The following is a 133613-nucleotide window of genomic DNA, read 5'->3' as shown; positions in this document are numbered from 1 at the left end:
GTCTACGGCTCTGCCTCTCGTGGCGTCCGAAGAGTCCCTAACTGAAGTAAAACGTTTTTGTTTTCAGATACTGGTGGACTGTGCCATATAAGATGTTGTGGGTCATCCCCAACTTCAATTGAACAACCCTTTTATCAACCATTAGCCACTAGAGTTCTCTGAGTTGAGAAGGGCCAACATGAGACAGAGGGCTCAGATTCAGTATCGTCCTTGCTATTTTATTGTTATCTGTTTATAGTTTGTACAAAGTAGTGAAAGCATAATCATAGTGAGTGTTTTCAAGGTACCCTTATCCAGAAAATAGACAATCACCTACACCTAAAAACTCCTAGGGTTGATAAATTAGCCTCAACTTCTTTAAATGTTTAAGAGAAAACAGGTTATTCCCTATCCCATATTCATACTGCACTCCTAACACTCCAGAACCTCCAAGAAAATAGGTTGCTCCTAACACCTAAGCTAAGGCCTGCATTTTTTTCTTCCATTACTTCTTAAAACTTCACTGGGGTAAGGGCCAGCATTCGGAATTTTTGATGAAAAGCGTGCCCAAATTAAACTGCCTGCTACTCAGGCCCAGAAGATAGGATATGCATATAATTAGTAGATTTGGATAGAAAACACTCTAAAGTTTCCAAAACTGTTAAAATAATGTCTGTGAGTATAACAGAACTGATATGGCAGGCGGAAACCTGAGGAAAATCCATCCAGGAAGTACTATTATTTTGAAAGGCTGTTTTTCCATTGAAAGCCTATCCACCATACAAAGACTTAGGACTCAGTGTATGGTTTTCTGTGGCTAGCCGCTGACCTAACATAATCGCATAGTGTGCTTTTGCCGTAAAGCCTTTTTGAAATCTGACACAGCGGCTGGATTAACAAGACGTTTATCTTTAATCCTATGTATAAATCTTGTATCTTTCATCAATGTTTATGATGAGTATTTCTGTAATTTGATGTGGCTCTCTGAAATTTCACCGGATGTTTGTTTGAGACAATGATTACTGAACATGACGCGCTATTTCTGACTTTTGTGACTCCTCTCCTTGGCTGGAAAATGGCTGTATGGTTTTCTGTGACTAGGCGCTGACTTAACATAATCGCATGGTGTGCTTTCACCGTAAAGCCTTTTTGAAATCGGACACTGTGGTTGCATTAACAAGAAGTTTATCTATAAAATGGTGTATAATACTTGTATGTTAGAGGAATTTTGATTATGGGATTTCTGTTGTTTTGAATTTGGCGCCCTGCAATTTCACTGGCTGTTGTCGAGGTGGGACACTACCGTCCCACTTATACCAGAGAGGTTAAAGTGTTTCAGAGAAAACAGGTTACTCCCTATCCCATACACATATTGGCTGATGGTGGTATAGTACGTGGTGATGAAGAACTCCACCTCGGAACAGGAGGGGAAGTCGTGAGGGCTGAAGGCCAGGTAGAGGACCAAGTAGAGGATCCAGTCCATCTGGAACAACCCCATTGCTGCTAGGATGCCCACCACCCCTTCTTTCTCAGAGGCTGCCCCCCTGCTGCACTTGGCGCTGGCACCACCATCCTCCTCTACTCTAGCAGCATCTGGCGCACCAACATTTAGCAAACATTTATATAATGAGTTATAATACTGTAGGTGCATTCAACTAAAGTAGGTGAGACAAACACATATCAAGACACTGGGGGATTGGAAATGATGCAGACAATTACATTGATGGAAGCAACATTCTATCCGCAATATTAAAGCTGATCCACCCCCTACATGTTTTGTGTCAGCTGGACACCCCTGAGAAAAGTGTGGTCAAAGACCACAGATCTGGAATCAGATCACTCTACCCCCAAAACGAACCTTATAAACCATTAGACTAGAGGGATAACAAAATATCTGAACCTGGATCAGTGGTTAGGGGGAACCTCTCCCGACTCCATGGGGTTTACAGACCTTTACAATGAGACAGCTGGTGGCGGTGACGATGAATAGAAGCAGCAGGTTGCAGAGCAAAATATAAAGGTACTTGTAGACTTGATTAGTGGTCGGGCAGTTCTCCTTGGGACAGTGGAAGAAGTCTGGAGGGCAGCTGCCGTCATGTGTATAGTTATCCATATGACCGTCCAGGTTCATGAGATAGGGAAGGAGCTCCCAGGAGTATGGCTAGCATCACACACAGCCCACTCACAGCCCAGGCCAACCGGATGTTGTCCAGAAAGATGGGTAAGTTGCCCCTCGTCTCAGGATCTCAACGCTTCTGGTAACGGAAGATGCTGAAGAGGACGGTGAAGAGGATGCTGGCAATTTTGCCGAACACCAACATTCCAAACAAATAGAGCCAAACACATAACTTAATCTCCGCCTGACCAGGGCGCAAACTCATATAACCCTCCGCAGTGTAAGAAACAAGAAGCACTAGCAATAGCCTAGAAATAGCCCACCACTGACCAAGAAAAGCTAAGCCATCTGGGGTGACAGTACTTCTAGGTCTCAGGAAGGCACTAGCAATGCACTTTGGCCATCAGCTGCTATACTACTTTACTCTCACCGTGAAGAACTTGAGGGGCCGGCAAGACCAGGTGGTGAGGATGGACGTTGTGGTTGGGGGCAACGAGGTTGGAGGCAGCGAGGCCCAGGAGAAACACCTCAAAGGTCTTCAGACAGGAGATCTGGTTCTTTATTAAAGACAGGATCAGGACTACATATCCCACAATGCCCACGGTGGAGATGAAGATCCTGAACACCAGGAGCTCAAGGGTGTCAACCATTTCTGTCTATTAGAAACTTGGCCAATGTGTGTGTAAGAACACTTTGCCCAGCCAGCCAAAAGAATGGACTCCCTCTCTTGAGCTTGGTGCCTCTGGAGGTTGTTCGTTGCCACTGCTTCTGCTTGCTTGTTGGGAATCTAGGCCCAGATCATTTGCAGAAAGAACTACACAAATCAAATTTTATTGATTGAGGAACCGTTGATCTATCCTTCTCCACACACCAACATACTGTTTGTGTGTGTGTGTGTTTGAGCTAGTGAGCTGTACCTTTCATTGTACCTTTCTGCCTCAGTGACCTCAAGCTCTGTTGCCATGCCTTCTAAGGCATCTGAACCCAGACTGCTGATTGGTTAAGCTCATTCGGTGACAAGGAACCAGAGGATGCGAGGCCTGGGACTGAGAGTCCCTTAAATTGCACCTTGAAGCTTTTTTCGGGGAGCCTCAACTCTGAGATGAGCACACCGAGCCTAACTTTCAAGGTGTGCCACCGCATGCCACCCACAAATTAGCTTGCATAATTAAACTGGTTTGTTGCGTAACGAAGTAGAGGTTGATTTCCACACATTCAACTCAACTCACACAATCTGCCTCTGTGTTATTACTTCCATGGCAAACATTTGTCACCTTAAAGCTTATGGAGGCAAAAACCAGTACATCCATGAACAGACCTTGTACTTAAGTTCTATTTAACCCTTTATTCAAGTTTGATGATCATTATATGGGTTGAATTCAGACCGAGGATGTAAAAGCTCATGAATAAAATCTCTCCACCCATTTAGAATGAAGTCAGACAAGTTCCATGTGAGGCCCTTCTTGTGAGGCCCTTCTTGTGAGGACAACGCGTAGATAATACATTCAGTTTATAGGTAAGCAGCGTTTACAAAGTGGGGATTAATAGAGAGACTTAGCAAGGGGAAAAGGAGCGAGAGCAGATAATGTAGGCAACATTATCATCAGTATACCATGCAGGTATTTGCACTTAATGCACCTAAAACACACCTAGCTCAACATCACTGAACGTTCACTCATCCTTTCACCCTCTCCTTAGTTTCTCTTGTCAGTCCCTCAGACTCTCACCCACTCTCTGATCGCGCTCTTCTGTACTTTAATACCCAATCCTCACTCCCTCATGTCTTTTTCATCAATCTCTCATCCCATTTTAGAGGGGCACATCTCAATAGTCTACAGTGGCATCCTCTCCGAACCTCCTTTTCTCCATCAGCACTGACAGGTTTGTTTTGAAAAACTTACCCGGTCTAATTTGAGATCTCCAGAGGGGAGTGAATGAGAGAAGAAGGGCAGGGGTAACTTTTTAGAATGAGATTGAGATTCTGTCAGAGAGACAGAGACAGTCTGAAGTCAAGCGTCTACTGTTTGCCGATGATCTGGTGCTTCTGTCACCAACCAAGGAGGGCCAAGGAGGGCACCTAGATCTTCTGCACAGATTCTGACAGACCTGGGCCCTGTCTCAGTAAGACAAAAAAAATGGTGTTCCAAAAAAGGTCCAGTCGCAAGGACCACAAATACAAATTCCATCTAGACACCGTAGCACTAGAGCACACAAAAAAAAAGATAAATACCTCTGCCTAAACATCAACACCGCAGGTAACTTACACAAAGCTGTGAACGAGCTGAGAGACAAGGCAAGAAGGGCCTTCTATGCCATCAAAAGGAACATAAGATTTGACATACCAACTGGATCTGGCTAAAAATACTTGAATCAGTTATAGAACCCATTGCCCTTTATGGTTGTGGGGTCTGGGGTCCGCTCACCAACCAAGAATTTACAAAATAGGACAAACACCAAATTGAGACTCTGCATGCAGAATTCTGCAAAAATATTCTGTGTACAATGTAAAACACCAAATAATGCATGCAGAGCAGAATTAGGTCGATACACGGTAATGATCAAAATCCAGAAAAGAGACATTAAATCCTACAACCACCTAAAAGGAAGTGATTCCCAAACAATCCATAACAAAGCCATCACCTACAGAGAGATGAACCTGGAGAAGAGTCCCCTAAACAAGCTGGTCCTGGGGCTCTGTTCACAAACACAAACAGACCCCACAGAGCCACAAGACAGCAACACAATTAGACCCAACCAAATCATGACAAAACTAAAAGATAATTACTTGACACATTGGAAAGAATTAACAAAAAAACTGAGCAAATTAGAATGCTATTTGGCCCTAAACAGAGAGTACACAGTGGGAGAACACCTGACCACTTTGACTGACCCAAACTTAAGGAAAGCTTTGACTATGTACAAACTCAGCGAGCATAGCCTTGCTATTGAGAAAGGCCGCCGTAGACAGACCTGGCTCTCAAGAGAAGACAGGCTATGTGCACACTGTCCACAAAATGAGGTGGAAACTGAGCTGCACTTCCTAACCTCCTGCCAAATGTATGACCATATTAGAGACACATATTTCCCTCAGATTACACAGATCCACAAAGAATTTGAAAACAAACCCAATTTTGATAAACTCCCATATCTACTGGGTGAAATACCACAGTATGCCATCACAGCAGCAAGGTTTGTGACCTGTTGCCGCAAGAAAAGGGCAGCCAGTGAACAACAAACACCATTGTATACACAACCCATATTTATGTTTATTTATTTTCCCTTTTGTACTTTACGTATTTGCACATCATTACAACCCTGTATATAGACATAGTATGCCATTTGAAATGTCTTTATTCTTTTGGAACTTCTGTGAGTGTAATGTTAACTGTTAATTTGTATTGTTTATTTCACTTTGGTTAATTATTTACTTCACTTGCTTTGGCAATGTTAGCATGTGTTTCCCATGCCAATAAAGCCCTTCAATTGAAATTGAAAGGACAAGAAGAGGAAACAATTTTAGTAGATTGAGATACATACGGAGTGAGTGCCAGGTAATGTGTGAGTGAGGACAGAAGACAAGGGTAGAAATCCACTTTAGATTATTGAGATACAGCCACATCCAGAGTGAGTAAGAGCCCTCTCGTGCGTGAGCAGTCGCTTAAGAAGCACTCCCTCAGTGGCTCCCAAGCTTTATTTTATTTTAATCCATGGCAAAATATTTTGAATTACAGGATTTGCTATAAAACTGCAACATTTTCTCTTAGCCTCATGGCAAAATGTGTAGAATAGCATGAGATTAGCTATAAAACTGCACATTTTTCTCTCTGCCCCATGGTAAAATGTGTAGAATTGCAGGAAATTTGCTTTAAAACAGCGACATTTTCTCCCAGCCTCATGGCAAAATATGTAGAAAAGCATATGATTATCTATAAACTGCATGTTTTTTTCTCTGCCCCATAGTAAAATGTGTAAAATTTCAGGAAGTTAGATGTTTTCCTAAATAAATGTTTTTCTCTAAAAAGAAACATATACATTGACTGACCTTCATGTCTTAAAGTAATGATGAACTGTCATTTTTCTTTGCTTATTTGAGCTGTTCTTGCCATAATATGGACTTGGTATTTTACCAAATAGGGCTATCTTCTGTATACCACCCCTACCTTGTTACAACACAACTGATTGGCTCAAACGCATTAAGAAGGAAAGAAATTCCACAAATTAACTTTTAACAAGGCACACCTGTTAATTGAAATGCATTCCAGGTGACTACATCATGAAGCTGGTTGAGAGAATACCAAGCGTGTGCAAAGCTGTCAAGGCAAAGGGTGGCTACTTTGAAGAATCTCAAGAATATAAAATATATTTTGATTTGTTAAACACTTTTTTGGTTTCCACATAATTCCACATTTCATAGTTTTGATGTCTTCACTAATATTCTACAATGTAGAAATTAATACAAATAAAGAAAAACCCTTGAGTGAGTAGGTGTGTCCAAACTTTTGACTGGTACTGTATATAGCTTAAATTGACCTCTGCCATCCTCTGATGAAGGCCTACCTGAAATAGCGAACTCCGCACTATGGGTGGTAAATAATTGGATCTGATTAATTTGATTCAATGCAACTTCATCTTTGACAACTGCAACTTCCTATCTAAATGTTATGGTTATTTTGCTCAAAACTTGGGTTGCATATGGAACTGTGGCAATGTAAATAATTGTAAGGCTACTCATGTTTAATTCCAAAATAGCACGTTGTGTGACCATAAAAGCCTGTGTGCAATTGGACACCATATATCAGACCTCTGGATAAGACCCAGATGCAGACCGTTCGAATCACAGATGTTTATTTACAAAACAGGGGACAGGCAAACGACAGGTCAAGGGCAGGCAGAGGTCAGTAATCCAGGGTAGTGTCAGTAAGGTACAGAACGGCAGGCAGGCTCAGGTTCAGGACAGGCAGAGGTCAGTAATCCAGGGTAGTGTCAGTAAGGTACAGAACGGCAGGCAGGCTCAGGGTCAGGACAGGCAGAGGTCAGTAATCAAGGGCAGTGTCAGTAAGGTACAGAACGGCAGACAGGCTCAGGGTTAGGGCAGGCAGAGGTCAGTAATCCAGGGCAGGGTCAGAAAGGTACAGAAAAGCAGGCAGGCTCAGGGTCAGGGCAGGCAGAATGGTCAAAACCGGGAGGACGAGAAAACAGCACCTATAGAAACTCGAAAATGGGAAAACACGCTGGTAGGACTTGACGGGACAAGACAAACTGGCAACAGACAAACAGAAAATGCAGGTATAAATACACAGGAGATAATGGGGACGAATGGGAGACACATGGTGGGGGGTGGAGACAAGCACAAGACAGGTGAAACAGATCAGGGTGTGACAGTACCCTCCCCTCTAGGGATGCCACCTGGTGTCCTACCTGGGCACATACCTGGTTGACCAGGGTGCCTGCAGCGGAACTCAGCAATGAGGCCTGGGTCCAGGATGTTTCCTAGCGGGGACCCAGCACCTCTCCTCCGGGCCATAACCCTCCCAGTCAACCAGGTACTGGAATCCCCTGCCCCAAGGTCGAACACTCAGGAGGCGCCTCACTGTGTATGCCGGATGGTCGTCGATGAGACCGGGGAGAGGAGTGAGCCTGGAAACAGGAGACAACGGCTGTGAGACAGGCGTTTAATTCTAGATACATGAAAAGTGGGATGTATACGGAGAGTGCGGGAGAGTGCGGGACAACAGAAGGCGAAAAGCAGAGGGGCATTAGAGGAGGAGAAAGGCTAAAGTTTGCGGGACTCCACCCAGAGGGGCAGGTCCCGAGTGAACACCCATACCCTCTACCCGAGACGATAGCGGGGAGCAGGGGTCTAGTGGCGGCCTGTCGCCGATACCTGGAGGTGGTCTTGAGGAGGGCGGACCAGGCTCTTTTCCAGGTATGGCGACAGCGGCGGACAAACATCTGGGCCGAGGGTATGCTGACCTCTTCCTCCTGCTCAGGGAATAGCGGATGATGATATCCCATGAAACACTCGAACGGCAAGAGACCAGTGGCCGAGCAGGGAAGGGTGTTGCGGGCGTATTCCACCCACATGAGCTGCTGACTCCAGGGGGTGGGGTTGGCGGAGACGAGGCAATGAAGAGTCGTCTCCAGGTCCTGATTGGCTCGCTCCGACTGGCCGTTAGATTGGGTATGAAAACCGGAGGACAGGCTGGCAATGACCCAATGAGGGTGCAGAACGCCTTCCAGAACTGGGATGAGAAATGAGGACCACGGTCGGAGACCATGTTCACCGGAAGTCCATTGATCTGGCGTGCTGCACCATGAGCTGGGCCGTTTCCTTGGCTGAGCGTAACTTGGGAAGGGGAATGAAATGGGCAGTTTTGGTTAACCTATCCACCACCGTGAGGATAGTGGTGTTGCCATCTGATGGATGGAGACCCGTGACGAAGTCCAGGGATATATGGGACCAGGGGCGGTGAGGTATGGGAAGAGGTTGAAGGAGGAGGAGGACATAGTTTTATTCTGGGCCCACACGGTGCAGGCGGTGACGAACGCGGAGACGTCAGGAACTAAGGTGGGCCACCAAAAACGTTGTCATACAAAGGCCAGGGTCTGTATTTCAAGGCCTACCTTCAAAGTCAGTGCCTCTTCGCTTGACATCATGGGAAAATCAAAAGAAATCAGCCAAGACCTCAGAAAAAAATTGTAGACCTCCACAAGTCTGGTTCATCCTTGGGAGCATTTTCCAAATGCCTGAAGTTACCACGTTCATCTATACAAACAATAGTACGCAAGTATAAACACCATGGGACCATGAAGCAATCATACCGCTCAAGAAGAATACGCATTCTGTCTCCTAGAGATGAACACACTTTGGTGCGAATAGTGCAAATCAATCCCAGAACAACAGCAAAGGACCTTGTGAAGATTCTGGAGGAAACAGGTACAAAAGTATCTATATCCACAGTAAAAGTCCTATATTGACATAACCTGAAAGCAAGGAAGAAGCCACTGCTCCAAAACCGCCATAAAAAGCCAGACTACGGTTTGCAACTGCACATGGGGACAAAGATCATACTTTTTGGAGAAATGTCCTCTGGTCTGATGAAACAAAAATAGAACTGTTTGGCCATAATGACCATCGTTATGTTTGGAGGAAAAAAGGGGAGGCTTGCAAGCCGAAGAACACCATCCCAACCGTGAAACACGGGGTTGCAGCATCATGGTGTTTTGCTGCAAAATAGATGGCATCATGAGGATGGAAAATTATGTGGATATATTGAAGCAACATCTCAAGGCATCAGTCAGGAAGTTAAAGCTTGGTCGCAAATGGGACTTCCAAATGGACAATGACCCCAGGCATACCAAAGTTGTGGCAAAATGGCTTAAGGACAACAAAGTTAAGGTATTGGAGTGGCCATCACAAAGCCCTGACCTCAATCCAATAGAAAATTTGTGTGCAGAACTGAAAAAGCGTGTGAGAGCAAGGAGGCCTACAAACCTGACTCAGTTACACCAGCTCTGTCAGGAGGGATGGGCCAAAATTCACCCAACTTATTGTGGGAAGCCTGTGGAAGGCAACCCGAAACGTTTGACCCAGGTTAAACAATTTAAAGGCAATGCAACAAAATACTAATTCAGTGTGTGTAAACTTCTGACCCACTGGGAATGTGATGAAAGAAATAAAAACTGAAATAAATCATTCTCTCTACTATTATTCTGATATTTCACATTCTTAAAATAAAGTGGTGATACTAACTGACCTAAGACAGGGAATTTTTACTCTGATTAAATGTCAGGAAATGTGAAAAACTGAGTTTAAATGTATTTGGCTAAGGTGTATGTAAACTTCCGACTTCAACTGTATATTTATATGTACAGTACTGTATATTTATATGAAGCACCTTCTTGGGTGTGACGCAAAAGTTTGGACACACCCACTCATTCAATGGGTTTTCTTTATTTGTACTATTTCTACATTTTAGAATAATAGTGAAGACATCAAAACTATGAAATAACACATATGGAATCAAGTAGTAACCAGAAAAGTAACCACTCCATCACTCTCCTTCAAATAACCCTTACACAGCCTGGTGGGATGTTGGGTCATTGTACCGTTGAAAGAAAATGATAGTCCCACTAAGCGCAAACCAGATGGCATGGCTGATTAAGTAGGCTATCTAGTTTAGTGTTAGCAGTGTACACGGTTAGGCAATAGAGTACTAGGGTTCACTTCCACATTCCATCCCTAGGTGGTAGCACCAACCAGGTCATGGGCTGTGCTCTGCCAGGAAGCCTTGACAAGCACATCAGGTGTAGGCAATTAAGAAGATCGTCAGCAGCTTGGAAGAGGAAGAAAGGCCCAACTCGGCTGAAAACCCTCCAGCATGTAGACTTTTTAAATTGTTTCGCCCACCAAACAAGGAGTTTTTGTATTGAGGTCAATGAGAGAGTGTCGAATTTGGTCAACAAAATAATTAAATACTTATTTTCTACGTAAGGTTTATTTGATCGAATGGAAGTTTTGTAATGCTTAAGATGTTACGAGTGTACTGATATAAGTATGACAGCAAATTTGAGAAAAAACAGTTTTTCGGAGTCTAGAGATGGCTATGCATATTCATGAAATGAGGCTGGGAGCATAGCATCTCTCTCCATTGAATACAGGCGGTTGACATTAACAACCTTCATCGAATATTTAAAAAAGGATTACAATAATGAGGAGAACCCACCAATCCAAAGAAAGGATAGGCGGGAGCTAGACATCCCGCCACGCCACTTTGTGGACAACAACTCCAATTGTTAGGGCAGAGAGATGTACACTATATATACAAAAGTATGTGTACAACCCTTCAAATTAGTGGATTTGTCTATTTCAGCCATACCCGTTGCTGACAGGTGTATAAAATCAAGCACAAAGCCATGCAATCTCCATAGACAAACATTGACAGTAAAATGGCCTTACTGAAGAGTTTAGTGACTTTCAATGTGGCACTGTCATAGGATGCCACCTTTCCAACAAATCAGTTTGTCAAATTACTGCCCTGCTAGAGCTGCACCGGTCAACTATAAGTGTTGCTATTGTGAAGTGGAAACGTCTAGGAGCAACAACGGCTCAGGTGCGAAGTGGTAGGCCACACAAGCTCACAGAATGGGACCTCCAAGTACTGAAGCGCGTAAAAATCGTCTGTCCTCAGTTGCAACACTCACTACCAAGTTGCAAACTGCCTCAGGAAGCAACGTCAGCACAAGAACTGAAACACGAAATGAGTTTCCATGGCCGAGCAGTCGCACACAAGCCTAAGATCACCATGCCCAAGCGTCGGCTGGAGTGCTGTAAAGCTCGCCGCCATTGGACTCTGGAGCAGTGGAAACGCGTTCTCCGGAGTGATGAATCACGCTTCACCATCTGGCAGTCCGATGGACAAATCTGTGTTTGGCGGATGCCAGGAGAACGCTACCAGCACCAATGCATAGTGCCAACTGTAAAGTTTGGTGGAGGAGGAATAATGGTCTGGGGCTGTTTTTCATGGTTTAGGCTTTCTTATTTCAGCATGACAATGCCCCCGTGCACAAAGCGAGGTCCATACAGAAATGGTTTGTAGAGGTTTTGGAAGAACTTGACTGGCCTGCACAGAGCCCTGACCTCACCCCAGTCAAAGACCTTTGGGATGAATTGGAACACCGACTGCGAGCCAGGCCTAATCGCCCAACATCAGTGACCGACCTCACTAATGCTCTTGTGGCTACTACAGGGACTTTCTTCCATTCAATGTTCCAACATCCATTGGAAAGCCTTCCCAGAAGAGTGGAGGCTGTTATAGCAGCAAAGGTGGGACAACTCCATATTAATGCCCATGATTTTGGAATAAGATATTCAACAAGCAGATGTCTACATACTTTTGGTCATGTAGTGTATCTTGTCAGTATATCCATAATATTTGTCAGCAGTCAGTGTCCCAGCTTGCAGAGCTGTTTGGCTGCTGGTTGGTTTGGTGGCCATGATGCCTTTTGTTAGGTTTTGAGTCATTAGTCTGGGCATGCCTGTTTGTAGTTTCTGACTCAATCAAAGCCAATATTAGAGCGACATCAAGCCTCTATAGCCTTACCTGTATTTGCCCTCTCAAGATTTGAAAGACCATTGAGCAGGCTAGGTAGTTGTGCATTAATGAACAAACTGTAATGCTGTTTGGGCTTTTTGTGTGTACGATAGTCTCCAGATCCCATACAGTGCATTCGGAAAGTATTCAGACCCCTTGACTTTTTCCCCATTTTGTTGCGTTACAGCTTTATTCTAAAATTGATTATTTTCCCTCATCAATATACACACAATACCCCATAATGACAAAGCAAAAACTGTTTTTATAAATATTTGGAAATGTATTAAAAATGTTATATCACATTTACATAAGTATTCAGACCCTTTGTTGAAGCACCTTTATTTTTAAAAACTTTTTACACCTTTTTCTCCCCAATTGGTAGTTACAGTATTGTCCCATCGCTGCAACTCCCGTATGGACTCAGGGGAGGCGAAGGCCGAAAGCCATGCGTCCTCCAAAACACGACCGCCAAGCCGCACCAGGAAGCCAGCCGCACCCTATCCCAGATGACACACCGCCTCATGGGTCTCCATCTCCCGGTCGCGGCCGGCTGCGACACAGCCTGGCTCGAACCCGGATCTGTTGTGACGCCTCTAGCGCTGCGATGCAGTGCCTTAGACCGCTGCACCACTCTGGAGGCCCTGTTGAAGCACCTTCTTGGGTGTGACGCTACAAGCTTGGCACACTTGTATTTGGGGAGTTTCTCCCATTGTTCTCTACAGATCCTTTCAAGCTCTATCAGGTTGGATGGGGAGCGTAGCTATTTTCAGGTCTCTCCAGAGATGTTAGATCGGGTTCAAGTTCGGGCTCAGGCTCGGCCACTCAAGGACATTCAGAGACTTGTCCCGAAGCCACTCCTGCCTTGTCTTGGCTGTGTGCTTAGGGTCATTGTCCTGTTGGAAGGTGAACCTTCACCCCAGTCTGAGGTCCTGAGCGCTTTGAAGCAGGTTTTCATCAAGGATCTCTCTGTACTTTGCTCCGTTCATCTTTCCCTCGATCATGACTTGTCTCCAAGTGTCACGTCCTGACCAGTACAGAGTATATTTGGTTATTGTAGTTTGGTCAGGACGTGGCAGAGGGTAGTTGATGTATGTATTATGGGGTTTGTCACTGGTCTATGTCTGTGTTTCTATGTCTAGTTGATTGGGGTTGGACTCTCAATTGAAGGCAGGTGTGTTGAGTTGCCTTTGATTGGGAGTCCTATATAGTAGGATTGTCTTTGTTTTTCGTGGGTAGTTGTTTGAGAGCACTGCTTTTTGTTGAGCCTGCTTCCACTGTTTCATGTCGTTAGTTTGTTTATTGTTTTCTTCCGTGGTGTTCGCATTATTTTATAAATACATACGTTGAGCACGAAACCCGCTGCGCATTGGTCCCTTTCTCTCTACTACGACAAGCGTGACACCAAGCCCCTGCCGCAGAAAAACATCCCCACAGCATGATGCTGCCTCCACCATGCTTCACCGTAGGTATGGTGCCAGGTTTCCTCCATATGTGACGCTTGGCATTCAGGCCAAAGAGTTCAATCTTGGTTTCATCAGACCAGAGAATCTTGTTTCACATGGTCTGACAGTCCTTTAAGTGCCTTTTGGCAAATTCCAAGTGGGCTGTCAAGTGCCTTTTACTGCGGAGTGGCTTCTGTCTGGCCACTCTACCATAAAGCCCTGATTGGTGGAGTGCTACAGAGATGGTTGTTCTTCTAGAAATAGCAGGTGCAAATAGCAGTGATTGGTGATATCACACAGATTTTCACTTCAATGCAGGTAATATTACATTTCATTACATTACAACGGTTTGATTTGTTTGATCTGAGCAATTTTTTAGCTAGCTACATAGCTGTCTCTACATAGCTGTCTTTGTTTCAAAGATAATTGCGTAGGTTAGAGTAGTTTAGAGTAATTATCGAGGTTAGCTAGCCAGCTATTTTCGTCCCCCGCGACGCCATTTCCCAAACCTAGCCAACTATTACCGACGAGCAGCATTGTAGAAACGAAATGCATTACAAAGGAACGTCTTGATTAGTGTTATGTTAGCTAGCTACATAGTTGCCTTTGTATCATGATAATGGTGTAGTACTGAAACTATCGAGGTTACCTAGCCAGCTACACTTTCAAACAAAGTCAACAACGCAGCCACTGCTAGCTAGCCTACTTCACCAGCCAGCAGTACTGTATCATTTTAGTCAATAAAATTTTTGCAACGTAAGCTTAACTTTCTGAACATTCGAGACGTGTAGTCCACTTGTCATTCCAATCTCCTTTGCATTAGCGTAGCCTCTTCTGTAGCCTGTCAACTATGTGTCTGTCTATCCCTGTTCTCTCCCCTCTGCACAGGCCACACAAACGCTTCACGCCGCGTGGCCGCTGCCACTCTAACCTGGTGGTCCCAGCGCGCACGACCCACGTGGAGTTCCAGGTCTCCGGCAGCCTCTGGAACTGCCGGTCTGCGGCCAACAAGGCAGAGTTCATCTCTACCCTCCAGTCCCTCGACTTCTTGGCGCTGACGGAAACTTGGATTACCACAGATAACACTGCTACTCCTACTGCTCTCTCCTCGTCTGCCCACGTGTTCTCGCATACCCCGAGAGCATCTGGCCAGCGGGGTGGTGGCACTGGAATCCTCATCTCTCCCAAGTGGCCATTCTCTCTTTCTCCCCTGACCCATCTGTCTATCGCCTCCTTTGAATTCCATGCTGTCACAGTTACCAGCCCTTTCAAGCTTAACATCCTTATCATTTATCGCCCTCCAGGTTCCCTTGGAGAGTTCATCAATGAGCTTGACGCCTTGATAAGTTCGTTTCCTGAGGATGGCTCACCTCTCACAGTTCTGGGTGACTTTAACCTCCCCACGTCTGCCTTTGACTCATTCCTCTCTGCCTCCTTCTTTCCACTCCTCTCCTCTTTTGACCTCACCCTCTCACCTTCCCCCCCCTACTCACAAGGCAGGCAATACGCTTGACCTCATCTTTACTAGATGCTGCTCTTCCACTAATCTCATTGCAACTCCCCTCCAAGTCTCCGACCACTACCTTGTATCCTTTTCCCTCTCGCTCTCCTCCAACACTTCTCACTCTGCCCCTACTCGGATGGTATTGCGCCGTCGCAACCTTCGCTCTCTCTCTCCCGCTACTCTCTCCTCTTCCATCCTATCATCTCTTCCCTCTGCTCAAACCTTCTCCAACCTATCTCCTGATTATGCCTCCTCAACCCTCCTCTCCTCCCTTTCTGCATCCTTTGACTCTCTATGTCCCCTATCCTCCAGGCAGGCTCGGTCCTCCCCTCCTGCTCCGTGGCTCGACGACTCATTGCGAGCTCACAGAACAGGGCTCCGGGCAGCCGAGCGGCAATGGAGGAAAACTCGCCTCCCTGCGGACCTGGCATCCTTTCACTCCCTCCTCTCTACATTTTCCTCTTCTGTTTCTGCTGCTAAAGCCACTTTCTACCACTCTAAATTCCAAGCATCTGCCTCAAACCCTAGGAAGCTCTTTGCCACCTTCTCCTCCCTCCTGAATCCTCCTCCCCCTCCCCCCTCCTCCCTCTCTGCGGATGACTTCATCAACCATTTTGAAAAGAAGGTCGACGACATCCGATCCTCGTTTGTTAAGTCAAACGACACCGCTGGTCCTGCTCACACTGCCCTACCCTGTGCTTTGACCTCTTTCTCCCCTCTCTCTCCAGATGAAATCTCGCGTCTTGTGACGGCCGGCCGCCCAACAACCTGCCCGCTTGACCCTATCCCCTCCTCTCTTCTCCAAACCATTTCCGGAGACCTTCTCCCTTACCTCACCTCGCTCATCAACTCATCCTTGACCGCTGGCTACGTCCCTTCCGTCTTCAAGAGAGTGAGAGTTGCACCCCTTCTGAAAAAACCTACACTCGATCCCTCCGATGTCAACAACTACAGACCAGTATCCCTTTCTTTTCTCTCCAAAACTCTTGAACGTGCCGTCCTTGGCCAGCTCTCTTGCTATCTCTCTCAGAATGACCTTCTTGATCCAAATCAGTCAGGTTTCAAGACTGGTCATGCAACTGAGACTGCTCTTCTCTGTGTCACGGAGGCTCTCCGCACTGCTAAAGCTAACTCTCTCTCCTCTGCTTTCATCCTTCTAGACCTATCTGCTGCCTTTGATACTGTGAACCACCAGATCCTCCACTCCACCCTCTCCGAGTTGGGCATCTCCGGCGCGGCCCACGCTTGGATTGCGTCCTACCTGACAGGTCGCTCCTACCAGGTGGCGTGGCGAGAATCTGTGTCCGCACCATGTGCTCTCACCACTGGTGTCCCCCAGGGCTCTGTTCTAGGCCCTCTCCTATTCTCGCCATACACCAAGTCACTTGGCTCTGTCATATCCTCACATGGTCTCTCCTATCATTGCTATGCAGACGACACACAATTAATCTTCTCCTTTCCCCCTTCTGATAACCAGGTGGCGAATCGCATCTCTGCATGTCTGGCAGACATATCAGTGTGGATGACGGATCACCACCTCAAGCTGAACCTCGGCAAGACGGAGCTGCTCTTCCTCCCGGGGAAGGACTGCCCGTTCCATGATCTCGCCATCACGGTTGACAACTCCATTGTGTCCTCCTCCCAGAGTGCTAAGAACCTTGGCGTGACCCTGGACAACACCCTGTCATTCTCCACTAACATCAAGGCGGTGACCCGATCCTGTCGGTTCATGCTCTACAACATTCGCAGAGTACGACCCTGCCTCACACAGGAAGCGGCGCAGGTCCTAATCCAGGCACTTGTCCTCTCCCGTCTGGATTACTGCAACTCGCTGTTGGCTGGGCTCCCTGTCTGTGCCATTAAACCCCTACAACTCATCCAGAACGCCGCAGCCCGTCTGGTGTTCAACCTTCCCAAGTTCTCTCACGTCACCCCGCTCCTCCGCTCTCTCCACTGGCTTCCAGTTGAAGCTCGCATCCGCTACAAGACCATGGTGCTTGCCTCAGGAGCCGTGAGGGGAACGGCACCTCCGTACCTTCAGGCTCTGATCAGTCCCTACACCCAAACGAGGGCACTGAGCTCATCCACCTCTGGCCTGCTGGCCCCCCTACCTCTGAGGAAGTACAGTTCCCGCTCAGCCCAGTCAAAACTGTTCGCTGCTCTGGCACCCCTATGGTGGAACAAGCTCCCTCACGACGCCAGGACAGCGGAGTCAATCACCACCTTCCGGAGACACCTGAAACCCCACATCTTTAAGGAATACCTAGGATAGGATAAAGTAATCCTTCTACCCCCCCCCAAAAAGATTTAGATGCACTATTGTAAAGTGGTTGTTCCACTGGATATCATAAGGTGAATGCACCAATTTGTAAGTCGCTCTGGATAAGAGCGTCTGCTAAATGACTTAAATGTAAAAATGTACAAGGTTCTCCCATCTCCTCAGAAGAACTCTGGAGCTCTTGTTCACCTCCCTGACCAAGGCCCTTCTCCCCCGATTTCTTGACCGGGCGGCCAGATCTAGGAAGAGTCTTTGTGGTTCCAAACTTCTTCCATGTAAGAATCATGGAGGTCACTCTGTTCTTGGGGATTCTTCAATGCTACAGAAATGTTTTGGTACCCTTCCCCGGATGACACAATCTTGTCTCGGAGCTCTACAGAATTCATTCGACAAAATGGCTTGGCTTTCGCTCTGACATGCATTGTTAACTGTGGGACCTTATATAGACAGGTGTGTGTGTGCCTTTCCAAATCATGTCCAATCAATTGAATTTACCACAGGTGGACTTCAATCAAATTGTAGAAACAAATTAGCAAAAAAATTGAAAACACTGTTTTCGCTTTGTCATTATGGGGTGCTATGTGTAGATTGATGAGGATTTGTTTTTATGTAAATAATTTTAGAATAAGGCTGTAATGTATCAAAATGTGAAAAAAGGGAAGGGGTCTGAATACTTTCCGAATGCAGTGTATAAAAAATGGTCAGAACCATGTTTGTGTAGGCCTGTGATTCCTCATACAGTGGGGGGGAAAGGTATTTGATCCCCTGCTGATTTTGAACGTTTGCCCACTTACAAAGAAATGATCAGTCTATAATTTTAATAGTAGGTTTATTTGAACAGTGAGAGACAGAATACCAACAAAAGAATCTAGAAAAACGCATGTCAAAAATGTTATAAAATGATTTGCATTTTAATGAGGGAAATAAGTATTTGACCCCTCTGCAAAACATGACTTAGTACTTGGTGGCAAAACCCGTGTTGGCAATCACAGAGGTCAGACATTTCTTGTAGTTGGCCACCAGGTTTGCACACATCTCAGGAGGGATTTTGTCCCACTCCTCTTTGCAGATCTTCTCCAAGTCATTAAGGTTTCGAGACTGACGTTTGGCAACTCGAACCTTCAGCTCCCTCCACAGATTTTCTATGGGATTAAGGTCTGGAGACTGGCTAGGCCACTCCAGGACCTTAATGTGCTTCTTCTTGAGCCACTCCTTTGTTGCCTTGGCCATGTGTTTTGGGTCATTGTCAAGCTGGAATACCCATCCACGACCCATCTTCAATGCCCTGGCTGAGGGAAGGAGGATCTCACCCAAGATTTGACGGTACATGGCCCCGTCCATCGTCCTTTTGATGTGGTGAAGTTGTCCTGTCCCCTTAGCAGAAAAACACCCCCAAAGCATAATGTTTCCACCTCCATGTTTGATGGTGGGGATGGTGTTCTTGGGGTCATAGGCAGCATTCCTCCTCCTCCAAACACGGCGAGTTGAGTTGATGTCAAAGAGCTCCATTTTGGTCTCATCTGACCACAACACTTTCACCAGTTGTCTTCTGAGTCATTCAGATGTTCATTGGCAAACTTCAGATGGGCATGTATATGTATTCTTGAGCAGGGGGACCTTGCGGGTGCTGCAGGATTTCAGTCCTTCACGGCGTAGTGTGTTACCAATTGTTTTCTTGGTGACTATGGTCCCAGCTGCCTTGAGATCATTGACAAGATCCTCCCATGTAGTTCTGGGCTGATTCCTCACCGTTCTCATGATCATTGCAACTCCACAAGGTGAGATCTTGCATGGAGCTCCAGGCCGAGGGATATTGACAGTTATTTTGTGTTTCTTCCATTTGCGAATAATCGCACCAAATGTTGTCACCTTCTCACCAAGATGCTTGGCAATGGTCTTGTAGCCCATTCCAGCCTTGTGTAGGTCTACAATCTTGTCCCTGTCATCCTTGGAGAGCTCTTTGGTCTTGGCCATGGTGGAGAGTTTGGAATCTGATTGATTGCTTCTGTGGACAGGTGTCTTTTTTATAGGTAACAAGTTGCGGTTAGGAGCACTCCCTTTAAGAGTGTGCTCCTAATCTCAGCTCGTTACCTGTATAAAAGACACCTGGGAGCCAGAAATCTTTCTGATTGAGAGGGGGTAAAATACCTATTTCTCTCATTAAAGTGCAAATCAACTCATAACATTTTTGACATGCATTTTTCTGGATTTTTTTGTTATTATTCTGTCTCTCACTGTTCAAATAAACTTACCATTAAAATTATAGACTGATCCTTTCTTTGTCAGTGGGCAAACGTACAAAATCAGCAGGGCATCAAATACTTTTTTCCCCCACTGCATATACCAAATTAATGGAAAATGTAAATTTCCAAGAGGATAGCTTGTGTTTTGAATGTCTCCACCTGCTATTTTTTTGGTAGCATTGTTGTCTATAATGTATGGAAGCCCAAATGTCGATACTATCAAAAAATTTAGAAACTTAAATCAAGATACTTTTCGAGATACTATCTAAAATGTTTAGATACTATGTAAACATTTTGAGCTACTATCAAACCGTTTTTAGATAATATCTAGATTTTTTTATTCTAAGTCAACTTTTTTAGATATGTAAGTCAAAATGTCAAGATACTGAATTGAAATTTAGAGATACAAATTCAAAATTCTTAGATAGTAGAAAATTATCCCCTGTGAACTTATACCTGTGATCTCTGTTTGTCTGTTGCCAGTTCGTCTTGTCAAGTCTACCAGCGTTTTTCCCGTACTCCTCTAGTCCCTGTTTTCTAGTTTTCCTGGTTTTGACCATTCTGCCTGCCCTGACCCTGCCTGCTGTTCTGTACCTTTCGGACTCTGCTCTAGATTACTGACCTCTGCCTGCCCTTGCCCCCTGTTGTTGTAATAAACTTTTGTTACTTCGAACTGTCTGCATCTGGGTCTTATCCAGAGGTCTGATAGTACAAACTGGCCATGACTGACCCAGCAGACTCAAACCAGCTTCGCAAGGCCATCTCCTCCCAAAAAGCCACCATTGGGTGGCATGAGGAGTTACTTTGAGGTCTTCTGGATGGATTCCAGACCTTGGCAGGACGCCATGACTGTGCCTTGAATACATTGCTGGACCAATTCCGTGGATTATCTGTGAAGCAGCCGGCCACGACAGTAGTCTCCCAGCCCCCAATAACACCGCTGTTAGCAGTGCGTCCCTCCAGGCCACCCCGGCTTCCCGAGAACCCTGCTTACCTCCTCCGAAACGCTTTGCTGGAGGGTCAGGAACATGTCGGGCGTTTCTCTCCCAGTGTTCCCTCATCTTCGAGCTGCAACTCTCGTCCTTCCCCTCGGACCGCTTGACGATAGCGTATCTCATACAGCTGATGTCCGGGAGGGCTCTCGCCTGGGCTACGGCGGTGTGGGAACAACAATCTGCCTTGTGTTTCAGCCTGGAGGAGTTTGTGGCTGAGGTGAAAAAGGTTTTCGATTCTCCGTTGTCCGGGAGAGAGGCTGCTAGGAAGTTACTTCAACTTCATTAAGACTCCCGCAGTGTGGCGGACTATGCGGTTGATTGCCGCACGTTGGCTGCCAAGAGTGCCTGGATCCCGGAATCCCTGTTCGACACGTTCCTTCATGGATTATCGGAGGAGGTTAAGGACGAGCTCGCAGCCTGGGAGCTGCCTATGGATCTCGATTCGCTCATCGCCTTGACCATCCGGATCGATGGGCGGCTACGGGAACGTAGGAGGGAGAGGAGGTCTGATTCTGGTCCCAAATGCTCGCCCAAGGATACCACCTTGCCTCCGAGGAACTCTGGAAGTCCCCGGCGTCTACGTCCCCGAGAGGATCTAAGCTTACCCGAGTTCTCCTGAGAGTCTCCGAGGTCTGCCGACTCGCCTTTTTCGGAGCCGATGCAACTTGGCAGAGCTAGGCTGTCTCCAGCCGCAAGCTTACGCAGACTTAACACCCAGTGTTGTCTGTATTGCGGAACTGCCGGTCATTATGTGTTACCTGTCCTTTAAAGGGACCAGGCTCATCAGTAGGTACGAGTACTCTGGTGGGCCATACGGATAATTTTTCTTCTCCCCTTACTCGCACCCCTCTCCAACTCAAGGTCATGAGTTGTTAACTCGAGCACAATTAATCTGTGCTTCAGTCTGATCAACTGTAGCCTACTGATAACAACCACAGCTGCAGGTAGCCTAGAGAAGCCTATGCGCTCTGATCCCCTCTGGCCAGAGGAAATGAGGCGGTAACGTCATGTATTTATAGCCTAAGCTATTTATTTATAGCCTAAAATAGGCCTATTTATTTGTGTTAAGAGAAAATGTGAATGTGATTAAATTTGGTTTATATTCAAACTTCGGGTGGCTAGGTTACCAAGACTCAATCCAAAATGATTGACTGGAATGAATCAATCAACACAATAGTGATGACATACTGTGTGAGTAACTTTTTAATTACAGATGTAATGATGCAACCCTGCATAAAGCAAGCTTAGCCCTGTTAGTTCAGTTTAAAAAATCTGTTCCCATCATAGCCCATATAAAACTGTTTACAGCTGATTTACTACTATGTCTGGTAAACTATGTTTATTACTAGGGCCCAGAGTTTTACCTAGTTAAGTTAGCCTACCAGATCAGGAAAACTCTGAGCCCCAGGAAAACACCTCTGAAATCACCACACAGTTTGTTACAAAGAAAGAAACGTATCGTATAAGTATGGTCTACTATCTCACATTTTTAGTTGGTATCTCAAAATTTGAACGTGCTTATCTCGAAATTTCGACTTACTATCTAAAAATTTAGATACTATCTCGAAATGTTTAGATAGTAGGCTATCAACATTAAAAAAAAAATGTGGCGTGAATGGGCTTCCAAAGTCATGGATGTATGTTTATAACTCAAGCTAGGCTATGCCTATGCTATAAAAAGTAGCACGCAGGAGACCCATAATTGCCCTTGCCCGTTATTGCTGTTGAACAGTTGCCTGGCCATGCGCTGGTGCCCCTTTAAAAGGCTCTCCATGTTGCCCTCACATGTGATCGGACATACAGCGGCTCCTGGATGATGCTGTTATGTAAAACACGCTACACTGCAAAATAAGGTGTTTTATTTTACACGCTGCAGAATTATTTTTTCTCTCCTGCTTTGTAGACCGTTCGGCTGAGGACTGTTACACTTTTAGGCTAACAACACTTCGGCTGCGAGCAGTCTTGTTTGTGACTGGTGCACAACTGAAAACTGCCTTGCACTGCCATAACGGATAAAGCGACGTGTTTCTCTACACTTCAGCCCCCCCCTCTCTCAATCAGCCGTATCAACTCGTGTGTGGAAATAGATCCGCGTTTGAGTTGATGTAACGCTGGTAAACAGTTACAGGGAATATGCTACCTTTCGGAGAGTAGGAGGGTGGTTGGAGTGGTTTTGCTTCTTTCGTCGATAATATATATATTTTTTTTTTGGGGGGGGGGGGTTCTTCGAATAGAGTGTAGGAAAGCTAGAGGAAACCAACATCTAATAATTCGACGTTGACTTTCGCGGAAGGCTGAGTGAGACAAGCGCTTAAAGTCAAGAACAGAAGCCAGCAGCCCCAACGTCGGACTAACGTTGGAAGCTAGTTCGTCGTGTTTAGCGATATATCTACCTCTAACAACAAGGTGTCCTGGTCACGATTATACTGTAGATAGCCTACCTAATATATTGTAAACTTGCCTAGGGAGGAGAGTGCCACAGAGACCCACCCGGGTGAGTAGCTTGCGTTGCTATCTCTTTTTGAGTTGTTTCGGGGAGTACGTTAGCTAGCTAATGCCAGTAAACTAGCTCACACGATTTGTGTTGTTCTTCCATTGATGGCGTTGGCAGTGTTCTTGTTTCGAGTCGAGTGTATGGGCATTTATGAGGTAAATGGCCGTGGAAATAGGAAGATGTTTTTTTGGGGAGTGGTAGCTACTTGGCTGTGCAGCCAGACAGCGTGCGCGATGTCCACTGCCTGGCCATCCACGCTAGCTCGGCTACTGTAACTGCTACTCGTGTTAGCCAAGTGACAGACTCGACGTTGTGGATGTGATCCTAAAGTATGCATTCGTTTTGATGTATAGTGTAGTTGGCAATACGTGGATGTTAGTCTTCTGAGACTACGATATTATCCATCGTGAAACTGTCATTATTGGCTTGCATGCTCAACGGGAGAATAAAATGAGAATAATTGGATAGGTAGACTGCTTTAACTGTGTCCTTATGATCCCTTCTAACATGTGTTAAGTTTATTGAACCTGTATTGGGGTTTTGTTATTTGTCGCATGTTTCTCTGTCAGTATCATGGTAGCGTGTGCGCACTACACCGGTAGGCAGGAGAAACGAAAAAGTGCGCAGATCAGTTCGCTATTTTGCATAATATAGCGTTGATATCACACCTGTTCTAACATTGAGTTCCACAGATGCTGATGAGGATGCTTAACTTTTCTAATGGGAACATTTCTTCTGCAGTTTGAATTGTGGGTGAACCAATAGTCATTCACTCACTGTGACACATGCAGGCAGGTGCATTGAATAGTCGATGTCACAATATCTGATTGCCAGCCGTTCCATTTACGGCATAAAGATGACATCATGCATGCATTTCATTCCCACATTATAGTTTGCGTTGTAACGTGCCTTCCAGGTTATTAACTAACTTGTGAGCTCCTAGTAGTTGAAACGGTGGTTGCCTGCTAAGTGATGATATTCAAGCTAATGAGCTGCCATATTATGCAGACAATCACAGGAATTTGCCCGCATATTTATCTATCATTGGTTAAATCAAAACTATTGCTCACCTATGACCTGAACATATCACTCGACTACGCCAATAATGTGGCACCATTGTCATATCAGTTGTTATGGTAGCTGACTACTGTTAGCCTACATTGTAACAATTCTCAACAATCAATATTGTTACATTTCCATTGGCTTCAAGGTTGAGAGCTCAGGTTGAAAGGGGGATTTTGAGTTACCGCTGAAGGGATATAAAAACGTCTGGGTGTGAGACTGAGCAGCATGTCACACCAACACCTCCAATGCAATGAGTCCATGTCCACGGGTACTGTACAAACTGGTCTAAGCTGTTTAGGTGATGCTGAAATCTGGTTTTGAACTTTTGAAGAATTCTGTAGATGCCCCCCCCACACACATACACACATTGTATCTCTCACTGGTGTAGATTAAGTTTGCGGTGCAATTACAGCAAGCCCAGTCAGACCTGTATGGATGACGACAAGAATGGGAACTATGTCATTTAAAGATGTCACTGTGATAAAACTCCCCTGGAAACAACAACAGGGAAATGTACCTTGACATTTAGGTAGGTGGGGAAGATGGTACAGCATGGATGTGTTGTCAGATAAATGGGCTGGGAAATTACCACTTTGTATTAGTCACTCTGCTTCTCTCCTTCCTGCTACATCTTACCAGAGCTGGAAAAACAACTCGGATAGTTTGCCTTATTTCACCATTTGTAAGGATTTGTGTTTCCTTGTTTTGGTTTTTATTTTACCGAAGCAATGTTTGTCCGTTTGCAGGTTTAGGCATTGGTTTAACAAATTAATGGTTACTCTTTGACACCCTGGGTTATTGCAGTTTAGACTAATCTCTGGGTATATAAGTGATTCTTCAGTCACTAGCTGTAGTAGTCTTGAGTGTTAGCCTAATGCAAACTTTGGTTGTATCAGAGGTTTCATCACTTTAATGCAGTGGACTCCTGATAAATGTACCTGTGTTCATTTCGTCAACAAAAATGGTGACCTATTTGTCTAACACCTATTTTTCAGTGGCAAATGATGAGACTATAACTGATTAAATTGACCCATAAACTATAACTAAACAAAGATTTTTCATTTCAGTTGACTAAAACTAGGTGAGATGAAATGATCTCTGACAATCTGACTACTAAGTGGACCGGACAGTAGTTTTTGGAGAGATTGAGAGCTTTTCAGTGATAAGCAGCACAGTTCTGTTCAGCAGTTGGAAGGAATTGGCACACACAGCCTATATCACGCAGGCGCCACCAGTCTTCTACACTGAACAAAAATATAAAGGCAACTTGCAACAATTTCTAAGATTTTACTGAATTTCAGTTCATATTAGGAAATCAGTCAATTTAAATAAATTCATTAAGCCCTAATCTATGGATTTCACATGACTGGAAGTGCAGATAAGTATCTGTTGGTCACAGATACCTTTAAACAAAAGTAGGGGCAGCCTCGTGTAACACTACACATCTCCTTCCCATCGACTTGATCATGCTGTTGTTTGTGGATGTTGTCCCACTCCTCTTCAATGGCAGTGTGAAGTTTCTGGATATTGGCAGGAACTGGCACACACTGTTGTACACGTTGATCCAGAGTATCCCGAACGTTGCTCAATGGGTGTCCTGTCTGAGTATGCAGGTCATGGAAGAACTGGGACATTTGCAGCTTCCAGGAATTGTTTACAGATCCTTGTGACATGGGGCCGTGCATTATCATTCTGGAACATGAGGTGATGGAGACGAATTAATGGCACGACAGTGGGCCCCGGGATCTTGTCATGATATCTCTGTGAATTCAGATTGCCATCGCTAAAATGCAATTGTGTTCATTGTTCATAGCTTATGCCTGCCCATACCATAACCCCACCACCACCATGGGGCACTTTGTTCACAACGTTAACATCGGTAAACCATTCGGCCATACTGCCATCTGCCCAGTATAGTTGAAATTATTTGATTTGATTAATCCGTGAAGAGCACACTGCTCCCAGTGGCGATCAAAAATGAGCATTTGCCTACTGAAGTTGGTTATACGATGCCTAACTGCAGTCAGGTCAAGACTCTAGTGAGGACAACAAGCACGCAGATGAGTTTCCCTGAGATGGTTTCTGACAATTTGTGCAGACATTCTTCGGTTGTGCGAACCCACAGTTTCATCAGCTGTCCGGGTGGCTGGTCTGACGATTTTGCAGTTGAATAAGCCAGATGTGGAGGTCCCGGGGTGGCGTGGTTACACATGGTCTGAGGTTGGGAGGCTGGTTGGATGTACTACCAAATTCTCTAAAACAGTGTTCGAGGCTCCTTTTGGTAGAGAAAATAACATTCTCTGGCAAAAGCTTTGGTGGACATTCCTGCAGTCAGCATGCCAATTGCACGCTCACTCAACTTAAAACATCCGTGGCATTGTATTGTGACACAACTGCACATTTTAGTGGCCTTTTATTGTCCCCAACACAAGGTGCACCTGTGTAATGGCCATGCTGTTTTATCGGCTTCTTGATATGGCACACCTGCCAGGTGGATGAATTATCTTGGCGAAGGAGAAATGCTTAACATTTGACATTTCTGGGGTCTTTTAATTTCAGCACATGAAACATAGGACCAACTGTTTTTGTAATTTTGTTCAGTATAATTAACTAGGCAAAGGGTAGCTATGAAACACAAGATGCTTTACAAAATTAAAAACAATGGTAGCATTGAGTTTAGTAGTCTAGCTATGTTTTTCTCTGCCTAGAGTAGAGAAAAGTAGTCCGTTTTGAATTTGTAGTATCACGCAACCCTCCTACATTTCATAGCCAGGTTCTGTAGACGGGTTTTCTTCCTCAAAAAATAGCTTGATAGCCCTTACCATTCAAAATATATTTTTTATCGTGCTTTGGTGGTCCGTATTTAACATTTCATAAAGGATGTCGAGGGCTGTTTAAAAACTAGGCTACTTGCAGACCGGACTGGTAACATGACCAGTAACCTACAGTGGACTAAAAGTATTCAGACCCCTTGACTTTTTCCACATTTTGTTAGTTTACAGCCTTATTATAAAATTGATTTAAATCGTTTTTTCCCCCTCATCAATCTACACACAATACCCCATAATGACAAAGTAAAAACATGTTTAGATTGTGTGCAAATTTATTGAAAATAAAAAAACTGAAATCACGTTTTAGTATTCAGAACGTCTTTGAAGCACCTTTGGGAGCGATTACAGCCTCGTCTTCTTGGGTGTGACACTACAAGCTTGGCACCTGTATTTGGGGAGTTTCTCCCATTCTTCTCTGCAGATCCTTTCAAGCTCTCACGTTGGATGGGGAGCGTCGCTGCACAGCTATTTTCAGGTCTCTCCAGAGATGTTCGATCGGGTTCAAGTCCAAGCTCTGCCTGGGCCACTCAAGGACATTGAGACTTGTCCCGAAGCCACTCCTGTGTTGTCTTGGCTGTGTGCTTAGGGTCGTTATCTTGTTGGAAGTTGAACCTACGCCCCCAGTCTGAGGTCCTGAACGCTCTGGAGTAGGTTTTCCCTCGATTCTGAGTAGTCTCCCAGTCCCTGCCGCTGTAAAACATCCCCACAGCATGATGCTGCCACCACCATGCTTCACTGTAGGAATGGTGCCAGGTTTCCTCCAGATGTGACACTTGGCATTCAGGCCAAAGAGTTCAATCTTGGTTTCATCAGACCAGAGAATCTTGTTTCTCATGGTCTGAGAGTCTTTAGGTGCCTTTTGGCAAACTCCAAGTGGACTGTCAGGTGCCTTTCACAGAGGGGCTTCCGTCTGGCCACGCTACCATAAAGGCCTGATTGGTGGAGTGCTGAAGAGATGGTTGTCCTTCTGGAAGGTTCTCCCATCACCACAGAGGGACTCTGGAGCTCTGTCAGAGTGACCATCGGGTTCTTGGTTACCTCCCTGACCAAGGCCCTTCTCCCCCGATTGCTCAGTTTGGCTGGGCGGCCAGCTCTAGGAAGAGTCTTGGTGGTTCTAAACTTCTTCCATTTAAGAATGATGAAGGCCGCTGTGTTCTTGGGGACCTTCAATGCTGCAGAAATGTTTTTGTATCCTTCCCCAGATCTGTGCCTCGACGCAATCCTGTCTTGGAGCTCTACGGAGAATTCCTTCGGCCTCATGGCGTGGTTTATGCTCTGACATGCACTGTCAGCTGTGGGACCTTGTATAGACAGGTGTGTGCCTTTCCAAATCATGTCCCATCAATTGAATTGACCACAGGTGGACTCCAAGTTGTAGAAACATCTCAAGGATTGTCAGTGCAAACGGGATGCACCGGACCTCAAGTTCGTCTCATAACAAAGGGTCTGAACACTTATGTAAATAAGTGATTTAAAAAAAAAAAACATTTTATTTTATACATTTGCTGACATTTCTAAAGCTGTTTTTGCTTTGTCATTATAGGGGTATTAAGCCAGCAGCATACCACCCTGCATCCTACTGCTGGCTTGATTCTGAAGCAAAGCAGGGTTGGTCCTGGTTGGTCCCTGGATGGGAGACCAGATGCTGCTAGAAGTCGTGTTGAAGGGCCTGTAGGAGCCACCCTTTCCTTTGGTCTAAAAAATATATCCCAATGCCCCAGGATAATGATTGACATTGCCCAGTGTAGGGTGCCATCTTTTGCATGGGATGTTAAACGGGTGTCCTGACTCTGGTCACTAAAGATCCCATGGCACTTATCTTAAGAGTAGTGTTGTTAACCCTGGTGTCCTGGCTAAATTCCCAATCTAGCCCTCATACCATCACGGTCATTTAATCATCCCCAGCTTACAATTGGTTTATTCACCCCCCTGAAACTACTCCCCAGGTCGTTGCTGTAAATGAGAATGTTCTCAATCAACTTATCTGGTAAAATTCAAAAAATATTGTGTGTAGATTGCTGAATATTTTAATTTAATAAATTTTAGAAAAAGGCTATGATGTAACAAAATGTGGAAAAAGTCAAAGGGTCTGAATACTTTCTGAAAGCACTGTATCTGCAAACATTTGGTAGCACAGAAAGGGATAGGAAACAATTTGACTAAATACCTCTTTCCACTACACATGCCAGCAGCGTACCACCCTGCATCCCACTGCTGGCTTGTCTGACGCTAAGCAGGGTAGGTCCTTGGATGGTGCTGCTGGAAGACAAGATGCTGCTGGAAGTGGTGTTGGAGGGCAAGTAGGGGGAACTCTTCCCTCCTAATCTAAGGAGATCCCAATGCCCTAGGGCAGTGACGGGGACATTGTCCTGTGTAAGGTGCAGTCTTTCAGGTGGGACATTAAACGGGTGTCCTGACTCTCTGTGGTCATTTAAAAATCCTATGGCACTTATCGTAAGAGTAGGGGTGTTAACCCCGGTATCCTGGCTAAATTTCCAACTTGGCCCCGTTTTCCATTATGGCCACCTAATCCTCCTAAATGGCATATCGCTCTTCACCTCTCCACCTGGTGTGGTGAGCGTTCTGGCACAAAAATGGTTGCCGTGCATTACCCAGGTGGGTGCTACACATTGGTGGATATGGTGAGTTTCGCCCTAGTATGTAAAGCGCTTTGAGTAGAAAAGTGCTATATCAATTAATTCATTATTATATCTGACTGGGTAAATCACTTTATTTTGAGTTAATGTTGACCCAGGGGTTCAGACTTGAGCATTTGGACCAGAACTCGGGCACTGGGACTCGGACTTCAGCCATAGGGACTTGTCGCTCGGCTCGTGACTTGACCATTGGTGACTTTGAGTCAAGCACAGGGGACTTGGGACTCAAATTGGACTTGAGGTTTAGTGATTTGACTACATCTCTTGGCGAAACAGTCTTTAGCTCGCCTTGTACTTTTGAACAACAATGTGGAGGTGATGGAGGTGCAACCTGTACTACTTTGCGGCACCATCTTGTGATTGCAAATTTGAAGGCCTTCAAAGTATTCACACCCCTTTACCTTTTCCCCACATTTTGTTACAGCCTGAATTTAAAATAGATTAAATTGAGATGTTTTGTCACTGGCCTTCACACAATACCCCATAATGTCAAAGTGGAATTATATATTTTGGGAAATTTAAAAGAATGTATTAAAAAGGAAAAGCCTTAAATGTCTTGACTCAAGTATTCAACCCCTTTTGTTATGGCATGGTAAAAATGTGCTTAAGTTGCACAGACTCACTGTGTGGATTTCACCACGAAGTTGATTTTTAAAACAGTTAGTCTAATGCATGTGATAACTGAGGATGGATCAACATTGTAGTTACTCCACAATACTAACCTAATTGACAGAGTGAAAAGAAGGAAGCCTGTACAGAATACAAATATTCCAAAACATACTGCAAAAAAAATGTGAATACAAAGTTTTATGTTGGCGGCAAATCCAATACAACACATTACTGAGTACCACTCTCCATACTTTTAAGCATAGTGGTGGCTCCATCATGCTATGGGTATGCTTGTCATTGTTAACACTAGAACCGCTGGGCCTTAATGGACTCCCCTTGAAGCTAATGAACAGTCATTCTGACTGCAACACTCTAACAGTGTAATCAATATATTTCATAAATGCTATCTCAAAAATAATCTTTTAGTTGTGTTTGAAGGCCTTGGGTTACATTAGAATACGATTTTTATTTGATTTCAAATAACAAAATAGCATTTTATTTGTTTGTTACTACAGGCTGTATGTAAAAAAACAAAAACACTTGTTCAATCAATTTTGTTTGCTGAGTGCCTTTTGTTATAGGTATGAAACAGAACGCATATGTGTTGGAACATATGTAAAAATACCCAACCACCAATAGTCACGGTCAAAAGACACGAGGTCAGATGATTACATTAGTTGCCTAAACTAGAGGTCGACCGATTTATGATTTTTCACCGCCGATACCTATTATTGGAGGACCAAAAAAAATTTTTTTTAAATTTGATTATTTATTTGTAATAATTACAATTACAACAATACTGAATGAACACTTATTTTAAGTTAATATAATACATCAATAAAATCAATTTAGCCTCAAATAAATAATGAAACATGTTCAATTTGGTTTAAATAATGCAAAAACAAAGTGTTGTTGAAGAAAGTAAAAGTGCAATATGTGCCATGTATTCCCAGGTAAGATGTTTTAGGTTGTAGATATTATAGGAATTATGGGACTATTTCTCTCTATACGATTTGTATTTCATATACCTTTGACTATTGGATGTTCTTATAGGCACTTTAGTCTTGCCAATGTAACAGTATAGCTTCCGTCCCTCTCCTCGCTCCTACCTGGGCTTGAATCAGGAACACATCGACAACAGCCACCCTTGAAGCAGCGTTACCCACGTAGAGGAAGGGGAAACAACTACTACTAATGTACGAGACCCGCGCGCCTCGTACATTTTGAGTAGCCTTCGGAACGCGCTAACAAGAAGGAGCTATTGGGACATAAATTAACTTTTTCGAACAAAACTACATTTGCTGTGGACCTGGGATTCCTGGAAGTGCCTTCTGATGAAGATAATCAAAGGTAAGTGAATATTTACAATAGTATATTTGATTTTAGATGACTCCAAGATGGCGCTAACCTGTATCGCCTAGCCTATTTTTCTGAGCATAGCACCTCGTTTATTGCAAAGTGTGATTTCCCAGTAAAGTTATTTTTAAATCTGGCAATGCGGTTGCATTCACGAGATGTTAATCTATAATTCTTTGAATGACAATATTACATTTTGACAATGTTTTCGAATAGTAATTTTGTAAATTGTAGCGCTGATTCACCGGAAGCATTTGAGGGAAAATATTTTCTGAACGTCACGCGCTGATGTAAAATGCTGTTTTTATATATAAATATGAACTTTATCGAACAAAAAATGCATGTATTGTGTAACATGATGTCCTAGGAGTGTCATCTGATGAAGATTGTCAAAGGTTAGTGCCGCATTTAGCTGTGTTTTGGGTATTTGTGATGCATGCTAGTTGCTTTGAAAATGGCAGTGTGATTATTTTTGGCAGGGTACTCTCCTAACATAATCTAATGTTTTGCTTTTGCTGTAAAGCCTTTTTGAAATCGGACAACGTGGTTCGATTCAGGAGAGGTGTATCTGTAAAATAGACATATGTTTGAGAAATTGAAGTTATAGCATTTATGAGGTATTTGTATTTCGCGCGACGCGATTCCACTGGCTGTTGACCCGTCCCAGGTTCCCAGACAGGTTAACTGACTTGCCTAGTTACATAAAGGTCCCCCCAAATTTTGTTTTTAAATCGGCGCCCAAAAGTACCGATTTCCGATTGTTATGAAAACTTGAAATCGTCCCTAATTAATCGGCCATTCCGATTAATCGGTCAACCTCTTGCCTAAACATTATAAGTAACAGGTGGCCTTGATAAATAGTGAACACAAATGGAATGAAGGCATTATAATGAATGTGTCGACATGACAGCAGTCAAAAATAGTCTATTGTTAGCTCGTGCTTATTGTGTGCAATTTCACACAATGACATCAGTTGGATTTCATTTAGCTGTTATCCGTTGTCCTAACAGTTGACACAAGTTTTTTGTTGTTTTAACTTTCACTTGCTTGACACACTTTGACATACCTTTTGTTTGGTTGTAGCAGGTAATAGTCTCCTGTTTTCTCTTTGTCTGTTGTCTTGTCATTCTTCAGCACCGTTGTACGGCAGTGCAGGTGCCTTATTTTGCGCACAGGGAGGGAGCTCCCGTCTCACTTTGTTCATGGTACCAGCCAGACTTGTTTTCTTTGCAAAGAAATGGCATTGCCCGTGAAGTTAACCTGTTATGGCTAGGGGGCAGTATTGACACGGCTGGATAAAAAACGTACCCGATTTAATCTGGTTACTACTCCTGCCCAGTAACTAGAATATGCATATAATTATTGGCTTTGGATAGAAAACACCCTAAAGTTTCTAAAACTGTTTGAATGGTGTCTGTGAGTATAACAGAACTTCTATGGCAGGCCAAAACCTGAGAAGATTTCAAGCAGGAAGTGGCCTGTCTGAGAAGTAGTGTTTCATCTTGGCTCTTTTTATTGAAGACTCAGGATCTGTGCAATAACGTGACACTTCCTACGTCTTCCATAGGGTCTCAGAGCCCGGGAAAACGTTGAACGATATCGAGGCAGGCTCTGGCTGAAACACTTTATCGCTTTTGGCAAGTGGCCACTCAGAGTACTATGGGCTTAGGCGCGTGCCCGCTTCGACCGAATGCTTTGTTTTCCTTTGTCTGTTTATCTAAACGCAGATTCCCGGTCGGAATATTATCGCTTTTTTATGAGAAAAATGGCATAAAAATTGATTTTAAACAGCGGTTGACATGCTTCGAAGTACGGTAATGGAATATTTAGAATTCTTTTGTCACGAATTGCGCCATGCTCATCACCCTTATTTAGCCTTTAGGATAGTGTCTAGAGCGCACGAACAAAACGCCGCTGTTTGGATATAACGATGGATTATTTTGGACCAAACCAACATTTGTTATTGAAGTAGAAGTCCTGGGAGTGCATTCTGACGAAGACAACAAAGGTAAGAACATTTTTCTTATAGTAAATCTGACTTTGATGAGTGCTAAACCTGCTGGGTGTCTAAATGGCTAGCCCTGTGATGCCGGGCTATCTACTGAGAATATTGCAAAATGTGCTCTCACCGAAAAGCTATTTTAAAATCGGACATAGCGAGTGCATAGAGGAGTTCTGTATCTATAATTCTTAAAATAATTTTTATGCTTTTTGTGAACGTTTATCGTGAGTAATTTAGTAAATTCACCGGCAGTGTTCGGTGGGAATGCTAGTCACATGCTAATGTAAAAAGCTGGTTTTTGATATAAATATGAACTTGATTGAACAAAACATGCATGTATTGTATAACATAATGTCCTAGGGTTGTCATCTGATGAAGATCATCAAAGGTTAGTGCTACATTTAGCTGTGGTTTGGGTTTATGTGACATTATATGCTAGCTTGAAAAATGGGTGTCTGATTATTTCTGGCTCGGTACTCTGCTGACATAATCTAATGTTTTGCTTTCGCTGTAAAGCCTTTTTGAAATCGGACAGTGTGGTTAGATTAACAAGAGTCTTATCTTTAAAATGGTGTAAAATAGTCATATTTTAGAAAAATTGAAGTAATAGCATATCTAAGGATTTGAATAACGCGCCACAGAATTCAACTGGCTGTTGAGTAGCCCATAGAGGTTAAGAAATTGTCCATGGTGACATTTCTCCCCTTGTCAAGGGAAGGTCTCAGACACTCGCTCACCTGCTGCTTGATGTGGATGTTTTCTCAGATACTGAAAGCCGTTCAGCATGTTCAATTACGCACGCTCTCACTGTGTAGCCTACTCCAAGTAGGCCAGAGTAGACTGATAAGACTGCTTTGATTCAGTGAGCTGATATAGGTATCATACCATTTTAAAAAAATAAATAAAGATTTATAGTTAGAATAGACCAATCAATACAATGTCCCGCCCTGTTCTTCATTCACAATTGGTGATTACATAATTATGCACAATTTGCTACTCCCACTTTCTCCCCATAATAGTTTACTTAACTTCATCTGTTACGTGTGAAATTTTAGGTTCAGTTTCGAGGCAATTATCGTGTAGATTATCAGCTGGGCACTTGCAACTGTCATAAAGGAGCGGAGCAGTCAGGAGAAGGAGGGACAATAAAATAAAGAGACCCTCCTAAAACTGGTTATAACTCCAGTTCTGTTTGATATTATTATTCTAACAATGGCAGTGTGTTATATAGACTTATTTAGGAAAAGTCAAGGATGGAGGGTGGCATGACTTAATGTATGAGCAGTCAAAAAAACTTATTTTGCTGTTCTAGACTTTAGGACTGGGGAATTTTTCAGGATAAAAGAAACAAACAAACAGAATGGCGCTAAACACAGGCAAAATCCTAGACGGAAAACCTGGTTTGGTCTGCTTTCCACCAGACACTGGGAGATAAAATCACCCTTCAGCAGGACTATAAAATAAAACACAAGGCCAAATCTACACTGGAGTTTCTTACCAAGAAGACAGGGAATGTTCCTGAGTGGCTGAGTTACAGTTTAAATGTACTTGAAAATCTATGGCAATACCTGAAAAATGGTTGTCTAGCAATGATCAACAACCAATTTGACAGAGCTTAAAGAATAATGGGCAAATCAAATGTTGCACAATCCAGGTGTGCAAGGCTCTTCGACTTACCCAGCAAGACTCACTCCTGTAATCGCTGCCAAAGGTTTTTCTACAATTGACTCAGGGGTGTGAATACTTATGTAAATATAGATTTATGTATTTCATGTTTTATGTATTTCATGTTTTCTTTCACTTTGTCATTATGGAGTATTGTGTGTAGGTGGGTGAGAAACACATCTATTTAATCCAGTTTGAATGTAGGCTGTAACACAACAAAATGTGGAATAAGTCAAGGGGTATGAATACTTTCTGAAGGCACTGTATGCTTGTGCACATGGAAGTCAGTGATTTATGTTGAGTATAGGTTGCGGCAATACAAATTATGTGACTAAAGTGAAAGGGCATTTTGTTTAATAAAATGGCCCACTGTTTTTTTGTCATTTTTGACAAACTAGACTAAATCATCATCAAAAATGTGACAGACTTAATGATATTTTAGTCAAAATGACTAAGACTAGACTAAAACTAAAAAAGAGTGCCAAAATGAAACAACTGAAATGCACTGGCTTGGGACTGTTGTGACCGTGCAACTGAAACTAGGGATGTGCATCTTTCCCTTTCAAGACAATATGACACGTATCTAAATACATGCGCTCCGATACGATATAGGAACAATGTTTTAATTTGAAACTATTCAGTTTGAGTAACAGAACCGGGAACAAAAAATGATCTATAGGCCTACTGTTCCCGAACAGAACCATTATTTTAAAAGCATGGGAACTGGTTAATAATTTTCTTTTATGTTCAGGGCATTTTTATTTTTTTTGTCTCACAAATGCAACAAACCACATGGAAAATCCTCCCTCTGTCACTCAGTAACTTCTTCCAGTGTCTACCTGCCAGCTGAAAATCTTTGCCTGTGTGGGTGTAGGCTACCTGCCCTTCCACCTCCGACGCATAGCTGTAGCCTTCTGAGTTACATGGGTGATTCATAAGACCGGGAGAGAGATTTTTAATTGCAGAATAATGGATTAACCTTTTCAATTCTAGTTAGGGGTACTATAGTTTTCACATTGGATTTATTAACTTCAAAAAGATAAGACATGTTTTTAAATTCTGATGCCGCTCTGCGCACACAAGCTTGTTAGCTAGCTAGCTTCTCTGTTCCAATGATAAGCCAACTCCTCTGAAGTTCAGACATGCAAAGTTCCTCCATAGAAGCCGCTCCTCCATAGGTAGAATTCTGTTGGCCTAATTCAGATAATGCATGTCACCACAAGATGCCCAGCGCTTCAAGCCAAGCCTTCTCCTCTACCTTCTCTCGCTCACTCCCCAGTATTGATGGGTCGTTTGAGGGACGAGTCAGCTCTGAGAGCCGGCTCTTGTAGGTGGCTGATGGGAGCCGGCTCTTGTAGGTGGCTGATGGGAGCCGGCTCTTGTAGGTGGCTGATGGGAGCCGGCTCTTGTAGGTGGCTGATGGGAGCCGGCTCTTGTAGGTGGCTGATGGGAGCCGGCTCTTGTAGGTGGCTGATGGGAGCCGGCTCTTGTAGGTGGCTGATGGGAGCCGGCTCTTGTAGGTGGCTGATGGGAGCCGGCTCTTGTAGGTGAATGATGGGAGCCGGCTCGCATATCAGAAGAGCCGAATCTATTTATAAAAAAATTAAGGTATGAATAATGAAAAGATTTAAATTAATAGAATTAACTAATTCAAAGAACGAAAAAATTAAATAACATAGGCTTAAATGCTCAAGCGCACATTCGTTCTGACTGTCTGCTCAGACTAACAGCCTCCCCTGTTGATCCTGTCAATCAGACACGCAGTGTCAACCAATGAACCAAAGATGTGTGAGGGAGGGCGGAGCCAACTCACTCAGTCACACACTTAGCAGCCGAGGAGAGAGAGGAAGGACAACTGAAAACAACAGCTGGAAAATGGGTCAGAAGCACAGTAGCATTTGGATGCATTATAATAATGTACACAATGTTAGAGCACAGTGTAGAATTTGCCAAAACAAAATCTCATATAAGCTTGTTCTACGCACACACTACGCCGGCATATGCGAACTGTGAAGCTAGCTGTAGCGGAGCTTCGAGAAACTAGCAGGCCTGCTAGTGATAGTGGTGGAGCCTGCAACTCCACACATGGAGATGTATCCACTCAGTCAAGTAGGCCTACTCCGCGACCCACAGCAACGCAGTTTTCTATGGACCAGTTTATGCCAAAGTCTATGTCTGTAGCAAAACAAGGCCAAATTGATATTGAAAATGATTGCCACCGAATTCCAGACATTTTCGGCTCAATCCAATGTACACAATTCCAAGCAGGAAAATCCTTTCAAAATCACTTATTCCACAGCTGTACGAGAGCACACAGGCTTCAGTGCGGGAAAGACTCCAAAAAGCTACTGCAGTTTGCCTTACCACTGACTGCTGGACATCAAGGGTAACCACTTCTTACATGTCGGTTACATGTCACTTCATTGAAGATTTTTCGATGTCTAGCTGTCTTCTGGACTGCTTTGAGTTCAGCGACAGACACAGCTCAGAGAACTTGGCAGAGGAACTGTTGAGAGTGGCCAGAGAAGGGCAAGTAGATGGAAAAGTGGTCTGTTGTGTTAGCGACAATGCAGCTAACATAACCAAAGCCATAAACATTTTAAAATGGACACATCATCCATGTCTTGCCCACACACTCAACCTGATTGTAAGAGATGCTCTGAAGGTGATGAAGCCCACTGTGGACAAAGTGAAAGCAGCTGTGGAATACTTCCACAGGGGCACAGTAGGTGCTGAAAAACTCAAGTCTACACAACGCCAGATGGTGATGCCTGAGTTGAGGCCTAAACAAAACTGCACTACAAGGTGGAATTCAACATTTTATATGTTGAAGCGGTTTCTTGAGTCAAAGGATGCCATCATCTCTACCCTGGCCATTGTCAATGCACCTGTTGATGCTCTGACCCAAGAGGAATGGGAGGTGGTGGAGGAGGTGTGCAGAGTCCTGGAACCCTTTGAGCAGGTCACTGTGGAGATCAGTGGAGAGAGGTACAGTAAGCAGTTATAATACTGGATTAAATAATGTAGTAATATGTATATGAGCAGAAGATGAGAATGTAGTATCAGTAGGCAAAACATGAACCTGAACTAAGAAGTTACTGTTCTCTCTTTTCAGCTACAGTTGAAGTCGGAAGTTTACATACATCTTAGCCAAATACATTTAAACTCAGTTTTTCTCAATTCCTGACATTTAATACGAATACAAATCCCCTGTCTTAGGTCAGTTAGGATCAGTTATTTTAAGAATGTGAAATGTCAGAATAATAGTAGAGGGAATGATTTATTTCACATTCCCAGTGGGTCAGAAGTTTACATACACTCAATTAGTATTTGGTAGCATTACCTTTAAATTGTTTAACTAGGGTCAAACGTTTTGGGTAGTCTTCCACAAGCTTCCCACAAGTTGGGTGAATTTTGGCCCATTCCTCCTGACAGAGCTTGTGTGACTGAGTCAGGTTTGTAGGCCTCCTTGCTCGCACACGCTTTCTCAGTTCTGCCCACAAATTTTCTATGGGATTGAGGTCACGGCTTTGTGATGGCCACTTCAATACCTTGAATTTGTTGTCTTTAAGCCATTTTGCCACAACTTTGGAAGTATGCTTGGGTCATTGTCCATTTGGAAGACCCAGTTGCGACCTAGCTTTAACTTCCTGACTGATGTCTTGAGATGTTGCTTCAATATATCCACATAATTTTGTTCCTCATGAGGCCATCTATTTTGAAGTGCACCAGTCCCTCCTGCAGCAACGCACCCCCACAACATGATGCTGCCACCCCCGCGCTTCACGGTTGGGATGGTGTTCTTCGGCTTGCAAGCCTCCCCCTTTTTCCTCCAAACATAACGATGGTCATTATGGCCAAACAGTTCTATTTTTGTTTCATCACCAGAGGACATTTCTCCAAAAAGTATGATCTTTGTCCCCATGTGCAGTTGCAAACTGTAGTCTGGCTTTTTTATGGCGGTTTTGGAGCAGTGGCTTCTTCCTTGCTGAGCGGCCTTTCAGGTTATGTCGATATAGGACTTGTTTTACTGTGAATATAGATACTTTTGTACCTGTTTCCTCCAGCATCTTCACAAGGTCCTTTGCTGTTGTTCTGGGATTGATTTGCACTTTTCGCACAAAAGTACATTCATCTGTAGGAGACAGAACGCGTCTCCTTCCTGAGCGGTATGGCGGCTGCGTGGTCCAATGGTGTTTATACTTGCGTACTATTGTTTGTACAGATGAATGTGGTAACTTCAGGCGTTTGGAAATTGCTCCCTAGCATGAACCAGACTTGTGGAGGTCTACAATTATTTTCTGAGGTCTTGGCTGATTTCTTTTGATTTTCCCATGATGTCAAGCAAAGAGGCACTGAGTTTGAAGGTAGGCCTTGAAATACATCCACAGGTTCTTCCAATTGACACAAATTATGTCAATTAGCCTATCAGAAGCTTCTAAAGCATGACTTTTTTTCCCCCAAGCTGTTTAAAGGCACAGTCAACTTAGTGTATGTAAACTTCTGACTTCAATTGTATGTGACAGCCTCAAAAATGATACTCCTGTGTAAGGGTCTGCAGCGAATCACAGCCAGCCGCCAGAGAGAAGCAAATGTAACGACAGGACATGTGACATAGTTGATGGACACCCTATGTTCATCAATGGACAGAAAGTTCCACAGAATAGAATATAATCACGTGCTATCAGAAACTGCCTGCACTTGACCCCAGGTTTAAGAAGTTAGCCTTCAGTGATGCCAGAGCGATTGATGAGGCTCTTCAAAGAATAATCTCAGCAGCAGGGAGGGACAGTCCCAGCAGTCAGCTGGCTCAGGCACCAGGCCAACAGGAAGAAGAGGGATCAGATGGAGCAGAAGCACCAGCAGTAGTGCCACAAACGTCTGCTGTTTGGATGCTGTTTGATGAGAGAGCAACTGGGGATGCAGCACGAAGGAATCCCTCAGCAGATGCCATAATTGAGGTCCAATTCTACTTGGATGAGCCCCTCCTCCCAAAGATCTGCAGATCCTCTGAGCTGGTGGAAGAACAAGGCCTCTGTCTACCTCTGTCTACCCATTGTTATTTATTTTTCTTTGATATGGTGCAATATTCTATTATGCGGATCAGATTGTATTTGTTTTGAATGGTTAGATTTATATGCACTTTGTTTATATACATTTAAAAAGTTATACTTGACATGCAAATGTTTAATAGCATTCTTTTTCATAACAAACCAATGCATTTTTAAATACGTTGTGGTTAAGGTAGAGTATGATTTCATTTAATTTAATTAGAATTGTTTTAATACCGATCATAGTCAAACTATCGCAAACTGTTTGACTTGAAAATAATTTCAAAAAAATATGTTTTTAAAGATCCGTTTGGGAGGCAAGAGAGCCGGCTCTTTTTGGTGAGCTGAGCCGAACGAGCCGGTTCACTGAAAAGAGCCGGAATGCCCATTACTACTCCCCAGCTGCAAAAATGTTGTTGCATCTCGCACCCTACACTTGTTTACGTGCATGATGGAAAGACAACTCACTGAGCTATAGCTTTCCCGCTCACTAACAAGCTTTTCTATCCGCACTACATGATTGGTGAAGTAATTTAATGTGAAGCTAAACGTAAAAAAATAAAAATAATTGGAGGTTTAAAAAGGAACAGAAAGGAATGATATAAAACAACTTTTTGGAGGTTCGAGCTGGTTCAGAACTTTATTTTGCTGGTTGGAACAGTGGAAGGGAACAAAAAAAAGAATGGTTCTGTTCAGAACGAAACGATTGGAAAATAATTTAGGTTTCAACCCCTGGCACTCAATGTTTTTGCATAAACACGTTCTAAATTTCAATCTGCTGCTGATGAAGCTCAATGAGCTGGGCCTCTGAACAGGAGCTGACTAATTTGTCACATGCTTGGAAAAACAATAGGTGTAGACTAAAAGTGAAATGCTTTCTTACGGATCCTTTTCCAGCAATCAGAGTTAAGATTTTTTAAAATGTAATAGAAATGGTGAAACGGGGAGTAAATACACAGTGAATTATTTCACAATAACGAGTAAAAGTAGCATGGCTATATACAGGGAGTACCAGTACTGAGTCGATGTGCAAGGGTACGAGGTAATTGAGTTAGCTATGTACATGTATGTAGGGATAATGTGACTAGGCAACAGGATAGATAATAGACAGTAGCAGCAGTGTGTGTGCGCCGTCAGGATGCATGTATTCTCGTGCAGTGTGGGCGTATGAAGTTTGTATTTTGGGTTGTCAGTGTGGGTAGAGTCCAGTTTGTGCATTGAGTCCGTGCAAAAAAGGATCAGTGCAGGTAGGCCGGGTAGCCATTTGATTAGCTATTTAGCAGTCTTGTGGCTTGGGCTTGGGGGTAGAAGCTGTCCAGGCTCCTGTTGGTTCCAGACTTGGTGTGCTGGTACCTCTTGCCATGCGGTAGCAGAGAGAACAGTCTGGCTTGGGTGACTGGAATCTTTGACAAAGTTTTGATCCTTCCTCTTACACCGCCTGGTGTAGAGGTCCTGGATGGCAGGAAGCTCAGCCCGTGATGTACTGGGCCATACTCACCAGCAATGTTCCCTCAAATGTTTTGGGGCACTGAGCAAATTTTAGGTCTTGTGAGTGGAAACTTGAACGTTGTGAGAATTTTGTGCAACTTCCGGCACACCATTACAGTGAACACTGAGGCTGTACCCTTACAGTTTTAGACAGTAGCCTTTAGTCTATCTGAGCACAATATTGGCCTACCAACAAAACCAATGGAGCAAATCCTATAACATTTTCACATGGAAATAGCTTTTGATTTATGTGATATAGCTTTATGTGCTGTCCAATGCAGGTCTACATTGCATGAGACTTTTTTAAAAAAGTGTTTACATTATGAAGGGCTTGAAATGAATGAATGAATAATTTTTTTACTTAGTCTGTAACACCATGGGCCAAATAGTGCCTTCAGAAAGTATTCATATCCCTTGACTTATTCCACATTTTATTGTTACAGCCTGAATTCAATATATATATATTTTTCTCACTCATTGACTCTCACCCCATAATCACAATGTGAAAACATGTTTTTATAAATGTTGGCAAATTTAATTGAAAATGAATTACAGAAATAGCTAATTTACATGACTATTCTCACCCCTGAGTCAATCCTTTGTAGAAGCACCTTTGGTAGTGATTACAGCTGTGAGTCTTTCTTGGTAAGTCTCTAAGAGCTTTCCACATCTGAATTATGCAACATTTACCCATTTATAATTTTCAAAATTCTTCAAGCTCTGTCAAGTTGGTGGTTGTTGTGCCATAGATTTTAAAGTAGATGTAAGTCAAAACTGTAACTCTGTCACTCAGGAACATTCTATGTCTTCTTGGTAAGCAACTCCAGTGTATTTGGCCTTGTGTTTTAGGTTATTGTCCTCCTGAAATGTGAATTTGTTTCCCAGTGTCTGGTGGAAAGCTGATATTAACCAGATATTCCTCAAGGATTTTGCCTGTGCTTAGCTCCATTCTGTTTTCTTTTTTTATCCTGAAAAATTCCCCAGTCCTTAACAATGACAAGCATACCCATAACATGATACAGACACCACTATGCTTGGAAATATGGAGAGTGGTACTCAGTAATGTGTTGTGTTGTATTGGATTTGCCCCAAACATAAAACTTTGTATTTGGGACAAGAAGTTAATTGCTTTGCCACATATTTTACAGTATTACTTTAGTGCCTTGTTGCAAACAGGATGCCTGTTTTGGAATATTTGTTTTGTGTACAGGCTTCCTTCTTTTCACTGTGTCATTTAGGTTAATGTGGAGTAAATACAATGTTTGTTGATCCATTCTCAATTTTCTCCTGTAACTGTTTTAAAGTCATTATAGGCCTCATTGTGAAATCCCTGAGCGGTTTCCATTCTCTCCAGCAACTGAGTTAGGAAGGACGTCTGTATCTTTGTAGTGACTGGGTGTACTGATACACCACTTAAAGTGTAATTTAATAATAATCTACTAATTTAATAACTTCACCATGCTCAAAGGGATATTCAATGTCTGCTTTTTTTGCGAGGCATCTCCCTGGTCTTTGTGGTTGAATCTGTGTTTGAAATTCTGTATGTGTAGGGTACAGAAATGAGGTACTCATTCAAAAATCATGTTAAACACTATTATTGCACACAGAGTGAGTCCATGCAACTTATGTGACTTAAGATTTTACTCCAGAACTTATTTAGGCTTGCCATAAGAACGTTTAAATACTTAAGACTCAATACATTTCAGCTTTGTACAAATTTCAAAAAACATAATTCCACTTTGACAGTGTGTGGGCGTGTAGGCCAGTGACCAGAATGTAAATGTAATACATTTTTAATTCAGGCTGTAACACAACAAAATGTGGAAAAAGTTGAGGGGTATGAATACTTTCTGAAGGCACTGTAGATGACTGTAAATGGAATTGTGTATGACGCAAGAAACCACTTAAAAAGGTTTAATTATTTTATTACATACAGAGAATTAGACAATGTAGGCTACTCCTCTACCTAATGGTTTATTTGCATAGTCAAGCCTGCCACAAAATGCAACACTGCCCCTTTAAGACATCAGCTTTTGACCTGAAACGCTTTTTAAAAACTCTGTGAAATGTAGCCTACACGTTTTGTGGTCTTGTAGGAAGCAGTAACTCCTCTTTGCTGACCTATACATACAGTGCATTCTGAAAAGTATTCAGACCCCTTAACTTACGTTACAGCCTTATTCTAAAATTGATTAAATTGTTTTCCCCCCTCATTGACACACACTACCCCATAAGGACAAAGCAAAAACAGGTTTTAATCTTTTTTCAGATGTGTTAAAAATACAAAACTGAAATATCACATTTACATAGGTATTCAGACCCTTTACTCAGTACTTTATTGAAGCACTTTTGGCAGTGATTACAGCATAGAGTGTTCTTGTGTATGACGATACAATCTTGGCACACCTGTATTTGGGGAGTTTCTCCCATTCTTCTCTGCAGATCCTCTCAAGCTCTGTCAGGTTGGATGGGGAGCGTCGCTGGACAGCTATTTTCAGGTCTCTCCAGAGATGTTCGATCGGGTTCAAGTCCGGGCTCTGGCTGGGCCACTCATGGACATTCGGAGGCTTGTCCCGAAGCCACTCCTGCGTTGTCTTGGCTGTGTGCTTAGGGTCGTTGTCCTGTTGGAAGTTGAACCTTTGCCCCAGTCTGAGCTCCTGAGCACTCTGGAGCAGGTTTTCATCAAGGATCTCTCTGTACTTTGCTCTGTTCATCATTCCCTCGATCCTCACTAGTCTCCCAGTCCCTGTAGCTGAAAAACATCCCCACAGCATGATGCTGCCAACACCATGCTTCACTGTAGTGAAGGTATTGGCCAGGTGTTGAGCGGTGCCAGGTTTCCTCCAGACGTGACACTTGGCATTGAGACCCAAGAGTAAACTCTTGGTTTCATCAGACCAGAGAATCTTGTTTCTCATGGTCTGAGAGTCCTTTAACTTCTTATGGGCAGGTGTAGCGCCCATAAGCGTCCCACCTGTCCAACATCCGGTGAAATTGCAGAGCGCGAAATTCAAACTACAGTATTATAAATATTTAACTTTCATAAAATCACAAGTGTAATACATCAAAATAAAGCTTAACTTCTTGTTAATCCAGCCGCGGTGTCAGATTTCAAAAAAGCTTTACAGCGAAAGCAAACCATGCGATTATCTGAGGACAGCGCCCCGCATACAAACACATGAAAAACATATTTCAACCAGGCAGTTGCAACATGAAAGTCAGAAATGGCGATATAAAAAAATGCCTTACCTTTGATCTTCTTCTGTTGGCACTCCAAAAGGTCCCAGTTACATCACAAATGGTCCTTTTTGTTCGATAATGTCCTTCTTTATATCCATAAAAACTCAGTTTCGCTTCAGTCAATAATCCACCCAGTTTCCCTCCATCAAAATGCATACAAATTGAATCCCAAACGTTACCAATAAACTTATCCAAACAAGTCAATCAACATTTATAAGCAAACAATTAGGTACCCTAATACGCAAATAAACGATAACATTTAAGACGGAGAATCGTTATTGTCTTTACCGGAGAAAAATACCAAAGAACGCGCTCTTATTTACGCGCTTGGAAACACTACAGCCAAAATGGGAGCCACCTAGAAAAACTACAATTTCTGGCTCATTTTTCCAAAAACGAGCCTGAAACTCTTTCTAAAGACTATTGACCTCTAGTGGAAGCCCAAGGAACTGCAATTGGGCACGATTTCACCCTATTATAAAAGTGCCAGCCATTGAAATCAGTGGTAGGAAGATTTTTTTTTTGGGGGGGGGGGGGTGGTTTGTCCTCGGGGTTTCGCCTGCCATTTCAGTTCTGTTATACTCACAGAACGTACTTTGGTGAGAAAAGTGCAAATCAATCCCAGAACAACAGCAAAGGACCTTGTGAAGATGCTGGAGGAAACGGGTACAAAAGTATCTATATCCACAGTAAAACGAGTCCTATATTGACATAACCTGAAAGGCCACTCAGCAAGGAAGAAGCCACTGCTCCAAAACCACCATAGAAAAGCCAGACTACAGTTTGCAACTGCACATGGGGACAAAGATCGTACTTTTTGGAGAAATGTCCTCTGGTCTGATGAAACAAAAATAGAACTGTTAAGCCATAATAACCATCGTTATGTTTGGAGGAAAAAGGGGGAGGCTTGCAAGGCAAAGAACACCATCCCAGCCGTGAAGCACAGGGGTGGCAGCATCATGTTGTGGGGGTGCGTTGCTGCAGGAGGGACTGGTGCACTTCACAAAATAGATGGCATCATGAGGAAGGACAATTATGTGGTTATATTGAAGCAACATCTCAAGACATCAGTCAGGAAGTTAAAGTTTGGTCGCAAATGGGTCTTCCAAATGGACAATGACCCCAAGCACACTTTCAAAGTTGTGGCAAAATGGCTTAAGGACAACAAAGTCAAGGTATTGGAGTGGCCCTCACAAAGCCCTGACCTCAATCCTATAGAACATTTGTGGGCAGAACTGAAAAAGCGTGTGAGAGCAAGGAGGCCTACAAACCTGACTCTGTTACTCCAGCTGGAGGAATGGACCAAAATTCATCCATTGTGGAAGGCTACCCAAAACGTTTGACCCAAGTTAAACAATTTAAAGGCAATGCATCCAAATACTAATTGAGTGTATGTAAACTTCTGACCCTCTGGGAATGTGCTGAAATAAATCATTCTCTCTACTATTATTCTGGCATTTCACATTCTTAAAATAAAGTGGTGATCCTAATTGACCTAAACAGGGGATTTTTACTAGGATTAAATGTCAGGAATTGTGAAAAACTGAGTTTAAATGTATTTGGCTAAGGTGTATGTAAACATCTGACTTCAACTGTATAATGTGTGTGTGTGTGTGTGTGTGTGTGTGTGTGTGTGTGTGTGTGTGTGTGTGTGTGTGTGTGTGTAATATAAATGTGTTTAATAGTCAGAAGTTTGGACACACTCAGTCAAGGGTTTTTATCTTTATTTTTTACTATGTTCTACATTGTAGAATAATAGCGACGACATCAAAACTATGAAATAACACATGGAACCATGTAGTAACCAAAGTGTTAAACAAATCAAAATATTTTATATTTGAGATTCTTCAAAGTAGCCACCTTTTGCCTTGATGACAGCTTTGCACACTCTTGGCGTTCACTCAACAGCTTTACCTGGAATGCTTTCCCCACATATGCTGAGCACTTGTTGGCTGCTTTTCCTTCACTCTGTGGTCCAACTCATCCCAAACCATCGCAGTTGGGTTGAAGTCGGGTCATTTGTGGAGGCCAGGTCATCTGATGCATCACTCTCCTTCTTGGTCAAATCGCCCTCACACAGCCAGGAGATGTGTTTTGGGTCATTTTTTCCTTTTGAAAAACAAATGATAGTCCCACTAAGTGCAAACCAGATGGGATGGCGTATCACTGCAGATTGCTGGTGTAGTCATGCTGGTTAACTGTGCCTTCAATTCTAAATAAATCACAGACAGTGTCACGAGCAAAGCACCCCCACACCATCACAACTCCTCCTCCATGCTTCACGGTGGGAACCACACATGCGCAGATCATCCGTTCACCTGCTCTGCGTCTCACAAGGACACAGCAGTTGGAACCAAAAATCTCAAATTTGGACTCCTCAGACCAAAGGACAGATTTCCTCCGGTCTAATGTCTATTGTCTCTTCTTGGTGTCCTTTTAGTTGTGGTTTCTTTGCAGCAATTCGACCATGAAGGCCTGATTCACGCAGTCTCATTTGAACAGTTGATGTTGAGATGTGTCTCTTACTTGAACCTTGTGAAGAATTTATTTGGGATGCAATCTGAGGCTGGTAACTCTAATGAACTCATCCTCTGCAGCAGAGGTAACTCTGGGTCTTCCTTTCCTGTAGCGGTCCTCATGAGAGCCAGTTTCATCATAGCGCTGGATGGTTTTTGCGACAGCACTTTAAGAAACTTTTTCAAAGTTCTTGACATTTTCCGGATTGACTGACCTTCATGTCTTATTAAAGTAATGATGGACTGTTGTTTCTCTTCGCTTATTTGGGTTTTTCTTGCCATAATATGCACTTGGTGTTTTGCCAAATAGGGCTATCTTCTGTATGCTACCCCTACCTTGTCACAACACAACTGTTTGGCTCAAATGCATTAAGAAGGAAAAAAAATCCACAAATAAAATTTTAACAAGGCACACCTGTTAATTTAAATGCTTTCCAGGTGATTATCTCATGAAGCAGGTTGAGAGAATGCCAATAGTTTTCAAAGCTGTCGTCAAGCAAAGGGTGGCTACTTTGAAGAATCTCAAATATAAAATATATTTCGATTTGTTTAAGACTTGCTTGGTTACTACATGATTCCATATGTGTTATTTCATAGTTTTGATGTCTTCACTATTATTCTACAATGTAGAACATAGTCAAAATAAAGAAAACCCCTTGAATGAGTAGGTGTGTCCAAACTTTTGACGTGTGTGTATGTTTGTGTGTATGTGTATATATATATATATATATATATATATATATATATGTATGTATGTGTAACACTTAAACAACACAATGTAACTCCAAGTCAATCACACTTCTGTGAAATCAAACTGTCCACTTAGGAAGCAACACTGATTGACAATAAATCTCACATGCTGTTGTGCAAATGGAATAGACAACAGGTGGAAATTATAGGCAATTAGCAAGACACCCCCAATAAAGGAGTGGTTCTGCAGGTGGAGACCACAGACCACTTCTCAGTTCCTATGCTTCCTGGCTGATGTTTTGGTCACTTTTGAATGCTGGCGGTGCTTTCACTCTAGTGGTAGCATGAGACGGAGTCTACAACCCACACAAGTGGCTCAGGTAGTGCAGCTTATCCAGGATGGCACAACAATGCGAGCTGTGGCAAGAAGGTTTGCTGTGTCTGTCAGCGTAGTGTCCAGAGCACGGAGGCGCTACCAGGAGACAGGCCAGTACATCAGGAGACGTGGAGGAGGCCGTAGGAGGGCAACAACCCAGCAGCAGGACCGCTACCTCCGCCTTTGTGCAAGGAGGAGCAGGAGGAGCACTGCCAGAGCCTGCTGCTGCCTGCAACATCCACCAGCATGACCGGTTTGGTGGTGGGTCAGTCGTGGTGTGGGGTGGCATTTCTTTGGGGGGCCACACAGCCCTCCATGTGCTCGCCAGAGTTAGCCTGACTGCCATTAGGTACTGAGATGAGATCCTCAGACCCCTTGTGAGACGATATGCTGGTGCGGTTGGCCCTGGTTTCCACCAAATGCAAGACAATGCTAGACCTCATGTGGCTGGAGTATGTCAGCAGTTCCTGCAAGAGGAAGGCATTGATGCTATGGACTGGCCCGGCCGTTCCCCAGACCTGAATCCAATTGAGCACATCTGGGACATCATGTCTCGCTCCATCCACCAACGCCACGTTGCACCACAGACTGTCCAGGAGTTGGCGGATGCTTTAGTCCAGGTCTGGGAGGAGATCCCTCAGGAGACCATCTGCCACCTCATCAGGAGCATGCCCAGGCGTTGTAGGGAGGTCATACAGGCACGTGGAGGCCACACACACTACTGAGCCTCATTTTGACTTGTTTTAAGGACATTACATCAAAGTTGGATCAGCCTGTAGTGTGGTTTTCCACTTTAATTTTGAGTGTGACTCCAAATCCAGACCTCCATGGGTTGATAAATTGGATTTCCATTGATTATTTTTGTGTGATTTTTGTTGTCAGCACATTCAACTATGTAAAGAAAAAAGTATTTAATAAGATTATTTCATTCATTCAGATCTAGGATGTGTTATTTTAGTGTTCCCTTAATTTTTTTTCTTTATTTTGACTATTTTCTACGTTGTAGAATAATAGGGAACACATCAAAACTATGAAATAACACATATGGAATCATGTAGTAACCAAGCAAGTCTTTAAACAAATCGAAATATTTTTTTTTACAAACTTCGCAAGTAACAGTAATGGCAACATTGCCATCTCTCTAATAAAGTACATTTGACAACATATGGCAAAGTTGTTTCCTTCTAATTATTTACTTTAGCAATGTCATTGTATTTCCATGCCACTCTAAGTTAGTGTAATTTAGATGAAACCGTCACTAGCCACCGAGATGCAACCCATGTCTAGGGCACTATTATTATTATTACTTTTATGCAGCTATGGTGGTATTGGCTAACTCATGTCAGACTTCAACAGTATATGAACTAGCAGCAACAAACACAAACCAACCCAGGGCCATAGCAAAACATGTCACAGTTGGTTGCATAGTGTAACGGCTTCACCGGCCTGAATCTAATCCTATTAACATATGTAAAGCATAGAAATAGCTTCCAAATGAGATTGTTATTTCTTGAGCTATGTTTATAATTGAGGGATGATGATAATCGTTGACCCTGTTTTTCTGTTAGACAAATTACACAGTTGGGTGCAAGACTGAACCCCTGGTCATGAATGGATGCCGGTGACCTACCAGAAGGTGCAAAGGTGGGTATCATAACATGTCCAGCAATGTGATTGCAATTTATATTTGTTATGGATCCCCATTAGCTGCTGCCAAGGCAGCAGATCATTTTCCCAGACCCCCAGGAAGAGTAAGTCAGTTATACAATATTAAAAACATTACAATACGATTTCACAACACACTGTGTGCCCTCAGGCCCCTACTCTACTACCACATACAGTTGAAGTCGGAGGTTTACATACACCTTAGCCAAATACATTTTAACTCCGTTTTTCCACAATTCCTGACATTTAATCCTAGTAAAAGTTCCGTTTTAGGTCAGTTAGGATCACCACTTTATTTTAAGAATGTGAAATATCAGAATAATAGTAGAGATAATGAATTATTTCAGCTTTTATTTCTTTCATCACATTCCCAGTGGGTCAGAAGTTTACATACACTCAATTAGTATTTGGTAGCATTGCCTTTAAATTGTTTAACTTAAGTCAAATGTTTTGGGTAGCCTTCCACAAGCTTCCCACAGTAAGTTGGGTGAATTTTTGTCCCATTCCTCCTGACAGAGCTGGTGTAACTTGAGTCAGGTTTATAAGCCTCCTTGCTCGCACATGCTTTTTCAGTTCTGCCCACAAATTTAATATAGGATTGGGGTCAGGGCTTTGTGATGGCCACACCAATACCTTGATTTTGTTGTCCTTAAGCCATTTTGCCACAACTTTGGAAGTATGCTTGGGGTCATTGTCCATTTGGAAGACCCATTTGCGACCAAGCTTTAACTTCCTGACTGATGTCTTGAGATATTGCTTCAATATATCCACATAATTGTCCTTCCTCATGATATTTTCTATTTTGTGAAGTGCGCCAGTCCCTCCTGCAGCAACGCACCCCCAAAACTCTGTGTTTTTGTATGTTGTCGAACTGCTTTGCTTTATCTTGGCCAGGTCACAATTGTAAATGAGAACTTGTTCTCAACTTGCCTACCAGGTTAAATAAAGGTGAAATAAAACAAGATGATGCAGCCACCCCTGTGGTTCACGGTTGGGATGGTGTCTTTGGCTTGCAAGCATCCCCCTTTTTCCTCCAAACATAATGATGGTCATTATGGCCAAACAGTTCTATTTTTGTTTCATCAGACCAGAGGACATTTCTCCAAAAAGTACGCTTTTGTTATGGCGGTTTTGGAGCAGTGGTTTCTTCCTTGCTCAGCGGCCTTTCAGGTTATGTCGATATAGGACTTGTTTTACTGTGGATATAGATACTTTTGTACCTGTTTCATCCAGCATCTTCACAGGGTCCTTTGCTGTTGTTCTGGGATTGATTTGCACTTTTTGCACCAAAGTACGTTCATCTCTAGGACGCGTCTCCTTCCTGAGCGGTATGACAGCTGCGTGGTCCCATGGTGTTCATACTTACGTACTATTGTTTGTACAGATGAACGTGGTACCTTCAGGCGTTTGGAAATTGCTTCCAAGGATGAACCAGACTTATCGAGGTCAACAACAACAAAAAATTCTGAGATCTTGGCTGATTTCTTTTGTTTTTCCCATGATTTCAAGCAAAGAGGCACTGAGTTTGAAGGTAGGCCTTGAAATACATCCACAGGTACACCTCCAATTGACTCAAATGATGTCAATTAGCCTATCAGAAGCTTCTAAAGCCAATTTTCCAAGCTGTTTAAAGGCACAGTCAACTTAGTGTATGTAAACTTCTGACCCACTGGACTTGTGATACAGTGAATTATAAGTGAAATAATCAGTCTGTAAACAATTGTTGGAAAGATTACTTGTGCCATGCACAAAGTTGATGTCCTAACTGACTTGCCAAAACTGTAGTTTGTTAACCTTTCTGGTGCAGGCGTTCCGCTAGCGACCCACCTCGACAACATCCGGTGAAATTGCAGAGCGCCAAATTCAAAATACAGAAATAGTAATAATAAACATTCATAAGAAATACAAGTGTTATACATCGGCTTAAAGATCAACTTCTTGTTAATCCAGCCTCATTGTCAAATTTCAAAAAGGCTTTACGGCGAAGCATAACATGCGATTATCTGAGGACAGCGCCCCGCTTACAAAAGCATACAAACATTTTACAACCAAGTAAAGGAATTACAAAGTCAGAAATAGCGATAAAATTAATCACTTACCTTTGAAGATCTTCATCTGGTTGCAATCAGAAGGGTCCCAGTTACACAATAAATATATCCCAAAAACTCAGTTTTGTTCAGTAATCTACTGGCTCCAAGGCGGTCAAAACATGCAGACGAATACATTCTAATAGTACCTGTAAAGTTCGTCAAAACATGTCAAACGATGTTTATAATTAATCCTCAGGTTGTCTATTGTCTAAATAATCGATAATATTTCAACCGGACAATAGCATATTCAATAGAAAGGAAAAATAACGAAGGGCACACAATCGGTCACATGCTCAAACCAGCTCTGCATTCTTCCTCAGTCCACTGACAAAAAGGTCTCATTCTTCATTTTTCAGAAAACAAGCCTGAAACCATGTCTAAAGACTGTTGACATCTAGTGGAAGCCATAGGAACTGCAATCTGGGTCCTAACCCATTAGATACTCTATATTCATTCAATTGAAAATACCCACATCAAAAACAATCCCACTTCCTGGATGGATTTTCCTCAGGTTTTCGCCTGCCATATCAGTTCTGTTATACACAGACATTATTTTAACAGTTTTGGAAACTTTAGAGTTTTCTATCCAAATATACCAATTATATGCATATCCTAGCTTCTGGGCCTGAGTAACAGGCAGTTTACTTTAGGCACGCTTCTCATCCAGATGTCGAAATACTGCCCCCAAGCCATAAGAAGTTAACAAGACATTTGTGGAGTGGTTGAAAAATGAGTTTTAATGACTCCAACCTAAGTGTATGTAAACTTCCGACTTCAACTGTATCTACAACACAAAATCCATGTGTACTTGTGTGTAGTGCGTATGTTATCGTATGTGTGTGTATGCATGTGCCAATGTTTGTTGCGTCACAGTCCCAGCTGTTCCATAAGGTGTATTTTCTTTCTGCTTGCATCATTTACCTGATGTGGAATAGAGTTCCATTTAGTCATGGCTCTGTGTAGTACTGTGCGCCTACCGTTGTCTGTTCTGGACTTGGGGACTGTGAAGAGACTTCTGGTGGCATGTCTTGTGGGGTAGGCATGGGTGTCTGAGCTGCATGCTAGTCGTTTAAACAGACAGCTCGGTGCTTTCAACATGTCAATACCTCTCACAAATGCAAATGGTGATGAAGTCAATCTCTCCTCTCGGTGTACATCCAAGGGCCAGCCGTGCTGCCCATCCCTCTTTGTGGCACCTGACCACACGACTGAACAGTAGTCCAGGTGCGACCAAACTAGAGCCTATAGGACCTGCCTTGTTGATAGTGCTGTTAAGGTAGAGCAGCGCTTTATTAGGGACAGACTTCTCCCCATCTTAGCTACTGTTGTATCAATATGTTTTGAACATTACAGTTTACAATCCAGGGTTACTCCAAGCAGTTTAGTAACCTTTGCTCAATTTCCACATTATTTATTGCAAGATTTAGTTGAGGTTTAGGGTTTAGTGAATGGTTTGTACCAAATGCAATGCTTTTAGTTGAATAAATATTTAGGACTAACTTATTCCTTGCCACCCATTCTGAAACTAACTGCAGCTCTTAACCTCTATGGGCTAGGTGGGACGCAAGCGTCCCACCCGTGGTGCACTCCATCAACAGCAGGTGCATTTCAAGAGCGGCAAATTTGAATCCAAATAAATGTCAAAATTCAAATTTTTCAAACATACAACTATTTTACACCCTTTGAAAGATAAACATCTCCTTAATCTAACCACGTTTTACGATTTCAAAAAGGTTTTACGGCGAAAGCATACATTTAGAGTATGTTAGGACAGTACATTTACAAGAGTTGTGTGTAATGTTGTGCCAATTCAAAGACAGGCGTCACCAAAACCATAAATCAGCTAAAATGATGCACTAACCTTTTACAATCTCCAACAGATGACACTCCTAGGACATTGTGTTAGACAATGCATGCATTTTTAGTTCTATCAAGTTCATATTTATATCCAAAAACAGCGTTTTACTGTGGCGTTGATGTTCAGGAAATCGTTTCCCTTCAATAACCGGCAGTCAAGTCAGCACCACAAATTAAATAATTAAAATGAGAAAACATTGGTAAAATATTATATTGTCATTTAAAGAATTATAGATTTACATCTCTTGAACGCAATCAACTTGCCAGATTTAAAAATAACCTTACTGGGAAATCACACTTTGCAATAATCTGAGCACTGCGCCCAGAAAAATACGCGTTGCGATACAGACTAGCCGCCATGTTGGGGAGATCTAAAATCGAAAATATTATGTAAATAATCCATTACCTTTGATTCTCTTCATCAGATGTCACTTCCAGGTATCACAGGTCCATAACGAATGTAGTTTTGTTCAAAAAAGCTCATTTATGTCCAAAAATCTCCGTCTTGTTAGCACATGATCTAAGCCCGCCGGACTTCACTTCATGAACGAGGGGAAAAAATATATTTACGTTCGTTCAAACTTGTCAAACGTTGTATAGCATAAATCATTAGGGCCTTTTTTAACCAGAACATGAATAATATTCAAGGTGGACGAATGCATTCTCTTTTATAACGTATTGGAACGAGGGTACCCAACATGAACTCGCGCGCCAGGTGTCTAATGGGCCATCATTGTTCCATGGCTCTTGTTCGGTCAGATCTCCCTCCAGAAGACTCAAAACACTTTGTAAAGGCTGGTGACATCTAGTGGAAGCAATAGGAAGTGCCAAAATATTCCTCAGCCCCTGTGTTTTTCAATGGCATAGGTTTAAAGGTAATACAACACATCAGGTATCCACTTCCTGTCAGAAAATGTCTCAGGGTTTTGCCTGCCAAATGAGTTCTGTTATACTCACAGACACCATTCAAACAGTTTTAGAAACTTTAGGGTGTTTTCTATCCATATATAATAAGTATATGCATATTCTAGTTACTGGGTAGGATTAGTAACCAGATTAAATCGGGTACATTTTTTTATCCAGCCGTGCAAATACTGCCCCCTAGCCCCAACAGGTTAAGTGTTGCAGTCGCTCATTTCAGTCGCTGTAGTAGCTGACGTTTATAGTGTTGTGTCATCCGCATACATAGACACAATAGCTTTACTTAACCTCTTACATCTAGACGTTCCGCTAGCGGAACATCTGCTCCAATATCCAATGATGGGCGTGGCGCGAAATACAAACTCCTCTAAAATCCTATTACTTCAATTTTTCAAACATATGACTATTTTACAGCATTTTAAAGACAAGACTCTCGTTAATCTAACCACACTGTCCGATTTCAAAAAGGCTTTACAGCGAAAGCAAAACATTAGATTATGTCAGCAGAGTACCCAGCCAGAAATAATCACACACCCATTTTTCAAGCTAGCATATAATGTCACAAAAAACAAAACCACAGCTAAATGCAGCACTAACCTTTGATCTTCATCAGATGACAACCCTAGGACATTATGTTATACAATGCATGCATGTTTTGTTCAATCAAGTTCATATTTATATCGAAAACCAGCTTTTTTACATTAGCATGTGACGTTCAGAACTAGCATACCCCCCGCAAACATCCGGTGAATTTACTAAATTACTCACGATAAAAGTTCACAAAAAACATAACAATTATTTTAAGAATTATAGATACAGAACTCCTCTATGCACTCGATATGTCCAATTTTAAAATAGCTTTTCGGTGAAAGCACATTTTGCAATATTCTCAGTAGATAGCCCAGCCATCACGGCTAGCCATTTAGACACCGACCAAGTTTAGCCCTGACCAAAGTCAGATTTACTATTAGAAAAGTTTGATTACCTTTGGTGTTCTTCGTCAGAATGCACTCCCAGGACTTCTACTTCAATAACAAATGTTGGTTTGGTTCAAAATAATCCATAGTTATATCCAAACAGCGGCGTTTTGTTCGTGCGTTCAAGACACTATCCGAAGTGTAAATAAGGGTCACGAGCATGGCGCATTTCGTGACAAAAGATTTCTAAATATTCCATTACCGTACTTCGAAGCATGTCAACCGCTCTTTAAAATCAATTTTTATGCCATTTTTCTCGTAAAAAAGCGATAATATTCCGACCGGGAATCTGCGTTTAGGTAAACAGACGAATGAAAACAAAGCATGGGGTCGACTCGGGCACGCGCCTGAGTCTCACAGTACTGTAACCAGCCACTAGCCAAACGCGCTACTTTTTTTCAGCCAGAGCCTGCAAAGCCACGATTCAGCTTTTTGCCGCCTTCTGAGAGCCCATGGTAGCCGTAGGAAGTGTCACATTACAGCAGAGATCCTCTGTAATGGATAGAGATAATCAAGAAGGGCAAGAAATTGTCAGACAGGGCACTTCCTGCATGGAATCTTCTCAGGTTTTGGCCTGCCAAATGAGTTCTGTTATACTCACAGACACCATTCAAACAGTTTTAGAAACTTTGGAGTGTTTTCTATCCAAAGCTAATAATTATATGCATATTCTAGTTTCTGGGCAGGAGTAATAATCAGATTAAATCGGGTACGTTTTTTTTATCCGGCTGTGAAAATACTGCCCCCTAGCCATAACAGGTTAAAGCCAGTGGCATGTCATTAGTAAAGATTGAAAAAGTAATGGGCCTAGACAGCTGCCCTGGGGAATTCCTGATTCTACTTGGATTATATTGGGAGGCTTCCATTAAAGAACACCCTCTGTGTTGTTAGACAGGTAACTCTTTATCCAGAATAACACAAGTTTTTTCAGCAGCAGACAATGATCGATAATGTCAAAAGCCGCACTGAAGTCTAACAAAACAGCCCCCACAATATTTTTGTCATAAATTTCTCTCAGCCAATCATTAGTAGTTTGTGTAAGTTCTGTGCTTGTTGAATGTCCTTCCCTATAAGCTTGCTGAAAGTCTGTTGTCTATTTGTTTACTGTAAAATAACATTGTATCTGGTCAAACACAATTTTTTCAAAAACTTTGTGAAGGGTTGGTAACAGGGTGATTGGACAGCTATTTGAGCCAGTAAAGGGGGCTTTACTATTCTTAGTAATGGTTACGCAACCTCCAAAATAATTTATTTAATTGTTCACTTGCTATTTTCACAGCTTGTCAGGCAAGACCTCTGAATAAAAGTGTGTCATGCTAATCGGTTGTTGCTAGAGTCTCCCTGGACTCCTATGAAAAGGACATGCCATCATGAGGCCTCTGATAGTGATCTGAGTTACTGCCCTGATGACACATACAGCGTCATCAACAATGACAGGTATTGTGTGTTGTGTGAAGTTGTATTAAAAAATACCCGGCTTGACCTTTCTTTAGAATAAAATGCTATTTACTACTTGACTGTTGATTATATCACCCAGTCCCTCCCAGTCAACACTACCTCATAAGATTGCCTGTTCAAGAGATGTCCAGTTTGCAGCCGAACATGCAGCATAGAGAAGACCAACAAGGGGTCCCTCATCAGCATCATGCAGACATACCCTCGCTGTGAGCATTCCTATGAATGGAACAGTCAGCCACATGTTGGCAAGTATCCGGCCAGCAACCTTCACCTGTCATTGGCAACAGCCTAAAGGCTCTGGGGCTCTGGCAAAAATAATTTGTTCTTAACTGACTAAATGACTTGCATAAATAAATAAATACATGTGTTCACAGAAACATTTTATGGGAGCCAGCACAAGGAGAATTGCAAGATGATGTGATGACTGACAGACGGGCCTGATACTGATGTCTCTGAATGGAGAGAGACCTTGAATGGAGAGAGACTTGGCATTACAGTTTTACTAGACACAACTTTTACTTGTATTGTCTTTTTCTATTATTGAATTGATTGGTATTAGTTAGGAGGGAGGGAGAAACCCTGTGTATTCTGTGCCAGGATCAGGGAACTCCTGTGGTATACAGGACACCACACAGGAAGGTATGACCACTGACATGTTTGCCAAGGTAGCCCCATTACCACCATTGCAAAATGCTGATAGGCACAGTATCCGTATCAACTGTGAATGACAATGAAAGATGAAATGTTAACATTGTTATATTTGCAGAACACTGCTTGTATGGTATTATGTAAAGGGTTGTTTCTTCTACATGGACCTGTTACTACATTTGAAATTTGTCAAAACACTTAGTTTAGATTATCTATGTCAGGAATGCTTCTCATATTACTCTGTAGGCTACTGGCCTATTCAAAACTTCCTTTGGTACCTCACCATACATCTCCTGTAGTTATTGAACTCAACCTGCAGGAGGTGTGTTTGTTGTGATTGAGTGGGGGTGAAACGGCTGCAGGCAAGGTTCTGACAGATGGATGTGTCTTGGTGGTGGCAAGGACACACCCAAGAAACATCCACATCAAACCGCACCCCTAAGCCAACCCAACCCATGTTTGGCCTCTCATGGCCGGCAGCATTTCTTGAGGAGCAACGCAATTGTTTTTGGGTCAAATCAAGTGCAGTTCTTTAAAGAGACCACACGCATTTTTATAAAATACACTACTTCTGTTCAAATGTAGTTGATCAGTACGATACAATAAGTCCCAAATGGAAGGGAAACAGATTGTAGCCCCATGAAATCAGACAAAAAAAATGTAATAACTCAATGCATGCACACACCTATTGAATATGCATTCACCTTTATTGTGGCTAGGCCTACGCTACATATTGATTTACCCAGTTTATCAATAGAGATTATTTGAATGGTAAATTATTGCCTTTTATGTTGTTAGATTGGTAAAAAAAAAAAAATTGTAATTGATTCATTCATGCATACCTGGCTGTCTCTGGAAAAAAATTGTACATCAAAAAAGGCAAATGTAATGATATTGAACTCAAAAGATGCCCAACGATTGAACAGAGCAGTATCTGAGTTGATCTGTCTGGATGAAGTGTCATTCTGTGACTTTGGCTAATATGCCTTCTTTTTTGTTGCCTTGGTATCAAGTATCGTGATTGCATGAGTACTATGGTACTAAACCTGCACTGAAAAAGGTTCCTTGGAGAACTCTTGCACGATAAAAAAACTTTTGTGAGGTTCTTGACGTGTTATCTACGGTTCTTCAGAATTCTAAAAGGTTATTTAATTGTATGGAAGCCTGCAGATGTTTCCCTTTCATAGCACACAGCATATTAGCCAGTGTTAACTAGTATAGATTTTTTTTGGTGTAGCATTTCTAGTGTTGATTCAAGACTTAAATTAACACTCAGTGGTGTAAAATAATCCCAGTGTTGGTGTTAATATCCAGAGTTGAACCAAACCCACGCCCATCATCTTATTTCCCAGGATGCTCTGTTGCAGGTCGACTTTTAGAATTATTTGTTTCAAAATCTATGTTTTTGCATTGATTAATTAATCTTATGCTACTCAAATATAAATAGCACATTTTTCTGAAGTATTCCAATCTCTAAATTGGATTTATTGCACCCGTTACTGAAACGCTTGTTCCAGTTCAGATGTTTAAAGTAGTCTCATATCTTAGACTTCCCAACCCTGGCAATCATTCTGAATGCAGGTTGAGGGTGAATAAACATTTTCAAATGTTGGATATCCCCACTCCAATAGGAATTACATGTCACTTTACAAGCCAGCATGATATGACTTGCTGGCCTGATGTGGCCTGTAATGAGTTTCAGGCCACTGTATTAGGGTAAAACTAGGCCCTCATAAGAAGGCCTTATGAAATATGTATTGTATTGTCTTCATTTTTTTAAATCTCACTTGGTGAAGGCCACAGGACTGAAAATTGATGAATCTAACAACCATTTCTCTGTCACTACCAAACAGTCTGTCACGGCTGTCGTATGAAGGAGACCAAGGCGCAGCATGCGTATCGTTCCTCATCTTTATTATTATGTGAAACTATGCAAGACATACAAATAAACTATAAACAAAAACAACAAACCGTGACGAAGAGGTGCAACATACACTAACTCAAAATAATCTCCCACAAACACTAGCGGGAAAAACAACAACTTAAATATAATCCCCAATTAGAGACAACGATGACCAGCTGCCTCTAATTGGGAATCATACAAAAACCCCAACCTAGAAAAAAGAACCTAGAACACAACATAGAAAATGTAAACTAGACAAAAACCCCAACATAGAAAAGATAACCTAGAAAACACCATAGAACATTTTAAACTAGACTAAAACCCCAACATAGAAAAAAGAAACTAGAACCAAACATAGAAATAAATAAACTACACAAAAAACCCCAGTCACGCCCTGACCTACTCTACCATAGAAAAATACGAGCTCTCTATGGTCAGGACGTCATGTTAACTCTAAAATTTACTGGAAAGGCACCCTGCGAAATATGGTAGTAACCCTGGGAAATATTCAAATAAAACCCTATAGCAAGGCTATTCAATTCCGGTGCTGGAGGGCCGAAACATTTCAGGTTTTAGAAAAAAATAATTGTATTGTTCTTCAAAGAACCATCCCATTTATGGTTCTTCAGAGACCCTAAAGTAGTTTTTCTATGGTATCGCTCTCAAGTACCTTATTTGGTTCCAACTTGTAAACTAAGAGGACTTTACACTCGTAAACAGTTTGAAAATGGCAGATTTGGACACTGATAAATGCCTAAATTGGAACGCAGTGGCTGTACATGAATTCAGAGCTCAGGTTCTCTGCTTCACAGCGCTGTATGGATTATGACTGACAGCCGCTCTGAACTTGAGCACCTCGCACGACAAGAAATTGTCCCCATCCCTCCCACTAATTGGGCAACTTTAGTAAAAATATATATTTTTGAGTGAGGAAAATGCTGTAAACTAAGAGGACTGTATTTTGAAAGATGAGACATTAAGGATTGTAATAAATACCACATTGAAGTCGTACAAGCAAGCCAAACACCTGTGCACTTCACATTTCCATAGTATAAAACTCATGTCATATACAGTGCCAACGTTTATGATCACTATGTTTAATATACAGTTACAAGATGACATGGCTTCATACCCTGGGTTGTTCTGAACTGAATGAGCCTATGTTTTTCTATTGTGAATAAAATTTGCCGCAGCGTACACGCACCTGAATGCACTTATGACTCCTTTCTATGCGCACCCAAATTATGATCTGTTTCTCTGAATTGCATTGTTAAAGCCTGACGCTTTAATATCGTATTGTATAACTTAGCTAGTCATGTTGGCAATAGAACCAGCTTTCAAATGATGCCCTCCTGACCCAGATTGTGGTTTATAATGGACCGCTTTTGGATTGCGTAAACAACAGTAATTGTGTGATGGTGGGGATGCAGGGCTGTGTTCCAACCAAAACTACAAGTGTGCTTGCTCTAGTTCCTCAACAGCACAGCTCGGAGAGATCAACTATAAAAGTTTTATTTTTTTTAAAGACTTCTTTGAGTCATGAAAATGCATTGAAATGACTTTGGAACTGTGCACCCTTTGGAGAGGTGTGTGTCCATGTGGAGACACCAGTTAGTCCTCTCACTCAAAGCCTTGTCATTTTTTTGTCTTATGTTGCACCTACCCCACATTTTCCAGGAATATTCTTATCCATGTTACTTAATGTGTTGAGTATTTTCAGATTTCGTTATCAACAAATGCGGCGAAAAGTAGAGTAAATGTAAAATGCACATAAAATCAACCGTGTAAATTTGGATTCAGTCTTGTGTCAGGTGAACTGTTGTGTCCCCACCTTTTGGTCTGATAATTTTTCCATAATCTCCAAACTGTTCCCTTTCAATTGCTACCATGCATATGCTTTTCATATTTCTTCTGTAAGAAACATTTCAAATTAGCCCTATACATATAGGCCAGTTCCCACACGTGCAAAGGGTTAAGAGTTAATGTATTTATTTATCATTTATAAATTAGCTATGACATAGCCAATGAAAATATAGCACAGCTTTTGCGTTTCACCCCCATCTCAAAATCGAATGGTTTTGACCAATTGGAAGTTTTTACAGAATGATCTTTTCTTCTCTGGCTTCTGCCACGCAGTGTGCCTCGCAAAAGTGATTGCTGTCCTCCTTGTCAAATTATCAACATTACCCAATATATCAAAAAATTACCATATACACTGATTGTTTAAAGCAAAACTACGAAATGTATTGCTGATGGTGAACTTGAACAATCCAAATCAATTATATTGTAAGCCCCATTCAGCAGGTATAGCCAGATAAGCTACAGGAGAACTCACTTTTATTCCGGTAAAATACATTTTTAACAGGGCTTAGATAACAATATCCTAGCAATTTACATTGGTTGTCAATCACCTAATAAAGCTTAATATCATGGAAGCCATTTTAGCGTTTGAATGCTGAAAGGTCCAGGAACACGCCGCCTACCTCGCTCGAAACTGGGCACAGTGCATAGCTTGACCACGCTACTGATATTGCACTGGGTTGTTCGGCATGCAAAATGAGTTGTAGATCAGTGACTTGTCAATACAATTACATGCAGTTCGACACTGAAGGAGAGGACGCATCAGTTGTCGCAAAATATGAGTTATTTTCAGAAGGTAGAAAGAATGTAATATGAGCAACAACAACAAAAAATGTGGACTGGTGATTCTTAAGTTTTGAATATATTTTCTGAACGATGCATGCTACATTTGGATCGATTTGAGGTCCGAGGACCGATGCACTTCTATCTTAAACATTTGAATCTGGGACTGATGCGGTGAATCGTTAGGCCTACATCCCTAAGAAAAACGGTAATGCATTTAGCCTATCTGAAGTGCACTGCACTGTTCAGGAGTTGACTACTGCTTGTACCCTCAGTCATAGAGGCCTGCATAATGATGTCATAAGTTAAATATTGAAAACTGTCAGTCATGATTAGCTGTGCACACTGCTTTTTAACGTGTTATTACGAAACACTTGCATGTTCAACCTCTCCACTGTGTGGTTGCTGTGTCGTACAGTGAAAAGTTTAACTTGGGTAGGCCTATAGAGGTTACAAATGTCTTAAATGGATTGTCTGAGATGGCGCTGACTTGCAGTAAAAAAAAAAAAAAAGTGTTATTTCTTCAATTATTTGCTCAGAACGTTTATTTGGATTCGTCCCGACAGTTCTTGATTTCTATTTTATTTGTTGAATATTTATGTACTTGTTTGACATTTTGCTGTATTGTTAGGCGCTGTAGTAACATATATCCTAAGAATTTCGCTGCACCCCCTATAACATCTGATAGACTGTGCACACAGCCAATATATTTGATTTTACATTATTCAAGGAGTGAAGATGGCTCTATCTATTGGCAAACCAGGGGAAATGTCAGTTGTCTTAGTTGAAGGCTTCAAGTCGTCTGATATTGTCCCTTAACGTCCTGTTCACGTCCTGTTCAGTTTGCAGCCCACGTCCTTTTCCTCAACCAAATGCATGACCGAAATGTTGAACTTGTAGGGACATATATTCATCTAGATATTCGTTATTATTTTTTACCTTGTGTTCAATGGGGATATTCTGGAAACATAGGCAACATCCGAAATAGCGACGGGTGGTCAGATGTCTTCGCCATGAAATCACAAATGTTCACCTTCATGCAAGGCGTGGGGGTGGTAAAACAGTATAGGGTCCACCTGAATAGTCTACAACAGCTTCCTCTCCTTGTCTTCTCTCCTTAATTTCGATAGTCTAAAGGAGCTTCCTCACCTCCTTCATCTGCGCAGATCTGAAAGCACAAAGCAAGGAAAAGCAATGGTGGATGCCCTGAGGATTTGATTTAAGCTGTCCAGTTCATATCTGTGCAGTTGAAGGAAAGGAGACAAGGAGAGGAATGAAGCCACTCGGGACTATTGAGAATCGCCGCGTAAGCATTGATGTAATCACCTGACACCGGCACAAAACCAAAACCCCGAGTGTGCTCAGTGTTTGGATCTTTATAATTTGTTGTCATAATTTGCCCGTTATCACACGTGGTGTGGAGGCCTGCATGTTATTGTTGTGCTGGTTTATACTAATTCCTCTGCAACAGGACTGGCTCGTGTGTGCTTTTAGGCATAATAAAGCAATAGATCATGTAATAAAGCAATAGATCGTGTAATAAAGCAATAAATAAAACAGGCCTATTAGCGGTAATGCACATGAAGCAGCCAATATGCCTGGCCAATAGGGCCAATCATTTGGACCCTAGCCTATAAAGTGTTGGATTTTTTTGTAATAGATTGACTGAAATTAGAATTCTTTCCATATCCAATTAAAACTTTTGGGGCACGCAAAAAAACAACATATTAGGCTAATAACATTATGGACTGTGATCTGAAAATAATGATCATTTTATTCAACCACAGGGAATGGGAATGAACCGGTGTTGTTTCCCCGCATGCTTTACATTCTTGGGTGTACATTACAATGTTGTTGTGATATCTGTACACACCAGGCGATGTGTGAAAACATGGATTGTGGGTTTACTGGATGTGGTCTGGGTTGGGTCTGGTCACGACATAATGACAGGGTGAGGCTGGCGTTGAGGGGGGCAACATCGCTCCATAGCCCGTGCATCGACTTGAACCAAGTAATTCGAGCCACTTCGCAAGGGGACGCAAATTCTACAAATATTTAGGTTTTATTCTTGAAATAAACAGCCTGGCGTTTTCGCCATTGGAAGACTGGATGTCAGCGAGGCTTGTCTGCATAGCAAATGGTTAAGATTAAGTTTTCTGCAAATCGGTGAAGCCGAACCAGGAAGAGCAAAGCACATCGCTCAGGCAGCCACCGTCCTCTCTCTCTCGCTTTCTCTCTACTCCCCTACTCTCCCCCAGTACGGAGATCAGTTCAGCCATCACACCAGTCCATAACTATTTCGACGCATCTCCAGGCACAGTATGACGGAGTGTGTAAGTTAATATCTCTAAATATTTCTTCCGTAACGGCTTTCGAGTGCCGAGTGTTGAAGTTGCGTTCCGGAGCCCGTCCAAAAAGGAGTACAGAACCTATTTTCGCTTCTGCCTTGCAGAATCGATAGCTGTAGCTTGCTAGCCTGCCATATCCATGTGTTTCATACTAAATAGTGTTAGAAAATCGAATTACTTCGATATTATTTTTCATAAATGGCATGGAATATGTGTTTGTGGCAGTCTTATTTTGGCCGCGATGTGTGTTCGGGTCGCCCATAGCCCCATAGATAAAGCAGTTACTTCGGATGGCCAGGCTACTCACAGACTTCAAGCGAGCGAGGCGCAGCCTTGTCTACTGTATGTCGGCCCCGATGTCCTCAAGTAGGCTATCGGACGTTTGGTATGTTTGATCAAGTTAAATGGGTTACCAGGGCGAAGCTCAGGTGTTACATTTAGTGTTTGAATCGATTTAGATGGACTGTAGACTAACTGAAGAACATTTAACGACAAAAACAAGCCGACGCCTCGTGTTTTATATTTTTAATTCGGGCATAGAAAGTGTTCAAAATACCCCCTGCATCAGTTCAAAACACCTTACCCTGTACGGGGGGATTTGGGGCGCAAGTTGTTGGTCCCTTTGTCATTGCCCCCATTTTTCACGCAGTGTTAAGGTGTAATTACATAGGTTAATGCCTGGTCATTGAAATAATAGTGTTTTATTTGCATTTGTCTAAACGTGGAGTATCTTGCACAGAGACATGGTAGGTAAGATACAGTAGCTAGATACGTTTATTAGGTGTCTGTGTTAATAGCCTGTAGACTAGGCTACACAGGACATGGTTGTTTTGTAACTTGTTTGCTGAATGAAGCCAGTGGCATTGGGCTCCACATTCATGTAACAATTATTTGATACAAACATTATGTCATGTTGTCTGATTGGTTTCTGCTGATTTAGAATGATTGCTGTATGTAGAATGTTTTCTGAAATATACTGAACAAAAATATAAACACAACATACGACAATTTCAAAGATTTTACTGAGTTACAGTTCATAGAAGGAAATCAGTAAATTAAAATAAATTCATTAGGCCATAATCTATGGATTTCACATGACTGAGCAGGGGCGCAGCCATGAGTGGGCCTGGGATGGCATACGCCCACCCACTTGGGTCCCAAGTCCACCCTCAGAGGAGCCAGTCCCAGGTAATCAGGATACGTTTTTCCACACAAAAGGTTGTGAGGCCGGTTGTATGTACTGGCAAATTCTCTAAAACAACGTCGGAGGCGGCTTATGCTCGAGAAATTAACATTAAATTATCAGCTCTGTTAATGATTCCTGCCGTCAGCATGCAAATTGCACGCTCCCTCAAAACTTTAGACATCTGTGACATTTTGTTGTGTGACAAAACTTCACATTTTAGAGTGGCCTTTTATTGTCCACAGCACAACTTGCACCTGTGTAATGATCATGCTGTTTAATCAGCTTCTTGATATGCCACACCTGTCAGGTGGATGGATTATCTTGGCAAAAGAGAAATGCTCACTAACAGGGAGGTAAACAAATGTGTGCACAAAATTTGATAGAAAGAAGCTTTTTGTGCATATGGAACATTTCTGGGAACTTTTATTTTAGCGCATTAAAAATTTGACCAACACTTAACATGTTGCGTTTAATTTTTTTGTTCAGTATAGAATGTCTGATGGATGAGAATGTCTGATAAATTAGATTGTCTGTTTAGAATGCAAGAAGGTATCAGAACATTGTCCCTGTGCAGATGGAATTCCTGACCTCTCACATGATCTCATAAGGAAGGAATCCTGTTTTGACTATTTTGCATTTTGTTTTGCGTGCGTTGTCATGCACTTCAGTTTTGCTGCATTCCTTTTTTTGTTCCTTATTTTTATTGTTTAGCACTGGGGATTGGCAACTGGCGGCCTGCGGATAAATGAAATAGATAACAGCAATATTTAGTCGCGCAGCTCTCTATTTTCCATGATTTATTGACAAAATTATACATGTGAGTGTATAGGGTATTTCATTTTATTGTTCATAATGTGGACATAATGAGTCTAGTTTTCAGCTTCAGTACAAAATCCCGAACATGTAGGACATCGCCAATATCATCAATACTGTTGGATGTTGAGAATCATATCTCTTGTAATGGCTGTTTGGATTCTTCATAAGGCACATTCATCACTTTTACAGTGTTTTTCTGTGACAAAAAAAGAATCCTGATTCTACCAAACTATTGATTAAGACATATGTTTGACTTTCAATTAAGGTAGGTATCCCTAATGGATAAGATGGTAGACTGGATTTTAGGCACGTTTGAATACACAGTTCTCTCTCCGGGCATTTTTGTTTGTTGTGAATATGGATAAGATGGTATGCAGTATTCTGGTGTTCTGTGGTATGCGGCTCCTGTTGGCCTGGTTTTATTTCGGACCCTGAGCTCTTTCCCTAGGGGCCCCTACCACTTCAATGTTTACGGAACTGTAAGAAATGGATAGGAGAGTATGAGTAAGCAGTATAATGATGTTCCATCTAGCCCTCCAAGACTCTTTGCTCCATAAGTGGAGCTTCTATAGTGTTTTCATCTGAGTTAGGGTAAGGGACTAGAGATAAACATTGTATTAGTGAAACCTGAAGGGGTATGTACGTATATATGTGGAAGGGATTAGGCGATAGGCTATGGATTGAAAAGGTACTAGGGTTGTGTTCACTGTAGCAAAACAAAAACTATGAGAAATAAGAAAAGAAAAGTGTTTCTTATTGGACAACTTCAGGTAATCCGTCCCTGTTTCAGTATGTTTTCTTCCGCTTGGTGGCTAATGAATACGACCCAGGCAGTATTATCCTGTTTATAGGAGTGACATTAACAATTTGTCTCTCCTCCCCAGGCCCAGTGGTTCAGCATGTGATGATCCACGCCCGGAACGAAGGTTCCCTCAGCCAGAGCCGCAGCACAGGGAGGTGGGAACACTGCCCCCATAGGCCACATGGTGAGACCATGGGTGGGGCCTGGCCTGAGCGCACGCTGCGATTCGGCAGGACCTTGAAGAAGCGTAAGACCAAGCGAGGAAGTGGAGGGGTTAAAGAGATGAGGGAGAAGACACCGGAACGGAATAGGAGGCGGGGCAGGAAATCATATCCCTTACGAGGAAGGGGAGGGTCTTCAGAGGAAGAGGGACTTAGCTGTCACGTTTTACTCACCCGGTTGGAGGAGGACATCCGGGAGCAGGAGGACATCAATGAGAGGGGGAATGATTCGCCCACCCAACCGCCGGTTAAACCTGAATCCCGGATCAAGAAACTGGGCAAAGGAAAAGGCAAAGCCAAGGGGAAACTTCTGGCGAAGAAGATGATTCCCAAAATTATATCCAAAACCACCAGTGATGTGCAGGAGTCGCTGTCTCCAGAGCCGCGTAAGCGACGGCTAGCTTCTCTCAACGCTGAGGCGGTGAACAGTCTGCTGTTGGAGAGACCCAACGAGACCCAGCCGGCTGGCAAACAGGCCAGGAGACAGCAGGAGGAGCCCTCCAGCGGTGAGTCAACCCTGGGGACAGATCCAGCTAGGAGCGGGGTGGCCAGAGGTCCTAAAGCTCCAAGAGCCAGCAGCAGCAAGGCCTCCGTATTGCACAAGCCTGAACTGTGCCGACGCTCCAAAAAGGCCAAGAAAGTCTCCAAGAAACTGGCCAAACCAGATAGAGGAGAGAAGAAAGAGACTGCGATGATGACTCTACAAATGTTACACACCCCTGCTCCTCGACGGCTAGCTGGACTCAACGCTGCCGCGCTGCTAAAGTTAACGAGCACCTCCGCAACTAGCAAACAGCGAGTGAAACCAACATCGACTACGACGACCGACTGCAAGACCACCGCATCAGTTGATGTGAAGCAGAAGCAACCGCGACTGAATCTTAAACAGTGTGGCCGCCAGCCTAAGCAGAAGGGAAGGAAGTTGATTCCAGAACAGGGAGAATGTTCAGCCTGCAAGAAGTCCAACTTTGAGCCCAAAGTGGAGTGGGAGTCTGGAGCTTGCACCCACCGGCTAACCAAACCAGGCTACCAGTCGCGCAGCATGCTAGCCTACCCGCTGAAGCCTGTCGTCAAAGAGGAGCAGGTTGAGGCAGAGCTGAGCCCGTACTACTGCTGCCCCCCAGAGGGCTCTGTGGAGTACTGCCACCGCCTAGCATTGTTCCTGGGTCAGAAGGCCTATGCCGACTCAGAAGAACAACCTTTAAACTCTGCAATGACCTCTATGAAGCGGGAGTGCCTGGTGACATCGCCCTCCGTGGCCCACACCCACTCACACGCAGCCCTGACCCTCAGCCCCTGCCTCTGCACCGCCGACCCCGCCTGCTTCTCCAGCTACTACGTCCACATCGCACACCCCGGAGCTCCGTCGACCACCCTCAGCTCGCGTCCTCTGAACTTTGGCCCCTCGACAATGTGTCCCGGCAGGGTGTCTGGGTCCAAGCTGCTGGGTCCTCCGGTGTCCCATGCCTCGACACTGGCCCACCCTGCTTTCTGTGGCTCAGTGGGCTCGCCCTACTACAGCAAGGCCTGCCGTGTCAGCGGCTACACCTACAGAGCCATGCAGCCGGTCAACAGCAGGGGGTGCTCTTTCTCCACAGGCTGCTCCGGGTTTACACACGGCATCAAGACAGGTAAGAGGACGACATTGGGATTGTATGCCTACTGACTAGGCCCTATATGCTGATATAAATGTTTCAGCAAAGACCAGCCTTCGTTGTGTTTTCGCCGGTGACCAGCCTTTGTTGGTGCTTTCGCCGGGGCCCAGCCTTCATTGTGTTTTTGCTGGGGACCAGCCTTTGCTGTGTTTTCGCTATTGATCAGCCTTCGTTGTGTTTTTGCTGGAGACCAATAAATTAGCATATTTGGGGAGCGTGGTTAAATCAGGATTTCCGTTAGTAAAACATTGCGGTGGACAACGTGACCGGGAAGATTTTAATTTACCGGCCATTTGAGAAATTTACCGGACCCTTATGTTACCCATTAGGGCGTCCACCCACGGTTCTCAGAATGAAAGAAATCAGATTTAGATTATGGTAATTCATCTTAACAGAACAATCTAGAAGAAAAAGAAACACACACCTATTAAGGCGAGGTGCTGGCTAGCGGAGTAGAAAACTTGAAAATAAGGGAGAGCCGCACACTCTAGGAGCTCAGATGCAAAAATGTAATATCCAACGTTTCGACAGCCAAGCTGTCTTCATCAGGGTATGATCACAAACACTGCGAGATGAGTCATTTATATAGTGTCAAAAAACACACAGGTGTCTGTAAATGTGGCCTAATATCATTGGTTAACTCTGAAATATAAAAATGGCATACAAAGAACATACAAAAGAACAAATGGAAAGCATACGATCATAGATACATTTTAGACTACACAAGCTAACAAACAATTACAATGGCAAAATCACAATAATCACAAGAATGGCTTCAGATCAAAGTCTACGTTGAGACCGAAGGGAGCAAGGGTCTTTAAATGAAAGATCCAGGCAGCCTCTTGTTTTAACAATAAATGATCAAGGTCACCCCCTCTCCTCGGGAGGGTGACATGTTCGATGCCAATATAACGCAGAGACGAAATCGAATGGTTTGCTTCCATAAAGTGGGCCGCAACTGGGTAAGTCAAGTTTTGGCACCTAATGGTGCTACGATGCTCTGAGATACGTACTTTTAATTCACGCTTTGTTTTACCCACATAATTTTTTACCACAAGGACAAGTTATAAGATAAATAACTGCCTTAGTGGAGCACGTGATGACACCTTTGATTGGGATCGATTTCCCTGTTTGTGGGTGTTTGAAGGATCTACATTTATAAGTGCCATTGCATTGAGCACAGCCATTACACTTGTAATTTCCATCCAGTAGGGGCGCAAATCGACGTTGTTCAGGAATATCTTGGGGTGGTAAATCAGAGTGTACCAATTGGTCTCTGAGATTTCTGCCCCGCGAGAATACGACCAAGGGAAGGTCCGAAAACACATTACCGAGACTATCATCGGATTTTAGAATGTGCCAATGTTTGAGAACGATTCCCTTAATTTGTTCAGAGCGCTTTGAATAGCGGGTAGTTAGAACGCAAGAATGCGTCTTTTTGCGAGACTGACCTTAAAAAAGGTCATGTCTCGTTTTGTTTTGAATTTTCTCAATGGCAATATAAATCTGATCATTTTTGTACCCCCTCTCCTTGAACTTTCTGTGCGTCTCAGCCATATTTCTGTCGAAATCTGATTTGTTTTTTACAAATTCTTTTGATTCGACAGAATTGGCTGTAGGGCAAACTATTTTTCAAGGGAAGTGGGTGACAACTGTCAGCCCTCAACAAACTGTTACGATCAGTAGGTTTCCTGTAAAGATCAGTGTATAGAACATTATTTTCACACAAGATCAGAAGATCAAGAAAACTGATTTGACGTGTATCAGATTGCATTAAAATGCAAATCAATTTATAACATTTTTGACATGCATTTTCCTGGATTTTTTGTTGTTGTTATTCTGTCTCTCACTGTTCAAATAAACCTACCATTAAAATTATAGACCGATCATTTCTTTGTCAGTGGGCAAACGTACAAAATCAGCAGGGGATCAAATACTTTTTTCCCTCACTGTATATGAAATACAAATTGTATAGAGAGAAATTGTCGACGCGTCATAATTCCTATAATAACTGCAACCTAAAACTTCTTAACTGGGAATATTGAATAACTGGGAAAATTGAACCACCAGCTTTCATATGTTCTCATGTTCTGAGCAAAGAACTTAAACGTTAGCTTTTTTACATGGCACATATTGCAATTTTACTTCTCCAACACTGTGTTTTTGCATTATTTAAACCAAATTGAACATATTTCATTATTTATTTGAGGCTAAATTGATTTTATTTATGTATTACGTTAAGTTAAAATTAAAGGGTTCATTGTTCATTCAGTATTGTTGTAATTGTCATTATTACAAATATATATAAAAATCGTCCGATTAATCGGTATCGGCTTTTTTTGGTCCACCAATAATCCGTATCGGCGTTGAAAAATCATAATCGGTCGACCTCTAATCAAGACATATAGAAAGGGAGGCAGACAGGCTGACAAGAGAGATGAATGCAATTGAAAGAGCCTGAATTTATAATATTTTCAAATGTTTTTATTTGTCGACTTTATGTATTTTGACTATGGAAGTTATACAGTTGAAGTCGGAAGTTTACATACACCTTAGCCAACTACATTTAAACTCAGTTTTTCACAATTACTGACATTTAGTCCTAGTGAAAATGCCCTGTTTTAGGTCAGTTAGGATCACCACTTTATTTTAAGAATGTGAAATGTCAGAATAATAATAGAATGATTTATTTCAGCTTTTGTTTCTTTCATCACATTCCCAGTGGGTCAGAAGTTTACATACACTCAATTAGTATTTGGTAGCATTGCCTTTAAATTGTTTAACTTAGGTCAAATGTTTCGGGTAGCCTTCCACAAGCTTCCCACAATAAGTTGGGTGAATTTTGTCCCATTCGTCCTGACAGAGCTTGTGTAACTGAGTCAGGTTTGTAGGCCTCCTTGCTCACACACGCTTTTTCAGTTCTGCCCACAAAGTTTTTATGGGATTGAGGTCAGGGCTTTGTGATGGCCACTCCAATACCTTGACTTTGTTGTCCTTAAGCCATTTTGCCACAACTTTGGAAGTATGCTTGGGGTCATTGTCCATTTGGAAGACCCATTTGCGACCAAGCTTTAACTTCCTGACTGATGTCTTGAGATATTGCTTCAATATATCCACATAATTGTCCTTCCTCATGATGCCATCTATTTTGTGAAGTGCACCAGTCTCTCCTGCAGCAAAGCACCCGCACAACATGATGCTGCCACCCCCGTGCTTCACGGTTGGGATGGTGTCTTCGGCTTGCAAGCCTCCTCCTTTTTCCTCCAAACGTAACGATGGTCATAATGGCCGAACAGTTCTATTTTTGTTTCATGAGACCAGAGGACATTTCTCCAAAAAGTACAATCTTTGTCCCCATGTGCAGTTGCAAACCATAATCTGGCTTTTTTATGGCGGTTTTGGAGCAGTGGCTTCTTCCTTGCTGAGTGGCCTTTCAGGTTATGTCGATATAGGACTTGTTTTACTGTGGATATAGATACTTTTGTATCGGTTTCCTCCAGCATCTTCACAAGGTCCTTTGCTGTTGTTCTGGGATTAATTTGCACTTTTCGCACCAAAGTACGTTCATCTCTAGGAGACAGAATGCGTCTCCTTCCTGAGCGGTATGACAGCTACGTGGTCCCATGGTGTTTCTACTTGCGTACTATTGTTTGTACAGATGAATGTGGTACCTTCAGGCGTTTGGAAATTGCTCCCAAGGATGAACCAGACTTGTGGAGGTCTACAATTTTTTTTCTGAGGTCTTGGCTGATTTTAATTTTTTTTCTCCCATGATGTCAAGCAAAGAGGCACTGAGTTTGAAGGTAGGCCTTGAAATACACCTCCAATTGACTCAAATGATGTCAATTAGCCTATTAGAAGTTTCCAAAGCCATGACATCATTTTCTGGAATTTTCTAAGCTGTTTCAAGGCACAGTCACCTTAATGTATGTAAACTTCTGACCCACTGGAATTATGATATAGTGAATTATAAGTGAAATAATCTGTCTGTAAACAATTGTTGGAAAGATTACTTGTGTCATGCACAAAGTAGATGTCCTAACCGACAAACTATAGTTTGTTATTAACAGGACATTTGTGGAGTGGTTGAAAAACAAGTTTTAATGACTCCAACCTAAGTGTATGTAAACTTCTGACTTCAACTGTAAGTCTACTGCTGCATTGGCATAAAGGCTATGTGTTCCATGCACTAATATCTTTTGCCGCCAATGGATCACGGTGTATGAATGCGTCCATATGTCAGAGGCTGGTGCTCTTACATTAGTTTACCATTTTAATTCAGATTTTTATGATTAACCATGTGACAGATTTAGAGTAAAGACAATGTTATTATTGAAATTAAACTGTTTCACGAAAATGCGCATGTGAAAGTCATAACTGGCAGATCGGTAGAAATTGTAGGATAAATTGTAAGGTTCTCCAAACTTGAAACTCTTGCGTCGCCTATGAAGTCTTTATAAAATAATTGCCTCCACGTTTCCATGGTTGGATTTGCCTATAGGCTACTTTGAAGCAAGGTAAGACATGCCTCATAATATGAAGTAAAACATTTTTATAGGTTTAAAACAATTAAGTAGGCCCATGTTTTCAAAATGCATACAGCCTCCAGCTCACATTGTAAAGTGGTGGTGACGCGCTGATAGCCTGTGGGATGGGAGGCGCGCTTCAATTAGGCTACCGGTTGAGAAAAAAAAAATAGCAGGCATAGCTCTTTTTTGAAAGTGCACCAAAACTTTTTTTAACACGCGTTTGAATTTAGAATTGTTACGCAATGAATGGGCTTATAAAATGACATGATTTAAGAGCTGCAGGAGAAATCACACTCAAAATAGGCTGTGTTTGCTGTGCGTGTGTGATAGTTGTGTTGAATAAATAAGATAGGCTACATGATGACTAATGAAAATACATGCACACCAATTTAATTCCACTATTATGCAAATGATCCCATAGACGGATAAGCATGACTGTCACGCCCTGACCATAGCGAGCCCTTTTATTTCTCTATTTTGGTTAGGTCAGGGTGTGATTTGGGTGGGCATTCTAGATTTTGTATTTCTATGTTCTATTCTATGTTTTCTATTTCTTTGTGTTTGGCCGAGTATGGTTCCTAATCAGAGGCAGCTGTCTATCTTTGTCTCTGATTGGGAATCATACTTAGGCAGCCCTTTTTCCCACCTTCAGGTGTGGGATCTTGTTTTTGTATCGCTGTTAGAAGCCTGCGAGACTTTTCGTTCGTTGTGTTTTTTTAAAGTTTTTTTTCTGGTTCACCTTAAATAAAATGATGATGAACCCAACTCACGCTGCGCCTTGGTCTACCCATAATGACGAACGTTACAATGACGGTCAAATGTATTTCCATCGACTGGTATTTCCATCAATTAATAAAAAGCATTATTTTGCAATGGGATTTTTTTTCTCCCGGTCATTTTGGCCAGCAACAGTTTTATTTTGTCAGCTTTTCATTTTATTATCGGACAAAAGCCGGCATTTGCCGGCTAACAGAAAACCCTGGGTCTAATATATGTGTATTTGTGGCAACCGTCAGTGGAAGGGTGGTACCAGTTTAAGTGGTTGATGGTTATGTTGTCAAAGGTTGGCTGCCTCTTTTTAACACTGTTAGTTCTGCAAACTTTGTAAGAGCATGTGACATTAAAGAGTTGACATTATGGTCACAGTAACTTAATGGACGTTAGTTGCCTGGAAGTTGCGGTGAATTTTGCATTATCTAATTGACAACCAGCTGTTAGTAAGTTATTGTAAAATTCACATTAACTTAATAGCCAGTAACTGCTAGTAACTCATAGGCAACGAACAGCCAGTAACTTCCTGTCAGCTTAACTGGCAACCAGATGTCAGTAAGTTAAAGTTAAATGCACAGTCATTTACTTGCAACTAGCTGCCAGTAGCTCACTGAACTTTTCTTATTAAAAGAAAGCTTATAACATTCGGTGACAACTACTAAGCATTATTTATGGTGAGCACACTTGGGACCCAGCCTCACCTGGTCTCAAAATCTTGGTTGGCAGCAAACTGATCTTCCTTCCACACAATCAGATCAGTGAGTGTGACAGAGATCAGCCACAGTAAGTTACTGTACATTTTACAATAACTTGCTGCAAAAACATGAACTTCCCGATGGCCAACTGCCATTAAGTTACTGGAAACTGCAACCTCTTAACAGTGCAGCTCTTGATCGTCACAAGCGCTTACAAAGATTGTAGAACTGAGTGGACAAATTAAGTGCTCAACCTTAATCAACATGACGATAAAACCACTTAAACAGGTACAACACTTCCACAAACGGTTGGCTCAAATACTAAATATTTAAGATCATGCCCCTTAAATATGCGAATGAGCCCTCACCAGCACAATCACACCTTAATACAACTGTAAAAATACTGCATTTTTACTGCAACTCCGTAGCCGGGAAAATGTACAGAGTGTGCCATAAGCACATCTGAATTATCCTATAAGTATAACTGTCATTACTTCTACATTGGAACCAGAGGGTTCTTCATGAGAGGGTTCAACATGGAACTGAAGAGGGTTCCCCTACAGCAGAGTACCCCAACTGCGTGTGGTTTTGTTTGGTCCCCAAGATTTCTGAGAAAAAATAAATAAATAAATGTCTATATTTTGAGTTTTCATTGTTGGATATGAAAGATTGTAAAAACACCAGGAAATCAGCTCCAAGGGATTTTACTTTAGGAAATCTGTTCCCAAGTATTCCCGCGCCTGATAGAAAGACACATGACCATATACAAATATAAGCAAGGTTTGAAATTATTATGTTTTAAGTCATATATCGGTTCGGACTGCTTGCAGTCTACAAATAATTTGTAATTATGTCTAGGCCCCCGGACCATCTGCTAAAGAAAAAATTGTCCTGCAGCTGAATCTAGTTGATGATCCCTGCCCTACAGGGACAAATCAAAGGGTTATACTGTGGCTCCCAAAATGGTACCGCATTGGGACAAATGACAGAACTCTGGAACCAGAGGGTTCTTCATGACAGGGTCTACAGTGCCTTCAGTATTCATACCCATCGACTTATTCCACATTTTGTTATGTTACAGTTGAATTCAAAATTGATTAAATTGATATTTTTCTCACCCATCTACACAGAATGCCCCATAATGACAAAGTGAACATTTGTTTTTAGAATTCTTTGCAAATTCATTGAAAAATGAAATACAGAAATACTGTATCTAATTTACATACAGTTGAAGTCAGAAGTTTACATGCACTTAGGTTGGAGTCAATAAAACTCGTTTTTCAACCACTCCACAAATGTCTTGTTAACCTCTATGGGCTAGGTGGGACGTTAGCGTCCCACTCTATTCAACAGCTAGTGGAATCGCGTGGCGCGAAATACAAATACCTCAAAAATGGAATAATTTCAATATTTCAAACATACGACTATTTTACACCATTTGAAAGATAAGACTCTCGTTAATCTAACCACATTGTCCGATTTCAAAAAGGCTTTACAGCGAAAGCAAAACATTAGATTATGTTAGGAGAGTACATAGACACAAATAACCACACAGCCATTTTTCAAGCAAGCATATATGTCACAAAAACCCAAAACACAGCTAAATGCAGCACTAACCTTTGATGATCTTCATCAGATGACACTCCTAGGACATTATGTTATACAATACATGCATGTTTTGTTCAATCAAGTTCATATTTATATCAAAAAACAGCTTTTTACATTGGTGTGTGATGTTCAGAAATTGTATTCCCACCGAAAACTTCCGGTAAATTTACTAAATTACTCATGATAAACGTTGACAAAATACATAACAATTATTTTAAGAATTATAGATACAGAACTCCTTTATGCAATCGCTATGTCACATTTTAAAATAGCTTTTCGGCGAAAGCACATTTTGCAATATTCTGAGTAAATAGCTCAGCCATCACGGCTAGCTAATTTGACACCCGCCAAGTTCGGAGCAACCTAAACTCAGAATTACTATTAGAAAAATTGGATTACCTTTGCTGTTCTTCGTCAGAATGCACTCCCAGGACTGCTACTTCCAAATAATCCATAGTTATGTGCAAATACCCCCGTTTTGTTCATGCGTTCAGGTCACTATCCAAAAGGTAACGTGCGAGCGCATTTCGAGACAAAAAATGTCAAAATGTTCCTTTACCGTACTTAGAAGCATGTCAAACGCTGTTTAAAATCGATTTTTATGGTATTTTTCTCGTAAAATAGCGATAATATTCCAACCAGACAATGTTGTATTCATTCAAAAAGGAAGAGAAAAACTGGCGAGGTCTCGTGACCACGCATTTCCAATCTCTTAGCCACCAGGCAGTCCACTGACAAACTGTGCTCCTGTTTTCTGCCCAGAGACAGGAGACGCGTCAATCCGCTTTCTGAACGCTTTAGAGAGCCAATGGAAGCCTTAGAAAGTGCTACATAACCCTACGGGCACTGTAGTTTCGATAGAGAAGCAAAGGGAGAACCTCAAAATCGCAGACAGGCCACTTCCTGCTTGGAATTTTCTCAGGTTTTTGCCTGCCATATGAGTTCTGTTATACTCACAGGCACCATTCAAACAGTTTTAGAAACTTCAGAGGGTTTTCTATCCAAATGTACAAATAATATGCATATTCTCGTTTCTGGGAAAGAGTAGTAACCAGTTTAAATCGGGTATGTTTTTTATCCGGCCGTGAAAATACTGCCCCCTAGCCCAGACAGGTTAACAAACTATAGTTTTGGCAAGTCGGTTAGGACATCTACTTTGTGCATGACACAAGTTATTCTTCCAGCAATTGTTTACAGACAGATTATTTCACTTATAATTCACTGTATCACAATTCCAGTGGGTCAGAAGTTCACATACACTAAGTTGACTGTGCCTTTAAACAGCTTGGAACATTCCAGAAAATGAGCTTCTCTTAGGCTAATTGACATCATTTTAGTCAATTGGTGTACCTGTGGATGTATTTCAAGGCCTACCTTCAAACTCAGTGCCTGTTTGCTTGACATCATGGGAAAATCAAAAGATATAACAGACTGACCCCAGCCCCCCGACACATAAACTACTGTAGCATAAATACTGGCTGAGACAGGAGGGGTCGGGAGACACTGTGGCCCCATCCGACGATACCCCTGGACAGGGCCAAACAGGCAGGATATAACCCCACCCACTTTGCCAAAGCACAGTCCCCACACCACTAGAGGGATATCTTCAACCGCCAACTTACCTTCCTGAGACAAGGCCGAGTATAGCCCACAAAGATCTCCGCCACGGCACAACCCAAGGGGGGGAGCCAACCCAGACAGCAAGATTACGTCAGTGACTCAACCCACTCAAGTGACGCACCCCTCCTTAGGAACGGCATGGAAGAGCACCAGTAAGCCAGTGACCAAGTCTGCGTCTCTCACATGGATAGGCAGACCATTCCATAAAAATGGAGCTCTATAGGAGAAAGCCCTGCCTCCAGCTGTTTGCTTAGAAATTCTAGGGACAGTAAGGAGGCCTGCGTCTTGTGACCGTAGTGTACGTGTAGTTATGTACGGCCAGACCAAATCGGAAAGATGGGTAGGAGCAAGCCAATGTAATGCTTTGTAGGTTAGCAGTAAATCCTTGAAATCAGCCCTTGCCTTAACAGGAAGCCAGTAGAGAGGCTATCACTGGAGTAATGTGATCCATTTTTTTTGTTCAAGTCAAGATTCTAGCAGCCGTGTTTAGCACTAACTGAAGTTTATTTAGTGCTTTATCCGGGTAGCCGGAAAGTACTGTAAAGCATTGCAGTAGTCTAACCTAGAAGTGACAAAAGCATGGATTCATTTTTCTGCATCATTTTTGGACAGAAAGTTTCAGATTTTTGCAGTGTTACGTAGATGGAAAAAGCTGTCCTTGAAACAGTCTTGATATGTTCGTCAAAAGAGAGATCAGGGTCCAGAGTAATGCAGAGGTCCTTCACAGTTTTATTTAAGACGACTGTACAACCATCAAGATTAATTGTCAGATTCTACAGAAGATCTCTTTGTTTCTTGGGACCTAGAACAAGCATCTCTGTTTTGTCTGAGTTTTAAAATAGAAAATTTGCCGCCATCCACTTCCTTATGTCTGAAACACAGGCTTCCAAGGACTTCAACTGTAAGTATTCACACCCCCTGAGTCTATACTTTATAGAAGCACCGTTGGCAGCAATTACAGCTGTGAGTCTTTTTGGGTAAGTCTCTAAGAGCTTTGCACACCTGGAATGTACAATATTTGCACATTATTCTTTTAAATATTCTTAAAGCTCTGTTAAGTTGGTTGTTGATCATTGCTAGACAGCCATTTTCAAGTCTTGCCATAGATTTTCAAGCCAATTTAAGTCAAAACTGTAACTATGCCACTCAGGAACATTCAATGTTGTCTTGCTAAGCAACTCCAGTGTAGATTTGGCCTTGTGTTTTAGGTTATTGTCCTGCTGAAAGGTGAATTTCTCTCACAGTGTGTCACGACTTCCGCCGAAGTCGGTTCCTCTCCTTGTTCGGGCGGCGTTCGGCGGTCGGCGTCGCCGGTCTTCTAACCATCATCGATCCATTTGTTTTGTCTTGTCTTCAAATCAAATTTATTTTTATATAGCCCTTCGTACATCAGCTGATATTCTCAAAGTGCTGTACAGAAACCCAGCCTAAAACCCCAAACAGCAAGCAAAGCATGTGAAAGAAGCACGGTGGCTAGGAAAAACTCCCTAGGAAAAACTCCCTAGAAAGGCCAAAAACCTAGGAAGAAACCTAGAGAGGAACCAGGCTATGAGGGGTGGCCAGTCCTCTTCTGGCTGTGCAGGGTGGATATTATAACAGAACATGGTCAAGATGTTAAAATGTTCATAAATGACCAGCATGGTCAAATAATAATAATCATAGTAGTTGTCGAGGGTGCAACAAGCACGTCCGGTGAACAGGTCAGGGTTCCATAGCCGCAGGCAGAACAGTTGAAACTGGAGCAGCAGCACGGCCAGGTGGACTGGGGACAGCAAGGAGTCATCATACCAGGTAGTCCTGAGGCATGGTCCTAGGGCTCAGGTCCTCCGAGAGAAAGACAGAATTTTTTTTGTCTTCTCACACAGCTGGTCTCAATTTCCCTCATTTTATGTTGTGTATTTAACCCTCTGTTCCCCCCATGTCTTTGTGCGGAATTGTTTATTGTAAGTGCATGTGCACGTTTTCTCTGGTGCGCAACAGGTTTTCTACCCATTTGTTTGTGGTTCTGGTTACCGGTGGTTTTATGAATAAAACTGCTCCGTTGATTACCAAGTTTTGCTCTCCTATGCCTGACTTCCCTGCCGCCAGTTACGCACTCCCTTACACAGTGTCTGTTGGAAATCAATCTGAACCAGTTTCTCCTTTAGGATTTTGCCTGTGCTTAGCTCTATTCCGGTTATTTTTATCCTAAAAAAAACTCTGTAGTCCTTGCAGATGACAAGCATACCCATAACACGATGCACCCACCACTATAATGGAAAATATGAAGATTGGCACTCAGTGACGTTTTGTGTTGGATTTGCCCCAAACATAACCCTTTGTATTCAGGACATGAAGTGAATTTCTTTGCCACATTTTTTGCAGTTTTACTTTAGTGCCTTTAACTCTCTAATTTAGTTTGGTATTGTGGAGTAACTACAATGTTGTTGATCCATCTTCAGTTTTCTCCTATCACAGCCATTAAACTCTGTAACTGTTTTAAAGTCACCATTGGCATGGTGAAATCCATGAGCAGTTTTCTTCCTCTCCGCCAACTTAGTTAGGAAGGACGCCTGTATCTTTGTAGTGACTGGGTGTATTGATACACCATTCAAAGTGTAATTAATAACTTCACCATACTCAAATAGATATTCAGTGTCTGCTTGTTCTATTTTTACCCATCTACCAATAGATGCTCTTCTTTGTGAGGCATTGAAAAACCTCCCTGGTCTTTGTGGTTGAATCTGTGTTAGAAATTCACTGCTCAACTGAGTCCATGCAACTTATTATGTGACTTGTTAAGCACATTTTTACTCCAAAGTTATTTAGGCTTGCCATAACAAAGGGGTTGAATACTTATTGACTCCCTCTCTAACTTTAAGCATCAGTTGTCAGAGCCGATCACTGTACCTGTACACAGACAATCTGTAAATAGCACACCCAACTACCCCATATTGTTATTTATCTTCTTGCTCTTTTGCACCCCAGTATCTCTACTTGAACTTCATCATCTGCACATCTATCACTCCAGTGTTAATGCTAAATTGTAATTATTTCGCCTCTATGGCCTATTTATTGCTTTACCTCCCTAACTCTTCTTCTGCATTTGCACCCACTGTACATGTACTTTTTCTATTGTGTTATTGACTGCACGTTTGTCTATTTGTAACTCTGTGTTGTTGTTTTTGTCGCACTGCTTTGCTTTATCTTGGCTAGGTCGCAGTTGTAAATGAGAACTTGTTCTCAACTGGCCTACTGGGTTAAATAAAGGTGAAATAAAAATAAAACAAATAAATTAAAAACATTTCAGCTTTTCATTTTTTATTAATTTATAAAAATGTTTTTAAAAAAATGCAAAAATCCACTTGACATTTTGGGGTAGTGTGTAGGCCAGTGACCCAAAATCTCAATTAAATACATTTTTAATTCAAGCTGTAACACAACAAAATGTGGAAAAAGTCAAGGGGTGTAAATAGGCCTACTTTCTGAAGGCACTGTATGTAGAATCTAAATGGATTCCCCTACAGGGACAAAACAAAGAACCCACAAGGGTTTCTTGTGAGAGGGTCCTAAAAATCTAAGGGTTTTACGTGGCACTCAAAAGGGTTCCCCTACAGGGACAAATGATAGAATGTCTATTGGTTCCAATCATTTAACAATCTTTATCATACCCACAGATCCAGTGGTGAAGCAGGAAATTCAGGTTGCTGGCAACCGAGACGTTCAGTACAAAGTGAGGTTGACTCCCAAGTTATTAGAACTTTGCTGGTATGCAAAACCACACCCATCATTATCATATTTCCCAGCATGCTCTATTGCAGTTTGCTTTTCAGAATTGTTTGTTTCAGTATCTGTGGTGCATGTACATTGATTCATTCATTAATCAGTTGATTTATCTTATGCTACACAAAGATAAATAACATACAGTACCAGTCAAAAGTTTGGACACACCTACTCATTCAAGGGTTTTTCTTTATTTTTACTATTTTCTATTAAATAACACATGAAATCATGTAGTAACAAAATATTTTAAACATATCAAAATATATTTTAGATTTGAGAATCTTCAAATAGCCACCCTTTGCCTTGATGACAGCTTTGCACACTCTTGTCATTCTCTCAACCAGCTTCATGAGGTAGTCACCTGGAATGCATTTCAATTAACAGGTGTGCCTTTGTTAAAAGTTAATTTGTGGAATTTCTTTCCTTCTTAATGCGTTTGAGCCAATCAGTTGGGTTGTGACAAGGTAGGGGTGATATACAAAAGATTAGCCCCATTTGGTAAAGGACCAAGTCCATATTATGGCAAGAACACCTCAAATAAGCAAAGAGAAACGACAGTCCATCATTACTTTAAGACATGAAGGTCAGTCAATGCGGAAAATTTCAAGAACTTTCAAAGTTTCTTCAAGTGTAGTCGCGAAAACCATCAAGCGCTATGATGAAACTGGCTCTCATGAGGACCAACACAGTAAAGGAAGACCCAAAATTACCTCCCAGCCTCAGAAATTGCAGGCCAAATAAATGCTTCACAGAGTTCAAGTAACAGACACATCAACTGTTCGGAGGAGACTGCGTGAATCAGACCTTCAAGTTCGAATTGCTGCAAAGAATGGCACAACAACAACAAAAAAGGTCAGCCAAAGCAAAAAATGAATTTATATGAATGCTGCGAGTATGGAAATGATTTGCTCACTGGGTAATGAATATCCAACTACTCAGACCTTCATGGTTGAATTGCTGCAAAGAAACCACTACTACAGGACAACAATAAGAATAAGAGACTTGCTTGGGCCAAGAAACATGAGCAATGAACATTAGACCGGTGGAAATGTGTCTTTTGGTCTGATAAGTCCAAATTTGAGATTGTTGGTTCCAACCGCCGTGTCTTTGTGAGACACGGAGTAGGTGAACGGATGATCTCCACATGTGTGGTTCCCATCGTGAAGCATGGAGGAGGAGGTGTGATGGTGCTTTGCTGGTGACACTGTCAGTGATTTATTTAGAATTCAAGGCACACTTAATCAGCATGGCTACCACAGCAATTCACCATCCCATCTGGTTTGCACTTAGTGGGAACCATTTGTTTTTCAACAGGACAATGATCCAGCCCACCTCCAGGCTGTGTAAGTGCTATTTGACCAAGAAGGCAAGTGATGCATCAGATGACCTTGCCTCCACAATCAACCCAATTGAGATGGTTTGGGATGAGTTCATTTTACCTTTACTTAACTAGGCAAGTCAGTTAAGAACAAATTCTCATTTTCAATGACGGCCTAGGAACAGTGGGTTCAGGGACAGAATGACAGATTTGTACCTTGTCAGCTCAGGGATTTGAACTTGCAACCTTTCAGTTACTAGTCCAACGCTCTAACCACTAGGCTACGCTGCCACCCCAGTTGGACCGCAGAGTGAAGGAAAAGCAGCCAGCAAGTGCTCAGCATATATGGGAACTCCTTCAAGACTGTTGGAAAAGCATTCCAGGTGAATCTGGTTGAGAGAATGCCAAGAGTGTACAAAGCTGTAATCAAGGCAAAGGGTGGCTACTTTGAAGAATCTAAAATATATTTTCATTTGTTTAAAACTTTTTTGGTTACTTCATGATTCCATATATGTTATTTCATAGTTTTGATGTCATCACTTTATTCTACAATGTAGAAAATAAAGAAAAACCCTTAAATAAGTAGGTGTGTCCAAAATTTTGACTGGTACTGTACTTATTTCTCAACTAGTCCAATCTGTTAGTTGGACTTATTGCACTTGTTCCTGAAATGGTTTTTCCAGTTTAGATGGTTTAGGTAGGATTCCAAAAGGAGTTAAACCTCACTTTTCAGTCCCGCATAATGTGGCTTGATGCTGGTTTTGCTTTAGCTTTTGCTGGTCACCAGCGAAAACACAACGAAGGCTGGTCACAAACGAAAACACAATGAAGGCTGGTCACCAGCGAAAACACAACGAAGGCTGATCCGCCAGAATAACCAGCTAGACCATGCTGGTCAGACAAGCTAGACCATGCTGGTCGGCCAGCAGAACCAGTTAGACCATGCTGGTCGGACCAGCTTCAAATTTATGCTGGTCTATGCTGTTTTTTTTCAGCAGGGCTTCTCTTCCTCCCTTTCTCTCTCTCTTTCTCTTTTTCTTTCCAGAGGGTTACTCCTCCCCCAAAGGCGACCACAACCCCTCCCTCCTGGTCTCCCCCTCCCTCCCCCTCTCGGGCTGCCCCCTCCACACCACCCCCTCCTCCACCCAGGCCAAGCCCCATCTCCTCACCCACCTGTCTGACCGCAGAGTGCCCCATGCTAGACTGAAGCTGGCCAGGGAGTGCCCTGAGAGCACCAAGCCACCTAACGGTTATCTGTCCATGGGGAGAACCAGGCTGTCGCAGAAACAGCCAGCCCCGACACCCTGCCTATCCCCCGCCAAGCAGAAGATGGTCAGCCACCGACGGGCCACCAATGGGTGGCTGCCTGTAGGATTGCCCACGGAGAAAGAAGTGTTCATTGCGGTGGGTTGGATCAAGAGTTTGTGTGTCTTTGTGTTGAGATACTGAGAATTTTCTTCCCTCATACTACCATGGCAACCTGACCATTCCATAGCTTTCAATTGGCTTATTGTTGTTAACCCTATCAGTCCAAGAGACCCCAGCAAAAATCAGCATTTCATTTATCTAACTTTCATTTGTCTGCATGTCCAGCCCTTATATTTAGCCTCACAATGAAGTGTTTTGCCATTTTATTTTCAAGACAACCAGGGCTATAAGTAGAACACAAAACAATTTGACAGCTGTATTCATGAGTTTTATTGACATATGTCACAACAACAACAGAAAAGGCAAAAAGCAAAAAATGAATTTATATGAATGCGGTGAGTACATAAATGATTTGCTCACTGGGTAATGAATATCCTACTACTCAGTGACAGCTGTGTGGAGTTTGGCGTTTGTGACAGCAGCTATGTGAGCTTAGTACAGTATTATAGACACCATGTCCTGGGATTTCCTATCTTCTATGTTGAAAAACCCCTTACCTTCTAACGACTAATGTGTAGCTTGTGAGCAAAACGTTACGTATGCGTGTTCGTGAGAGTCTCAGCTTTTCATAGATACAGTGTATTCGGGAAATATTCAGACGCCTTCTCTTTTTCCACATTTTGTTACGTTACAGCCTTATTCTAAAATGGATTAAATAAAAAAAGAATCCTAATCAATCTACACACAATAGCCCATAATGTATTAAACATTGATTCAATTGATTGGACATGATTTGGAAAGGCACACACCTGTCTATATAAGGTCCCACAGTTGACAGTGCATGTCAGAGCAAAAACCAAGTCATGAGGTCGAAGGAATTGTCCGTAGAGCTCCGAGACAGGATTGTGTCGAGGCACAGATCTGGGAAGGGTACCAAAAAATGTCTACAGCATTGAAGGTCCCCAAGAACACAGTGGCCTCCATCATTCTTAAATGGAAGAAGTTTGGAACCACCAAGACTCTTCCTAGAGCTGGCCGCCCGGCCCAACTGAGCAATCGGGGGAGAAGGGCCTTGGTCAGGGATGTGAAACCGATAGTAACTGTGACAGCGCTCTAGAGTTCCTTTGTGGAGATGGGAGAACCTTCCAGAAGGACAACCATCTCCGCAGCACTCCACCAACCAGGCCTTTATTGTAGAGTGGCCAGATGGAAGCCACTCCTCAGTAAAAGGCACATGACAGCCCACTCGGAGTTTGCCAAGAGGCACCTAAAGGACTCTCAGACCATGAGAAACAAGATTCTGTGGTCTGATGAAACCAATATTGAACTTTTTGGCCTGAATGCCAAGCGTCGTGTCCGGAAGAAACCTGGCACCATTCCTATGGTGAAGCATGGTGATGGCAGCATCATGCTGTGGGGATGATTTACAGCGGCAGGGACTGGGAGACTAGTCAGGATCGAGGGAAGAATGGAGAAAAGTACAGAGAGATCCTTGATGAAAACCTGCTCCAGAATGCTCAGCACCTCAGACTGGGGCGAAGGTTCACTTTCCAACAGGACAACAACCCTAAGCACACAGCCAAGACAATGCAGGAGTGGCTTCGTCTCTGACTGTCCTTTAGTGGCCCAGCCAGAGCCCGGACTTGAACCCGATCTAACATCTCTGGAGAGACCTGAAAATAGCTGTGCAGCGACGCTCCCATCCAACCTGACAGCGCTTGAGAGGATCTGCTGAGAAGAATGGGAGAAACTCCACAAATACAGGTGTGCCAAGCTTGTAGCATCATACCCAAGAAGACTCGAGGCTGTAATCGCTGCCAAAGGTCCATATGACGTTGAGAAATAGTGCATTGTGGGTAGTTTAGAAGATATCCAGAAATAAGTTGATAAATAAGTAATAACCCAAAAACATAACAATGTTTGTAGTTTTAGGTAACCAGATCGTGACTACAACTAAGTTACTAAGTCTTTGACCACACTAAGTTGTTACTTCCTAGCTAATTTTGCCCCAACATCGGACACCCCCCAACTCCAGACACTCGCTAGCGGTTAGAGGATTACATCACCTCGAGCTCAACATTTAAATGGACTCGAAAATAACAGTACATTTTGCGATTAAAGACACCCTTCTTACTAGCTGACCATCGATTTTCATTGCAATTTCTTTTTTTGAGCAGTGTATATATACTGCTCAAAAAAATAAAGGGAACACTTAAACAACACATCCTAGATCTGAATGAAAGAAATAATCTTATTAAATACTTTTTTCTTTACATAGTTGAATGTGCTGACAACAAAATCACACAAAAATAATCAATGGAAATCCAATTTATCAACCCATGGAGGTCTGGATTTGGAGTCACACTCAAAATTAAAGTGGAAAACCACACTACAGGCTGATCCAACTTTGATGTAATGTCCTTAAAACAAGTCAAAATGAAGCTCAGTAGTGTGTGTGGCCTCCACGTGCCTGTATGACCTCCCTACAACGCCTGGGCATGCTCCAGATGAGGTGGCAGATGGTCTCCTGAGGGATCTCCTCCCAGACCTGGACTAAAGCATCCGCCAACTCCTGGACAGTCTGTGGGGCAACGTGTCGTTGGTGGATGGAGCGAGACATGATGTCCCAGATGTGCTCAATTGGATTCAGGTCTGGGGAACGGGCAGGCCAGTCCATAGCATCAATGCCTTCCTCTTGCAGGAACTGCTGACACACTCCAGCCACATGAGGTCTAGCATTGTCTTGCATTAGGAGGAACCCAGGGCCAACCGCACCAGCATATGGTCTCACAAGGGGTCTGAGGATCTCATCTCGGTACCTAATGGCAGTCAGGCTACCTCTTGCGAGCACATGGAGGGCTTTCCGGAACCCAAAGAAATGCCACCCCACACCATGACTGACCCACCGCCAAACCGGTCATGCTGGAGGATCTTGCAGGCAGCAGAACGTTCTCCACGGCGTCTCCAGACTCTGTCACGTCTGTCACATGCTCAGTGTGAACCTGCTTTCATCTGTGAAGAGCACAGGGCGCCAGTGGCGAATTTGCCAATCTTGGTGTTCTCTGGCAAATGCCAAACGTCCTGCACGGTGTTGGGTAAGCACAACCCCCATCTGTGGACGTCGGGCCCTCATACCACCCTCATGGAGTCTGTTTCTGACCGTTTGAGCAGACACATGCACATTTGTGGCCTGCTGGAGGTCATTTTGCAGGGCTCTGGCAGTGCTTCTCCTGCTCCTCCTTGCACAAAGGCGGAGGTAGCGGTCCTGCTGCTGGGTTGTTGCCCTCCTACGGCCTCCTCCACGTCTCCTGATGTACTGGCCTGTCTCCTGGTAGCGCCTCCATGCTCTGGACACTACGCTGACAGATACAGCAAACCTTCTTGCCACAGCTCGCATTGATGTGCCATCCTGGATAAGCTGCACTACCTGAGCCACTTGTGTGGGTTGTAGACTCCGTCTCATGCTACCACTAGAGTGAAAGCACCGCCAGCATTCAAAAGTGACCAAAACATCAGCCAGGAAGCATAGGAACTGAGAAGTGGTCTGTGGTCCCCACCTGCAGAACCACTCCTTTATTTGGGGTGTCTTGCTAATTGCCTATAATTTCCACCTGTTGTCTATTCCATTTGCACAACAGCATGTGAAATTTATTGTCAATCAGTGTTGCTTCCTAAGTGGACAGTTTGATTTCACAGAAGTGTGATTGACTTGGAGTTACATTGTGTTGTTTAAGTGTTCCCTTTATTTTTTTGAGCAGTGTATATATATATATATATATATATATATATAATATATATTATATTAATATATATATTTAATATCCAACTTTTTACCTCTGAAATATAGCTAACGAATTTCAGGCAAGTGATTTTTTTGGGGCCACGGAAGGCTAAACAACTAGTCAACTATCTAGTAAACACTTCGGATACGAGATTAGTGTCTCTTTTTTGAACAAAATTAAATGGATAGATCTTGTAATTCAACAAAATCGTAAGGTGGCCAATAACTGGGGACTGTATTCCGATAGTACGGGACATATCTTTTTGCTAAACCGCTTATCAAAAAGCTGATAGTAGTAGTATTTCCACTGAAATGTCAAACATGCTAATTGCTAACCCGTTAGGTAACATTTTTAGGAAGCCAATAATCACAAAACATTGATGGCTTGATCACAAGATAACACTGTTGAAGGTAATATATTTCTTAAATGCTGTTGAGTATGCCGATAATGCGGGGTGCTACGTTACCCTTTAATGAGAATGTGTTCCAAGTCCACTTCTCTGATAGAAAACTGCTGATGTAGCCAGTGACTGGAGAATAAAGATAAGTGTGTCGTGTTTTGACGGTGTGTTTGTGGTACGTGTGTGTGTGTCTCAGGGGGAGGATGAGACAGCTTTGCGGCAGTGTTATGAAGGAGTACAGAGAGACAGCGAAGTGGTACGTGTCAGAGACACAGTGCTACTGCGCTCCGGTCCCCGGAAGAAGTCCCTGCCTTACGTCGCCAAGATATCGGCGCTCTGGGAGGACCCCAAATCTGGTGAGAGAGAAATAGCAGGATGTCCTAACCTGTTGTTGGGGTATAATAGTTGGCTGTGTGTGTGTCCCAGCTAGGGTTGCACATTTTGGGGAATATTCAGAGGTGGAAACTTTCCGTGGTAATTAACGGGAATACATGGGAATTAACGTACATATATGGGAATTAACGGAAATATATGCAAAAAGAATATTAATACCATTTAAATGTAGATGTTTTTTGCATTGGATATATTTACCATATCATATGGAGACAGAAACATAAACCTTTTACATCATCATAAGTAGACATAATTGCAAATGATTAAATCCTTCCAATTTAGTTACAAATTGAACTTTAATTAAATGAGTTGACTCTTCACATGGGATGATTTCACTGAACAACAAAAGAAAGGGAATATTGAATGATCTCCAATGATCCATCGCATCTCCCAAAAACGTTTTCAACATACATCTGTAAAATGATAGTCTAGAAACTAAAGCTTTGGTTGTCTTCCTCTCAGGCTTCCATGTCTTCTCCCTGGACCTCCTCAATGTCCACCTCTTGAACATCAGACTGAGACCTCATCTTCACTGTCACTTTCCAACCTTGTTGAGGATGGCTTGTTGTCAGGCCCAAAAAGCCTCAAATTTGCCCAGCTGGCAATTTTTCAACCCTTGTATTGGTCAGCCTGTTGCGTGCATTGGTGTGTGTGTGTTCCCAAACAAGGACCAGTTGCACTCTGAGGCAGCTGATGTTGGTGGGATTTGGAGGATGATGGAGGCAACAAAGTCCCTTCCACCAGGTGGCTGATGAGATATGTTGGCACGACTGCCATATTACATCTCCATCCCAAATCGCTTGCTTGGAAGTGTACTTCGCTAGACTGCCAAGAACCTTTCCCTCATCCAAGCCAAGGTGGCGAGACACGGTAGTGATGACACCATAGGCCTTGTTGATCTCTGCTCCAGACAGGATGCTCTTTCCAGCATACTTGGGGGCAAACATGTATGGGCTTCAGGCAGAAGTCTTCACGCTTTTTGATGTATTTCAGAAATGCAGTTTCCTCTGCTTGGAGCAACAGTGAAGTGGGCAGAGCAGTACGGATTTCTTCTCTTACATCTATCTGCAAGCAGAGTCTGAACATCAGACAGGATGGCATGGTCTCCTTCAATCTGTGCTATGGCTACTGCTATAGGTTTCAGCCTGTTTACCACTCTCTCCCAAAATACATCATCCAGGAGGATCCTCTTGATGGGGCTGTCCATATCAGCAGACTGTGATATGGCCATTTCTTGGAGAGACTCCTTCCCCTCCAGGAGACTGTCAAACATGATGACACACCACCCCAATGGGTGTTGCTGGGCAGCTTCAATGTGGTTCTCTTATTCTTCTCACTTTGCTTGGTGAGGTAGATTGCTGCTATAACTTGATAATCCTTCACATATCTAACCATTTCCTTGGCTCTCTTGTAGAGTGTATCCATTGTTTTCAATGCCATGATGTCCTTGAGGAGCAGATTTAATGCATGAGCAGCATAGCCAATGGGTGTGATGTGAGGGTAGGACTCCTCCACTTTAGACCAAGCAGCCTTCATGTTCGCAGCATTGTCTGTCACCAGTGCAAATACTTTCTGTGGTCCAAGGTCATTGATGACTGCCTTCAGCTCATCTACAATGTAGAGACCGGTGTGTCTGTTGTCTCTTGTGTCTGTGCTCTTGTAGAATACTGGTTGAGGGGTGGAGATGATGTAGTTCATTATTCCTTGCCCATGAACATTCGACCACCCATCAGAGATGATTGCAATACAGTCTGCTTTCTCTATGATTTGCTTGACCTTCACTTGAAATCTGTTGAACTCTGCATCCAGCAAATGAGTAGATAAAGCATGTCTGGTTGGAGGGGTGCATGCTGGGCGAAGAACATTCAGAAATCTCTTCCAATACACATTGCCTGTGAGCATCAGAGGTAAACCAGTTGCATACACAGCTCGAGCAAGACATTCATCAGCATTTCTCAATTGGCCAGATGATTCTGCATCTTTGTTGCATTCTTCACATATGATTTGGCACAGTATTTGCAAATGTACACAGCTTTTCCTTCTATATTAGCTGCAGTGAAATGTGTCCACACGTCAGATAGTGCCCGTCGCATTTTCCTGTTAAGATTAGAAAAAAATGAGTTAAAAAAATATACAATTCCATGTACAGATAAATAGCTAAGCAGTTAGATTAAACAACTCCTTTGTAAGATAAATGTTTTAAAATGGAAACGGGTGAATTAACACTCCTCACTCAGTTAGTAGGCTCACATGGTAGCAAAAACTAACTAGCAGAAATTGTTAACAAGTTAGAAATGATTTAAACACACTTTGCTGTAGGCTACTATTTACTAGTTAACAAAAAACCATGTATGTCACATAAAATATATTCACCCCACCCAGTATTGTAATCAAAACTTACCAGAAAGCATGTAGTCCTTGGCTCAGACAGTATAGTAGTGTGGGTTAAATAGCATCTCATTAGTGTGCAAGATCTTGAGAATCAGCTGTACATGTGATGGAAGAGTTCACTGCACATGTGATGGAAGAATGCACTATGTATGCAGAGGGTTGCAATTCCATTGAATTGGGGATAGTTTAACCAAAATATACCACAAGACCTAGAATTGCCTTATGTGTATCCCACAAAAAAGGTTCACTGTTATAAGCAAACTTTTCCTGATGAATTTAAGCAAAATTCTCAGGCGTGACTTTCCATGGAAAAATTCCTGGAAAATTCCCGGAAAGTTTCCAACCCTTTTCAACCCTAGTCCCAGCTAGCACAACATTCTGAGAACCATATGTTGTTTCTTAGAGCTTGGTGAGCGCGTGGTTGTCCTATGGTTATTTTACATATTACCTTCCTGCAACTTTCTGGGAATGGTGCAGGATAGTTGCTTGGCTTTGGAACATTCTCAGCACATTTAAGGAACTTAGCCCCCCCCCCAAAAAGTATGTATTGGTATTTCATTACTTTAACAGAACGTTTCCTAAAAGTACAAACATGGTTACATTTCATTTCAATTTTGGTAATGTTCTACGAACGTTCTCCAACTGGTTTGGCATTGGGAATGTTCTCAAATAGTTAAGTTAAAACGTTAAGAAACAATGTTCTTTTGTGGGAATTTCAGTACTTCAGCATAACGTTTCCTACAGGTTTCCTCATGGTTGTATTTAAGGTCATGTTCTCAAATTGTTCCAAGAAAATTAAGAAAACTGTCCATTAAAAACAACAAGAAAATTTTAGTAACGTTGTGAGTATGTTCTAAGAATGTAATTTAAAAACATACATTCCGTTCTCAGTATCAACAAAACTCTCTATCCTCTATCTTGTTAAGTGTGTTCAGGTGTGTTGGTCGTGCCCACTAATTTACCACACCTGATCTTAATGAGTGCTTGTTTCCTTTGACGTTGGGTCTGTTTGAATAGACTATAATGAACAGCTTTTTAGGAGTTCAAAAAACATGGCATGTTAGTTCCATCCTGGTGGCGCAGTGGACTAATTCTATGGATAGAGAACAGAAGATTGTAGGTTCAAATCTCACTGATGCATTGACACAATAAAACATGTGTTTGCATGATGAATGCCTAAGGAAATTATTTTCCATGTGTCCTATCTGCTTGGCATTCGAAATGTTTACCCAAAATAAGCAATCAGTGTTATTGAAAGTCTTATTGAAACATTCAGTGAAAGTTTTAACGAAGTCGTTCAAAAACCTCCAAATAACCTATAATAAAACCTCCCAGGAAAACTTTCAAGGAACCAGAGTAAAAGTTTCTGGGAACCTCAAGGCAACCTAAAAATAAATATTCCCAGAACAGGCGAAGTGTTCTATTCTGTTCTTAGAATGTTCAAAAAAACGTTCCGTTTTACCAGTCAGGAAATGTATGAATTTGTTCCCACAAACAATGGGAAACCAAAAACATACGTTCCCACAACTTCCAAGGAACCAAATGTGCTAGCTGGGGTGTGTGTGTGTGTGTGTGGTTGTTGTAGGCTGTGAATGGTTGTTTGTGTCTGCTGGCTGTGGTGTTATTCGAGGACCATTGTTTGTCTGAAATGCTGCTTATGTCTGGCTGGTGAGAGACTGGTTGTATTTTTTGTGTGTGTGCGGTTGGTTGGCAAAGCTGTACCTTTGTTCTTCTGTGGTTGTGTGTGTGTGTGTGTGTGTGTGTGTGTGTGTGTGTGTGTGTGTGTGTGTGTGTGTGTGTGTGTGTGTGTGTGTGTGTGTGTGTGTGTGTGTGTGTGTGTGTGTGTGTGTGTGTGTGTGTGTGTGTGTGTGTGTGTGTGTGTGTGTGTGTGTGTGTGTGTTTGCCCGCCTGTGTGTGTTGACCGTGTGTGTGTGTCTCCCCTCCTCAGGAGAGCTGATGATGAGCCTGTTCTGGTACTATCGACCTGAACACACACAGGGAGGCCAAGACTCCAGTATGCACTGTGAGGTGAGGACAACTCTCTGACTCCACAATAGGACAACTCAACTATGGCTCAATCTCAGTAGTTTAAATCGGCCTCTCCTCATCTCTTTTCCTTCATCGCAGTAGCCTGAAGTGGCTTCCTCTCTTCAATCTCCTTACCTTTGATTGTGTGGCGATTGATAATTGTATGTCTGTTTCTCACCATTCAGAAAGAGATTTTTGCCTCTCGGCATCAAGACGAGAACAGTGTGGCCTGCATCGAAGACAGATGCTATGTTCTCCCACTAGCACAATACTGTAGGTAAGAAACCACACACACACACACACACACACACACACACACACACACACACACACACACACACACACACACACACACACACACACACACACACTGAGAAAGACCATGTATCCATAATTAACACTGTAGGTGAAATTAGGCATTCTTTAGTGAGTAATATTACACATCACTGACACTAGAAGTGCTCTAAGGGAGAGACATAAAGTAGAGGTATAAAGTAAAGAAAGAAAGAGAAGAAAATGTGCATTCAAAACTCACTTTAATTTTCCATATATAGATTTTGTGCCTTGGTGAAGCGGCGTGAAGAGGGGGCGCCCCCTGGCACTGCCAGAGTGGTCCCCTGCCCCTCGGACTTCAACCCCCCCGACCACCGGCAGGTTCCTGCCAACATCAACCCTGAACTAGTGTACCTCTGCCGCCACGTCTACGACTTCCGCTACGGACGCATCCTCAAGAACCTGCAGTAGGGGGCAGCAGAGGACACGCAAACACACCCACACACACCCCTAGTGGAGCAAACACACTCCTACACATGGGGCTGAAGGATGAGAGGGGGAACCCCTGAAGTGTTTTGGGGGGACCCCTGATTGACCCTTGACCCCTGATAGGCACTCGGGTCAGCTGGAGGGAGGCTGAAGGATCAAGTATCGGAAGGGGACCACTGATATCTGAGTGGGTACCTTAGCCCCCTTTACAACTGTAGCTAGGGAGCTGAAGTTTTGGCTCCCTCAACTGGAACTATACCGGCTTGGAGAAGGGAGAGGTGGATTCTTTCACAGAGATCTGTTCCTCCACATCACTTAAATAGTTAATGGTCCTGGTTACCATGTGCATCAACAGCCGTGTTGGTGACCTAACAAGAAGAGGAGCTGTGCTACCAGAGTGATACTGGGCTTATCATGTCATTGTTTTGATGTTAGAGCCTGACGTAATGACAATGTTCTTCTTCTTCATTTGTGTTTTTCTCTGAGGCAGCTGTGATCGAGAGGGCACACACACTGAGATTTTATATCCCTGCCGTGTGTCAGAGAGTGACGTAGTGGGTGTGTGTGTGTTCAGTCTGGGCTGCAGTGAAACCACAGGTGCAGGTTCACAAAGGATCGCAGTGTTTCCCCTATATTTCCCCTATGGTAAATCGTGGCCGCCAAAAAAGTATATAAAGTACCAGTCAAAAGTTTGGACACACCTACTCATTCAATGGTTTTTCTTTATTTGTACTATTTTCTACATTGTAGAATAATACTGAAGGCATCAAAACTATGAAATAACACATGGAATCATGTAGTAACCAAAAAAGTGTAAAACAAATCAAAATATATTTTCGATTTTAGATTCTTCAAAGTAGCCACCCTTTGCCTTGATGACAGCTTTGCACACTCTTGTCATTCTCTCAACCAGCTTCAGGAGGTAGTCACCTGGAATGCATTTCAATTAACAGGTGTGCCTTGTTAAAAGTTAATTTGTGGAATTTCTTTCCTTCTTAATGCGTTTGAGCCAATCAGTTGGGTTGTGACAAGGTAGGGGTGATATACAAAAGATTAGCCCCATTTGGTAAAGGACCAAGTCCATATTATGGCAAGAACAGCTCAAATAAGCAAAGAGAAATGACAGTCTGTCATTACTTTAAGACATGAAGGTCAGTCAATACGGAAAATTTCAAGAACTTTGAAAGTTTCTTCAAGTGTAGTCGCAAAAACCATCAAGCGCTATGATGAAACTGGCTCTCATGAGGACCGCTACAGGAAAGGAAGACCCAGAGTTACCTCTGCTGCAGAGGATACGGTCATTAGTTACCAGCCTCAAAAATTGCAGCCCAAATAAATGCTTCACAGAGTTCAAGTAACAGACACATCTCAACATCAACTGTTCAGAGGAGACTGCGTGAATCAGGCCTTCATGGTCGAAATGCCACTACTCAAGGATGCAGAGTAGGTGAACAGATTATCTCCTCATGTGTGGTTCCCTCCTCCCAAGCATGGAGGAGGTGTGATTAAAAATGATTTAATCAATTTTAGAATAATGCTGTAAAGTAACAAAATGTGGAAAAAGGGAAGGGGCCTGAGTACTTTCCGAATGCACTGTATTAGGGATGCACCGTTATGACATTTTCCCCCAATTCCGATATCCAATATTTTCCTTGCCAAAAAAACGATACCGATATTTAACATTTTAGCGGCCTTTTAAGTATTCTGGTACAGTTAAATAGTTGAAACACACACACACACACACACACATTTTTTGTTGGCATTTACGTACAGTGCCTTGCAAAAGTATTCACCCCCTTGGCGTTTTTCCTATTTTGTTGCATTACAACCTGTAATTTAAATTGATTTTTATTTGGATTTCATGTAATGGACATACATAAAATAGTCCAAATTGGTGAAATGATATTTAAAAAAGAACTTAAAAAGAATTTAAAACGGAAAAGTGGTGTGTGCATATGTATTCACCCCCTTTGATATGAAGCCCCTAAATAAGATCTGGTGCAACCAATTACCTTCAGAAGTCACATAATTAGTTAGATTGCACACAGGTGAACTTTATTTAAGTGTCACATGATCTGTCACATGATCTCAGTATATATACACCTGTTCTGAAAGGCCCCAGAGTCTACAACACCACTAAGCAAGCGGCACCATGAAGACCAAGGAGCTCTCCAAACAGGTCAGGGACAAAGTTGTGGAGACGTACAGACCAGGTTTGGGTTATAAAAAAAAAATGAAACTTTGAACATCCCACGGAGCACCATTAAATCCCTTATTAAAAAATGGAAAGAATATGGCACCACAACAAACCTGCCAAGAGAGGGCCGCCCACCAAAACTCACAGACCAGGCAAGAAGGGCATTAATCAGAGAGGCGACAAAGAGACCAAAGATAACCCTGAAGGAGCTGCAAAGCTCCACAGCGGAGATTGGAGTATCTGTCCATAGGACCACTTTAAGCCGTACTCTCTACAGAGCTGGGCTTTACGGAAGACTGGCCAGAAAAAAGCCATTGCTTAAAGAAAAAAATAAGCAAGCACATTTGGTGTTCGCCAAAAGGCGTGTGGGAGACTCCCCAAACATATGGAAGAAGGTACTCTGGTGAGATGAGATTAAAATGAAGCTTTTTGGCCATAAAGGAAAATGTCTGGCGCAAACCCAACACCTCTCATCACCCCGAGAACACCACCAACCCCACAGTGAAGCATGGTGGTAGCAGCATCATGCTGTGGGGATGTTTTTAATAATCGGCAGGGACTGGGAAACTGGTCAGAATTGAAGGAATGATGGATGGCGCTAAATACAGGGAAATTCTTGAGGGAAAGCTGATTCAGTCTTCCAGAGATTTGAGACTGGGACAGAGGTTCACCTTCCAGCAGGACAATGACCTTAAGCATACTGCTAAACCAACACTTGAGTGGTTTAAGGGAAAACATTTAAATGTCTTGGAATGGCCTAGTCAAAGCCCAGACCTCAATCCAATTGAGAATCTGTGGTATGACTTAAAGATTGCTGTACACCAGCAGGAACCCATCCAACTTGAAGGAGCTGGAGCAGTTTTGCCTTGAAGAATGTGCAAAAATCCCAGTGGCTAGATGTGCCAAGCTTCTAGAGACATACCCTAAGAGACTTGCAGCTGTAATTTCTGCAAAATGTGTCTCTACAAAGTATTGACTTTGGGGGGGGGGGTGAATAGTTATGAATAGTTTTGTCTTATTTCTTGTTTGTTTCACAATAAAAAGAATATTTTGCATCTTCAAAGTGGTAGGCATGTTGTGTAAATGAAATGATACAACCCCCCCAAAAATAAATTTTAATTCCAGGTTGTAAGAAAACAAAATAGGAAAAATGCCAAGGGGGTGAATACTTTTGCAAGGCACTGTATGTCCCCATTACCAGGAAAACCTATTTCTTTCACTTACTTGCTATGCTGTTTCGTTGTTCATTTGTTCAGTCTCGACCAGGATTTCATCATACATGTCAAGCAGTGAAGTTTTAGCTCTGTCCGTGGCCTCTCTTCCTCGGTGCGCATTGTCACTGTGTCCGTTTCCATCTTGTCAAGCTGTGTCTGTAACATTTCATGTAAACCGTTTCTTGTCTGCATCGAAGTAGTGGTTCTTGTAACTAGCATCGAGCATGGTGGCAACACAGTAAAGAGGCTCAGAGAGAATGCCACCGAATCGCTTATTCACTGCCTCTTGTAGAGTACTTTTACAAGTTTTAACCCCACGGTCTGTGTCGGCAGTTTTGTTGAGCAGGTGTTTCAATGCCATGACCGAGGGTATCACGTCTGCTGCAGATGCAGTTGAAGAGTTTATTTCTCCAGTCAGTTGTTCGAATGGAGCTAGGAGTGTGTTCATGTTTCCGAGTTTCAAACATGTTCTCAAATGCCATTGAAAGAGCAGCAGTATGAGAACCAGCACATTCTTGAGCATGCAATACGGCTTTCCTCAGTATGAAATCCTCGTCGACCCACTGTGCTGTCAGACTCAGCATGCTCATGGGGCTGACATCACTGGTCCAAATTTCAGTCGTGAAGCTAATAGCAGTGACACCCATAGCAAGTAGCTCAGGGATGTGCGTTTCAAAAATACTGTGTAACTCCGGTAGGGCAACATCTGAAAAATAGCGCATTCTTGGTAGTGTGTACTGGGGCTCGAGGTGCTGGATCAGTTGGCGAAAGCCAACATCATCCACGACAGTGACCGGTTGATTGTCAAGGGCAATGAATTCCATTATCTTGGCGTTAATGGATTTCGCCTTGGTGTTGTCTCACTGAAAATGTCTTACTCTTTCAAATGACTGCTCGACTTGAACTTGTTTAGTTGTTGGAAGTGTGTGCTTAGTATTTTTCTGCTTTTGTTCTGTGTAGAGCTGTATTTTTCGTGGCGTCATTATGTCATCTACCTATGTTATATAGGTATGCACGTCAGCTTTGACATCGGTTTTGCACTTCAGCGTTAAACTAGACATCGGGCCAGTGCTGGCATTTTTAGCTAATATCGTCCGATTCTGATATGCTTACCGATATATCGTGCATCCCTACACTGTGCATGTATATATATATATATATATATATATATAACTACCGTTCAAAAGTTTGGAGTCACTTAGAAATGTCCTTTTTTGTCCATTAAAATAACATCAAATTGATCAGAAATACAGTGTAGACATTGTTCATGTTGTAAATGACTATTGTAGCTGGAAACAGCTGATTTTTTAATGGAATATCTACATAGGCGTACAGAGGCCCATTATCAGCAACCATCACTCCTATGTTCCAATGGCACGTTGTGTTAGCTAATCCAAGTTTATCATTTTAAAAGGCTAATTGATCAATAGAAAACCCTTTTGCAATTATGTTAGCACAGCTGAAAACTTAATAGAATAGAAAGAGGATTGGGAGGCCCCGGTGCACAACTTAGCAAGAGGACAAGTACATTAGGGTGTCTAGTTTGAGAAATAGACGCCTCACAAGTCCTCAACTGGCAGCTTCATTAAATAGTACCCGCAAAACACCAGTCTCAACATCAACCGTGAAGAGGCGACTCCGGGATGATGGCCTTCTAGGCAGAGTTGCAAAGAAAAAGCCATATCTCAGACTGGCCAATAAAAAGAAAAGATTAAGATGGGCAAAAGAACACTAGACAGAGGAACTCTGCCTAGAAGCCAGCATCCCGAAGTTTTCAGCTATGTGAGAACTCCTTCAAGACTGTTGAAAAACATTCCAGGTGAAGCTGGTTGAGAGAATGCCAAGAGTGTGCAAAGCTGTCATCAAGGCATACAGTGCATTCGGAAAGTATTCATGCCCCTTCCCTTTTGCCACATTTTGTTCAGTTACAGCCTTATTCTAAAATGTATTAAATAAATACAAATCCTCATCAATCTACACACAATACCCCATAATGACAAAGTGAAAACAGGTTTTTAGACATTTTTGCTAATTTAAAACCAACAAAAAAAGAAACACCTGATTTACATAAGCTCAGGTGAATCATTTTTCCATTGATCATCCTTGAGATGTTTCTACAATTTGGAGTCCACCTGTGGTAAATTCAATTGATGGGACATGATTTCAAAAGGCACACACCTGTCTATTTTAGGTCCCACAGTTGACATTGCATGTCAGAGCAAAAACCAAGCCATGAGGTCGAAGGACTTGTTCGTAGAGCTCCGAGACAGGATTGTATCGAGGCACAGAGGGTACCAAAACATTTCTGCATTTCTTCCTAGAGCTGGTCTTGTGTGTCCAAATTTTTGACTGGTACTGTAAATATAAAAATTGGGATGGTAAAAAGTTTTCTGTGTAAACCTAAATGACTAAAACTACATATAAAGTATGTAGAATAGATAATGGAGCTATATATATACATTTTTTTAAACTAACAACCACCAGAATAAAATATAGACAGTCAGGGAAAATCAAGAATTCAAAAAATGTCATGGCGCCCCATTGATTTTGTTATAATGTTTAAGTCACTCAGATAGCATAAGACAGGGGTCAGCTACAGGCTCTGCATATTTTTACGTTTTTGATTTTTTTAAAAAGACTTCAAAATCACCAGGAATAGAGCAAAATAATACTTTAATTTAGGAAATATTTTCCCAAGTATCCCCACAAATAAAAAGAGACATGTGATCATGTCTCAATGTAATCAAGGCCAATTTGCAGTGTACAAATTATTATAAATATATTCCGGATCCCCAACGATCCGCTTGAACAAAAATGTCCCGTTGCAAAATCTAGTTGCCTACCCCTGGTTTAAGAACACAGGAAACACTACTTTACTAGCTTTAAAACAGTAACATTTTCTCTCGGCCTCATGCCAAAATCTGTAGAATTGCAGGAAATGTGTTTCCACACCATTGGACACGCATACTACCAAGCCAACCCCCCCGCCCCCCACGTTAACTTTGCCACCGCTGCTGGAAAAAATCCTAAGGGAAACACTGAACACTCTCTCTTGCTTTGTGACAACAGAACACAACACACTAACCTTCAGCTCTAGCTGAGTCTCAAATCATACCCTATTTCCCATGTAGTGCACTACTTAGTAGGGAACTGTATAGGCCTTTGGTCAAAGACAGTGCACTATATGGAGAATAGGGTCATTTGAGATCCCCCCCTACCCCCTTTTTCTGTTCCTAAATGAGGATTGCCGTTGTGCTTTTGTCGAACGGTCCAATTGTGAGCCCCCTTAGTAGAGAGACTAACACCTCTCTGGCTCTGCATTGGCCTATCAAAAGGAGGATTGTTGATGATGTAAGTGCCCACCTCTCTGGAGTGTTCAAAAGGGTGGAATTCTAAGGTATTGCAGACACCATTGCTTATTATACATGTCTATCTTAACTTTTTGTAATATTGTTGTTCCCCATAACTTGCCTTGTGACTTGAAGGTAGGGCTTAAGGCAGCTAGTCTCACCCCATAGAAATTGGATGAGTAGAATGGACAAAGTCAAAATCCACATCGATTTCACCTGGCCCACCCAATATGTGCGACAAAACACAATTTGCCGTTGTTGTTTGTGTAGAACACTGAAAATTCTCATGGATTCCAAGTGATAAGCATCAATTCATTCAACATTCTAACATGGGACATCCAATATGGCCGCTAATCCATATGTAGTGGAACGTTTCCCTTCTACTCATTCTAATTCGATTCCCCGTCCTTTTCCACCCTTCGAAGCTCCGCCCTCTCCAAGATAAACCAAAGGATGTCACAAAGCAGAGCACCACCCACCACTCCTTTCCTCCTCCTCCTCCTAGTCTTCTCCTCCCTCCTCTCGTCTCCTTCCCTCCCTCGTTAGATTGCACTAATCCATTCCTTAATTAGAACGTCTATGATTGTGTTCTGATTTATGTTCAGCTACTAATATATTATAACGGGAGACAATACTGTGTATTATTACTGTCTGTGTGCTTAGTAGAGAATGGAAACTAAGGCTGTGTCATGGCAACTTTATCAATGCATAACTACTTCATGTGTTTTACTATTAGAGACATCCGCCAGCATACTATCTATGTGTTACTTCAGGGGTGGACTACCTTACTCTTAGCGAGCTACTGTGTATGCAGGCTTTCGCTCCAGCCCTGCTCTAACAGCTGATTAGTAGAATCAGGTGTGTTAGTTGGAGGAGGGCTGGAGCAAAAACCTGCATTCCCAGTAGCTCTCCAGGAGGACGGTTGGCCCTGGTCTATATGTTACCTGTCATATCCATCTAATGAAATAATGTGTACGCTGATAAATCATTCCTGTAGATCGTGGATCCACACTGGTATTATTGGTATGTATCCACACTGCCCAGGTGGTTCAGGTATGAGCTGGCATATTGGTGTAACTCGCTGTGCGGAATGATGTAATGTGATGTCTCAGAGGTTTGGGTTGGAATCTCTGAAAAATGTATTTTTGATACACGTTATTGAGATGTGTTGTTTTTTTTTTTAAACCACAATCATTCAACATTGCCTTGTAACCTAAACGTGTCTGTCTGTCACGTTTAGTCCTAGACAAACGGCAGTGTCTGACTGAGTTGGTACTTTTTAATAGGAAAGAGTACCTTGGATTGCTTTCTTACTGTGCAAATGTTCTTTTGCTGGCCTAATCTGCAAAGTTTTGAATAATACCCAAAAGCCATCTTAAACTTTCTCCATTCTAACAGTTGGAATCATACCCCAAAATAGCGACTAAACAAAGCGTGTATATGAAAAATCATATATAAGTTTAAATTTAAAATGATCAATAGGCATTTTCTTCCTATTGGTGCTCAGATTGTTTAAAAAAAATATATAATAAGTCATATATTCTCCTACTTTACAATTTCTCCTTATCGAAACTATTTTATGTCAATTTCTTAAAATGGCATATGCAATATATTTTTCAGAGGGACTATTTTTGACAAATGTATGTGTAAATCGAGGAAGAAAAAAATTATTTTATTTTAGATTAGTTTTGGATTTGAATCACAAGTCAGAAGTTGAAATTTGACCAAAAAACAGTAAGAACAGAAATAAGAACAAAAATGGGAAGGGTTTGGTTACGTTTTGATTCATTTCTGACTATAAGTGTTGGAACAAGATATCTGAGGTCCCTACCTGAGAGATATTGGTTACACGTTATTTTACAGTCCAGTATTTACCTGGTATTTACTTTGAATTTGCATGGTAAAATAGTAGTTAGTTACCTAATAATTACATTTTAGTTTCTTAGAATTCATTGGCATGTATAATTTGGTTACAGAAGGTTCCATTTGTTACCACTTAATTTCCTTCCGAATACTAGATAAATACCAGCTAAATGAATACTAGATAAATACCAGCTAAATAGAGTTTTATGAAATATTAAGTGTACATATCTGAATCCTGACCTTGTGACCCCTGACCCTCTGTACACGTGCGACAGCCATTCCACTGTGCTGTAGTAGTATTTCTGCTAGACCTGTAGCTGGGTGGTTCTAACAATTCGGTGCCTTTCGAGAAGTGTATCTTGGTAAAAACAAAACGTTTGATTTCGCCTCATTTTAACATGATGTCATAAAGAACACATGTTCAAATTAATTAAAACATGTTTCCCATCTCAAGAGGTTAAATAACAAAAATGACAATAGTAAGTGCCTATTAAGTGCCAAATAAAGTAACAGGGTTGACTGTAACAGGTTTGACCGTAATAGGGTTGACGATTTCATCTTAAATCAGCCATCAATTCCCTCGTGACAGGGAGAATGAAAGCTGGTTGTGTGAAAAGGGGAGTTTCGAGGGTCGATGTGTTATGCTCAGAAAATGGCCCAAAACAACTAGAACCGCCTCACATGCTTTTACACTATGATTTGACTATTAGATGTTTAATATTTAATAATAATATTTAAAAAGGAATAGTTTCACCATATTAAAAACAAGAGTTCAATGCACGTAACAGGGTTGACCTTAAAATGCGGGACAGATGTAAATGATTCACTACTCACATTTAAAGAAATAATCTTCAGAAATGACTTTGTCAAAGCAACAAAAATATCTACAGCTTTACAATGATGGTGAAACTGGGAGAAATGTTTGGATTAAGTGGGTTGAAATCTTCCTAGAAGTGACAGGGTTGATATTCATATATTCATTTATTGAATTCTCCGTGAGGTCTAAATTAAGGGCACTGCATTTAAACAGGCTTTTAAGATTCAATATTCGTGCATAATATCAATTTAAAATATCAAAGGGACGCAAAAGGCACCCATTTGTGGAACGACCCGGCTGATGATTATATAAAAAATAAAGCAATATTTAAATGGGGTAAACAATACAATATATAAAGATTTCAATTTAACTTATTTGGAAAATATATTTAATTAATTGAAAAAATTATTGGTTTCTTTGTATTAGTAATTTATGAGTTTTCAAGATGAAATTATTGAATGGAGATTATTACACAGAGGTTGTAGTAATTTGTTTCTAGCTAGCAGTGTACAAGGCTGTTTCTGTAACAATCCCTGCTGATTTAATGTACCATTGACAGACTATTTATAAAGTTTTAAGTCCTTTGTGAGAAAAAAAATGGTGGTCTGTCTTTTATTCCGATTCTGGTGTATGTTCATTGTTAGTTTTGCGTTGAAATTACTAACCTGTCATCATGGCTCAAGGTATACTGTTATGTTAGTTGCAACCAACAAGGTGTCAGTAGTTATACTACAGGTTCAGGACATATGCTTTGGCCTTCTCTCTTTCCTCGGCCCGTCTTTGTACGTTGCTTATCCCAGCTCATGGCATTAGGAATGTCCAGTGCTCTGAGTGGCCAGACGCTAGCACAGCACACCTATTGATGTCCATTACACAGACAGAATTACAGACACCCCGGCAGTACTGATTTACAGACATAATTACAGACACATAGACAGTACAGACTTCCAGAGGGACCACTGACCAATCAACGGGAGGATCTGACAACTCAACAACTCCAGCAGGCTTTCACATTTGTTTTTACACTTCAAACATTAAAGAGAGTCTTTGGTACTTCTGTTTAGTTTTTAGCCAGTAGTTCTAAAAGTAGCGCTCGTGAGCCAAAAGTGGTCCCCGAGAATTGCGTACTACGTCACATAGGTGCAGATATGTGCGCTGCGTCATTGCTCTCTCGGTTTGCTGTGTGTGCACCTTGCTAGCTGTCGCTCAAATGACGAGTGGCTAAAGCTCATTGGCTAGATATCAAATTGCTATGGGGCTGGCCTACGTGGGGGAAAACACTTGCTTTCAAACTAGGGATTTCTTGGCTAATTGAGATAAGACAGTAATTCTGCTGTTTTATGCATGTATGCAGCCTACCCATTGACACATACAGCCCAAAGCGGGAGGTTTAAAAAATACTTTGTAATCACCAAAGTTCCGGAGCATGTCTTTAATAGCAGCAAGGACGGACTGGGACCAGAAATCGTCACAGGTATTTCTGAAACACTGGCCCATTATTTTTGCACCGGTGTCTGTGAAATGGGACAGCAGACAATTAGCCAAATGATGATCAATACTGTAGTCCTGGAGCGCCTGCAATCCTCAGGGCCAGGTTAATGCAGAGGCTTACCGGGGCTGAAGCCACTGGTCCCAGGCCCGTGAGGGGCCCAAGATGCAGCCCCCCTCTTTGCTTGACATCATGGGAAAATCAAAAGAAATCAGCCAAGACCTCAGAAAAGCCAAGACCTCACCACAAGTCTGGTTCATCCTTGGGAGCAATTTACAAACACCTGAAGGTACCACGTTCATCTGTACAAACAATAGTATGCAAGTATAAACACCATGGGACCACGCAGCCGTCATACCGCTTAGGAAGGAGACGCGTTGTGTCTCCTAGAGATGAACGTACTTTGGTGCGAAAAGTGCAAATCAATCCCAGAACAACAGCAAAGGACCTTGTGAAGATGCTGGATGAAACAGGTACAAAAGTATCTATATCCACAGTAAAACGAGTCCTATATCGACATAACCTGAAAGGCCGCTCAACAAGGAAGAAGCCACTGCTCCAAAACCGCCCCAAAAAAAGCCAGACTACGGTTTGCAACTGCACATGGGGACAAAGATTGTACTTTTTGGAGAAATGTCCTCTGGTCTGATGAAACAAAAATAGAACGGTTTGGCCATAATGACCATTGTTATGTTCGGAGGAAAAAGGGGAAGACTTGCGAGCCGAAGAACACCATCCCAACCGTGAAGCACGGGGTGGCAAAATCATGTTGTGGGGGTGCTTTGCTGCAGGAGGGACTAGTGCATTTCACAAAATGGATGGCATAATGAGGAGGGGAAATGATGTGGATATATTGAAGCAACATCTCAAGACATCAGTCAGGAAGTTAAAGCTTGGTCGCCAATGGGTCTTCCAAATGGACAATGACCCCAAGCATACTTCCAAAGTTGTGGCAAGATGGCTTAAGGACAACAAAGTCAAGGCATTGGAGCGGCCATCACAAAGCCCTGACCTCAATCCAATATACAATTTGTGGGCAGAATTGAAAAGCGTGTGAGCAAGGAGGCCTACAAACCTGACTCAGTTACACCAGCTCTGTCAGGTGGAATGGGCCAAAATTCACCCAACTTATTGTGGGAAGCTTGTGGAAGGCTACCCGAAACATTTGACCTAAGTTAAACAATTTAAAGGCAATGCTACCAAATACTAATTGAGTGTATGTAAACTTCTGACCCACTGGGAATGTGATGAAAGAAATAAAAGCTGAAATAAATCATTCTATTATTATTCTGACATTTCACATTCTTAAAATAAAGTGGTGATCCTAACTGACCTAAGACAGGGAAGTTTTACTTGGATTAAATGTCAGGAATTGTGAAAAATGTATTTGGCTAAGGTGTATGTAAACTTCCGACTTCAACTGTAGGCCTTGAAATACATCCACAGGCACACCTCCAATTGACTCAAATGATGTCAGTTGGCCTATCAGAAGCTTCTAAAGCCATGGCATCATTTTCTGGAATTTTCCAAGCTGTTTAAAGGCACAGTCAACTTAGTGTATGTAAACTTCTGACCCACTGGAATTGTCATACAGTGAATTATAAGTGAAATAATCTATCTGTAAACAATTGTTGGAAAAATGACTTGTCATGCACAAAGTAGATGTCCTAACCGACTTGCCAAAACTATAGTTTGTTAACAAGAAATTTGTGGCGTGGTTTAAAAAAAAGTTTTAATGACTCCACCCTAAGTGTATGTAAACTTCCGACTTCAACTGTATTGCCTCCTAATATTGTACAATAAAAAAAACAGCCCTTAATCTGTCCCTTGCGAATACACACTCCAGTCAGTACTGTAAGCCGCCTGAGGCACCAGCAATACACACTCCCATCAGTACTGTAGGTATTAAACCGGGAAAAGCTAGGTGGCTTCTATGGGTGAGAGGGACAGTTACCAGCGGCACCTCAGGTCTTAAGGAAGGTGATGCCACTACATAAGGTAACGCTAGCTCAAACTAACCGCAGGCAGTGAACAACCAGCTTAGCTACGCTACATCAGCAGTGAGCAGTGCAAACACTTAGTAATAATGTACAGTGCAGAACACTTGGGTTGGCAGAGCATCTGCTTGCAATATAGTAAGTGCAAAATAGACAGAAAGGAAGAAGCTTACTGTAGTTCTTATTGTTGAGGCCCTTCCTGTACCTAATACCCTTTCGTCTGTTGTTGAACTCTTCCATTCCTGGATCATTGGAATAGTAGGATAGAGTTATCCCTAAACACTCATCTAAAGTCAGTTTGAGTGTTTCCCCCGTAATAATTAATGGTAGGATTGGAGAGTGTTGGAGCTAGTGTTGCAAAAATCTGGTAACTTTCCCAAAATTCCCCAGTTTTCCTGAAATCCCGGCTGGAAGATTCGCGGAATAAGCAGGAATCTGGAATCCTCCATCCATCCATTTCTGGAAAACCTGGGAATCTTGGGAAAGTTACTGGATTTTTGCAACCCTAGGTGGAGCCGATCCTTGATCATTGGGCAACCTTAATCCGGAGCTGCCATCCCCATAATTATAATTACCTTGGCCAGTTTATTGTCCATGCTTTTAATTGATCAAGTTTTCCTTCCTAATCTTCTGTTGCTCATCAGCCCTATTAGGCCTTCGCTGCAGCAGCCAGACCAGCTGGCAATCTGATGCAAGCGCTCTGGTTTAGGCAGTTTAGTACCAATACAAATCCCATGCATCTTTGGTGAGGAACATGAAGAGTGTGTGTGAGCCATTCTCACTGTAGCTCTAAGAATGTGTTGTTTACACCCAGATAGAGACACAAATGCAGCCCCTGCCCACATCTTAGGTGGAAGCTGCAGTTAACCTGTCTGCGACCAGGTGCCCTCTCACCTTTCCCCTCCTCTCTCTCTCCCTTCCTGCCATCCACTCTTGTACCTTCCTCCCCATCTTCTTCCTTCCCTCCCTCCCCTGTCCTGTTATCCGTGGCTGAGGGCTTGAGATGGCTTACCAGGGCCTTTAATCTCTCCGTAATGATATCATCATCCCCCCATCTCCCTCTACGCCCCATCTACACTCCTCTATGGAGAGAGGGAGGGAGGAAAGGAGGGGAGGGAGGGTTTAGCGGTTTAGGGAAGGTCACTGATGAGCTCAGTGGAGGAGGAGTAGGCGGAGGAGGAGGAGGAGGAAAGTGAGTAACCCTCAGCCTTTCGTAGGAGCCCCACACATACACACACACACACACACAGAGGCGGGTAGGCCTGGCGTCTGGGATGTCGATGGAAGACAGTCCCATGGAGGAGTTGGTGGACCAGGGGTTGGGGATGGAGGAGACGGGACTTAGGAGGCCCTCTTTCAGGGAGACCTACCACCACGACTCCCTGCTGGCTCCAGACACAGACTTCATGATAGGTACTGTAGGTGTGGGATGGCTAAGGGTGTGGGGAATGGAGAGTTGGAGAGGTGGGGTACAATTCGCATAGGTAAACTAACAGAAGGACAGGCTTGGGGGGGGGGGGGGTCTTTGAATTTGTTAAAATTGTATAATTATATTTTGGCAAAGCTTTGCACACTTGGGAGTATTGGTGTCAGTGGATTAATAACAGGAGGGGTATGTGTGGGTATGCAGCAGGGTTATGAATAGACATCTGATCACTCTGCCATTCACAAACCACACCATCTGGGAGAGGAGAATCCCAGATGACTTCTCTCTCCATCACCATCACTGCTATAGGCCTAGAGTTTGGTTCTGTTTTCTAAATGTTTGTTTTAGGGTTGTTGCTACGTTGTGTAGCGTGAGTCTACATAATCCCATTAGCATGAGCATGTGTGTGTATAACCTGCGTGTGAGCGTGTGTGCATGCGTGTGTGGGTAGGCTATGCAGCAGCAGCAGAGATTGAGCTGTGTTCTACTAATTCCCTTTTCCAGGTCTGGGATTATGGGCTATTCTAATCCCGGTCCCATATGGGGTCTCTGGAGGTGGCACAGGCCTGATGTCACAGCCAAAGACAGGAACAGAAACACTAAGTCACACAGACACGTATAGCAGCCTCTGCCTGGACGCATCTACAGTATGGCTACATAGAGAGGCTTACCTCCTGACCATTAGTTTAGTTTATTAGTTGAGTTTATTGGTCTTTCAGCATCATTTTCCGGTCTCTTCACAGTTCTCATTAAAAACACTGAATGACTTTACTGTAAAAAATGTAAAAATAAAAAAACTTAAATAAATACAACAACTTTTAAGTGCTAAAATCAATTTTAATTTAGGAGCCTGCTCAAATAAGGTGTTGGTGATCTCTTGTATCTCTCCGTTAGACTTCTGGGATGGCCAGTGTGTTTGTTCCTACTATGATGACCTGTAACCAGCCTTAGAAATTGGTTTTCACCAGTTTTCTGGCAAAACCGAGGCACAGTTTAGTACGTCTGTCAGATAGCGTGCCCAAGCTGAAGTTACTATAGACATATAATAGCTACTGTAGATAAATAATTAGAATAGCTACTACAATCTGTGGTCTTCTTGACCCACTATTTAGGGAAGACTGCTTTAGACGCACCTGGTGCCACCTGTGAGATCTCCTGTGTACTGGCACGGTGTGTCAGTCACCGGTGTGTCAGTCACTGGTGTGTCAGCACCGGTCGTGTTTCACCTTTAGCCACCATCAGTCAGAGTGACATGTACTACTGTAAATAGAAGACCCGGAAAGACCTGGACCTTAGTCCGTTCCGCTCTGACATCGCTCGTTCCACATGTATATAGTTTTAATACATTCCTACTTAGATTTGTGTGTATTGGGTACGTGTTGTGTAATTTGTTAGATATTACTGCACTGTCGGAGCTAGAAGCACAAGCATTTCGCTACACCCGCAATAACATCTCCTGAACATGTGTATGTGACCAATGAAATTTGATTTGATTTGATCGATGAACTGGACAAGCTGCTTACAGGAGAACAACACAAGGACATGCAACCTGTACTGGGGTGAGGAGAGAGGAGAGGAGCGTTATCGATTATTCTCTCTCGCTCCTTGCTTTATATCGCTCTTTCGCTCCCTTTCTCTCTCCCTCTTTCGCTTCTCTCTCTCTCTTTCTTTCTAACTCTCCATCTATCACACCCTCTATCTCTCTCTCCATCTTTCTTTCTGTCCATCTCTCTTTTTCTCTGACAAAGTTTATCAGGGTGGGGGTGGGGTCACTCGTACCAAAGAGGCTCAGTCTGGGGGATTATCATTGTGCTACTGTATAACACACACATACATATACACACACCAAACATACACACACTCCAAACCCTACTGTTCAGGCTGAATTTGAGAGGATAGCAAGAGTGTATAAGCATGATCAAACACTAACCCTAACCCCTACACACACACATACACACATGCACACATGGACGCACACACACACACACAATCTCAGATCAAGGCTTTAAGCGATGTTGTAAACATCAGCATGCCCTACATTGGCAGACACCACCCAGAGAGAGAGAGAGGAAGGGTGAAAAAGGAGGACAAAGGAGAGATAGATAATATCAACATTTCATAACCTCACCATGGACTCCATCTGCACTGGGATTCTACTCTTTCTGATCTGGATGTGATTCCGTTAGAGGTAAAGAGGAGAGGAAGAGAATTGATCTCTGCTGTACTTTTTATCATCCTGGTGCGAGGCTGACGGGAGAGGACAGAAGAGGAGAGCTCAGTGTGGGTTCTACTGTGTGTGTGACGAAACTGGAACAGTGGATGGAGCAGTGGAGATGAGATCCGAGCAGACACTAGCCAGTGGAACACGCAGATAAAGAAAGAGAGAGAGAGAGAGAGAGAGCCGACGGTCACTCGAATGGAGGAAGAAGATATTGTCTGTCAGACAGTGAAAGAGAGGAGGAGGAGGAGGAGGTCTGGAGCGGAGGAAGGGTCACCCAGTGTGAAGAATCTTTATGACAACTCCTCACCCCACAGAGTTTCCAATGGTACATGACAGCTTCTGTTCTGTTTGTTTGTTTACTGTTCCACCAGTCATTTATTACCATCTATCTCATTGGGATTACGTCTACTAAAACCACACAGATGGTGTCTATTGTCTTGGTCTTTGTATTAGCGAATGTATTTCGATTTAATCTCTGTGGTCTTACTCTCATATGGTTCAAGTTTTTGATCTCTTACATTTAAAAATGATTTTACATCTATTTACAAAATGGTGCCATTTCTTAGGATTGTTCTTCCTATTGATGTCATTTATAGAAAATGGTCTCTTGGTTTTTATGCGAGTGGAATCTGTCAGAGGGATGCAGATGCCTGTCTGTTGTCTGTGGCGTGTGTGTTGTTTGTTTCAGCTTCTATGTCTACAGCATTTCTGTTATTTTGGGAGCGATGTGCGAAGTGTGAAGACTTCAGTTTGACGAGTCTGTATCGCTCACCTGGAACCATCAGAAACTCTTGGGTGGCTGCTAACATGGTCTTTCATTGCCCAATGGCCAGTGCCTTTGGTGGCGCTGGTTAGGTATAAATGGCTTTAGCTCAAAGAATTACCATGACCTATGTTGTTACCTTAACTTGGTGGCAGGCGGGATGGATATAGTGGACCATCTGACGTACCTGGAGCAGTGGCTTTAGCTCAGTGGGCTAACACAATCTATGGTTGTGCTCCCCAGATGACCGTAGCTCTGCTGCGAGTGGCGTGGACGTGGCGGACCGCCTGACGTACCTGGAGCAGAGGATGCAGATGCAGGAGGATGAGATTCAGCTGCTGAAGATGGCTCTGGCCGATGTCCTCAAGAGACTCAACATCTCAGAGGAACACCAGGCCGCCAACACCAAGAAAGGACCTGCTGGCAAAGGTACACAAACACAAGCACATACACACGTTTACACACACACACACACACACATTTACACTTACATTTTAGTAATTTAGCAGACGCTCTTATCCAGAGTGGCTTACAGTTGGTGCATTCATCTACAGATAGCTAGGTGAGACAACCACATATCACAGTCATAGAAAGTACATTTTTCCTTAATAACAGCTATCAGTAGAGTCAGAGCTAGAAAGGGGGGTGGAGTGGGTTACGATGTTTTTCGGAAGATGGACAGGGACTCTGCTGTCTGCTTCAGGGGGAAGCTGGTTCCACCATTGTGGTACCAGGACAGAGAAGAGCTTGGACTGGGCTGAGCGGGAGCTGCCCTCCCTAGTAGTGCTCAGGTTGGGGTGTAGGGTTTGAGCATAGCCTGAAGGTAGGGAGGGGCAGTTCCCCTTGCGGCTCCGTAGGCAAGTACCATGGTCTTGTAGTGGATGCGAGCTTCCGCTGGAAGCCAAGGGAGAGTGTGGAGGAGCGGGGTGACATGAGAGAACTTGGGAAGGTTGAAAACCAGGCGGGCTGCAGCGTTCTGGATAAGTTTCAGGGGTTTGATGGCACAAGCGGGGAGCCCAGCCAACAGCGAGATGCGGTAGTCCAGACTGGAGAGGACAAGTGCCTGGATTAGGACCTGCGCCGCTTCCTGTGTGAGGTAGGGTCATACTCTACGGATGTTATAGAGCATGAACCTGCAGGAGTGGATCACTGCTTTGATGTTTACAGAGAACGACAGGGTGTTGTCCAGGGTCACACCAGGGTTCTTTGCACTCTTGGAGGGGGACACTGTGGATTTGTCAACCAGCACAGAAAGAAAAATGTATGAAATTGTATGAAATGTATGCATTCACTACTGTAAGTCGCTCTGGATAAGAGCGTCTGCTAAATGACTTAAATGCAATTAAATGCAATAAATGCAAATTATGGATTGGTCTTTGAGCGGACAGGCCTTCCCCTGGAAGAAGAACAGTTCCGTCTTGTCGAGGTTGAGCTTGAGGTGGTGGGTCGCCATCCAAGTTGAGATATCTGCCAGGCACGCAGAGATGCATGTTGCCACCTGGGTGTCATAAGGGGGGAATGAGAAAAGTAGTTGAGTGTCATTCACATAGCAATGATAGGAGAGACCATGTGAGGATACGACGGAGCCGAGTGACTTGGTGAATAGAGAGAAGAGGACAGGGCCTAGAACCGAGTCCTGGGGGACACCAGTAGTGAGAGTATGTGGTGCAGATACAGATCCTCTCCACGTCACCTGGTAGGAGCGGCCTGCCAGGAAGGATGCAATCAAAGAGTGTGCAGAGCCTGAGACGCCCAGCCCTGAGAGGGTGGAGAGGATCTGATGGTTCACGGTGTCGAAGGCAGCGAATAGATCTAGGAGGATGAGAACAGAGGAAAGAGAGTCAGCTTTGGCAGTGTGGAGAGCCTCCGTGACACAGAGTAGAGCAGTCTCTGTTGAGTGACCTGTCTTGAAGCCTGACTGGTTAGGGTCAAGAACATCGTTCTGAGAGAGACAACGAGGAAGTTGATAAGAAACAGCACGCTCCAGTTTTTTAGAAAGAAAATAAAGAAGGGATACAGGTCTAGCGCTTTTGACGTCAGATGAGTCGAGTGTTGGTTTCTTGAGGAGTGGAGCAACTCGGGCCATTTTGAAGTCAGAGGGGACACACACACACACACCCACACACCCACACACACACAGAAACCTACACTTATACCCTCCTCACCCATATTTCCCCTATGCAACAGCAGCTAGGCCTGTGTCTCTGGCCCTGCCATCCAGACCATCAATGAACAGCCCTGCCTCTTTGAAGAAGAGTTACACAACCTCCACACTGCCCTCTACATCCACCGCACGGAACTACAGCCCCTTACCACCAGCATCAGCCAAGAGGTACAGTACACAATCACTAACCATCACCTGCAAACACAGAGAGGTACAGTACACAATCACTAACCATCACCTGCAAACACAGAGAGGTACAGTACACAATCACTAAACATCACCTGCAAATACAGAGAGGTACAGTACACAATCACTAACCATCACCTGCAAACACAGAGAGGTACAGTACACAATCACTAACCATCACCTGCAAACACAGAGAGGTACAGTACACAATCACTAACCATCACCTGCAAACACAGAGAGGTACAGTACACAATCACTAACCATCACCTGCAAACACAGAGAGGTACAGTACACAATCACTAACCATCACCTGCAAACACAGAGAGGTACAGTACACAATCACTAACCATCACCTGCAAACACAGAGAGGTACAGTACACAATCACTAACCATCACCTGCAAACACAGAGAGGTACAGTACACAATCACTAACCATCACCTGCAAACACAGAGAGGTACAGTACACAATCACTAACCATCACCTGCAAACACAGAGAGGTACAGTACACAATCACTAACCATCACCTGCAAACACAGAGAGGTACAGTACACAATCACTAACCATCACCTGCAAACACAGAGAGGTACAGTACACAATCACTAACCATCACCTGCAAACACAGAGAGGTACAGTACACAATCACTAACCATCACCTGCAAACACAGAGAGGTACAGTACACAATCACTAACCATCACCTGCAAACACAGAGAGGTACAGTACACAATCACTAACCATCACCTGCAAACACAGAGAGGTACAGTACACAATCACTAACCATCACCTGCAAACACAGAGAGGTACAGTACACAATCACTAACCATCACCTGCAAACACAGAGAGGTACAGTACACAATCACTAACCATCACCTGCAAACACAGAGAGGTACAGTACGATTACTATCCCTCTACTCTAACTCTAGCACTAGATACAGTTCAACAAATTGATCATACACTTTCAGTTTTCTCACTTTTTCTAACATTCCCCCCCCTCCATTCTCCCTCAGTGGTGTGAAGAGTCCAGTAGGCAGTGTGAAGGAGAGTCCATGTATCTCTAAAACGGCTCGGCCTGGCCCCCGACCTGGCCCCCCGGGGTCCACAGCCCCCGGCAGTAAGAAAGCTGAAAGGTAGCTACGTCTGTGGCAGTAGGCCTAACAGGGAAGAGATGTTTAAATGTGTTCTGAATGTACAGTTCTAGTCTATACGTCTCTTACGTTTGCTCAAATAGATCTCCAGAGCAGGAGTTACAACTCTGGTCCTTGAAGGTCTGCTGATTTCCATGCTTTTTCCCCCCAATCAGATACTGGCGTATATCTGCGTCTGGGTAACCTGGTATAACAACTAAAAGCACCAGTACTGTAGCCCTCGTGGACAAGAGTTGTCCATCCTTGTTCTAGACTAGAGCGTGAGATTGACAATACTTTCCCTGCTTGTATGATGGAGCCTAATTTCTCCTTTCTCATTCTCTCCTTGCAGCAAAACCAAGGAGCCTGCAGCCAGTGTAGGTAAGAAAATGCTTAAATTTCTACTGTAGTGTGCTCTTCCCACAGGCAGAGAGCAGCACTGAGCTGTACAACAGGACCTTGGGGAGAGGAATGGCCAGATTAATGGGAAACAACTGTTGGTTAGATTGATCCTACTGTAACATGCCATTGATAAATGGTATGAGTGACATGGTTAGAGTGGATGCTATACCTCCCACATAGACTGACCTGCTTCTGTGTTTCGTCCATAGGGTCCAGGCAGGTGACTCACTGTAAAGGTAGGCCTCAGTCCAACCTCCTGGAATAACATTCTTAACCATCTATAGGGTATGTTAGTCTAGCTTAGTATACTATGCCTGCATACTCCACCGCCTGTTACTGATCCCATGCATTATCTATCTCAGAAAAGACAACGTCTGTCAAGTTTATGAAGTAATATCTGCTGAAAGCTAGAACCTTATCTTTGACAAATGCATCTTCTGGTTTCTAAAGTACAAGTAAGCACTGTATTTGAACACTTGTTTTATCCTTCTCTCTCATTTTCTCACCATGTCTCACCATGACTTCTCATCCCCTCCCATTCCCCCTCCTCCACACACATCCTCCCTTCTCTTCTTGTCATCTCCACCCTTTCCCTCACACCTCCCAACACTTCAACCCCTTACCACCTGCTCACACCTACAAACTTAATTTTGTCCCCTACTCTCGCCCTTGGCCTTCACCCTTACCCCTCATTTCACCTCTTCACTTAGTGACTATGCAGATCTATCTGAACCCCATAACAAGAAGGACTGGGTCTTCTGAAGCGGCCAAATCAGCCCCCACGGTCCCCAACTCTAGACCCACCAGAACCCCCACCCCTCCTCAGACCAAAGGAGGCCCCCCCACCTCAGACCGAACTAAGCGCGAGACATGCAAAACACCCCCCGCCTTCACCCTCCCCCTGCAGAAAAGCACCAATCAGAATACGTATTCTTCTATGGAAATGTCCAATTACAAAAGCCCCCTCAAATCACCAAGCCAGTACTTCCAAATCTGTTACTAAGGCAATAGGGTATTGTTTCATCCTCCTAAAGGTTAAGGTTAGGATTGAGGGAGGGTAATCTGATTCTAGATCTGTGGTTAAGGGAAACTTCTACGTCAAGCTGTTACAAGTGTAGTAGGCCTGTAAGCGAACTCGGTTTTCATGATGTTTGAAAAATGTTTGGGTTTCTAGCAATGTGAGGGAATTAGAAGTAGAGCTTGTCTTCAGTAATGTTTGAGATTGACTGATAGTTACAAAGTTTTGGTTTTTGAGGTGCTTTGTTTCACCAGCAGTAAAGGGAATAGTGAGTTTGTTTGTTTTGTTGCATTTCCTAGCACCATCCGTGACCATAGTCCTCTTAACTTTTTCCTCTGTTTAAATTCTTACATATTTCTGTCTGTCAACTGAAAGCCTGTGTTTTTTTTCTCCTGTTTCTTTCCGTTTTAATATCTCCATTTTGTGTGTGTGCTTTGTAGTTTTACTTCAGTAAAATATGAATAATCTCCCTGACTTTGGGGATGTATGAGTGAATTCTCTTATTTGATTTATGAGTGTATTTGTCTGTCTCTGTTGACAGCCATTAAACATTTCAGTCATCACCTGCTTCAACTACTGTCTATGTAATAATATCAATGTAATAATGTAATAACAATTCACAGTATTATTACAAGATATGTCCATGGTGTTTTGAGTTCTACTGTGTGTGTGTGTGTGTGTGTGTGTGTGTGTGTGTGTGTGTGTGTGTGTGTGTGTGTGTGTGTGTGTGTGTGTTAGCAGCACCCTCTTGTGGAGATACATAGTGGCACAGAAACTCTGCCGTCGACTCACAGAAACTGTAAGCCTAGGCATACACGAGGATCAGAATGCTAGATTTATGCCATCCAACACTCAGTGAAAACATTAAATTAGGTATGCTAGTTTACGGTAGTTGATTCAGTCATCGTCCCATTGATGTTATCCTTGGCCCTGCACTTTGCCTGCATGCAGGTGTCAGGTGTCCTGGCCCCAAAACCCTACACAACTAAAGGACTCGACTTTTTACCTTATAACCCCATCTGTTTAGGCCTACCTGTCAGAGAGGAACAGGCAAACAGCTGGCCATCACACCTGTAGTGTAGACAACTGACATGGGCTCAAAAGGATTGATAGGACAGGGAAATCCAATTCCTATCATCATGGAGGCCTACTATTTCATTAAGTGCAAGACCTGGTACCTTATTACCTGGTGGTGTTGACAGAGTCACAGGCTTAGTGGTCACACTTCAAAATAGGATCTTTTAAAAAATGTATAATTGTTACTTACAGTAGCTGAAACAGATGTAGGCCTATGTATAGAGCCAAGGGTGCTAACATCCAGGAAATACTATATATATATATATATATATATATATATATATATATTCTCTCTCTACCCCTATCCCTCCCTCCCGCGCGTCCACGCTCCCAGTGCTGGAGGAAGGGAAGATGGCACCTCAGAAACCGCTGTCAGCCAGACCGACCAGTCTCTCGTCAGGACAGCTCTCCGTAGCGATCTGAAAGATGGCACCGAGAACACCGGCACCACCTCGAAAGGGACTACAGAGAGATTCGCTTTAAATAAAAGAGACTGAAAACTGTGGCATCCGTTTGTAGCATTTTCCCCACGCTGTCGCCTTTCCAGCATCTGCTTGCTCTGCACATCCCGGCAGGCTTCGTACCATCGGCGTAGCCTTGGCTATTATTAATAGCTAGATAATAAATCCTAGAACATTCGCATCGCCTATATTCTGGACTGAGAGAATCATCCGGAAAGGGATAAAGACAATAGGCTACAGGTCGTTCTTCGTTTATCACTACCGTGGAGAGGGGAGGAAGATGAGGTAAGCAAAAGCATGCGCTTGCTTTTTGATTCAGACCGTCCGCGTTATTAACGCACAATGAACGACACACACAGGCTGCGGCTGCACGGCTGGATGAGATTCAAGGGCGCATTTTATTGGATTCCAAGGGAAAGCCTGTAGTCGGATAAGACGAAAATACCCAAATTAATAGTATACCGTTTTATTCGTGCTGTCGAGGCAACATGTATGCCGTTATTATATCCAGGCTTTTATTATAAAATGTGCGTTTTTAGGATGACCGGCGGCTAGGCTACCTGTACTGTAGGCCTATTTGGGCCTGTGAGGTGGGGCAGCACAGTGTAGCTGTGAATTCTCCCTGTGAACAGGGGTGAATGAATCTGGTCAGTGTCGAACAGCAACGAGCAAAGGCATGCACGGTTTCTATCATTTCATGGACAGGAGAGAAAGCGTTGATAAAACACACAAGCAAACGTCTCCAGTCCTCGGCTCGTTCTCCCATCCCATCTCTGTGATGTGTCACCGAGGGTGTGGTCTGCAGAGGGAAGGGATCTGTTGTCATAGAAACCACACTACACGTGCCTCATGTGTAACATGGTTATAAGTGGTGGTCATAACATAGACATATAATTCATTCCATTCAACAACAAAAACAATCTGGAATATAAATGGTTCCGGAATTAGAATGGCATGGAATTGGAATTTCCATTCTATGATTCTGATTCTATGGGCTTTTATGGATTATAGGGCACATTCTTCTAATCACAACATCAACTCATTGGATTGCACATGACCAAAAACAACTTACAAATTGAATTCAATCAGGCCATCCATCGAAGCCTGTATCTAAAACTCCATATCTCAACCAGGTACAATTGAGACATCAGGCCTAGAGGTCCAGCAACATGCTCAGGTGAACACACACACACACACACACACACACACAGAGGCTTCTAACCTCAAGGGTATTTTCCTGATCTAAAAAGGGTTAATTAAAACAAATGAACGCACACGGACGCAGGTTGACTGGTATGTGATCAGTGTTTACTTCCAACACAGGGAAGGAATGCTTTCCCCTCTTTGTGTCTGGTGTAACCGATGTCAGATGGCTAGCTAGTTAGCGTGGTGAGCGCTAATAGCATTTCAATCGGTGACGTCACTCGCTCTGAGACCTTGAGGTAGTTGTTTCCCTTGCTCTGCAAGGGCCGCGGCTTTTGTGGAGTGATGGGTAACGATGCTTCGTGGGAGGCAGTTGTTGAGGTGTACAGAGGGTCCCTGGTTTGAGCCCAGGTAGGGGCGAGGAGAGGGACGGAAGCAAAACTGTTACAATTGTATTGATAGTATTGAGTATTGATTGTCTTCTCTGTTTCATGACCAGCACCTCCCACTGTTTCAAAAGCATTTACACTATTCCCCCTTCAATCTCACTGAGCCATACCCAGAACCCAGTTGTTCTATCGAATCTCACACCTCACACTTCATGGGCGAGCACAACCACCCTAACCAATAGGGACAGTTCTTCCTGGACAATCTGGTGGAGGTGGGGCCGATCAGATCATCCACCCAATCAGAACTTACTATAGTGCTACGCTGAACCGAGACCAATCCAAGAAGCCTTTACTGTCGCTCTGTGGTGACTGCCAGCCTTTGGCACAGGTCTGCTGCAGGCAGAGAAACCCCAGGTTGAGGCTAATTGTCATTGGCAGTGTTTGTGTGACCAATCTCTCTCTCTCTCTCTCTCTCTCTCTCTCTCTCTCTCTCTCTCTCTCTCTCTCTCTCTCTGTGTGTGTATGTGCATACGTACAACGTGTTTATAGGCTGCATCTCCCAAGGTCAGAGTGGGAATGTGCCAAAAGTGCCCACGGTCAGCCAGTACCCTTTATGCCCACAGGGCAGTATTCCCTGCCCCCTCCCCACCTTTTCTGCTGTCTCCCTTTTTTTTCACCCAAACCTCCAGCTTACTCTTCCCCGTCCTCCATTGTCTATACAGTCCATACTCCCTCATCCCCATCGCCTCCTCTTTTTCCCATCCCTGCCTCCTCTCTGATTCTCCATGCTGTCTCCTATCTCTCCTTTACCCTCTCCCCTTCCCTGCCACCCTGGCCTAGAGAGCATGCCATGTACCAGTGTTTCCCAACCCTGGTCCTCCAGTATCCCCAGCAGTACCCATATTTATTGTTACCCCAGACAAGCACACCTGATTCAACTTGTCAACTAATCATCAAGCCCTCAATGAGTTGAATGAGGTGTGTTTGTCCAGGGCTACAAAGAAACTGTAGTGTTGGGGGTACTCATATACTGAACCCTACCTAAGACACGTTTCATCAACTGTTTCTGTATGCTCTAACCCTTACTGTGCCCCACGCTAACCTAAGCTAACCCCAACTGACTGACTACAGTGGTTATATAATGTCTGTCTGGGGATTAAAAGATGTTCATGTATACGGTTATAGAGCTGTACTGTAGGTGGCATCGTTGACTGTGGTTCAACCATTCATTTGTATTGGTTTAGTAGTGTGTGTGTGTGTGTGTGTGTGTGTGTGTGTGTGTGTGTGTGTGCGTGCGTGCGTGCGTGTGTGTGTGTGCACGTGTGTGTGTGTGTGCGTGTGTGTGTGTGTGCGTGTGCGTGTGTGTGTGCGTGTGTGCGTGCGTGAGTGTGTGTATATGTGTTTGTTTGTGTGTTTGTTTGTGTGTTTTGCTTTCATGTACATTCTTGGTTGATTGTGCCCGTGTCTGTGTACTGTGAGCCTCCATGCTGTGTGTAGACCTGTAAGTGATTGTTGGTCTCTCCGACAGTGACCTAGTGACCATTGATTTTTTAACCAGATGAAGTCATCTCTAAAGGTCAAGCATACATTAGTCAAGGTTACAGACTCAGAACTTCACTGGTTGCATCCCAATACCACCCTGTATAACCGAGTGTACAACTTTTGCCCATGGCCCATATCATCCCAAATGGCACCCTATTCCCTATATATGGGTAAATAGGTAATAGGGTGTGATTTGGAATGCAGACTCTGTTTCCATGCAGAGTCAGCCTACACTGGACTAAAAGCTGTTTTCACTGTTGGTTCACACACAGTGACCTGTATTTAGTCACGTTAATGATGAATTTCAAATCGCTGATGGAGTTTTCTATTTGATCAGACTAACCCCCAGTGAATGGGGTTTTGCTTAATTGAACATATATTGTTGTTTCTGGCTCATTAACATAGTGAATGGGGGTGGGTCTAAACGGACATATGGATTTTTTTAAGATGGTCATACTACGGATATTTTTGATTTCGAATTTTAGGACCCCTTTAGGTATATTAAAAGAAATACAGTACCAGTCAAAATTTTGGACACACCTACTCGTTCAAGGGTTTTTCTTTATTTTTACTATTTTCTACATTGTAGAATAATATGAAGACATCAAAACTATGAAATAGCATATATGGAATAAAAAAAAGTGTTAAACAAATCAAAATATATTTTAGATTTTAGATTCCTCAAAGTAGCCACCCTTTGCCTTGATGACAGCTTTGTACCCTCTTGGCATTTCCTCAACCAGCTTCACCTGGAATGCTTTTCCAACAGTCTTGAAGGAGTTCCCACATATGCTGAGCACTTGTTGGCTGCTTTTCCTTCACTCTGATGTCCAACTCATCTCAAACCATCTCAATTGGGTTGAGGTCGGGTGATTGTGGAGGCCAAGTCATCTGATGCAACACTCCATCACTCTCCTTCTTGATCAAATAGCTCTTACACAGCCTGGAGGTGTGTTGGGTCATTGTCCTGTTGAAAAACAAATGATAGTCCCACTAAGTGCAAACCAGATAGGATGGTATATCATTGCAGAATGCTGTGGTAGCCATGCTGGTTAAGGGTGCTTTGAATTCTAAATAAATCACAGAGTGTCACCAGCAAAGCATCCCCACACCATTACACCACCTCCTCCATGCTTCACGGTGGGAACCACACAATGCAGAGATCACCGGTCCAATGTCCATTGCTCGTGTTTCTTGGCCCAAGCAAGTCACTTCTTATTATTGGTGTCCTTTAGTAGTGGTTTCCATGTATATTGTATGGCAACTGTATTGGAGAAGGTACAAGGTCCTTCCCCTCTGACCTTCTCAAATGGGTTTTTAGAGGGAGGCGAGATGTGTCTGTTACTTGAACTCTGTGAAGAATTTATTTGGGCTACAATTTCTGGGGCTGTGAACTCTAATGAACTTAGAACTTATCCTAACTCTGGGTCTTCCTTACCTGTGGCGGTCCTCATGAGAGCCAGTTTCATCATAGCGCTTGATGGTTTTTGTGACTGCACTTGAAGAAACTTTAAAGGTTCTTGAAATTGTCAGTATTGACTGACCTTCATGTCTTAAAGTCATGATAGACTGTCATTTTTCTTTGCTTATTTGTTCTTGACACTGTTCTTGACATAGCCCTATTTGGATCAAGTCCATACTATCTTCTGTATACCATCCCTACCTTGTCACAACACAACTGATTGGCTCAAACACATTAAGAAGTAAAGAAATTCCACAAATTAACATTTAACAAGGCACCCCTGTTATTTGAAATGCACTCCAGGTGACTACCTCATGAAGCTGGTTGAGAGAATTCCAAGAGTGTGCAAAGCAGGTGGCTACTTTGAAGAATCTCAAATTTGTCAATTTTGTTTAACACTTCTTTGGTTACTACATGATTCCATATGTGTTGTTTCATAGTTTTCATGTCTTCACTATTATTCTACAATGTAGAAAATAGTAAAAACTGAAAAAAAACCTTGAATGAGTAGGTGTGTCAGACAAGTCCCATGACACTTGTGGGGGTCGTAGAGCAAAACGGAGAACACCATCATGTTCCCGAGAATGGAAAGTTAATTTGTCCGTTTGAATAGAAAGTTTTCATGGAAAGTCAATTTTACGGTATTGTACTGTGTGTCATTAAACAGTAGTTGTTTTGATACCGTATTTTGTATTACCATATTTATATTACAGTAGGTGAACTGTAATATGAAATACAGAATTTTACTTACCACTAGCTGCCTGTAAGCTACTGTTAAACTCCCAGTAACCCCTTTACAGTGTGTGCCCCAGTCATCTTATTACACGTTAATCCTATTAGCAGGTGATCAGTTAGAGTAGTATTAAGTGTATTTCGGCTGTGAGGGTCTGGATTAAATGCAATCACTAAATCTATTTGCCATTCAGGGTAGTTAAGTGTATTAGCAGGTGAACAGTGAGAGTTTCCAGCGGTCTGTCAGTCAGTAGCAGGTTGGTTAGTGTGCATCCTGCGGGAAATCGTAGGGCTGCCAGTTGTCCTGCAGTCTTCTACTACTGCTGCGATCTGGATTAGATTAGAAGTGTCTTTTTTAATCCCCAAACGATTCCCACATTGGGGTCTCTCAGGATGTGTGTGAGTGGATGTTTGGGGGACATATGTTTGATTGTTGACAGTAAGCACGGTTTAAGCCTGTTCGCATGGCATGATGTGTTTGTGTGTGTGTACGTGTGTGTCTCGTTCTGTTTTATTTGGTTTCCTGTGTGTTCAAATTCATGTTTCAAGTTGATTTGTCACTCTTTTTTCAGCATTTCATGAGCTCCACAAAGTCACACCAATAGAGACAATACATCAGATAGTACTCTCTCATTGCTACGAAAATGGAGTCCCCCCCTCTCTCTTTCTCTGTGTGATGATATTACTGTCTCCTGTTAATTGTTGATTGATTGTCTGTACTGGGACTGTGATCATCCAGCAGCAGTGTGATCTCGTGTTAATTTGCTGCTCTGACACTGCTCAGTTAAAACCTTTAATGAGGAGACAGTAAACCGACCACTAACAAGGGACTAACGAGCAGAGAGACACATTCGTCATGTCTGCTGGTAACACTGAAGGAGTTTAGAAGAACCAGATTGGAGGAAGTGGAGCTGGTGTCAGTATGCTGTACATATACTGTAAAACAGAAGTTTAGGCCATTTATTTTTCTCCAGCAGGTCCCATTCATAGCATAACACTTCTGGCTAGCTGTAGTTTATTTCTAGACTATATATACAAAAGTATGTGGAAAGCCCTTAAAATTTGTGGATTTGGCTATTTCAGCCACAACCGTTGCTGACAGGTGTAGAAAATTGAGCACTCGGCCATTCGATCTCCATAGACAAACATTGGCAGTATAATGGCCTTACTGAAGAGCTCAGTGACTTTCAACGTTGCACCATCATAGGATGCCACCTTTCCAACAAGTCAGTTTGTCAAATTTCTGTCCTGCTAGAGCTGTCAACTGAAAGTGCTGTTATTGTGAAGTGGAAATGTCTAGGAGCAACAACAGCTCAGCCGCAAAGTGGTAGGCCACACAAGCTCACAGAACGGGACCGCCGAACAGTGAGAGTAGAGTAGAGTATTAGTTTATTAATCCCTATTTAGGAAATTGTTTTATCACAGCATGCATCATCAATGATTTACAATGACAGGACACGCAACAATGACCAACACATGATAAAACATATAAAAAACATTAAGACACAAACTCACATGCACCAACCATAGTATCCCTGAAACAACAGTCTGATTCAAGTGCTGTTTTCTATCCTGGAAAAGCGTTCTCTGGAGTGATGAATCACGCTTCGCCATCTGGCAGTCTGACGGACGAATCTGGATTTGACAGATGCCAGGAGAACGTTACCTGCCTGAATGCATAGTGCCAACTGTTAAGTTTGGTGGAGGAGGAATAATGGTCTGGGGCTGTTTTTCATGGTTCGGGCTAGGTCCCTTAGTTCCAGTGAAGGGAAATCTTAATTCTAGACGATTCTGTGCTTCCAACATTGTGGCAATAGTTTGGGGAAGGCCCTTTCCTGTTTCAGCATGACAATTCCACCATGCATAAAGCGAGGTCCATACAGAAATGGTTTGTCGAGATCGGTGTGGAAGAACTTGAATGGCCTGCACAGAACCCTGACCTCAACCCCATCGAACACCTTTGGGATGAATTGGAACGCCGACTGCGAGCCAGGCCTAATTGCCCAACATCAGTGCCTGATCTCACTAAAGCTCTTGTGGCAGAATGGAAGCAAGTCCCCGTAGCAATGTTCCAACATCTAGTGGAAAGTCTTCCCAGAAGAGTGGAGGCTGTTATAGCAGCAAAGGGGGGACCAACTCCATATTAATGCCCATGATTTTGGAATGAGATGTTCGATGAGCAGGTGTCCACATACTTTTGGTCATATAGTGTCGAGATGCACTTAAATCTCCTAGTGAGTGAATTAGGACATTTCATTAAGCACTGAAAGCGTGTGGCCATCGATCTGGCTCGATGCGTATTGATTTGGGTTGATGTGTGTTGGCGTGTGTTGTTGGTGGCGTGTGACCCATATGTGTGCTGGTTCTGCTGGGCTAGGGGTGACCACCCGATATAATTCAATTTACTGTCATTCTAGTTCCATGGCAGCCCCTACTACTCTGTGCACCAGAGAGAGAGTAGGCTACTAGAGACAGTAGAGAGAGAGATGGGAATAATTGCAAAAATCTTTGTTTGCCAATCAAGATTTGAATCATACATTGAGGTTAAAGATACCTTGAAACTCAGCCAGGTCACCCTGTGATACAAGTCGGTATTCGACGTCCATCCATGTCAGGGGACGTCTGGAGACGATGTGGAAATCGGCCACTAGGTGCAACAGTGAGCGCTGTTACCTTCAAGTAGGTTTGGGGTTTTGCTAGGGTGCTGTTGACGGGGATGGCGGATGGTTAAGCATGTGTTTCTGGTGCCAAAGGTTGCATGTTCAAATCCAGCGATAGGAAGTATTTTTAGCGATTTTTGTTTTAAGCATATCCCAAACCTTAACCCTTACCTTAACCATTCAGAGTTAATACCTAATCTTAAGATGTCCGAAATAATGCATGGATGAAAAACGGATGAACGTCTATTTTTGACGTGAGACTGTAAGAGCTAGTTGAACTAGTGGCCTGGACCTACAGTGCATTCGGTAAGTATTCAGACACCTTCACACAATACCCTATAATGAAAAAGCATAAACAGTTTGGAAATGCACACACCTGTCTATATAAGGTCCCACAGTTGACAGTGCATGTCAGAGCAAAAACCAAGCCATTAGGTTGAAGGAATTGTCCATAGAGCTCCGAGACAGGATTGTGTCGAGGCACAGATCTGGGGAAGGGTACCAACATTTTTTTGCAGCATTGAATGTCCGCCGGCCAAACTGAGCAATCGGGGGAGAGGGCCATGGTCAGGGAGGTGACCAAGAACCGAATGGTCACTCTGATAGGGCTCCAAAGTTCCTCTGTGGAGATGTGGAAATATTCCAGAAGGACAAACATCTCTGCAGCACTCAACCAATCAGGCCTTTATGGTAGAGTGGCCAGATGGAATCCACTCCTCAGTAAAAGGCACATGACAGCCCAGTTGGAGTTTGCCAAAAGGCATCTAAAGGACTCTCAGACCATGAGAAACAAGATTCTCTGGTCTGATGACACCAAAATAGAACTCTTTGGCCTGAATGCCAAGCGTCACATCTGGAAGAAACCTGGCAAGATCTCTACAGTGAAGCATGATGGTGGCAGCATCATGTTTTTCAGCGGCAGGGACTGGGAGACTAGTCAGGGTCGAGGGAAAGATGAACGGAGCAAAGTACAGAGAGATCCTTGATGAAAACCTGCTCCAGGACCTCAGACTGGGGCGAATGTTCACCTTCCAACAGGACAATGACCCTAAGCACACAGCCAAGACAACGCAGGAGTTTCTTCGGGACAAGTCTCTGAATGTCCTTGAGTGGCCCAGCCAGAGCCCAGACTTGAACCCGATCTAACATCTCTGGAGAGACCTGAAAATAGCTGTGCAGCGACGCTCCCCATCCAACCTGACAGAGCTCGAGAGTATCTGCAGAGAAGAATGGGAGAAATTCCCCAAATACAGGTGTGCCAAGCTTGTAGTGTCATACCCAAGAAGTCTCGAGGCTGTAATCGCTGCCAAATGTGCTTAAACAAAGTACTGTGTAAAGAGTCTTTAAAAAAAACAGTTTTTGCTTTGCCATTTAGTATGTACATTTTGCTACACTCGCAATAACATCTGCTAACCATGTGTGTGTGACCAAAACAATTTGATTTGATTTGATGTGAGCTGAGCCATAGGGCAGACGCATAATCTACTACTATCAGATTAGGGGGGGGGATTTATTTTCTACAGCGCATTTGGTAACAATGACCAAGCAAGTTACATTGGTTGTCCCTCAATTAATAAAGTCTATGATTTAATGTCGCAAAAGCTGTTTTACAAACATCTGAATGCTGATGGTGCCACGCAGATGTAGCCTACGAATATTAGAATAGGGTAGGCCAGGCTTAGTGATGAGCAGTTCGCAAACGGTTCTTTCTTTTTGAACGAGTCTTTTTACTGACTCGAGAGCCATGATTTGTTTTTGTTTTTTGTTTTAGTCGTTTGTTTGACCTGCTTGTGCTGGCCGCAACGAGTCCTACAGCAGGATTAAATTTGTTTACAGACAGGCCGCGGGAAGTAACGGTCTCATAGACTCAATGGGGGTAGGGTGACGGGCTGCAAAAACGCAAGCAGATAAATTAGCTGAAGTCTTGAGTGACCGCTGCGCATGGTTGATCAATGAGCGGAGTTCATCTTGTCAACCAATCAATCAAGGTTTTAATGACAACGTTCGAGCTGACAACAACCACGGACCGCTGAGCTCTATACTACAAATCAGGTTTGAGGAGTTAGCGAGGTAACTTTGGTCAACTCTGAGTTCAACTCGGAATAACCGGTACCACGAAAGTGGCTCACTTTGTAGCCAGGGACATTTCTATGTCAATGAATCCTTCAGAACTAACCTTCTCCAGGGCAGGCTAACCCAATGGGCTAACTCCATTTATCCTGTATGAAGTGTCTGAGCCATGAGTTGAGGACCAATAAAATTAGATTACACTCCCTCTTGCAAAGATTGCGTCATCATCCCCTTCATTTCCCTTCCTTCCAGTTCTCTGCTGCCAATGACTGGAACGAACTACAAAAATCTCTGAAACTGGAAACACTTATCTCCCTCACTAGCTTTAAGCACCAGCTGTCAGAGCAGCTCACTGCACCTGTACATAGCCCATCTATAATTTAGCCCATACAACTACCTCTTCCCCTACTGTATTTATTTATTTATTTTGCTCCTTTGCACCCTATTATTTCTATTTCTACTTTGCACTTTCTTCCACTGCAAATCTACCTTTCCAGTGTTTTACTTGCTATATTGTATTTACTTTGCCACCATGGCCTTTTTTGCCTTTACCCCCCTTATCTCACCTCATTTGCTCACATTGTATATAGACTTACTTTTCTACTGTATTATTGACTGTATGTTTGTTTTACTCCATGTGTAACTCTGTGTTGTTGTATGTGTCAAACTGCTTTGCTTTATCTTGGCCAGGTCGCAATTGTAAATGAGAACTTGTTCTCAACTTGCCTACCTGGTAAAATAAAGGTGAAATTTCAGAAAAATGACTGATAAAATCTAAAAATGTTTTTTTTTGTGTAAAAAAATGTGTCATGTTAAAATACCTATCACATTACACATTTTGTAATAACAAATGTTATTATTTAAACTTATTGAAACTTCACGTACAGTAAAACTTTTGTGTGACTTAAAATAATTATTTTATCGATAGAATGGGGGAAAAGGTGCTTGTGCAGTGAGAACCGTACTAAAGCACACCAAAATAATAAAAGAAAGATGGCACTTCTAAAAGTCTATTTCATATGATAGCCTGCTGAATTTAGAACTGATAATTGATCACATTCTGCAAGAATGAACGCAATGAATTAATTATTGAATGTTATGATGGACACAGCTTTGTAGAACCAAAACAAGAAACTCGAACTCAAGAACGATCGTTTGGGGGGGGAGCTGCAGTTCGGCGAACGATATTGTGTTGATCACCCACACGGCAGTCAAGCAATGAATTCCGCCAACAGTCGTTCACAATCTAGTCCGGTTGCGGCTCCTGCTAGACCTTGTTTCAAATGTATCAAGAAATAATCGTATTTGTTTGCCTAGCAATCAACAAATGTAAGTTGTTTAAAGCACACGTTTACAAGTCTCGGTCACAAATGACAGCTCCAAGAAGCCCCTATGGCGAACGACATGTGAACAAGAGGCTTGTAGAATCATGACTATTTCACATTTTCAGTTCATTGTTCGCCGGTAGGGGTTCCTGCGTGCTCAGGGAATTACTGGCTTAAATGAACAAAATTAGTCGAAAGATTCGTTCTTTTGACTGAACGAGTCCAAAAGATCAGTCAGTAAAAAGAGCATAACTTCCCATCACTAGGCCTACCTCTCGTTGGCGTGAGAATCTGCGTCTTCCGCACTGTGCACACAGTTGTTATCTGACTTGTAGGTCAATGTCAGTCAGGAGAGTCAGGAGAGAACGCACCAATTCAGTCGCAACAGATTAGAGGTATTTTCAGAAGAAGGCCGAAAAAATGGATATGAGTAAAAAACGTTAGTGAACTGGCGATTTGTAAAGTTTGAATCGGTTATGCATGCTTCATTTGGATCGGTTTGGGCTCTCACGGTCTTGCACTCTTATCTTAAACATTAGCTAACTAGCTAATTAGCTAACGTTAATTATAAACAGGGTGGTTTGAGCCCTGAATGCTGATTGGCTGAAAGCCGTGGTATATGAGACCACATAGCACGTGTATGACAAAACATTTATTTTTACTGCTCTAATTACGTTGGTAACCAGTTTATAATAGCAATAAGGCACCTCTGGGGTTTGTGGTATATGGCCAATGTACCACGGCTAAGGGCTGTATCCAGGCACTCTGCGTTGCGTCGTGCGTAAGAACAGCCCTTAGCCGTGATACATTGGCCATATACCACACCCCCTTATTACTTAATTCCCTACCTAGCAATTTTTTTAAAGAAAGCCCAACTGATGCAGCATAGCGACTTTAAAGGTCCAATGCAGCCATTTTTATCTCTCCACTGCTAGCTCTGTTTGCTACAATTATACGTTGTAACTTGTCACTCTGATCGTAAAAGCGCATTGTACATTTGCAGTGTATTGTGTCAGAATAATCCACAGAGAAGAGTCAGAGGTAATCAAGTCTTAGTGAATGAGAGAAAATGAGCCCCCTTTTACTCTACCCCCCCCCCCCTTTCTCTCTGTCTCTGTCTCTCTCTCACACACACAAACAGACACAAACACACACGCTTTCCCTATATCCCATCTGCCAGCTCCCTGCAGTGTGTGTGGTAATTAAAAAGATCAGCTTGTGTGATTCATCCTCTACTGTAGGCCTATGTGTGCATTTGTGTCAGAGAGAGTGTGTGTGTGTACCACGACCGTTCAATCCCATGAGAGGATGAGCATGTGTGAGTTACCCAAGAAGACAGGGGACGTCACAGATCTTTATACTCCCTCTCCTTTACTTCCTTCCTCTCTCTCTATCTCTGTCTCTCTCTTTCTCTCTCTCTCTTTCGCTCTCTCTCTCTCTCTCTTCCTCTCTCTTTCGCTCTCTCTCTCGCTCTCTTTCTCTCTCTGTCACTGTCTCTCTCTCTGTCTCTCTCTGTCTGCCTGTCTGTCTGTCTCTCTCTCTCTCTCTCTCTTTCTCTCTCTCTCTGTCACTGTCTCTCTCTCTCTGTCTCTCTGTCTGTCTGTCTGTCTGTCTCTCTCTCTCTCTCTCTCTCTCTCTCTCTCTCTCTCTCTCTCTCTCTGTCTCTATCTGTGTGTATATGTCAGGAATCGGGGTGAGAGGAGCGGCATTGGGCCTCCTTGACCGTTGTCAGATTTGTATCCCCTCTTCCTCCCCTCCATCCTCTCCTCCCTCCTTGCATCTCATTAAGAATCGCCTCTCCTCTCCTTCTCTCCGAGGCCATGTACTCGTTGGATGATTACGGGTAAGGCTGACATTTCTCCTCCTTTCCGCCCTCTGTCCGTTCGGTGTCGTTGTGTAGTGCATTGAGAAACGGTAGTAGCTCTAATAGAACAGCCTTGACAAACACTTTGTTATCTTTGTACCGTTGGTGTTTTGTCTGTTGTGAAGTGAGGCTTTAGTCAATGATGAAAACTGTTGTTGAATTTCTTAAGCTGTGTAGCCTACAGTATATGTGTTCATAAACCTGCGCCTGTGGTGACTGTCTCTTGATTACGATTGACTGTGTGTGTGTGTGTGTGTGTGTGTGTGTGTGTGCGTGCGTGCGTGCGTGCGTGCGTGCGTGCGTTCGTGCGTGCGTGTGTGTTTGCATGCTTGTATGACAGGGAGTGTGACTCGCTATACACACTTCTACATGTGGGGCGTTACATAGCACTGCGTGCGTGACACTAATAAAGCGTAGCTAGCCTTGCGAGTGTTGAACAAGGCCATTAATACAGGGGTGGGGAATGAAGCAGATAGGAAGGAAAGGTTTCTGTCAGTGCATGGGGGATTCAACAGCACTAGCAGAAGGCGTCCGCTCTAAACCTGACGTTGCCCCTCCCCCCCCGTCGAGAGCTCTCGCCAAATCAGCTGTGGCAGGGTGTTGATTGGCAGCGGAGGCGATGGATCTGATTGGCTGCTGCAGCCGTCACTCCTACCCAATCCCACGGCTCGTCGGGTCTCTGACCTTGGAGAGAGCCGTTAAACCTGATCAAGGATCAGCTTAGGGACAGCTGTCAGTATACACGTACATACACACACGGCCGTGCACTTCCCTCCTGGCGGAAGACAGTTCAATGCATTCAGTTGTATAACTGACTAGGTATCCCCATTTTTCCCTTTCCCTGTGTTGGACAGAAGGCCATCTCCCCCATCATAACATTATATGATCTATGAGAATGTAGGAACTGCTTTTGTTTTGTAAAGTGCCATATTTGTTGAATTAGTTGACTATAGAGTGGGGAACAAAAGATTCCCCCCCAAAATAATGGAAAGAATAAATATATTAAAAAAGAACGACGTCTCCCCTGTGGTATGTGAATGGTCTGACTGCTACAGTAGTACTCTAGTGCTCACACACACACACACACACACACACACACCATGGTCAGTAAAGACTAGATAATGCCCTCACGAACAGTTCATTGTGTCAGCAGTCACAGATCACCAGGTTCTGATTGGACACAGCCTGTGTCCATGGCACACTGTCTGTTCAGCTCAGCTCGGTTGAAATGGTGTTGCATTACTACTAGCTCAATGAAGACAGAGATGGCAGAGACTGGACAGAGAGGTTGTCTGCTCAGCTTTGATGAAGACTCTACCTGACACAGACCAGTATGGTTGAAATTAAGGC

At 42.8% G+C, this 133613-nt stretch overlaps 3 protein-coding genes and 1 pseudogene across 8 annotated transcripts in view; 3 read left to right on the top strand and 1 right to left on the bottom strand.

The window, feature by feature from the left end:
- Positions 1–141: 141 nt before the first annotated feature.
- LOC123727311 (uncharacterized) lies at positions 142–2745 on the bottom strand (annotated as a pseudogene).
- Positions 2746–22265: 19520 nt separating this feature from the next.
- Positions 22266–96012, top strand: LOC106571566 (bromo adjacent homology domain-containing 1 protein). Of its 2 annotated transcripts, none has more exons than XM_014144760.2 (7): positions 22266–23145; positions 68088–69857; positions 85230–85588; positions 89931–90090; positions 94467–94546; positions 94732–94823; positions 95101–96012. In XM_014144760.2, exons 2-7 carry the CDS (start codon positions 68108–68110, stop codon positions 95288–95290), a joined length of 2631 nt encoding a protein of 876 aa, XP_014000235.1. In that variant the 5' UTR covers positions 22266–23145; positions 68088–68107; the 3' UTR covers positions 95291–96012. The 2 variants fall into 2 exon arrangements, with proteins under 2 accessions (XP_014000235.1, XP_014000234.1); XM_014144759.2 differs by lacking the exon at positions 22266–23145 and adding an exon at positions 64727–65186.
- Positions 96013–109392: 13380 nt separating this feature from the next.
- Positions 109393–118101, top strand: LOC106571567 (echinoderm microtubule-associated protein-like 1). 4 transcript variants are annotated; one of them, XM_014144765.2, is made up of 7 exons: positions 109393–109648; positions 112889–113074; positions 114836–114977; positions 116002–116121; positions 116471–116499; positions 116730–116756; positions 117231–118101. In XM_014144765.2, exons 1-7 carry the CDS (start codon positions 109510–109512, stop codon positions 117521–117523), a joined length of 936 nt encoding a protein of 311 aa, XP_014000240.1. In that variant the 5' UTR covers positions 109393–109509; the 3' UTR covers positions 117524–118101. The 4 variants fall into 4 exon arrangements, with proteins under 4 accessions (XP_014000240.1, XP_014000239.1, XP_014000241.1 ...); XM_014144764.2 differs by having other exon boundaries at positions 114833–114977; XM_014144766.2 differs by lacking the exon at positions 109393–109648 and adding an exon at positions 111407–112207 and having other exon boundaries at positions 114833–114977.
- An 843-nt stretch (positions 118102–118944) lies between these two features.
- The window catches only part of LOC106571568 (ena/VASP-like protein), a 65579-nt gene continuing 50910 nt past the window's right edge, over positions 118945–133613 (top strand). For both annotated transcript variants that reach the window (XM_045695864.1, XM_014144773.2), the window contains exon 1: positions 118945–119361. In XM_045695864.1, the coding sequence (XP_045551820.1) occupies positions 119357–119361 (5 nt within the window). In that variant the 5' untranslated portion in view covers positions 118945–119356. The remainder of the gene's footprint in view (positions 119362–133613) is intronic.

The sequence above is a fragment of the Salmo salar genome, chromosome ssa15, assembly GCF_905237065.1.
Source record: "Salmo salar chromosome ssa15, Ssal_v3.1, whole genome shotgun sequence".
NCBI classification, from domain to species: Eukaryota; Metazoa; Chordata; class Actinopteri; order Salmoniformes; family Salmonidae; genus Salmo; species Salmo salar.
This window is presented reverse-complemented; position numbering and strand designations above follow the sequence as displayed.

Coding starts and splice junctions, on each gene's coding strand:
- LOC106571567 (XM_014144764.2), top strand. CDS start 109,510: ATGTCGATGGAAGACAGTCCCATGGAGGAGTTGGTGGACCAGGGGTTG. Junction 116,122..116,470: donor GGCAGTAAGAAAGCTGAAAG/GTAGCTACGTCT, acceptor CTCTCCTTGCAG/CAAAACCAAGGAGCCTGCAG. Junction 116,757..117,230: donor GCAGGTGACTCACTGTAAAG/GTAGGCCTCAGT, acceptor CTCTTCACTTAG/TGACTATGCAGATCTATCTG.
- LOC106571566 (XM_014144760.2), top strand. CDS start 68,108: ATGATCCACGCCCGGAACGAAGGTTCCCTCAGCCAGAGCCGCAGCACA. Junction 94,547..94,731: donor ACTCCAGTATGCACTGTGAG/GTGAGGACAACT, acceptor CTCACCATTCAG/AAAGAGATTTTTGCCTCTCG. Junction 94,824..95,100: donor CCACTAGCACAATACTGTAG/GTAAGAAACCAC, acceptor TTCCATATATAG/ATTTTGTGCCTTGGTGAAGC.